Source organism: Camellia sinensis, chromosome 6 (assembly GCF_055761805.1).
Source record: "Camellia sinensis isolate YWXY chromosome 6, ASM5576180v1, whole genome shotgun sequence".
Lineage (NCBI taxonomy): Eukaryota > Viridiplantae > Streptophyta > Magnoliopsida > Ericales > Theaceae > Camellia > Camellia sinensis.
The window spans coordinates 142229226-142373404 of NC_138966.1; the positions used below are offsets into that span (position 1 = coordinate 142229226).

Here is a 144179-nt window from a genome sequence, read left to right on the forward strand (position 1 = left end):
TGGAGCAAATATTTGCTACATTGTGTCATTACCCTATTAGACTCGTTAATTTGGATATCACATTCACGTTGAACTCATTTCGTCGCCATTACGAGCGCAAATATGTTACTTTTGGTTGTCACATTTAAGCAGTAGATGGTTCCGACAACCTGACTTCCACAATGTGACCACACGGTATTGTTATTATGAAAATACTAGGGACTTCAAATATTTTACTAACATTTTTGCCAAATGTCTGACATGAGTGTGTAACTCACATTATGTGAATCCCATGTAAGTCTCATACTTATGTGAGACATTTGGTAAAAATATTAATAAGTCATTTGGGATCTCTAACATTATTTTTGTTCACTTTAGTACATACCAGACATGTCACACCCGTTTACAATGTAATCACACGTTTACATTTGGATAATACGTATGGAACCCAAATTTTCACACTTATCATCGATTCACCAGATATGCAATACATAGGTAATGTTCCGTCGCACCTCTCTGTCGACTTGCCCTGGTTTTGTTTATTAGTGGTGGTGTTAAAAACACTTGTGTACTGAACCTTCCCTTTTTGAATTAGACAATGAGACATAAGATATCACTTATATTTTGTTTTCTAAAATATACCTTCAACAAAGGTGTAGTCACCAAACAAAATGTCAATTTTGAAATTCAAATTTCTAACCATATAGATATGATCACAATCTATAGTAACATTGAATTTTTCATATATGGTATTGCCATTAATCATATTATTAAGTAATAATATTGGGACTATCTACAAATAATAATAAATAATATTGGCGGTAAATGTGTCAACAAAAAACTCACAAGACTTATAGGAACATAAAATTTTTCCCAAACACTATATGCAACATAAGTCTCTAAATAGGACTTGTAAATAATTTATCCTCGATGGATGAAACGGCTATCGATATTGATTAACTTAATTTTTTTTACAGGTATGTTTTACTTAATATTTTTTTACAAAATAAACTATTTGAATTATTAAAATAAAATTCAAAATGAGTCTCATAAATCGCACAACAATCACTGCTATAATAAATGAGAAGTTTCTGATCATTTATCTATTAAAAAATACTTCAAACACCAAATTTATCAGCTCTAAAAATCACTCTTAATAATATGTCTAAGTGTAAAATTTTAATTTGTCAAATATTTTATCATATAACATCGAAATTTAATATCATATTATTAGAGATAATGGAAAACACATGGTTTGACCATGGGGACGCCGTTTTGATGTTGCCGAACAAGCTGCGGTCACGTCTGATTAATGTATTGGAACCATCTACAATTCGCCACATATTAAGTGGGCCACAAAGAAGAAATGAGTAACGACTTTGGTTTAACATATGACAACGGAAGAAAATATGACAACGGAAGAAAAGAACATATTACTCTCTCGCAAAGCTCAGACTGAGCATTGTGAGACACTCCTCTTTTCTTTCGTTATCACCCGTTAAATTGAAATAGAATAAAACTCCCTCAAATTTCAACCCTCACCACCTCACACACACGTGAAGGGTGGTGATTGAAAGAGAAAAAAAAAAAAAAAAAAAGAAGTAACTAATCAAAAAAGAAAGGGGATGAGTGAAAGGGAGTCCCAATTTTTATTCTTAATATACTAACTAGTGTATTAATAGATGATATATCATAATTTTAGAAGTTTTGAATATTTGTAATTTATATAATAGGTAAGATCAGTAATAATAACATAACACTAGTTGTTACATTAGTTAGTATACTAATTAATGCATATAGCACCATCAATTAAAATATTACTTATCCCTTCATGTGGCCCACAAAGCACGCGGCTAATGGCGGGTATTGCCAATGCCAACGGATCAGGATCTCTTTGATTTTTTTTCTTAACTCCCTACTCGCTAGACCATTGGGCTTACTTCTGGATTCATTTTTGATGATCGAACCGTTCACATTTTAAAATTTATTGAGTATATGTTACCTGTAAAAAATCAAGTTGATCGGATATCAGAAAGCATGTGTTTGGATCATCGAACTACAATTCATTTTTTAAAAAAAATTTAATAAACAATTTTCCAAACACATGCTTTCTGATATCCGATCAACTTAATTTTTTATAAGTATAATATATTTAACAAATCTTAAAATATGAACAGTTCAAATCATTGAAATTAGACCCCAAATTAAACTTATTAACTCAACAAATAGAGAGTTAAAGAGAGAAATCAAAGAGCAGATCCTGATTCATTACCAACACATTAACCGGACGTGACCGTAGCTCATTTGCCAGCAGCAAAACCATGCCCTTAGGATGGCAGGTTACTCTTTTAGATTCATTTAAAAATTGGCATCACCGAACAACTTCTTGGTATTTATATATGGAAATCACCCATTGACATTTAAATATAAAAATCACGTTACAATAAAATTGAAATTATAAAAATTAAATTATTTAAATTAAAATTATGAAAATTAAAATGAAATTTTATCCAAACTAGACAAATCAGTGTTTACCCTTCGGTTTATTATAGTAAACGGGCCTCATTTCAGCATGAAACAGGCAAAAATAAATAAATAAAATAATTGCATTATTGAACAACTTGTTTTACAAAAAAATTATAAGAAAATAGTTCTTTTTATATAAAGTTCAACGGAATCAAAGAAGAAAAGTATAATCATTATTGAAATGGTGCAAGACATTAGCATACAGCGCAACACACTCGTTTGGCAGAAGCACATGTAGCTGAGATCTGTAGTCTGTTTCAAGATCCAATATCGGAGAGAGGGAGAGACAACATCCGGCCCTAAGAAGAGTTCCCTGTATCTGAAGTTGGAAGTACTGGAATTATAAGTCATGAAAGAGGAAATAGATTTAAATATTCTACACTTTTTGAACTATATCAATCAAAAGTTTGGCTTGTCCCAAGTCAAGATTTTGAGAGAGCATTTGAACTTAATAACAGTGGCGGAGGCACAGGGAGACTAGGAGGGTCACGTGCCCCCCTGGATTATTATTATTTTTTTTATTTTTATTTTTTACATATGTATATAAATAAAATTTTAAGCAAAAATAATATTTAGAATAAAATATCAAGGGTATTTTTAAATTTATGAAAACAATAGTGATTGTTTTATTGAAAATGAAGTAATTACAACAAATTATATTTTTATGTATGAAAATTTTGTGAAAAAATCTCAATATAAAGGTAATATCATCATTATTGATATGCAAATATAATTAGTATCACTATATATATGTAAAAATTACTAGAGTGTTAGTTATATTTGTATATAAAGTTCACCTTTCATATGTCGCTTTACTATTAGTTGGTGATATCATATGTTAATAATAACGTGATATCACTATTATATGAAATTTTTACTCAAATGTTGTAAAAATTTGATTTATCTTACCATTATATAATTTATTTTATGACTTAAATATATGACTTTTTTACATTGTCCATGATACATTAATTACACGCAATACTTTATTTTCGATTTTACTCGAAGTTAATTGTAAAATTTTATGTGAGATACTTTTGTAACAATTTTTTTAATTTTTTGTATTTAATATTAATTTAAAAATTATTATTATCTTCTTATTGTTGGTTATGAAAAAAAAAATTTTAAGTTGTAATTAATAAGTGCCCCTCCTAATTTAGTTTCTTGGCTTCGTCACTGCTTGGTAGACCTATTTTGGAATCAATTCCAATGATCCGAACTGTTAATTTTTTTAGACTCATTATGTAGAATATTCATGCAAAAAATCAAAATGATTAAACATCAGTAACTATATATTTGAATCGTATTTATTTTAAAAAAAAACGACAAATATAATTTTAAAGATAACTATCCATTTTTTTAATATAAATTTGATTTAACCATACAGCTACTGATATCCGATCATTTTGATTTTTTGCATGAATATCCTACTCAACGAGGCCTAGAAAGTGAACAATTTGGATCATTGAAATAAGATCTATAGTGGACTACATAGATCCCTTAGGTTCTTTGATGTTGAGATCTCAATATGAGAAAAGCTCAGCCCATCAATAAATTTTAAGGTAAATTATAAATACACTTCTTGATATTTCTTTAAAAAATGATTGCTTCTTATAATTTGAAAAATTACAATATTTCATTGTTGGAAATTTTTTATTTAACAAAATTAACTAAAAAATGAAATGTATTACTACTTTTCTATACAATAGTAAAATTATTTGAATTATTAATTGAAATATATTTATGACATCATTAAAAATTATTAATTGGTTTGATGATTTATTAATAAAAGGACTATTTGTTATGAAATTAGAAACTTCAAGGGGCGGGATGCAATTTTCAAAATTACAAAGGACAATTCGTATTTTAAACAAATCTCAGGAAATGTATTATAATTTATCCTAAATTTTAAAATACTAAAGCTAGGGGTAGGCGCGGGTCGGTTGCAGTCACGAAACCTCTAATCCGCCATCCGTCCGCCAGATTGGCAGATTGGAGAAAATCAATCCGCATTCGTCCGCCAATCCGGCAGATGTGGATTGAGCGGATTGGTGGTTTGGCGGATGGATACGAATCGGTTTGGCGGTTTAAAATTTTATAAATTTTCAATATAATTCAACTTATGCACTTCCTCAAAAAAAAAAAAAAAAAAAAAAAAAATGAGTATTACTGTTAATGACTTAAAAAAAATATTACAATCGCTACATGCTTTATCCAAAGCAAGAAAGTTTGAAAATTTAGAATATCACAATAACTGCATGTCTCATCCACATACTACAATCACAGCATACCTCATCTACATAAAGTATTACAATCTGTGGTTCTTAAAATATAAAAACAATTCAAACCACCAAAACTATGAACAGAGTAATAGTAGAGATTGTATGTCTCTGTATTGTTACATTTATATATATTTTTGAAAACAAAAACCAACCAACATATATCATATTTTCTATTTATTATTTTTAGAGATAGATTTAAAAACAAAAAAATATAGATAAATAATACGTTTATTTTTTTCAATTCAAAAAAGATATTCAAATTGAAAACTTTTTTTGAATAGAATATTTAAATTCCTTTTTAATCGAAAACACAAACAGAATATTTAAACAAACTGAAAACACAAAGTCTTATAAATTATTAGGGTGTTCGCAGTTTTGCGGTTTGGTTGCGGCCAAAGGAATTTCAAATCCGCCATCCATCTGCCAGATTGGCGGATTGAAGAAAATCAATCCGCAACTATCCGCTCATTATCACGCATCCGTCCAAAATGCAGCGGATCGGTTCGGGCCGGTTGGTTTTGACAGATCGGTATATTCGCTGCTCACCCCTATCTAAAGCTATGTTTGGTTTTGACTTTTTGGCTAAAAAAGCACAAAAGACAAAATTGGTTACATAAGTCAATAAAACAAAATGTCACATCTAAACCATAATCATTACATTTTTTCTCTCACAAGAGTAAAAAAAACAAACAAAAACAAAAACTAAACAAGGCTAAAAAACCAAACTAAAATAGCTAAAAAGCCTGGGTATTTTAGCTCTTTACAAATGAAGACTAATTTTTATCTCTCTCTCTCTCCAACACTTTTTCAGCCTTACATTACCACTAGCTATCATTACCGTCACTGTTCACTAGCGCCACCATCGCTGTCTACCAATCACCACCACCATCATTGATCTACCTATATCGTCTCCAATCTACATTCCATAACCATTGATTCTGCCACTGTTCACCAATCATCTCCATTGTTGTACATGGATCCACTACCACTATCGTCGATCTACAGTCCATTGTTATTAATCTACACTTTATCGTTGTCAATCCACTTTCACCGTCGCCGATCTTCACAACTACCACATCACCACCGCCTTTTCTGTTACTGGCACCATTCTTTATCACCATTATCCTTGATAGCCACTGTCATCCGGCGACCTCATATGAATTTACACCAATTTAGTAGTGATTCTCTTAATCTAAATTTACACCAATTTAGTTCTACTAGTAGTGAAATCGATTTTAAATGATTTTAAACAACAGTGATTCTCTTAATCTGTTCCTTCCTCTCTCCCACTCATCAAATCTCCTGCAAACCAGATTTAGATTCAAATGCATTTTTTTAGTGATAAATTGATCAGTCTCCCTTATTCTCTGTGTATGTGGGTGAGTGAACATGACTAAGAGTAAGTGAATTGGATTTGCAGTTTTATTTTTTTTACAATTAATTAGTGATCGATAAATTTATCACACTGAATATGCTTTTGATAAATTTATTAGACCTGTTTACGTTGCTTCCTCAATGCCTATGTTTGTATATGGTTGTCTTTCTGTGAGTGAAATAAATATACAAGTAAATGACAGTGAGTGGGTAAGTGTGTGAGAATTAGTGAGTGAGGGAGTGGTTGATGTAATGGCGATAGTGACGCGGTGGAGAGATGTTTTTGTTGAAAAATAGCTGAAGAAATGTTTCCAAAAACTAACATCGAAAGTCATTAGAGGTCGGAGGTGATTGCCAACAGTTAGAGATTGCCGCTAGATGTAGTTGCCAAAAGTTAGACGTGGTCGTTAAAGGAGATAAAGGGAGGACATATTGGGAATATTGATTTGTTTAAAAAGAGTAGGATTTATAGGTAAATTAATCTAGTCAATAAGACCGATCCGTAAGTGTTAAAATAAAATAAAAAATGCAGCATGCAATCTACTCATTTGTATTTAAGACTGGAAAAAAAGAATAAAGAAAAAAAAAATTATATGTAATATTTTCTTTCCCTTATACTATTTTTTAACATTTTTTTTCTTAGTCACACTTAATGTAGTACCATGCATCATAGCTAGTCTTATAATAATTCAATAAAATTTTTCCAAACACTTTCTAGACCAGACAACACTCCTGATGCACTCTTTCATGTCATTCATCATACTTCAATTCATGCCCATCAAGTTTTACTCTACATTCATCTCTATTTTTGTTTCGTTAAAATTACATTTCATGAATAGTCACTGCTCCATGATGAATATTTTGAAGTACAACAATTTATCTAACTAATACTAGTTTTCTTTTAAAAATTCTTTATATTCTCTCTTTAGAAACCTATCTCTCACACACGCACACACACATATATACTATAAGCCATAAAGGATCTTTCATGTTTTACTTAGAATTTATCTTGAAATAGCAATCAATGGTTCAAATTTATTTTATTCATAAATTCCACACTATCAATTTGATCTCTATCACACTAAATGATTTTGGGCAAATTATGGGACCAAAAGTCTGGGTTCGACAGAAAATATGAGAGGGAGGGATTGATAGCAAAACTCAAAACATGAAAGTTACTAAAACTTGTTATTAATTAATGTAGTGAAACATCTTTAAAACCTCTTAGGTGCTATCAATTTTTGCGTTGGTTAGTCCATACCAAGCTTTGCTCTGGCTTTATCCCCAGCTAGTGAACTGTGGGGTTCGCCCTCCAGGGATTAGTTGAGGTGCGCGTAAGCTAGTCTGGACATCCTGAGTTATCAAAAAAAATAAAAATAAAAAATAATGTAGTGAAACCTTAAAAGAAAAAAGCAACAAGTTCAAATTTGTTTATGTGAGATAAGGATTGTAGTTCTATATCGTTATGAGTGACTTGTCATTTTGATTTTTAATAATTAAATTGTGTTAATTAATGTATAAAAGTGTTTTAATTTTGGTTTTTAATGTTTAAATTGTGTCAATTCGATTTCTAATATATAAATATATATTAGGGTCCAAATTGATAAAATTTAAATATTGCAAACAAAATTAAAAACAGCTTTGTAGATTGTGGACCAAATGAAACATTAAGAACCAAAATCACACAAGACAAATAGGAATGAAAATGTAAGGATAAAAGATAGTTAGTCCCTAAAGTATGTTTTTTTGTCATTCTAGTCTTTTAAGTTATAATTTTATTATTTTTGTCCTCAAAGTTGTTAATTTGAGCCAATTTGATCCTAAATCTAACGTCCATCTACATTAACAACAGGAATATAGATAAAAGATAGTTTTAATCTCCAAAGTATGTGTTCTTTATCATTTTAGTCCCTTGAGTCTCAATTTGGTCATTTGGTTTTCAAAATTATCAACTTGAGTCAATTTGATTCCAGTTCAAATTGACAACTTTGAGAACTAAAAAGACAAAATTGAAACTTAAGAGATTAACAAGAAACACACACTTTAAAGAATTTTATATGCAAGGACAAAATAATATGGATGTATATTCAATCTAGGGTTAAATTGACAAAATTAAATTTAAGAGATTAAATTAAGAAAAAAAACGCGTCATTTAAGAGCTAAAATTGTCTTTTATCCAAAATGTAATTACCCATATCACCAATTATGACACCAGAATTTTTCCTCATATAATTTATTCCAATCACAAGCATTTAAGGCAGAGAAGGGGAAGGAGAAGGAGGGGGGCAGACTAGCCCTCTTTTCCAAGAAGCTCAGACATTATCGGTTCATCAACATTTTTCTGCCGACAGGAAAATCACAAGCATTTAAGACAGAGAAGGGGAAGGAGGAGGAGGGAGGAGGAAGTTGTGACCCGAGAAGGGTGGGGGGCAGAGGGTTGGGGGCTGCGGTGGGTGACTGGAGGAGGGTAGGGGAGCGACTGGTGGCAGTCGAAAAGGGGCGGTTGCCACTGGCTAGGGTGGGTTTGATGATGGAAGTCCAACGGTGGTCTCTCTACATTGTGTTTTTTTTCTTTTTCTCCTGGACTGTGTTTGGTGGGGATTTGAAAAAAGAAAATAAAAAGATGCGTGAAATTAATTGAATTGTAAATATATTTTTTTCACATTCTATTTATCTTTTTTCTTTCTCTTTTTAAAATACTTCTTAAATCTCTTAATCTCTTAACCAAACAGAACATTAAGCAAATAGGATCTGGCTGGGCGGGCAAAAGGAGGAAAAATAAATCCAAATTTTAGGGAAAGCGATCGAGGGAAATAATAGATCAAAAGAGTTGAGAATTCGTACCATTATTGGTCATGATAGAGGGAGAGAGCACATTTGGGTCTGTGGGTTGGGATTTTTTCACTGAGAGCCGAGAATCATGGGTCACTTGGCTGGCCCAGGTGGATGGGGATGGGTCACTGGGTGGGAACGGCCGAGCAGCTGCAGTCATGGAATTGGAACTAGAGGCCTCTTGAATCTCCCCATTATTATGATTATGATTAAGAGTAGCAAGTGGAATATCTTTATCATAATCAAGCGGCTGACTGCAGATGATCCCATGTCTATTAACTGAGGGTGATCCTTCGGGTGGTGTTCCATATACAGATGGTGATGCTTGACCAGGAACACGCCGAATGGTCAAATGTTTCAAGCTAGCCACCTCCTCAGCAATATAATCCGCAATCCCTTTCCAACTTTGGTCCTTGGGGTCTACAATGATGGTCAATTCTTCAAGCAGATGAAGCTTCCTAATTAAATTGGGCGGAATCATTACCCTTGGTTTCTTATGTTTCCAGCAATGGAGAATGTTGGTTTCGGGACTGTCTGCAATTGCATCGTTGTAAGGAAATGAAACCCTGAAGCATTTGAGATTTTTCAGCTTTCCAATCTCAATTGGCAAACTACGAATGCCAGTTTCACGGATGTCAAGGATCTCTAGATTCTGAAGTTTTGCAATCTTGGATGACAACACAGCTAAGCAGGGACAATCATTTAGGTATAATGCTTTGAGGTCGATCAAACTGAAGAGAGATGGCGGTAACAATTTAATACTAGTATGATATAAATCTAGAATTTGAAGTTTTTTCATATGAGTGAAGAACGATTTTGGAATGATTTCCAAATCATCATTCCTTTGAAGTAATAGTGTAGAGAGCTTGCCACATTTGGGTTTCTTGGGCAAGGAGAGCGGTCTATTATGCATCAGTGCAATCCTTCCAGCGTCCCTCCACTCTTTTTCCTCCGTACATGCTTCAACTACTATTTGGCATTCTTCTTCTTTTGGGTACAAGTGATGTGCCTGGTTTCTAACTAGTTCAGGCATCTTAATATATTTTTCCTTCAAACACTTCGCTAACAAAGATAACTCTGTTAAATGTTCCAGAAAATAATCCCCTCGAATTCGTGCATCTTCAAATGTCTGACCATTGCCTCCTTGAACATCACGAATAAGCCCTTGAACTTTCCAACCCTCCACAAGATAATCCTTGTAAATCTCATAGCCTCCAGGAAACAACGCCGCATAGAGTAAGCATCTCCTCATGTTAACATGTAATTGGCCATAAAGGAGTTCAAAGATATTGAACACTTCTTGTAGATGTTGTTGCGGACCATCGATAGCCTGTTGCAAAGTCCACACTGCATTTTGCCACGTACACACATAATTCTCATGTTTCAGGTCTATTGCCATTGCTTTTATTGCCAATGGCAGCCCCCCCGATTCTTTGGCTATTTTCTTAGCTATTCCTTCTATGGTTTTATTGGTTCTAACAACGTCACCCACAATTGTTTGGAACAGAGCCACTGCATCCTCCAGTGGTAGGAGCTTGACTTGAAAGTACTCATTTGCATCCATCTCTTTGCAGATAATTTTTTCCCTAGATGCAAACACAGCCTTACCATACTTATGGCAGTCACGAATTCCCACTTCATGTAGATTAATACATGAAAAAACTTGATCAAGAAGCAATAAATACTCCATATTCTCTAGTATTTCAGAAATTCTGTCCCCAACTTTCTTCGTACTCTCATTTTCATTCACAGTTAGCTCCAACTGCCTCAAAAGATATTCTTGTAACTTCCTTACACTGTCCTCTTCCTGACAAGATACCAAAATAGCAATGCCAAACGTACGATTTTGGCCGGCTTCTGCATATAACTTCTCCAAAAGAGTTGTTTTTCCTACTCCTTTCATTCCAAAAATGCCAATCCTCTTCAAGTCTTTTTGTCCAAGGAGATTCAGTAGCTCTTGTACATTGTTAGTGAGTGAATTCAGCTCAACAATGTTAGTGGCAAGAGGTGGTGGTCTCCTCGTAGTCATTACATTGGCATTTTGCTTTAGTTCGTTCATTTTAGTCTTTAGCTTAACCACATCCTTCGTTGTGTCAATAATGCTTTTGCTAAGCTTTCGGAGCTTCAAGAAAGGGCACATACCACACAGACACTTGTTGGCTTTTTTGTATCTTTGTTTAAGATCTTGAATTTTCCCTTCAGCCGTCCTCACGTTACGTAACCAATTTCTGCATTGGTTTGTCATCTCCATTGCACTCTCATTCTGGCTTATATGTATCTCTGTATCTCTTTTCAATTCAGAAAGCTCATCTGACTCCTTGTTGAGCTCCTTATAATTCTTGTCCAAATCATACACATAGTCGAAGTGGGGCTTAAAACAACCATACGCCCCTGTGGCAGCGGCAGTTCCAGTAGACACAGCAACCCCGGCAACCCCGGCAACTCCTACCATCCTGCAAAATCAATTTTTAGTATAAACTAAACCAAACCAAACCAAACCAAACCAAACCAAACCTTAAATCTCATTAAATAGGATCGGCTCAATTTTTAATATTTAATTGATAAAATTTACAGCCACCATTCTACCAAATATGACAGAATTTTATGAAGTAACCATTATTTTTCAATGAAAGCTGGAATGACATGCATATTCTCAAATCATTTCTTGGTTATCGTGTTGATAGAAATTGTCACGATAATTCTATATTATTATGTAAAGATGTATCAATAATCAAGGGAAGTAACAGGAAAGGGCCTTGGAAATGGGCGTTTTGGAAAATTAACACGAGTGCCCATTCTTTGCAAAACAGGCACAAGTATTTTTTTTTCTTTTTTTCTTTTTTTTTTTTTTTCTTTTTATAATTCAAGGGAAGTAAATACAAACAAAAGAAAGAAACAATAGGCCTTAACAAAACAAAAGATGACCCAATCATATATATCAGCTACTAGCGGGCTTGCAATCTCACTAGGAGACAGCTTTTATAAACACACTACTTGGATTGATCCTGGTGGATTAGATTAGGCTATGTTATATTTAAGTTTTCTTATGTGGCCACTGTATTTTATTCTCGAAGTGCTGGTGCTTATATTTTTCTTATGGATAAATTGTTCCAGTGTCCCTTAATTTGACTCTTGGTGCTTATATTTTTGGTATAATTACACTCACTACAACATATAAGAGTTTTAGAGACCAATTTATATTGTCATGAAAATAGTCGCTAAAAGGTCGTCCTAAAAAGTCAAAAACAAGATTTTTAGCGACAAAATTTTGAAAATGTCACTAATAAATAGACTTTTAGGGACAAAATAATTTGGTCTCAAAATGCTTTATTTTTTGAGAAAAAAAAAATTTCATCCCAAAAAGATAATAATCTATCACTAATATCTAATTTTTATTGTTACAAATATAATAACAACATTTTTCGCAACAAAAATGTTTCGACCCCAAAAAATAATTTTATCTCTAAATTTTGATTTCTAAAATCTTAATTTTTTATAGTGATCCCAGTTGAATTTTGGGGAAAAAAATTAATGAAAAAATTTATAATTTTACTTATTGATATTTATGAAATTTCCGGTTGATTTGTAATTATTTTTTTAAAATGCCACCAATGTGATATTTCCTCTATATTTTTCTTATAGATAGATTATCAATTTTTTCCCTTCAATTTTTTTTATGTTGTGTGAATTTAGTCCAATTGATAACATTCGTTTAGAATTTTAACAGAACTCCTCTTTATTTGGATGAGCCTATGTTCAAGAGAAGCAGACTTACGTTTGCGAGAATATGTATTGACGTGCCAGCAAATAAAGAGATCCCTAAGTCTTTCAAAATAAATCTTGGTTATGGTGACCCATATGAGATTCAAGTTGAGGTTCCATGGAAGCCTCAAAGGTGAGATGGTTGTAAGACTTTTGATCATACCACTAATTTGTATCCTCAGAAGCCAAAGACCTTGAACCCTCCATCTTCCAAACAACAGTGGAGAGTCAAGGAGACTAACATACAAGTTCCAACCAAATAGGAAGTGGTGAAGGAAAAAAGGGAGAGATGGTGGACAAGGTTTAACGACAATGATAAATAAAGAGGCAGAGACGCAGTGTTTCACCCCGTCAACATCTAATGCTTTTGATGTCCTTGAATCATGTGATATGGGAGAGTTGGGAAATGGAGAATTAAATCAAGAGTTGTTGTGACAAACAAAGAGCCTACAAAGTAGAGGGGATCCATCCCCAAGTGATCCCATTAATGAGGAGACTACAAAGGAGGATAACAGAAGAAAACTCAAAACGAAACTTCATTACTTGAAGAGTACTAGAGGGAAATTTTGAATCCTTTGTTGTGGTTGGTGTTTTTGTCGTCTATAGGCTTAGGCCTCGTTTGGGAACAGGCTAATTTAGTAACTTTTTGGCTATTTGGCTAAAAAAGTAGGTAAAAAAAACTTATATGTTTAGGATGACTTTTTGGCTAATTATGAAAATATGTGCAAAAAGTAGAGAGAAAAGAGAATCTTTGACTTTTTGGTTAAAAATGTAACTTTTTGGCTTTTTGACTAAAAAGGTAAGTCCCCAAACGGGCCTTTAGTTTGTTTCTTTTGAAGGAGTAGTTTATTTCTTTGTTTATGTTTGTTCTCCCTACAAAGGATGTGTATTGAACTTCATTGTATATCTATCTTTTTTGGTTATAATATGACTTACTTATTCAAAAAAAAAAAAGAAGAATTTTAACAGAGATCAAGGGCAAAATGGTCCATTCAAAAAGGTATGGACCATTTCAAATTGAAAAATTGTATTAGCACACCACAGAAAATTTCAATATACACCGTTTATGTCATTCAAATATAAACTTTTGAAAACAAGTCAAATGTCCGGATATAAACATTCAAACGAAAAAACAATTGTTCAAATATTAACTACTGAATATTTGAACAATTTATTTTTGTTCAGAAATTTATGTCTAAACATTTAATTTTTGTACTGAAATTTATATCCGAACGATATAAATCGTGTGTACATAGATTTTTTATAGTCTAAAAATTGAATTATCTTTTCAAATTGGATAGCAATCTCTCAATTATTTTGAGAAGAGTGAATAGACTATTATGCCCTTTAATTTCAATCCAATTTCTAAGGGCACTACCAATTTGATAAAATTGACACGGTGAAAATTTTATATCATTAAAGCTATAAAAACTGAATTGACACAAGAGATGGGTGTAATTTGTCATTTTCTTATTCTATCCTATGCCGGACTTCATGTTGTAATACTTTTTCTTATATTTTTCCTACAAAAGAGATAAATTGCAAATACACATTTTGAGATCTGTTTAAAATATAAATTATTCCATATGCTTTTAGAAATTACAAATACCCTTGTCCCCCAAAAAAAAATTATTTAAAAGAATTAACAGAAAATGAAATTTCTAACTACTGTCTTGTACAATAATAAAATTATCTAAATAATTAATTAAAATATATTTTTAACATCATTAAAAATTATTAATTGACTTGATGATTTATTAATAAAATGATTATTTGTTATGCAATTAAAAACTTGAATAAACGAGATGTAATTTCTAAAATTACATGAAAAAATTCATATTTTAAACAAATTTAAAGAGATATATTTATAATTTAGTAAAGAAAAAAAAATACATTTTTCTAGCTTTCGTTACCCATTTCTTTTTCTTTTCTTTTCTTTTTTTCGCTTTTATGAACTAAACTAAAGTCTTCACTTCACTTATTTGGCAGTAGGTTGAAAAATCAAAAAATAACTAACAAAAAATCAAATTTTCTCTTTATTTTTTACATATTTTTTTGTAAAAGATTAAAAAGCCAATTAAAATAGTTAGTTTCCAAAACAACCAGAATCATTTGAAAATGAAAATAAAAATGCATGTAATACATTAGGTAAACTATAAATACACTCCGTGAGATTTAATTAAAATACAAATTACTTTTTATAATTTTAGAAATTATAAATAGCCCTTATCATATTTTTTATTTAACGAAATTAACAAAAAAATAAAATTTATAACTATTCTCCCATATAATAGTAAAATTATTTTGAATTGTTAATAAAATTATCTGTAATTTTCTCATTCAAGTAAGTTATAATCACATTTTTTAAGTTGTAATAAACATCCTGATTGTAGTTTTACCTAACCATTTGAGAAATTCTTAAACCTTTGTCAACAAATTTTTGTCCGCCAAACTGTATCGCTGTAGGTTTTGGCAGATCATAAGGTTTTTCAATTGGTCCTTTTCAGTAAGCACAGCTTTCATATTAACAACTTTTTCATGATAAGAATACTAAAAGAAAGGTGCAAATGCATAATAGAAACGGTGTAAGTCGCTTCCCTACCATATGCAAGGCACACCTAAAAAAGGTCTTAAAAAAAAAAAGAAACCTAGAAAGTGTAGAATATATATATATATATATATATATATGTTTTGAAAAAGATGAGTGAATAATATGCTGATTTTCTCAAAATTACAATTAAACTTTTTGTCTTTCTTTTTTAATTTTTTTTTGGGTTTATTGATAAAAGTTATCCCAATCATCAAACCCCTGGATTCTAGGCTTCTCCACTAGATCAGAAGGCTAGCTTTTTCATTCAACTCAAGGCGAAGTAACTGACATCGAATCGAAAATAAATATATTCATTCAGGTAAATCCAAGTGAGTCCTATCATAAAAGCATTGATATGCCTGTATATCTCACAAATCTTAAAGAAGACAGATCTACAATTACTATATCTATCACTGCAGGCATGAAGCTTCATTTTCAAGAAAATAAAGAAGAAAGAAAAATGGAGGCGCATTTACACAAGTGTACTAGTGTACAGTGACGCAAAATCTACTGATTCAACGAGGACTAAACTCCAACTGCTTCAATAGCTAGCATTCATCAGAGAGTGAAATATTATATATACAGAACAAAAATCTAGCAGCATACCTGTAATTGGAAACAGATCTTCCTCCCTCTCTCTCTGGGAGCTGTTTCTGGGTTTGCTCCTCCTCTTGTTCTTGATGAAGGCAGCTGAGATGAAACCTGATATTCTTTGGCAAAGGGCAAATGATTGGGGGTGCTCTCATAATCTCTTCACTACAAGTCTACTTAAAAAATTTGCCAAGTCAATGACAAGTTGGCTGCCCCACATGCCTTGAAACAGCAAGTGTTACCAGAAACACGGATTATAAATATTTTTTTTATAAAAATTATTTTATAAATATTAATTATTACAATCATACATTTTTTTTTTATGAATTTATAATTATCTTTTTAAAAAAGGAAGAGCTGGCCTCCCGTCCTTAATCAGATTGGACGGTGCTGTGAGGGCCCACCACGGGTCTTGTTTTGATAATCTGAACCGTTCAATATGTAGAACTCGTCGAGTACCATATGTCTTTAAAAAATCACGTTGATCGGATATCGATAGCTATCTCATCTTATCAGTTTTTTGTCAACCGTTAATTTGTTCACCGTTCAATTTTTTTTATACAAAACTGATTTGATCACAAAGCTATTGATATTCGATCAATGTAATTTTTTATGAATATATAGTACTCAATAAGTTTTAAATATTGAACAGTTCGGATTATCAAAACGAGACCCGTAGTGGACCCTCACGAGTCGAACAGTACCATCCAGTTCGATTAAGGACAGGAGGCAAGCTCCCCCCTTACCTAAATTACTGGGCTAATTAATTATGATTTGCACTCTTGCATTTTACATTTAATTTTACTTTGCTTATTGATTTTTTAATTGTTTTTGTCAAAGACTTTGTTGGTTTGCCAGACTAAGTTGGATGTGATTATTAATACAATGAGATTGAATGGAGGGATTATTAATGCGGTGATATGAAGATATAAGATAGATTGTATTTGTTTGTGTAATAGTATAATTTTTTTGTTTGATTGACATTAAATATATGAAATTATGTAAAAAAGAAAAATTATTACCTAAAAAGTAACTTTGTTTTCGTTGTAAAATGATAGACAACACAGTCACTTCACTTCGAATCTCATGGTATTGAATTTGAATACCACCAGTTCCCTGACTGGAAGATATTCCTAATCCAATGTGCATGGCCATTTCTCTAAACAAACAGGAATCTTGTGGCTCCCACGAGATTGGTAATCTGACCCCATGGGCTATCAAGGAAAACAAGAGCAGTGCCTTATACCCCCAGTGAGGTGGCCCACCCCCACTGGCTGACAGTCCAAAAAAAAAAAAAAAAACAGTTTTTTTCGCCCCAATCACGGGCCGCCACCTCACTGGGGGTCGACCCCCAGTGGGGGTATAATGCATTTTCGGGAAAACAAATAGGGCCTTAGATTTTGACTAAAGCAGCAATTTGGTCTATTTGTATAGAGTAATTCTATTTACACATTATCAATTTTCTTAGGCCATGTTTGTTTGGGCGAACTGGATTAGCATTTCCATGACTAATAGTCCTAGGATTACGAATTCGTTGGATTATGTATCCTATCTTAACTAATAGTCAAGTTTAAAATAATTAGTCCGTACTTCAATTGTTTAACCAAACATCGAATTAATAATTTTATTGGATTATTAGTCCAATCCCAAGCTCATGTCCACCCAAACAAACATGGCCTTAGTGTATACTACTTACTCAGTTCACACCGCATATAAATTAAAGCTTTTGATTTATCTCAATACACACCAATAATTTTAAAACAATACCAAATTACCCCCATCTTCTCCAACAAAATCTAACCCTAACCCTTGCCCACCGCCAACCGTTACCCATCGACTGGCAACCCTAACCCTTACCCAGCTCCTCCGATTTATGGAGGTTGCTCACTGCTTTTTGAGATTTTATGATACCACTGTACAAAATTGATAAGATCTTTTATTAGTTTTGTAATGAATATTTTATTGTTTTTTCAAAAAAAAAAAAAAAACACAAAACACAAAAGAAAAAGAGAATGACATTGATGCAAAAAATTTATTATTAGCAATCTCATTAATAGAAATGACATTACATTTATGAGGGTCTTACACATGCATAATTTTCATTACATAAACATTGGTAAGAGAAGAGATAAATCCAGTGGTACATAACTTTTGCCAAAGTGATAATCAATTTTTTTTCCAAAGTAATGTGCAATTGCTCATAGCACTGGATTATATATTGTCTTGTCATAATTTATTTTAGCAATAACATCAACTTTGGAAAGTTTAAGTTAGTGTTTGATTTAGTTTTGGAATTATGATTTGAGTGTGGAGTTGTGATCTAAGAGCATCCCCATCGGCCTCTCCAAATTGTTCCCTTACCTATTTATAGCGATCCCGGGTTTACCCTTGTTTCACAGTGATCCGGATATGTGTCCGTGGATGTTGGTAGTTGATCATTATCTTGTTTACATCCCTTCTTACTTTGTATTTGAGTTGTAGGATGTGTTGGGCAGGTTTGTTACAGGTTGGTTGAGTTTAGAAACCAAAACTAGTTGCCCAGATTTTGACCTGTCCGCTCGAGCGGGGAGTTTGACGCTCGAGCGGGGATTTCACCCATCCAGTATTTCCTGTGCAGTGTTGGACACTCGAGCGTGGGATCGGACGCTCGAGCGGGATTGTGTGAGTGCCGCTCGAGCGGGGATTCGAGCGCTCGAGCGGGAGACCTGTCTGCATATGTTCTGGAAGTGTGTATCCGGTGCTCGAGCTGGGGAGTGACCGCTCGAGCGGGAGTCTGTGAGTGACGCTCGAGCGGGGGTTTGGCCGCTCGAACGGGGAGACTTTTATATAAATCCGAGATCCGACTTTTGGATCACTTTTTCAAGACCTTTTCTCTCTCTTACTTTTCCAAAAAGCCATTTTCAGAGCTTCTCACTCTAAAACCGGCCCTTCTCTCTTAGATTTGATCTAGTAGGAGTTAATTTCTCATCTTTGGCCTTTACAAAAAGGTTGTTGATCGTCGAGGGCTACTTTTTAATCTGAAAATTTCGGAATTTGGAGCATTTTGGTTTTGGTCTTCATCTCCATTGGAGCTCCGAATTTGAGGTAGGGATATCCTACTCCTCTCTATGGATTTTGTCTTTAAATTTTAGTATTTTGAGATGTTGGGGTTGGTTTGGTAATTTTGTGAAAGTTTGGGACTTTTGTGTAATTTTACAAAAGTTGGGGTTTTATTCGTAATAAACCTAGATGCATGTTTGGTATAGAGAAATGGAATAAATGTTGAATCATTGATGAAAATGGGACCTTCAGGATTGTAATGTTAATTATGGAAAATGCCCTAATTACATTGATTGATTAATTTGTATAATTAATTGTTGGGAATGAGAAATTGAGTTGAGAATGTGGAAATTGGAAAAGGGAAGGGGTTAAAGGGTGTAGTTGAATTATTTATCACTCACCTAATTGAAGTGTTGATTAAATATCCATTGTTGCATTTACTTTCTGTATAGAAATAACTGCTTGGGCTATCGGTGGAGGATAGTCGTGATTGTTGTAGACAATGCATGATGATTAGGCAAACGGAAACTAATCACTGGAATGAGTCATTGAGTATGATGATTGAAAGAACACGTTAAATTTATGTGTTTTATGATGATGTGTGTAATTATTGTTTATATGCATTGTGTTGTGTTGGAGGAGATAGGGGATGTACTCCGCGGTTTAGGGGAAGATAGAGGATGGACCTCTAAACCGGATGTGTTGGGCGGAGATAGGGGATGGACTCCGTAGATAGAGCTCATATGCTTATCTAGTGATGTATTGACAGAGCTCATATGCTTGTCATTGGAAGTGTGATAGTGCTCATATGCATATCTGTGGAAGTGATGATATAGTTTGTATGCTTATCTGTTGTTGTGTGATATAGCTAGTATGCTTATCTATTATGAAATGAGAAGTGTTTGATATGAGTTACTGTCTCATATGAGTTGTTTGGCCAGGTTCTGTGTAATAACCCTCACCACTGATTACCGATAACTGAATCAATTATGACTGATAAATGAACTGATTAAAGTACTGAAACGACTGACTGAAAACTGGAACTGAATTGATTGAGTATATGTTAGTTAAATTGCATTCTATCTGTTTGACTGTATGATTATCTGTTCATGCCTATATGTTTAAACTGCTAATTGAAGGCCTTATCGGCGGCCGAATTAGAAATTGATTGGTGTTTTATGATCAACATAATTTATGTGATTTTATGGTATAATTATTTGAAAACTGATTAGGTATGATTAAATTAGATTAGAATAAGCTAATTAAAGAGCTAGGCTTATTTACCATCTTGCCATTGCTAGTGGGCCCCTTAGTATATCATGTTGAGCCTTGTATACACTCATACTTATGCATTTCTTCAGCCACGTTTTGAGCTTACAACCGACCATAGAGAGAGAGAGACTTGAGGAGTTGGTTTCATCTCTAGTTTGCTTGAGAATTGCTTGGTAATTGAGGTGTAGATTGCTAATTTGATCTCCCAAACCTTGAACACAAGGCTAAGGTAGGATTTCATCTTCTTGTTGTGGTCATAGAATTGATTCTTGCATGATTCATGCTTCAATTGTAGAGTTAAGTCTTGTATTGGTTCATTAATGGTGAATTGAGGCTCATTTCATGCATGCATGTTTGTATTGTAGATGTTTGAGTTGTTATCATGGCAAAAAGGTTACATGCATGTTCAAAACTATGTTAAGTCCATGATTTCACCATGTTTTGGAAAGAATTGGCCCCTTAGAGCATCAAATTGGAGCTTCAAAATGATTTGAATTCATGCATGTTTGCATGTTCATCATGTTCTTGAAAATGGTTTGAATTTGAGTTTGAATTAAACACCCTTGGGCTTTGATTTCTCAAATTGAGCTTTGAACCATGTTATCCTATGTGTTTATAAATGTTTTCCAGAAAATGAGCCCAAGAGGATCGGTTTTGATGCATTTAACTTGAGTTTGAGCTTGGAGGTGCAATCTGGAATTCCCAGATTTTGCACTCCCGCTCGAGCGGGTGAATTGGCGCTCGAGCGGAGAATCCGAGCATCCAGCATCTCTCTGCACTGTTTTACAGTCCGCTCGAGCAGAGGATTAGGCGCTCGAGCGGAGTCATGTCTCAAGCTCGAGCAGGCGTCGAGCGGAGATTTCATCCATCCAGTACTTTTACAGTACTTTTACGGTACGCTCGAGCGGGTACCTTTGTCTGCATGTCCGCTCGAGCGGAGTTACCTACGCTCGAGCGTGACCCCTGTTTTCTGAAAAATCTGAAAATGCTTTTAAGGTACATCTTTGCATCCTCTAGGCATTAGTAGGCATAGTTTAAGACATCTTAATGAGGATATAGATGTAGAACACACCGAGGCAAATTAGGGATTAAGTTATGATATTTCTCAACTGTGTAGCTTAGTGTGTGTTCAATCTGTTAACTGTGTAGGGTTGGCAACTGCAGAGACACGCTCTAGCATACTGTAGCCCAAACTCTGTGAGTAACGATTGTGTAAAGATATGTTCATAAATGAATATCTTCTGAACAAATGAACTGTACTGGTTTCTGAACTGATTACTGTTAACTGAATGAATGCATGTCCTATATTCTGAACTGTATTGTGGCATCCTTAGCACCTACTGTTTACTGTTACTGTGACAGAATTCTCTGTCGGTTCCCTCGTGGAACCACTACTGTTTACTGACTGATGGCCATCATTACTGCTCGGTCTTTTAAGACCTACTGTTTACTGTACTGTTATGCTAATGGATGTACCGCATATGACTGTACTGACTGAACAACTGAACTACTGTTTAAATGAACTGTTTTCATACTGTAAGGACATTCATTCTTAACCTCTTTACGCATTATGTTATTCACTGGGCTTTAGCTCACTGCTCATATATATATGTAGGTGTACAGGCACTAGACCGCGGCTAGGAGCGTCAGGGTTACTCCAGTTTTGTCAAGCCAGCCTATGTGCCTCACTGTGAGGTTCCGAGCCTATCATGATAAGGCTTAGGGGTGTTTTACAATTCCCCCTTCTGTACTGTCTTACTATTCTGTATAGACCAAGTGTTTACTGTACTGTTATGCAGGGATTGAGTCCCTAGTCTGAATGATTGTAAATATTGTGCATACTGTTCTGTACTGTTTATGTATAAATGTATGAAAAATCTTTTTGGCATACAGACTGTCACAGCTCAATGGACATTATTTATTTACTGTATTGGCTTCCGCCAGGCCCTGTACTCTGTTTTACTGTACTACTGTTCTGCAGGCCTTCGGTAATCTCAGATTACTGGCCGGTTACGGTGCTAAACCCATAGGGCCCGGTTTGGGTCGTGACAGAGTGGTATCAGAGCGATACTTAACCATGAGTTATACCGCACACACGTGTCCAAATGAGTTATAGGGTGTCCTAGAAAAGTGATTAGAGCATCTCATGAACATGAAAAGTGTGTGGTTATGTTAAGACTGAATATATGTTGACGTGATAAACTGTTTAAAGAATGACTGCTTATGTTTTTAAAACTGTTATAACTGCTTATAGTGAAATGGACAATGCAAATGAACCTGAACCCTCGTCTACCGAGGCAAGAATGGAAAGAATGATAGAACTGATAACTGCTAGACTGGAACAACAACAGAACCAACCGCCTCCTCCTCCTCCGGTACAGCCGGAACCTAATGCGAATGTGAATGATAGGGATATTATTGCTCTCACCCATAAATTCAGCAAGATGAAACCGCCATCCTTTCAGGGAGGACTAGAACCGCTAAAGGCTGAAGCTTGGGTGCTTGAAACAGAAAAATTATTTGAAGTGTTTCCGTGCTTGGAAGCGAATAAGGTATTGTTAGCTACCTTCACCCTACAAGAAGAAGCTAGAAGGTGGTGGATGTTGATCCGCGATACCAATACTGTTATGACTTGGGCCCAGTTCAAGGAGTCCTTCTTTGAAAAGTACTTCCCACAGTGTGTCAGGGATAGGAAAGTGACTGAATTTGAACAACTGAAACAGGGCACCACGTCTGTTGCCGAATATGAAACCAAATTTACTGAACTTGCCCGTTATGCACCACATATGGTGGATACTGAGTATAAGAAGGCCAGAAAATTTGAAGGCGGCCTTAATGTTGCAATTCTTGACCGAATAAATGTTTTGAAATTACCGACTTTTGTGGGTGTTCTCGACCGAGCATTGATGGCCGAATCGAACATTGCAGCAGTGAAACAATCTGAAACACCAACAACTGAATGGCATGGTAAAAGGCAGGGTTTCAAATTTAAGAAAGGCAAGCACAACCCGGCCAACAAGAAACAGAACACGGGATCAACGACTAGCCCCAGCCAAGGGAGTGGGTTCATTCCACCCTGCTCTGTATGTGGTAACAAGCACAAAGGGGTTTGTCACAAATTATCTGGAGCCTGTTACAGGTGTGGCAAGGTGGGCCACATGGTCAAAGATTTTCCTTCTGCTCCTCAGGGCAATAGCAAAGCTGCAGCCAGCGGCGCAGCATCAAACGCTCCACCAAAACCAAACCCTAAAGCTACCGGGAAAGAGCCTGTGAGGCAAGGCCGAGTATTCGCACTAGTACCGGGAGATGTGCAGAATACCGAGACCGTTGTGTCAGGTATTCTCTCTATTTGTACACAAAATGCATATGTATTGATTGATTCGGGGTCTACACATTCTTATGTATCGCATGCTTTCTCACGGAAATTGAATAGACCCTTGGAACCCATGAACTATCTGTTAGCTGTATCATCACCCGTAGGAGGATCTATGACCTGTGCATATATGTATCTTGCTTGTGAAATTATTGTTGAAGATGCACATCTGTTTATTCATTTACTGCCACTGAACATTGATCATTTTGACGTAATATTGGGGATGGACTGGTTAACGAAATATCATGCCACCATAGACTGTGTAACGAAACAAGTAGTTTTCCGTCTGCCTGGTCTACCTGAATTTGTGTTTAATGGGGTTGGAGTAGTACCTCCCCCGTATCTGATTTCATCTGTGAAAGCTGTTAAACTGATTAGAAAGGGATGTAAAGGATATCTGTGTTCTGTATTGACTGTGTCTACCGATGATAATGCTAATGTAAACTGTATTCCTATAGTCAGAGAATTCCCAGATGTTTTTCCAGACAATTTGCCAGGGGATTTGACTGACAGGGAGATTGAATTTACCGTTGATGTGATTCCCAGAACACAACTAGTTTCTAAAGCTCCTTACAGAATGGCTCCAACTGAACTGAAGGAATTGAAAGTGCAATTGCAAGAGCTGTTAGACAAGAAGTTCATCAGACCTAGTACCTCACCGTGGGGTGCACCGGTTTTGTTTGTAAAGAAGAAAGACGGCTCGCTGAGACTGTTCATTGATTACCGTGAATTGAATAAGGTAACTGTGAAAAATAAATACCCATTGCCACGTATTGATGATTTATTTGATCAGTTACAGGGTGCACAAGTGTTTTCCAAGATTGATCTCGGATCGGGATACCATCAACTGAAGGTTAAACCGGAAGACATCGATAAAACTACTTTTAGAACGAGGTATGGACATTACGAATTTTTGGTTATGCCTTTTGGAGTCACGAATGCCCCTACTGCTTTCATGGACCTCATGAACAGAATTTTTAAACCGTACCTTGACGACTTTATTGTTGTATTTATTGATGACATATTGATTTACTCCAAAAGTGTAGAACAACATGAACATCATCTGAGACTTGCCCTACAAACCTTAAGAGAACAGAAACTGTATGCTAAACTGTCTAAATGTGAATTTTGGCTTGACCATGTTATGTTTTTGGGGCATGTTGTTAGCAAAGATGGAATTTCTGTTGATTCGCAGAAAATTGAAGCTGTAGTGAACTGGCCTAGACCAACGAATGTGACTGAAGTCCGAAGCTTCTTGGGATTGGCTGGATACTACAGAAGATTTGTCAAAGATTTCTCCAAAATTTCCCTACCGTTGACTCAGTTAACTCAGAAGAGGACATCATTTGACTGGACTGATCAAAGAGAATTAGCATTCCAAGAGTTGAAAACCCGACTTGTGACTGCACCAGTTTTGACTTTACCTTCAGGTACGGATGGTTACACTGTATTTAGTGATGCTTCTCATAAGGGTTTGGGGTGTGTTTTAATGCAGAATGGGAGAGTTATTGCTTATGCTTCCCGACAACTGAGACCACATGAAAAGAACTACCCGACCCATGATCTGGAACTTGCTGCAGTAGTATTTGCACTAAAAATTTAGCGTCACTACCTGTACGGGGTAACATGTGAAATATATACCGACCACAAGAGCTTAAAATATTTCTTCACACAGAAAGAATTGAATATGAGACAGCGGAGATGGCTAGAACTGATAAAGGACTATGATCTACAGATCTTGTATCACCCGGGAAAAGCCAATACCATTGCCGATGCATTGAGCCGGAAATCGATTGGAAACTTAGCATGTTTGCTTACCAGACAGAAAGAGTTGCTTTGTGACCTTGAAAAATCTGAAATTGAAATTGTTTTACGAGAACAATGTGGAACCTTAGCTGCTATTTCTGCTCAACCGGCACTGATTGAAGAGATTAAAGAAAAACAGCAACTGGATGACTTCTTGAAAAAGATCATCGAAGAAAGAGAATCCAAACCGAGACCGGGATTCAAATTTGAGAATACTGTATTGAAGTTTCAAGAAAGACTGTGTGTACTGAATGATACTGAACTGAAAAGAAGAGTTCTGCAAGAGGGCCACAACTCAAAACTGTCTATCCATCCAGGGAACACGAAAATGTATCACGATCTGAAATTGAATTTCTGGTGGCCGGGAATGAAGAAAGAAATTGTCGACTTTGTGTCCAAATGTCTTCATTGTCAGCAAGTCAAAGCTGAACATCAACGACCCGCCGGGTTATTGCAACCCCTACCCATACCAGAGTGGAAATGGGAGCATATCACGATGGATTTTATCGTTGGGTTACCTCGCTCCAGAAAAGGTATGGATTCAATTTGGGTTATTGTTGATAGACTGACCAAATCTGCTCACTTCTTACCTGTTAAGGCAATTTATAATGCGGACAAACTGGCTATACTCTATATTGATGAAATTGTGAGACTGCATGGAGTGCCTGTGTCTATTGTTTCTGACAGGGATTCGAAGTTTACATCGAGGTTTTGGCAAAGTCTACAGACTGCATTGCGTACTGAATTGAGGCTGAGTAGTGCCTATCATCCTCAGACAGATGGACAGTCAGAAAGGACCATCCAAACTCTGGAGGATTTACTGAGAATGTGTATCCTTGATTTTCAAGGAGATTGGGAAAGTCATCTGCCATTAGTTGAATTCGCCTACAATAACCGCTACCATTCGAGTATTGGTATGGCGCCTTTTGAGGCATTGTATGGCAGAAAATGTAGATCTCCGATTTGCTGGGCAGAAGTTGGAGACGGGCCGTTGCTTGGGCCCGAGATTGTGTATGAAACAACTGAAAAAGTGAAACTGATACAACAGAGACTAAAAACTGCGCAGAGCAGACAAAAGAGTTATGCAGATGTTAGAAGACGAGACCGAGAATATGAAGTGGGTGATCACGTTTTTGTGAAAGTGACACCGATGAAAGGCCAGACTCGTTTTGGAGTCAAAGGCAAGTTAGCGCCAAGGTACGTCGGACCGTATGAGATTATTGCGAAAATTAATCCGGTGGCGTATCAAGTTGCGCTCCCTCCTGAAATGGAGCACATGCATAACGTTTTCCACATTTCGATGTTAAGAGATTACCTCCGGGATCCCTTCCATATAATTGAGCCTACTCGGGTAGTGTTGAGTGATGACTACACTTACGAGGAACGGCCTATACAGATTGTTAACAGACGGATCAAGAAACTGAGGAACAAAGAGATCCCGCTAGTGAAAGTTGACTGGCAGAACCATGGTGGTGTGTATGCCACTTGGGAAATGGAAGATGACATGGCCAGAAGATATCCTGACCTGTTTCCACTGAATCCTGTTTTCTTCCAGACTGAAGGTAACTCGAGTTTAGGGGACTAAACTCTTTCTAAGGAGGGGAGACTGTAATAACCCTCACCACTGATTACCGATAACTGAATCGATTATGACTGATAAATGAACTGATTAAAGTACTGAAACGACTGACTGAAAACTGGAACTGAATTGATTGAGTATATGTTAGTTAAATTGCATTCTATCTGTTTGACTGTATGATTATCTGTTCATGCCTATATGTTTAAACTGCTAATTGAAGGCCTTATCGGCGGCCGAATTAGAAATTGATTGGTGTTTTATGATCAACATAATTTATGTGATTTTATGGTATAATTATTTGAAAACTGATTAGGTATGATTAAATTAGATTAGAATAAGCTAATTAAAGAGCTAGGCTTATTTACCATCTTGCCATTGCTAGTGGGCCCCTTAGTATATCATGTTGAGCCTTGTATACACTCATACTTATGCATTTCTTCAGCCACGTTTTGAGCTTACAACCGACCATAGAGAGAGAGAGACTTGAGGAGTTGGTTTCATCTCTAGTTTGCTTGAGAATTGCTTGGTAATTGAGGTGTAGATTGCTAATTTGAGCTCCTAAACCTTGAACACAAGGCTAAGGTAGGATTTCATCTTCTTGTTGTGGTCATAGAATTGATTCTTGCATGATTCATGCTTCAATTGTAGAGTTAAGTCTTGTATTGGTTCATTAATGGTGAATTGAGGCTCATTTCATGCATGCATGTTTGTATTGTAGATGTTTGAGTTGTTATCATGGCAAAAAGGTTACATACATGTTCAAAACTATGTTAAGTCCATGATTTCACCATGTTTTGGAAAGAATTGGCCCCTTAGAGCATCAAATTGGAGCTTCAAAATGATTTGAATTCATGCATGTTTGCATGTTCATCATGTTCTTGAAAATGGTTTGAATTTGAGTTTGAATTAAACACCCTTGGGCTTTGATTTCTCAAATTGAGCTTTGAACCATGTTATCCTATGTGTTTATAAATGTTTTCCAAAAAATGAGCCCAAGAGGATCGGTTTTGATGCATTTAACTTGAGTTTGAGCTTGGAGGTGCAATCTGGAATTCCCAGATTTTGCACTCCCGCTCGAGCGGGTGAATTGGCGCTCGAGCGGAGAATCCGAGCATCCAGCATCTCTCTGCACTGTTTTACAGTCCGCTCGAGCGGAGGATTGGGCGCTCGAGCGGAGTCATGTCTCAAGCTCGAGCGGGCGTCGAGCGGAGATTTCACCCATCCAGTACTTTTACAGTACTTTTACGGTACGCTCAAGCGGGGTATTTGACGCTCGAGCGGGTACCTTTGTCTGCATGTCCGCTCGAGCGGAGTTACCTACGCTCGAGCGTGACCCCTGTTTTCTGAAAAAATCTGAAAATGCTTTTAAGGTACATCTTTGCATCCTCTAGGCATTAGTAGGCCTAGTTTAAGACATCTTAATGAGGATATAGATGTAGAACACACCGAGGCAAATTAGGGATTAAGTCATGATATTTCTCAACTGTGTAGCTTAGTGTGTGTTCAATCTGTTAACTGTGTAGGGTTGGCGACTGGAGAGACACGCTCTAGCATACTGTAGCCCAAACTCTGTGAGTAACGATTGTGTAAAGATATGTTCATAAATGAATATCTTCTGAACAAATGAACTGTACTGGTTTCTGAACTGATTACTATTAACTGAATGAATGCATGTCCTATATTCTGAACTGTATTGTGGCATCCTTAGCACTTACTGTTTACTGTTACTGTGACAGAATTCTCTGTCGGTTCCCTCGTGGAACCACTACTGTTTACTGACTGATGGCCATCATTACTGCTCGGTCTTTTAAGACCTACTGTTTACTGTACTGTTATGCTAATGGATGTACCGCATATGACTGTACTGACTGAACAACTGAACTACTGTTTAAATGAACTGTTTTCATACTGTAAGGACATTCATTCTTAACCTCTTTACGCATTATGTTATTCACTGGGCTTTAGCTCACTGCTCATATATATATGTAGGTGTACAAGCACTAGACCGCGGCTAGGAGCGTCAGGGTTACTCCAGTTTTGTCAAGCCAGCCTATGTGCCTCACTGTGAGGTTCCGAGCCTATCATGATAAGGCTTAGGGGTGTTTTACAATTCCCCCTTCTGTACTGTCTTACTGTTCTGTATAGACCAAGTGTTTACTGTACTGTTATGCAGGGATTGAGTCCCTAGTCTGAATGATTGTAAATATTGTGCATATTGTTCTGTACTGTTTATGTATAAATGTATGAAAAATCTTTTTGGCATACAGACTGTCACAGCTCAATGGACATTATTTATTTACTGTATTGGCTTCCACCAGGCCCTGTACTCTGTTTTACTGTACTACTGTTCTGCAGGCCTTCGGTAATCTCGGATTACTGGCCGGTTACGGTGCTAAACCCATAGGGCCGGGTTTGGGTCGTGACATTCTGAGCCATGGTTGTAAATTGAGAATCGAAAAGAATTGAAAATGAATTGTAATATGGACTTGCATGTCATGAAACTGTAAAGTGTGATAAGGGAAAGTATCTGTGTTGACCATCTATCAACTGCTAATCTTTTAGTCATTGTTCATATTTGGGTTAGTATGTTTCTACTGGGCTGTGGCTCACCCTATATGGGAATATCATTTTCAGGTACAAGTAGCATGCCACCTCCAAGGACGTAGCTTGGGAGGCTAGAGGCGGACACACTTTTGTTGTCTTATTTTTGATGTATTACATGTAAACTCAAGCCAAGGGCTTAATGTGTAAACGAGCTAGTACTCTTTTGTTGTAACCAAGTGTTAACTTGGAAAGCTGTAAGCCCGTAGGGCATTTGCTTTTGTTGTTAACATGTAATACCTTTGTAAGGAACTACTTCCATGAATAGAAGAATGTCAATCTTTATTACCATTGCATGTCTTTATTGATGGGTTTTATATCATTATTTTGAGGACGTTACATTTTAGGGGGTTGGAACTCCTTTATACCTTCCCATCAGTTCTCTTATAAGCCACCCTAAACTAATATTTGCTACAGTGACTTCCTAGGAAGTCACTGTAACTCCCTCATATCTGACAAAATTGTTTCGCCGATCGTCCACCTGGACGTCTGGCCGGTCAACCCCCTTAATCACTTCTCTCAGAAGAAGACACCAAAAGCACTGATAGATGAGCTTAAGAATGATGTCAATAGGTGATGAGCCACTGTACCCAATAGCTTAATAGTTGTTCTGATAGATGAGCTTAAAAATGGTGACATTCAACTTCGACTGAATTCTATTCGGGTGTGTTTATTCCACTTTTGATAGATGAGCGCAAACAACGATGATGATGATGATGATGAAGTGCTTCTTGCTATGATAGAAGAGTTAGGTGTGTTTATTCCTTATGTTGGCGGAGTGGAGCATGCACATGTTTTGCTTCCACCTTTGGAAACTCTTTGCACTGTTGAGGAAACTTGTGCAAGGGACTGGGTTGCTGAGTTCAAATTTATCTGGGAAGTGTACATTAATTTCTCAAGACATTTTTTGTGTAGAAATAGAATTGGGTAGCTTCAATGTTCATATCTTTAATTTCAATCCAAGAAGAAGATGAAAAAGTAAAAGAATAGGAAAGAATATTTTAATAGGGAGTTTGATGGAGAAAGTAAATGAAAAAGTGATTCCTAAACAACAATGATTTAGACCACTAAAAATTACATCACTAATAGCACTAATATATTGGAAATGGCAAAAAAAATAATAAAAAAATAAAAACAAGGCATAGAAAGTGGGCGGGGCCCACTGCCACATCATTAGTGATCCCTCTAGTGATCCCTTTTTAGTGCTCTTAAGCATTTTTCGATTCCTAAAATAGGGAATAAATTTTTTAATAATATTTTAGGATAAAATTTAGGTAAACTGCTGGGATGCTCTAAGTGTAGAATTGTAAGTTGGGTTTTGAAAAGAGAAAAATTGTTTGATTATGAGTTTGAAAAAGAGTTTTGAGTTATATTTTGAGTTTTGAGTTTTTGAATTTTGAGTTGTATCATGAATTTTTTTGGATTTATTTTTTTTAAATATTTAAAAATTTTAAAGAAAATTTTATTTTTATTTTAAATATATAATTTTTATTTAAACTTTTAAAATTTTAAAATTTTAAATATTTTATTTTATTTTGTAAATATTTTATTTTTTTTTAATTTTAATATTTTAAACTCAAAACACAACTTCATACTGAAATCGTAACCAAACATATAACTCAAAACTCAATTTAAAAACTATTTTCAAATTCATAACTAAACACATAACTCGAAACTACATACTACTTTCAAAACTCCACACTATAACCAAACATGTAATAAAAAAAAATTAAAATATTTAAAAATATATTTATAAAATAAAATAAAATATTTAAAATAAAAAAATAAAATTTTAAAAATTCTTTAATATTTAAAGTATTTTTTAAAAAAATAGCACACAAATGTATGAAATATAGTGAACATTAAATTAATTTTGAGTTGTATTATGAATTTTTTTGAATTTATTTTTTAAAAATGTTTAAGAAAATTTTATTTTTATTTTAAATATATAATTTTTATTTAAACTTTTTTAATTTTAAATATTTTATTTTATTTTGTAAATATTTTATTTTTTTTAATTTTAATATTTTAAACTCAAAACACAACTCCATATTGAAATCGTAACCAAACACATAACTCAAAACTCAATTTAAAAACTATTTTCAAAATTCGTAACTAAACACATAATTCGAAACTCCATACTACATTCAAAACTCCACACTCAAATTGTAACCAAACATGTAATAAAAAAAAAATTAAAAAATTAAAAATTCATTTATAAAATAAAATAAAATATTTAAAATAAAAAAATAAATTTTTAAAAATTCTTTAATATTTAAAGTATTTTTTTTAAAAAAAATAGCACACAAATGTATGAAATATAATGAACATTAAATTAAATAAATAATAAATATTTAAAATATAAAATATTTATCCTAAAAAAATAAAATTAAAAAATTCTTTAAATATTTAAAAAAATAAATTCAAAAATTTCAAAATACAATTCAAAACTCAAAATACAACTAAAAACTCTTTTTAAAAGTTATAACCAAATACAATTTCTTTTTCTAAAACTCAACTCAAAACTCATAACTTAAAATATGATTTCACACTGAAATCATGATTGTAAAAATAATTTTAAAAAACACAATAAAAAATATTTTTTTGAATTTTTTTAAAAAATAAAATTTTGAAAAGAGTTTGGTTTTGAGTTTTGAATTGTATGTTTGGTTATGGGATTTGAAAATAATTTTTAAATTAAATTTTGAGTTATGTGTTTAGTTATAAATTTTGAAAAGAGTTTTAAAAAGTTTTGATTCAAATTGTGATTTGAAAACATAACCAAACGCAGCCCAAATGTTTTGATTTTGCTCGAGGGCTAGTCGAATTGCAAAAGCAGTCAGTTGTTCCAGCAAATTGTGATTCCAAGTGAAAGACAGGGAAAGGTGTAGAAAAAAAAAACAAAAAAATTAAAAAAAGGGAGAAATGAAAGAACCAAAATTCCTTGTTTTGTTGGTTTAGTTGATTAGTAATGCTAGGATCAAAAATTGAAAAATATCAAGAAAAAATAGTTTATGGTTCAGATTAATAGAATAATTTTTTGTGTTTGAATTCTAGCTCCTAATATTATTTTTTAAGAAGATTGCATTTTTTTATATATATTCAGCAAAATGATTTTTTTTTGATGATTTGGTTTCGGGTAGATGATCTGTTTGTAACTGGGTCGGGTTTTGACCTCAACCTTTTATCCGTTACGAGGTGTCCTCAACCCGACACAAAAGTCGCAAACCAACATCGTTGCTGCCTTTTACGCTTCGTCTATTGCTCTCGTGGTGGCTATTGCCTTCAAACCACCGTTCGTCGCCACACTCCGCCGTTGAATGACTGAACCCGCCGCCACCATAACCACACTAAGAACCCAAATTTGACAGATTAGGGCGGGGCGGAGGTTTCTTTTTACAAATTAACTTTATACGTATACATATATCTATCTGCCCCAAGCTTGCAGTGCAGAGCAGTGTTTGTCTCTTCTGAAGTAAAGCTTTCTCGCCTCTCCAGTAATGGAATTGGAATCAAATTACGAAATTTCCCGCACTGCCACCTTCATCCGAAGCCGCAACTTCACTAGAGTCGCTTTGCAGGTCATATTTCTCTCTCTACTACCCTTTCAATTTTCTTGTATAAACCTCAAAAGCCCTAGCGAAATTATTATTTTTTCCTTTTTTTTCTTTCCCTCTGTTCGGTTAGGTAGAAAACTGGCACTCTGTTTGGGAATTTATTAAATAAAAGAACTGATTAGATAAGTTGGAAGAGAAAAGAGAAGAAGTTGTTTGAATAAATAGGAGAGAAAAGTAAAGGAAAAAAAAAAAAAAAATCATGTTATATTACCAAAACAATTTTTTGTAGGTGCTAGTTTGTGTTGTTATTTTATTTATTTATTTTTATCTGAAGTCAATTTTTTCCCCCCAAGTGGAAGGACTCAAAATGAGGGTAATGAGGGAAATGAATTTCTCTCACTTCATCCTATTTCTTTACTAATCCAAAATAAGGACAGAGAGAACAAGGAGAGATTCAAACCCAAGACCAAGTGTTTCCTATGTGACAAGTCACACTGGGCAAGAGAGTGTCCCAAGAGGCAAGCTCTCAGTGCCATGATTGAAGAATGGGAAAAGGTGGAGACTTCACAGATAGGATCTCTACAACTACTCGGTGCCATCGAATCGAAGTCTACTACATTGACGTAATGGGATAACAGTTTTATGTACGTGGATGCCAAGATCAATGGGAAGGCGACCCAAGTCATAGTAAACACAGATGCATCGCACAACTTCATCAAGGCCGAGGAGGCCAAGAGGCTTGGTCTGAAACTTGACAAGGGTTAAGGATTGATGAAGATAGTAAACACCAAGGCAAAGCCCGTAGATGGCATGGCTCGAGGGGTTAAGCTGCACCTTGGTGGGTGGCGCGGAGAAGTCAATTTTTTGATAGCATCACTCGATGACTATGACGTGGTGCTAGGGATGGAATTCTTATGGGAGTTCAACGTGGCACTATTACCTCGCAACAACACTATGTGCATTATGGAGGTTAGGTCTTGCATGGTCCGAATGGTGGGTAAGCTAAACACTAAACAGTAAACTCAAACTTTTGTTAGCTATGTATATCAAGTTGGGGATGGACAAAAAAGAGGTAGTAGGCATTGCCAAGAAGATGATTGGCTCTACAAAAGATAGTCCATTGCCATGCAAAGTTGTTAGGTCATCGATAGAGCAAGTAGATAAGGCAAATTTAAGAAGGCCCAAGTCAAGGAGAAAACTTGCGGCTTTGAGGAAGAAGGCACAACAAGGGCTTTGCGAGCATAAGTGGGGGTGAATGTCACATCTCGCCAAATTACCTAGAAAGAATTGCCTACCAAGAGGAAATCTCAAAGAAGAGAGGCTAATGGAATATTTTGAAAGCTCCTGGAAAACTTGAGAAAATATGGGAATATGGTACATAATTCTATAATGTACATTGAAGGATTTAAGAAAAAGTTCTAGAACATTTAAGTGAATATTAGAGGGATGGAAGCAATAGAAGCTTCTAGAACCTCAGAGAAATGAAAGTGGTAAAAGATCCTTGTACCTACTTCTAGAATGAGATAGAGGTTTGTATAAATATTTTTAGGAAAAATTCTGAAAATTCTAAAACCCTCTTGTAGGATAAGGAAAGCTTCCATGAGAAATTTCTCCATAGTCCTTTTCTTGTATGTTCTGAAATATTCTAGAGAAGGCCTAAGATGCCTATAAATAGGAGAGGGGTTCATTGGCTCCATCAATAATCCAAGAATTGTATAGCTTTCTCATAATGAATAGAAGGCATTCTCTTAAACTCTCTCTGTCTCCCTACTTGTCTTCTTGCAAGTTTGTAAGTTAGGCTGATTTAGTATCACCAAGTAAGACTTATGATTGTCTAAGTGCCGCACAGATAGCTTGGAAACAACCAAGGTCGTGACACGTTGCATCCTTCAATAGTAGGGGTGTGACTTGAAAGTAATAATTTGCATCCATCTCTTTGCAGATACTTTTTTCCTTAGATGCAAACACAACCTTACCATACTTATGGCAGTCACGAATTCCCACTTCATGTAGATTAACACATGAAAAACTTGATCACTCCTTATTTTCTAGTATTTTAGAAATTATACCCCCAACCTCCTTCCTACTTACACTTCCATTCACATGTAGTTTCAACTGCCTCAAAAGATCTTCTTGTATCTTTCTTACATTGTCATTTTTCTGACAAGATATCAAAATAACAATGCCAAACCTATGTTTTTAGCCATCTTCTACATGTAACTTCTTCAATAGAGTTGTTTTGCCTATTCCTTCAATTCCAAAAATGCCAATCCTCTTCGAGTCTTTATCTAGGAATTTTAGTAGCTTTTGTACATTGTTAGTGAGTGAATTCAGCTCAACAATGTTGGTAGCAACAGGTGGTGGTCTCGTAGTCATTAAATTGTCATGTTGCTTTAGTTTGTTCATGTCAGTCTTTAGCTTAACCACTTCCTTCGTTGTGTCAATAATGCTTTTGCTAAGCTTTCGGAGCTTCTAGAAAGGGCACATTCCACACAGGCACTTGTTGGCTTTTTTGTATCTTTGTTTAAGATCTTCAGTTTTCCATTTAGTCCTCCTCACTTTAAGAAACCAATTTCTGCATTGATTTGTTATCTTCATTGCACTCATATTCTGGCTTATATGTGTCTCCGTATCTATTTTCACTTCTGAAAGATCATCTGACTCATTGATGAGCTCCTCATAATTCTCGTCCAAATCACACACATAGTCAAAGTGGGGCTTAAAGCAGTTGTATGCCTCTTTGACAGCGATAGTTCCAACAGACATAGCACCCCCAGCAACTGTTGCCATCCTACAAAATCAATTTTCTGTATGTAGTTACTAAAACTTACAAGCACCACACTTAATATGATTTTTACCAAACATGACAGAATTTTATGAAGTAACTATTATTTTTCAATGAAAGCTGGAATGACATGCATATTCACAACAAAAATGCTCGGGACCTCCAAAGTTGGGGACCCATGACCCCCAAAATGATGTGGACCAATCATGTGTTTTTTTTTTTTTTTTCTTTCTTTCTTGGACCAATCATAAGGGAGTAAGGGTTGTGGGGGTTGTGTTTTTTGAGGGTTTGTAGCATTATTGTATTCTCAAATCATTTCTTAGTTATCGTGTTGATAGAAATTCTCATGATAATTTTATAATTATTACATTAAGAAGTATTAATAATCTACAGAAGTAAGAGGAAATGGGCATTTTGGAAAATCAAACACTTGTGCCCCATTCTTTGCAAAACAGAAGCATGTATTTTATTTTATTTTATTTTTTTGTGATATTTATGTGTAGATTTTAATAGGAGAATTTATTGTCTAATAGGTTATGTGATAATTAATGACATTTTTCATCAAACACTATTAAAAAAAAGTCACAAATTTTTAATTTTTAGCAACAATCTGAAAATTTTCATAAAAAAGTCATTAACTACAAGTTTTAGTGATAGTTTGAAAAAATTGTCACAAAAAAATTATTAATTTTCAATTTTTAGTAACATATACAAAAAAAAAAAAAAATCATCACAAAAATATTAGGCTTATTTGGTTTGTATCTCAAGATACAATTTTTTAGAACAATTTTTAAAAATTTTGTTTGGTTCAAATTTTTTGAAAAAAATTTCTAAAATCATTTTCGCTCTCCTACACATCAATTAATCACTTTTTTCTCTCTCATCTTTCTTTCTAAATCACTTTTTCTCTCACACACATTTACTTAACTACAACAAAATATCAAATCATACCAAACTCCCAAACATTAAATTTTTTTTTTCAAAATATATAACCAAACAAACCAAAAAAAATTCAAACTCTCTCACCAAATTTTTCTTTTAAAATTTATCTCAAAATACAAATCAAACACACCAATTATTTTTAACAACAATTTTATTATGACTAACTTTCAATATTATTTTTTATTTATTTATCCAAGGGAAGTAAATACAAAGAAAGGAAAGAAACAATAGGCCTTAACAAACAAAAGATGACCCAATCATATCAGCAACTAGCCGGCTTGCAATCTGGCTAGGAGACAGCTTTTATAAACACACTCCTTGGATTGATGCCGGTGGATTAGATTAGGCTTTGTTATATTTAAGTTTAGTTTTCGTATGTTCCCACTTTATTTCATTCTCTAAGTGTTGGTGCTTATTTTTTTCCTATGGATAAATTATTCCGTTGTCCCTTAATTTGACTCTTGGTATAATTACACCCCAGTAGAATTAAAAAAAAAAAATTAATGAAAAAATTTATAATTTTAATTAATAATATTTATAAAATTTCTTGTTGATTTGTAATTATTTTTTTAAAATGCCACTGATGTGATATTTCCCCTATATTTTTCTTATAGACAAACATTTTTTTCCCTTCAATTTTTTGTGTTGTGTGAAATTTAGTCCAATTCATAACATTTGTTCAGAATTTTAACAGAAATTAAGGGCAAAATAGTCCATTCAAAAAGGTATGGACCATTTCCAATTGAAAATTTGTATTCGCACATCTCAGAAAATTTCAATACACATGGTTTATGTCATTCAAATATAAACTTCTATGAACAAGTCAAATGTTCGGATATAAACATTCGAACGAAAAAATAGTTGTTCAAGTATAAACTACTAAAACAAGGTTCGTGGGGAAGTCTCTCTCTCTAACTGAGAGCTTCTCTCTCTAGGTCACACCTAGGGCTTTTTTGGGTTTATCCCAGGTCTCTGGAGTTTCTTTCTCACAATTTTATTGGCCCTCACCCATTTTGATATGCCCTCCATTTCTCTCTCAACCCAAGCAGAAACCATCTCTCTACCTAAATCTCTTTCCCTCATTCTCCACAACTTTCCATCTCAATCTTTTCCAGGTCTTGGTTTCTATTCCAAGCCCTGTTAGTCCGAAAGCTACAATGGCGGCTGATCCGTCTAGGGGCCACGATTTAGTCACACTGGAACTTGAAGAGGGCACTGACGAGTGCGAGGATAACTCCTCACTATGCCTTATTGGGAAAATTCTTACCTCCAAAGCTTTGAATAAGCAAGCGGTTTATCGAATTCTGCATAGGGGCTTAGAAAACACGAGCAGTGGTGTCCATTACGTCCTGGCCCGATAATGTTTATTTGTTCAAATTTGGGGATGAAGAGGACAGAGCTCTAATCTTAAGAACTACCCCTTGGTCAGTTATGGGAAATCTTCTGGTTCTGCAACCTCTGCAGATTGGTAAGGCTATCTCGGAGGTGGATTTCACTTATTCTCCATTCTGGGTACAAGTTCATGGTCTCCCTATGGAGAAAATGACGCGTCGGAACAGGCATATTATCGCAGAAACTATTGGAAAGTTGGTTGGGGTTGAAGCCCCTACTGATCGCTTGTTACTAGCAAGAAGTTTCCTGAGGATACGAGTGGAAGTCAATATCTCTCTTCCCCTCCTTAGAGGCTTTCTACTCAAAAGACAAAAATCAGATTCGACAGGAAAGACTGATCTGTGGGTTGAGTTCAAGTATGAACGTCTATCAGATTTTTGTTATGATTGCGGAAGAATTGGCCATGATAATAAGTCCTGCAAGTTTGTAACCCGTGAGGTCGGAAAATTATCTAGTTATGGCCCTGAGTTGAGAACAGGAGTGGCCAGCAATTTGGGTTTAGCGGTTGAATATTATCGTGATCAGATAGATGATTTGGAAGATCACCTCTAACCCATCCTCTCATAGAAGAGGATTCTGATTCCGGCAAGTAGGAGTGGCGTGCATGGGCTATTAGAGACTGGTCAGGCTAGTACTGCAGAAAGAGTGGAACCACGATCTCCTCTGCCTCCATCTTCTCAGCCAGCAGTAGTAGTGCCTTCTATGGTGACACCTGTCTTGTTTTTTTCTACACCAGGGGGAGGTACCAGTGAAGATAGAACAAAGGTAATTACTTTGGGCCCTTCTACTTTGATGAGTGAGGAGCTTTATACTCCTGCAGTCCAGCCCCTTAAACCCATCCTAACCATGGTTACACAGGGGCCCAATATCACCTCTAAGCCCACCCCTTCTAGCAATAGTATGGTGTGAAGCCAAAGCCTAAGTCAACCTGCCTATTATGTAACTGAGCCGTCTGATAGCCCTACTTCTCAAATTAGCCCACAAGGGCTTTTCCCTAGCTGCACCCTTTCCACAATTCAAAATGACTCACCCAGCCTTCCCTCCAAGCCCATCTCTATTTCCCTTTGTCCAGATGCTCCCGAAGGCTTGTTATCCGCAGCCTTTACTGGGCTATCCTTAAAGAGGAAAGCTTCTGATGAGACTTACCTTCTCCCTACCCCTCCGAAAACCCTTAAGCTAGATTATCAGAGCTTAAGCGCTCCCTTATCTTTAGCCCCCGTCCCTATGGTTGAAAAAGGCAACATCCCCAAGACACAGGGGAGAAGAGGGAGGCCGTCAAAGAACAAGGCCACATTGAAGACTAAGGCCTCGCCACAGTTGAAATTGGTAGATGTTGCAGTGCACAAAGATGTTTCTGGGTTTTTGGCTGAGTCTATCATGTGCTTTCAAGTTCTTAAGTCTTATCCTATGGAGAGCCCCTTGGATGATGGTACACGGGTGGTGGTAGCTGACCCTCAACAGCCACAAGCCCTATGTCAATAATCAGCCGGAACTGTCAGGGGATTGGGCGACCCCTGACAGTCCGGATCCTCCGAGGGTTGTGTACAACCCATCGCCCAGGTATTGTTTTCTTAATGGAGACAAAAAATCGGAGATCGAGATTAGAAAGAATTAGACGGAGTTTGCATTTTCCTAATAGTTGCTATATGGAGCCCGAGGGTTTGGCGGGGGGTCTAGCCTTATGGTGGACGAATGAGGTGGATGTTGATATCAGAATCAAGGATCCTAATCTGATTAGGTCTGTTATCTCGGGCCCAGGTTTGGAGTGGTTAGCAACTTTTATTTATGCACCTTCACGTCCCCAGCTGAGAGATGTTTTCTGGGATTGTTTGCAGTCCATTGCCAGTGAGAACAGCAGGCCGTGGCTTTGTATTGGTGATTCCAACGAGATTGGATCTGTTTGGGAAAAGGAAGGCGGAACATGGCCCAGTCCTAGGCGCATCGAAAAGTTTCAAAAAGTGCTATCGGACTGTGCATTTCTGGACTTGGAGTTTAACGGGTCGGTTTTTACCTGGTCGAATCATCAACATGGCTCGGACAAAGTCAGTGAAAGGCTTGATAGGGCAGTTGCCACAGTGGCGTGGAGAGAGATGTTCCCTTACGCCCAAGTGATCCATGAAACCTTCTTAGGTTCTGACCACTGTCCATTAGTCCTTAACTTTTGTATCCCTCCAAAGAAAGTCCCTAGACTGTTCAAGTTCGAGTCGATGTGGACCACATCTCCGGAGTGTAAAGATGTTGTTTTAGCCAATTAGCAGTGTCCTTAGGTTGGATCGTCTATGTTTCGTCTGAGCCAAAAGATTTCTAGTTGTCGTTGGGGCTTGAAAAAGTGGAGTTTGAGAGAGTCTGGAAATAACAAGTTGAAAATTAATACTCTAAAGGGCCATTTAGCACATCTTCAAGCTCAACCTTCTTCGGTGGAGAATGATCAATGCCCAAAAAGGAGTTCAGGCGGAATTAGAAGTCATCATCCTTTGAGAAGAGATGCACTTGCATCAGAGGTCACGAATTCGTTGGCTACAGTGTGGTGATCATAACTCCTCTTTCTTTCATGCCTCACTTACCCAACGAAGGTAGCGAAATCAGTTGGTAAAATTGTTAGATGGAAATGGTATGTGGTTAACCTCGGATGCGGATATTGATTCTCATTTGGTTAGCTATTTCTCTACCCTCTTCAAGAGTGATCAGACAAGGGATTTGGCTCCTTCTCTTTCAGTAATGGGGCATCTTGTCACTAAAGATATGAACCGGAGGTTAACCAAACCAGTCACTGACTCGGAAATCAAAGCTGCTGCCTTCCAACTTGGTTCTTTAAAGGCCCCGGGGCCAGATGGCTATTCGGGAGTTTTCTATCACAAATACTGGGATGTGGTAGGTGTAGATGTCTGTGAGGCAATCAAATGTTTTTTACCATTGGTCACCTCCTCAAGGAGTGGAATCACACCAATTTAGTGCTAATTTCAAAGGTCCAAAATCCCGAGACACTTTCACAGTTTCGGTCAATTAGTTTGTGCAACTTCAAGCTCAAAATTGTGTCTAAAATTCTACCCAACAGACTCAAACCAGTGCTTCAGAATATCATTTCGCCTCAACAGTCGGCTTTTGTTCCTGGCAGATTAATTCAAGACAATATCATTGTGGCCCATGAAGCTTTTCATCACTTGAAACTGAAGAAACGAAGTGCTGTGCATGAAATGGCGGTCAAAATTGATTTCAATAAAGCCTATGATCGTGTTCAATGGGACTTTTTGCGAGCAATAATGAGGAAGATGGGTTTTGCTACTGTTTGAATTTAATGGGTTATGGAGTTAGTGTCCACGGTCTCTTTCTCAGTGTTTGTAAACGGTCTAAAACGAGAGGTTGTAGTTCCTTCACGGGGTTTACGACAGGGTGACCCTCTGTCTCCGTACCTCTTTGTTCTTATTGCCGAGAGTCTGTCATTGTCCCTGTCCAACGGGCTTCGTGAGAAACTGCTTTCGGGAATCACAATGCGAAGAGGCTGCCCCACTATTACTCATTTATTTTTTTCGGATGATGCCCTTCTTTTTGGTAAGGCAAATAGGAGGGACTGTCAGGCTCTTAAGGCAATTTTGGATGCGTATAGCTTTGCCTCTGGTCAGTTGATTAATTTTGAGAAATTAGGAATTATCTTTTCAGCAAATACACCTGAAAGTGTGAAGTCCGAAGTCAATGCTTTACTGGGGATGTCTCCAACTACCCAAGGGCCAAAATACTTGGGCCTTTCCTTGTTTTGGGGTAGATCGAAGTCAGAAGCTTTTGGTTATTTGATTGAAAAGGCAGTCACCAAGATGCAAGGCTGGAAGCAGAATTTGCTATCGCAAGCAGGGCGGGAAGTTTTGATTAAATCGGTGATTTAAGCGATCCCGGCCTATGTTATGGCCTGCTTTGCTTTTCCTAAGAAATTCTGTGTGCGACTTAATTCCTACATCAGCAACTTCTGGTGGGGGGCTGATCCATTGGATAGAGGTATTCACTGGACCAGCTGGACTAGTTTGGCTTGGACAAAATCTCAGGGTGGTATGGGGTTTAGAGATTTCCATTCCTTCAATCTTTCCCTTTTAGCAAAACAAGCTTGGCGACTCCTCAAGCATCCTCACTCTTTCTGTGCTAAGGTGTTAAAAGGACTTTACTATCCTCATTTAGATTTTCTCTCAGGATTGAGGGACAGGAGGCCATCGTGGTCATGGGCTAGCATTCTTCAAGGTCGTGAGCTCTTAACCAAGGGACTCTGTTGGCAAGTTGGCAATGGCAAATCTATCCTTTTTTGGAAGGATAAATGGGTACCTCAGTCCCATAATTGTCAAGTTCTCAATCCTCAGCCAGGGGACTGCTACATTCAAAGGGTCAGCGAGGTAATAAACCTGAATCTCCCGGAATGGGATTCTGTCAAATTGCGAGAGTTGGTTGGAAGTGAGGAAGCTAGCTCTATCATGACCATTCCCATATCCTTAGTTAACCAAGATGACTCTCTAGTTTGGCACCACACCAAAAATGAGAATTTCGAAGTTAGAAGTGGGTACCAGAGTGTTCAGCGGGAGTCTCAGTCAAGGGCATCCTATGGGGCTTCTACTTCAGTTCAGCCACCTGCAAAATTTTGGAAGCTGATCTGGTCTCTTCCAGTGCCTCCCAAAGTCTGAAATTTCTAGTAGAGGGAGTGTACTAACAGTTTAGCTACTAAAGAAATCTTCATCGCCGAAATTGTGCTCCTTCCCCTTCTTGTCCTATCTGTGGTTCATGCCCGGAGTCTATTGAACACCTTCTATTTCAGTGTAATTGAACTAGGCCTGTGTGGTTTGGGTGTGATCTCGGTTATTTATCGGGGTTCACTTCTTCCTCTCCTGCAATACAGTGGACTCAGGCAGTTCTCCAGAGTTGTCCTAATGATCGGGATCGTAAAGAGCGATTGGGCAAGGCGGCCACAGTTGGGTGGTATCTTTGGAAGGCTCGTAATGAGTGGGTTTTCAATCAATCTGAAGTGGACCCGGTGCAAGTCATCAGACAATCTTCTTTTCTCTGGAGGAGGTCTGCTCGGTGGTCGCTTTGGCAAATTCTTCTCCTGTAACTGTTAATTCAGCGGTCCAGATTTGCAACAGATGGACTCCTCCTCCTCACGGTATGTTTAAAGTGAATTGTGATGCTTGCTTTGCCTCCAAAGGCAAGAAGACTTCTTTGGCAGTGATTTTGCGGGATTGGAAAGGTCAGCTTATTGATGGTGTTGTCTCCACAGTCCACACATCTTCTGTCACTCAAGGGTGTATGTTTCTCCAGGCTCTTGGACTCTCAAATGTCCAGGTGAAAAGTGATTGCAAATCAGTCATTGACTTATGTGTTGCTGAACTGGTTCCTCATTGGGAGTGCCTTGCATACTTATCTGACATTCGGTCCATGGGCCAAGCTTCTTCCTTGTCCTTCTCCTAGGTGCCTAGAGCAGCTAATTCTGTGGCCCATTGGCTTGCCTCCTCAAGGCTGCAGGATGCTCTCTCTTTAGATTGGATTCGGAATCCTCCTCTGTCTTTAAGGCACTTGCTAGTTTTTGATTCTCTTGTTGCTTGAGAGCCTTTCCAGTTTAAAAAAAAAAGAGAGTATAAACTACTAAATATTTTAAAATTTTATTTTTGTTTAAAAATTTATATCTAAACATTTAATTTTTGTACTAAAGTTTATATCCAAACAACGCAAATGGTGTGTACATAGATTTTTCATAGTCTACAAATTGAATTATCTTTTCAAATTAGATAGTAATCTCTCAATCATTTTGTGAAGAGTGAATAAATTATTATGCTCTTTAATTTCAATCCAATTTGTAAGGGCATTACCAATTAGATAAAATTGACACTGTGAAAATTTTATATTATTAAAATGACAAAGATCAAATTTACACAAGAGATAAATTGTAAGGAACACGAATGTAATTTGTCATTTTCTTATTCTATCCTATACCAGACTTCATGTTGTCAGATTTTTTCTTATATTTTGCCTACAAAATGAATAAATTACAACTATACCTTTTGAGATTTATTTAAAATATGAATTATTTCATATGTTTTTAGACATTACAAATACGCTTGTCAAAAAAAAATTATTTAAAAGAATTAATAGAAAATGAAATTTCTAACTACTCTTCAATACGATAATAAAATTATCTGAATAATTAATTGAAATATGTTTTGAGCATCATTAAAAAGTATTAATGAATTTGATAATTTATTAATAAAAATGGCCATTTATTATGCAATTAGAAACTTGAAGAAGCGAGATGTAATTTCTAAAATTATAAAAAAGAATTCATATTTTAAACAAATTTAAAGAAATATATTTGTAAATTAGTAAAGAAAAAAAAAAATACTTAAATGCATTCCGCTAGCTTTCGTTACCCATTTTTTTTTTTTTGGCTTCTATGAACTAAACTAAACTCTTCACTTCGCTTACCTGGCAATTGGTTAAAAACTTAAAAAAACACTATTAAAAAAAAATTAATTTTCCTGTGTACTTTTTACATATTTTTTCGTAAAAAATTAAAAATTTAATTAAAATAGTTAGTTCCCAAATCATTTGAAAATGAAAATAAAAATGCATGTAATATTACAGTAGGTAAACTATAAATACATTCTATGAGATTTGATTCAAATATGAACTGTTATAAGCAGAAGCATTAAACAACCTGGTATAGACTCCCGAATTAAAATAAGAGAAATTTCAATTCAATTGAAGTTTTTAAAAATAATTACAAATTAATGACATACTTTATAAATTTTAATAATTAAAATAAAAAAAAACCTTTTTTTTAAAATTTATAAATATGCAATTATTTTGTGAAAAATTCACTAAACTGTAATTTTCTCATTAAGTAAGTTATAATTCCAATTTTTAAGTTGTAACAAACTTCCTTATTATAGTTTTACCTAACCATTTGAGAAATTCTTATACCTTTGTCAACAAATTTTTGTTCGCCAAACTGTATCGCTGTAGGTTTTGGCAGATCAAAAGGTGCTTTAAACTAGCACTAATGAGTTGGCATCTATTTTTTTTTTTAAAAAAAAAGATGCACAACATCACTGTGGCAGTGGGCCGCTTCATTTTCCTAAAAGAAAAAGAGACCTAGAAAGTGTAGAATATATATATATATATATATATTTTTGAAAAAGATGAGCGAATAATTTGCTGATTTTCTCAAAATTACACTTAAACTTTTCGTCTTTCTTTTTTAATTTTTCTTCTTGGGTTTATTGTTAAAGTTATCCCAAACAGCAAACTCCTAGAATCTAGGCTTCTTTTTCATTCAACTCAAGGCGAATAACCGACATCGAATCGAAAATACATATATTCATTCAGGTAAATCCAAGTGAGTCCTGTCATAAAAGCATGGATATGCCTGTATATCTCATCTCCCAAATCTTAAAGAAGACAGATCTACAATTACTATGGTCCTGTTTGGTAGAGCTGTGAGAAAGTACTTATAGCTTATGATTAAACAGCTTATAACTTATAACTATGAACATAAGTTGATTTCTGACTTATAAATTAAGCATCTCCTGTCCCACTCAAAGAATAAACTGATTTCTAACTTCTAAAAAGCTATAAACTATAAGTTATATGCTAAACCAAATACATCAAAATAGTTTAAATTAAGCTGAAAGCTGAAATAAGCAGCTTTTAAGCTGCACCAAACAGGCCTATATATCACTGCAGACATGAAGCTTTCATTTTCAAGAAATAAAGAAGAAAGAAAAATGGAGGCGCATTTACACTAGTGTACTAGTGTACAAGGACGAAAAATCTACTGATTCAACGAGGACTAAACTCCTACTGCTTCAATGGCTAGCATTCATCAGAGAGTGAAATATTATATATAGAGAACAAAAATCTAGCAGCATACTTGTAATTGGAAACAGATCTCCCTCTCTCTCTCTTTGGCAAAGGGCAAATGATCGATCGGGGTGTTCTCGTAATCTCCTCACAGTCTACTTAAAAAATTTGCCAAGTCAATGACAAGTTGGCTGCCCCACTTGCCTTGAAACATCAGGGTGTTGCCGGAAACACGGGTTATAATTTTTTTTTATAAATTTATAAATTTCTTTTTAAAAATGGACTGAATTGTAATTTTCTGAAAAAAAAAAAAGGAAATGTCAGCATTGGAGACAACATTTACCTAAATTACTGGGCTAATTAATTATAATTTGCACTTTTACATTTTACATTTAATTTTATTTTGTTCATTGGTTTTTTAATTGTTTCCATCAAAGACTTTGTTTGTTTGCCAAATGAGGTTGGATGTGATTATTAATATGATGAGATTGAATGTGGGGATTATTAGTGCGGTTGTATTAAATTGGAGATATAAAATAAATTGTGTTTGTTTATGTAATAGTATGATTATATTAGTTGATTGAGATTAAATATATGAAATTTCGTTACCTAAAAAGTGACTTTGTTTTCCTTGTAAAATGATAGACAACACAGTCACTTCATTTCGAATCTCATGAGATTGAATTTGAATATCACCACTATATGGGATTAGGAATGGCAACGGGGTGGGGTGGGGTGGGGTGGGGTGGGGTGGGGTGGGGTGGGGCTGGGGATCACACTCCCCGTCCTCAATCCCCGATGGTAAAATTTTCCCTGTTCCCGGCCTCGATTCCCGATAGGAAACCTATCACCGCCCCCTAATGGGGATCAGGTTTCCCCGGCCCCGAAATTCCTCGGACCAAAAAAAAAAAAAAAAAAAAAAAAAACAAAGAGGGAGAGAGATCAACAACATCATCAACATCACAAACAACATTATCAACAACATCATCAACTTCAGAAGGAGAGATCTGGTCTGAGTATAGAGAGAGAGAGATTTGCTTGTCGATCTCATGGCGTCAATCTACTCTAGCGTATATCTACTCGTCTGAATTCAAAGGGCAGACCTGATCTGGCATCGATTTGCTCGTTGCCCGTCGTCCTCATATCTCTTTGCTCGTCGTCGTCAGAGATGGCGCTTGTCGTCGTCGTCGTAGTCGGAGGTGGCGTCTCAGACGGTGAGGAAGATAGAGAGAGAGTAGAGGGAAGAGAGAGAGAGAGAAAAGCAGCTATGAAATGAAACAAAAAGATAGAAATGAGAGATGAAATAAGGGAGACGGAAACAGATAATAAAATATATATTATATATATATCAGCTCGGGGGACATACGGGGCGTGGCCGGGGCTTGGGCACTTATCACCATCCCCGCCCCGAAATTGATCGAGGATTGATTTTTGAATATCATCCCCGTCCCGTCGAGGGTATTTTTCGAGGAAAACCCGTTCAAATCGGGATTCGGAGATCGGGTCCCCGTCGGGTCGGTTTCAAATTGCCATCCCTACATGGGATTGCTAGTCCCCATATTCCTAATCCAATGTCCATGACTATTTCTCTAAATAAACATGATTCTTGTAGCTCCCACGAGATTGGTAACTAACCCATGGGCTACGAAGGAAAACAAATAAGGTCTTAGATTTTGACTAAATAGCAATTTGGTCTATTTGCTTAGGGTTATTCTATTTACACACCATCAATTCTTTCAGTACAAACTATTTACTCAGTTCACACCGCATACAAATTAAAACTTTTGATTTTGTCTCAATACACACCACTAATTTTAAAATAATATTAAATTACCCTCATCTTCTTCAACAAACCCTAACCCTAACTCTTGCCCACCGCCGGCCGTCAGCCACCGATTGCCAACCCTAACCTTTACCCAACCCCTCCAATTTATGGAGGTTGCTTATCTCTTTTTGAGATTTTATGATACCGCTGTACTGAATTGATAAGATCTTTTATTAATTTTATAGTGAATATTTTATTATTTTTTCAAAAAAAAAAGAAAAAGAGAATGGCATTGATGCAAAAATTTTATTATTAGTATCTCATTAATAGAAATGACATTATATTTATGGGGAGTCTTACACATATACATAATTTTCATTCCATAAACATCGGTAAGAGATGAAATAAATCTAGTGGTACAAAGTTTTTACCAAAGTGATAATCAATTTTTTCAAAGTAATGTGTAATTGCTCATAGCATTGGATTGTATATTGTCTTGTCATAATTTATTTTAGCAATAACATCAACCTTGGAAAGTTCAAATGTTTTGATTTTGCTCAAAGGTTAGTCGAATTGCAAAAGCAGTCAGTTGTTCCAGCAAATTGTGATTCCAAGTGAAAGACAAGGAAAGGTGTAAACATAAAAATAAAACCAAAATTCCTTATTTTGTTGGTTTAGTTGATTAGTAATGAAAAAATTGAAAAATATCAAGAAAAAATAGTTTATTTTTCAGATTAATAGAATAATTTTTTGTGTTTGAATTCTTGCTCCTAATATTATTTTTTAAGAAGATTGCATTTTTTTTATTTATATATGTTCTCCAAAATGATTTTTTTTTGATAATTTGGTTTCGGGTAGATGGTCTATTTGTAACTGGGTAGGGTTTTGACCTCGACCTTTTACCCGTTACGAGGTCTCCTCAACCTGACACAAAAGTTGCAAACCAACATCGTTGTTGTTGTTAGAGGGTCGCGGTTGGATTATAGCCAAATTTTTTTTAATTGGCCATCCATTTATTAGATGTATGGATTAGAAAAAATTAGTGCACATCCGTCTATTAAATTGGCGGTTGCGGATAAAGTAAATTGACGGATAGATGTGAGTCGGTTTGATAATTTAAATTTTTATAAATTTTGAATAGGGCATTGATTTAGACTATCTTAAAACACTCACTCCCACAACCTCTTCACACACATGGAGGTTGGGAATTGGGTAAGAAGAGAAAAAAATAAAAAATAAAAAAATTGACCAATCAAAACTAAAGGGGGTCAAGGGGGTGACCCCCAAAGGGATCTCAATCTTTATTATTTTGAATATAACACAATAAATTATCAATATTTTTTTTTTTGGATAATAATTCAACTCAACATAACTAAAAGATTATTAAATAAATTGTCAAATAACAATAATAAATACATATAAGAAAATAATATATTATCAAAGTTATTGCATTACTTTTTTTTTATTCAAAAAATCTTTTAATTTGATTTTTTTTTAAATGACAAAATTAAACCTAATATTTTTCACACAAAAATATCAAATATCAATCTTTGCCATTTGATAAAAGGATTTCCAAATTAAAAACAAATTGAAAACACAACAAAATATCTAAATTCTTTTTCAATTAAAAACACAAATAAAATATCTAAACAAATTAAAAATATAAAATCTTATAAATTATTAGAAATGCTTGCAGTTTGACGGTTTAATTGAGACTAAAAGTGTCTCAAATCTACCGTCCGTCCAAAACTTGACAGATTAAAAAAAATGAAGGATAAATTACACTGACACACCTGAGGTTTATATTTATTACTGTTCCCCCCTCACTTTTTGGAAATTATATCTCCCTAAGGTTTAAAGTTTCATTACAGATTCAAAAGCTTCTATTTACACACACAATATACACTTTCTACACATCTCCCTCACTACACTTTTTACACACTCCCTTCATTAAGTGTGTGTATAAAGAGGGTTTAGTGTGTGTAAATAGAAGCTCCCTACAGATTCCTTTCTTAGCAATTGAATTTTTTTAAATACCAATTTTGTCCTCACTGGGTAAATTACATTGACACCCCTCATATTTTAGAAATTACAATCCCCTCCTTAAGGTTTAAAGTAGCATTACCAATTGCCCCATTTGTTAGTATTAGTTGTAAAAAAAATAATTGAAAAAAAAATTATTTGAAAAAAAATTAATTGAAAAATTTTTGTTAGCAAAATTTTTAAATTTTTGTTTAAAAACCAACGTAAATTCATTTTTCGAATTTACGTTTTTTTCCTTAAATTTGCAAATTGAGACAACAATTTATAAACCAAAAAAATTATTAAACAAGTTTTTATAACAGTTTTTTAAAATTTTTGTAAATATAAATTGAAAACTGAAAATGAAATGATTACCAAACAGGCCTCAGATGGTAAAGTTGTCGTAAAATTAACAAATAATTAAATAAGTTACCAACGTAACAAATGACTTGTCAAAAGATTTTTAGGCTATGTATAGTTTGATTTTTAGAATTTTTTTAAAAAAAATTAAAAATTAATTTGGTTAAGAAATAAAAAATAAAAAATAATTATTATTTAAGGGTAAAAAATAATTATCATTTTAACTTTTGGGCAGGTTATATATATACGTATGACTGTTTCAGTTTAATATGTAAAAAATTATTTCTAACTACCCGAAAGATAAAAATTATATAAAAATGATAATTATTTTTTATTTTTTATTTCTTAACCAAATTAATTTTTAATTTTTAAAAATTTTTCTAAAATCAAACAATATATAGCCTAAGAATCTTTTGATAAGTCATTTCTTACGTTGGTAACTTATTTAATTATTTATTAATTTTACGACATTTTTACCATCTAAAACCTGTTTGGTAACCATTTCGTTTTCAGTTTTTAATTTATATTTATAAAAATTTAAAAAACTGTCATAAAAACTTATTTGATAATTTTTTTTGGTTTATAAATGGTTGTCTCAGTTTGTAAATTTGAGGAAAAAATATAAATTCAAAAAATGAGTTTACGTTGATTTTTAAACAAAAATTTAAAATTTTGACTAACAAATTTTTTTTTTCAATTAATTTTTTTTAAAATAATTTTTTTCCCAATTAATTTTTTTTCAATGATTTTTTTTTTCCAACTAATGGGGGCAATTGGTAATGCTACTTACCTTAGGAAGGGAATTGTAATTTTTAAAATGTAAGAGATGTCAATGTAATTTATTCAGTGAGAACAGAATTAATATTTAAAAAAATTAAATTGCTGAGAAGAATCTATAGTGAAACTTTTAAGCCTAAAAAAAAAAAATATAATTTCTAAAAGTTGAGAGAGGGAATTATAATAAACATAAATCTCAGCGTGTCAGTGTAATTTAGGGGTGAGCAACGGATATATTGATCCGCCAAAATCGACCAAATCGAACCGATCCGTCGTATTTTGGAAGGATGCGTGATGACGAGCAGACGGTTGCGGATTGATTTTTTCCAATCCGCCAATTTGGCGGACGGATGGCGGATTTGAGATTCCTTTGGCCGCAACCGAACCGCCAAACCGCGGGCATCTCTAATAATTATAAGACTTTATGTTTTCAATTTGTTTAAATATTTTGTTTGTGTTTTCAATTAAAAAATAGTTTAAATATTCTGTTGAAAAAATTTTTTCAACTTGAATATATTTTTTGAATTGAAAAAAATAAACGTATTATTTATCTATATTTTTTGGTTTTTAAATTTAATTCTAAAAATAATAAATAGAAAATATAATATATGCTGGTTGATTTTTGTTTTCAAAAACATATATAGATGTAACAATGCAGAGACATACAATTTCTACTATTGCCCTGTTCATGGTTTGGGTGGTTTGAATTGTTATTATATTTTAAAAACCACAAATTGTAATACTTTATGTGGATGAATCATGCTGTGATTGTAATATGTGGATGAATCATGCTGTGATTGTAATATATAAATGAGCCATGCAGTGATTGTGATATTCTAAAGTTTCAAACTTTTTTTTTTTAGATGAGACATACAGTGATTATAATAGTTTTTTAAGTCATTGACTGTAATATTTTCTTTTCTTTTCTTTTTTAGGAAGTGTACAAGTTGAATTATGTTGAAAATTTATAAAATCTTAAACCACCAAACCGATTGGCATCCATCCGCTAAACTGCCAATCTGCTCAATCCACATTCACCGAATTAACGGACAGATACGGATCAATTTGGACAGATACGGATCAATTTGGACAGATTCACTAATCTGACATACGGATGACGAATTAAAAATTCCATGACCGCAACTGATCCGCATCCAGCCCCTAGTGTAATTTACCCAAAAATAAATCTACAATCTGTCAGCTTATTATCACGCATCTATTCTGGGACAGATCGGTTCGGTTGAACACTGATCAGAATATCCGCCGACCTTAGTGGCTGCCTTTTAAGCTTCGTCTATTGCTCTCGTGGTGGCTATAGGCTTCAACCACCGTTCGCCGCCACACTCCGCCGTTGAATGACCGAACCCACCGCCACCATAACCACACTAAGAACCCAAATTTGACAGATTAGGGCGGGGCGGGGGTTCCTTTTTCCAAATTAACTTTATACGTTATATTTATCTGCCCCAAGCGTGCAGTGCAGAGCAGAGCAGTGCTTGTTTCTTCTGAAGTAGAGCTTTCTAGCCTCTCCAGTAATGGAATTGGAATCGAATTACGAAATTTCCCGCACTGCCAGTTTCATCCGAACCCGCAACTTCACTAGAGTCGCTTTGCAGGTCATATTTCTCTCTCTACTACCCTTGCAATTTTCTTGTATAAACCTCAAAAGCCCTAGCAAAATTATTATTTCTTTCTTTTTTCTTTCCCTCTGTTCGGTTACGTAGAAAACTGGCACTCTGTTTGGGAATTTAGTAAAGAAAAGAAAAGAACTGATTAGATAAGTTAAAAGAGAAAAGAGAAGAAATTGTTTGAATAAATAGGAGAGAAAGGTAAAGAAAAAAACAAATCATGTTATATTACCAAAATAATTTTTTGTAGGTGCTAGTTTGTGGTGTTATTTTATTTATTTATTTTTATCTAAAGTCATTTTTTTTCCCCCAAGTGGAAGGACTCAAAATGAGGGTTATGAGGGAAATGAATTTCTCTCAATTCATCCCATCTCTTTACTAATCCAAAACAAGTGATATGAACAAAGAGAAATAAGTTTCTTTTATTTTCTTCCCAAATCATGGGATGTGAATGTAAAGAAAACAAAAGGAAATAGACTGGGCAATTCTTCATGTGAGAGGTTGTTTTGATTACTGGACTCTGAATGTTTCAACTGAACTGAACTGAATGGATTGGGTTTTTTTTTTTTTTTAAACAGTTCCTTCCTACGTTTTCCTTGCCAACCAACAGCAGGGTTAGTCTTCTGTTTGGCTGATGTGAAAACAGAAGTGAAGAACATAAAATTGAACTCTAGATGTATTGTTGATTTGGTATTTAAAACGTGAAACCTCAACTTGACGTAGTCTATTAGGTGTAAGTTTCTTGTGCTTCAAACGGAGGAAAATCTAGGATTTGGAACCTTCTACCTCACCCTAGCCATTTTCTAGTTTTTTCGAGGTATCCACACAGGATATGTTATATTTGTTTTGATTGCTTGATTATTTGAATATGAGTTATTGTTGTTTGAATTGTTAGTTCCCAGATGAGTTATTGAAGGATTCTACAAGAGTCGTGAGTGCTCTGCGTGATAAGCTTTGTTCTAGTGAAGATAATGCAAGTGATAAGGATGTTGGGTTGTATGTAATGGCAGATACAACTTATGGCAGTTGTTGTGTTGATGAGGTTGGAGCATCTCACATTAATGCAGACTGTGTCATTCATTACGGACATACATGTCTTAGTCCGTAAGTAGCGTTTGATTTTTCCTTTTGTTAACTTTGAAAGTTTGGAAATAATGAGGCTTATTAATTTTATTGTCTGTGCTGTTTAAGTGGCTGAACCGTAAATTTCATAGGTTTACTTGTATTTAAATTATTCTCTTTTGGGTGCTACAGGACATCAACTCTTCCTGCATTATTTGTTTTTGGGAAAGCTCCAATTTGTGTATCTAACTGCTCAAAGAATTTGTCAAACTATGCATTGACCAGTGGCAAGCCTGTTGTGGTATGTCAAGTATTTTTGTTTTTGGGTTCTTTGATTAACTTCTTTGACAACATGTGTTTAAAACTTTTAGGACTTAATAACATGGAATTCATTGTTATCAAGACAAGCTTGAGCAAGTAGTCTATTATGAATTTATGCAGTAAATGACCCTGTACAATATCCACTACAGAAGAAATGCTTTGATAGCATGTCAATGTGATGTTGCAGTAGGAATTGTGGCATTTTGGTTATATAATCTTTTGTTCTAATAGAAAGATTTTTCTTCTGGATTAATATTTTAGGGAGAATTACACCTCAGTGTGTTTTTTCAAAAAAAAAAAAAAAAAAAAAATTCAAACTAATGATAAAGTTTATAAATATTAATAATTAAATTCATAAACTTTTTCACTAATTTGTAAATATTTTTTCAAAACCCCACTAATGTGTGGTTTCCCAAATATTTTATCATTACTGTTGCTTTGTTCATAGCTCAGATGTGGCATAGTTGGATATAACTCAGATGTGCCGCTTTACATAGTTGTGGTTGATTACAAATTTGTTTATATTCATTGACAATTTTTTTTTTTTTTTTCCCTTAAGTTGCGTTCTCCTTCAGGCTTTACATAGAAACCTGCTCTAAAAGATGTATTCTTTTCTTTTCACTGTTGACATGTTTGTTGTTATACTTGTATAATGTAGCCTGCTAAAAACCCAACTTTAAATTTGTTATTTGTCAAAAAAATAAAAATAAATACCCAACTTTAAATTTCTGCTGCTGTCAAGAACAAAAAGGAAAAATAATCTGTTGCAATGGCTAACTGTCTTATCTTTCTTTGTTCAATTATTTTCCCTGAAATGCAGGTCCTTTTGGGACTGGAATATGCATATGCAATACAGGATATTAAAGAAGCATTTACAATTGAATCATCAAAACCACATGGGTCAACATCCAAATTAGAATTGTATTGTGCTGATGTTATTCGTTCAGTTATGGATCCATCTGAAAATGTCAAAACTTCCAGTGGGCACCTGGGGTTGGATGGTAGCCTTGCTACTGATCAAGGTTCTAGCAACACAATTTGTACACTACATAGCATTGGCGGCTTGTCTTGGAGTTTACCTGAGGGATGTAGAATAGAGGACTGTTTGCTTTGTTGGGTTGGTGCTGACAATGCAGCCTTTGCAAATGTTGTTCTGACATTCAATGGATGTGAAATAGGTAACGGATCCTGTGTTTTTTAACTTTATTCCAAAGCTCTCCCATGTACGGAAAAAAAAGCTTTCCCATGCTACTCCTTTTAAAATTTTTATGTAAATAGAATCTCAATTCCAAAAAATGTATTAAAACGAGGCAAATGGCATTTTTATAAATCTATTGCTTAAATATGCTTTCCTTAAACTGTGTGGATGGTCAACCGTGCCACTTAAAATGGGATGGAGATAGTTACTACTGAGTTCTTGTGTGTCTGCATATCCTTTGGGCCTGTCTGTCTTTTAAAATTTGATTTGCTTACACATTCATGCTGCTAACTTTTCTACCCTTTTTTCCAGTCCCTAATATGATTCACTATTTCTTTTTTATTTGGAAAAAAATCTATGCATTCAAGCTGCGTCGTTATTACCCCTGCCCCTTTCTTTTATAGTCTGTTATTGTTACTAGTTTTGGAGAAAGAAAGGTTGATTCCCTATCTATTTTAGTCATTGGCCGTTGAAATATTGTGATTGATTTTTTCTACCCTTGATATTAATTTCCAGATCAGATGAGCATGATGTCTTGTCTATTTAACTTGTCCTGTATCTAATTTTGTTGGCACTGGCCTCAGTCAGATATGATGCCGCAGAAAATCGCTTAGTGACTGATGTATCTCACCAGAGAAGGATTCTGAAGCGTAGGTATTATTTTTAACATATTCTTATCCATTTCTTCCCTTTGAAGTTAAAACTAGTTTATGGCATATTGCATGATATGGTTGCCTATAGCATTGCCTTTGTTGAATTTTCTCATACTATTTTGTTGTCTTATCAAATCTTTTACTTTGTGCATAATGCTTATGCAGATATTACCTGGTTGAGAAGGCAAAGGATGCTAACATTATTGGGATATTGGTAGGAACTCTTGGTGTAGGTATGTTCTAAGATACTTCTACTGTACTTTACTGTTCTATGCATTGATATCAGTTTCATCTTTTTGCTAAGCTTCAAAGCTTCACGTTTTGAATTCATACTTGTGGCTTGCTAACCACGCTCCAAATAAATTTTTTGGCTTTATTGCATGCATTCATTGCTAAAAGTAACGAGTAAAAGCAAAAAGGATATTTACAATGCTTTGGAAATAATAATTCTGATCACTAATTTAGTTTTTCTCCTCAACACCATGCCTGAGGCTAAATGAAGTAAACCTGAATGAATTGCATTGTTACTGCTGTTGCATTTTAGAAGTGATTTTACAGCTGCCATGTTAGTCTTGTTTACTATTGAATACAGCACTCATGATCTGTCAATTAGGTTATATTTTTTTTGTAATTTGTGTTCAGAATGGAATTTATTCTTATGAAGTCCATAATTCTTCACAAACTAACCTTTATTGATATTTTTGCGCAATTATTTTTCTATTCGCTGATTATTTGAAAAAATCAACCTCGGACAAATTGATAAGACCTGTTAATTTTTCCTTTTCAGTAGCATACCTTCAGATAATTTTATGATTGTGTATCTCTTTTCATGAGATAAATTCAGTTTTCTCTTTTATGTAATTTATTTATCTCTCTGAGCATGAATCATCTTACTTTCTTGAAGATTGACATTTTATTTTAAACTCTTGATGCAGCTGGTTACTTGCACATGATTAATCAGATGAAGGGGTTGATCACCAGAGCTGGAAAGAAAGTCTATACTCTTGTTATGGGAAAACCAAACCCTGCTAAACTTGCCAACTTTCCGGAGGTAAACTTTGATGAATGCAAGCAGATGATTTTCTATTTTCGCTAGAGATTATAATACAAAATGTTGTAACAAACTTTCTTCTTTCTGCAGTGTGATGTCTTCGTTTATGTTTCTTGTGCACAAACTGCTCTTTTGGATAGCAAAGAGTTCTTATCTCCTGTTATTACCCCTTTTGAAGCCATGATAGCTTTCAGCAGGTATTGCCAGAAAATTCCCCTATTTATTAGTCAAATTATTAGTTAATGGTTCTTAACTCCATCTTAACCCGTTCAGTCTTTCAAACCATCTATTAGCATTTTGTTATAATCAGTTTGGCCTCATGGCTTTTCTGCTAGTCTAGTTTTTTCTGCAATAGGCACGTGTGCAAAAAGAATTTGCTCCCACGCATTGTCAGTATTCCACCACATGTTCTGATATGTATTTGATTTTTTTTTTTTTTTTTCTTCTATAAGCATCTTGCAAAGCTGAAACTCACATCATCTATGATATGTCTATTTTGATATTTTAGTTCAATTCACCTATCATGTTTCACAAATTTAATCTGATTGGATGCCTCAAATTTGTGAGAAATCTTTATCCTAGATACTTCTTTGTTCCACAAATCTATGAAATGACTTATCAGAGAAAATATCTATGTAGTTAATTTGTTTCTGCCTACTTTTTTATTTACCTGAAGGGAGTCCCATTATCCCATACAAGTTTGCATTTTGCGGATCCAAATCTTCTCCATTACGTAGTTGTGATAGAGGATCTCTATTACATCATCCAGTGGTTCTGAAATAGTCGTATCAAGTTATCATTATTTCAAATTAAGAAAAAGTCATTACAACAATTGACTTTTTTTTCTTTTTTATAAATACATTATTATTATTATTATTATCATTTTAAAACTATTAGATGATGTAATGTAGAGGATCTCAATCCACATTTTGCAATTTGAATGTGGAGAAATTGATGTGTAGCAATATATTTTGGTGCAAAGTCCATTAGCACTTGGATGTATAAATGGCAGCTTAGTGCACAAAGATCCCACCACTGGGATCTGTGAAGGGATAGATGTACGCTGCCTTCCGCATGTCGAGAAGCTGTGTTTCGTACTGATGAATGGAAATAAGGAAGTAGAGTAAAACTTGGGGATTAGATTAGATGCTCAAAACAATAAATTAGTTGTGTGGGAAGGGAGTACTTGTCTAAAATTCGTGCTTAAAGCATTTTGGCTGTGTTCGGTGGAGCTTTCCAAACATGATTCCACACCTTGGTTTGAGTGCTCTGTTTGTTTACAATTTTCAAAAATTGATTCCACACCCACTTTTGAAAACATGTTTACCCAATTATCCTCCCGGATGTTCTCCCGGACGTCTGGCCAGTTGACCAAAATAGTGTTAGTGTTTTTTTTTTTGGGCACTTGTTATTTTTATATTTTAAATAAAAAATATTTTCGGAATTTTTTTAAATTTTTTTATGAGCTTTGACTAGAATTTTGGATTGTGTGTTTAGTTATGAGTTGTAAGTTTTTGAATCAAATATCATGTCACATCACTCAATTCAAAACTCATTTCAAAACTCATAACCAAACAAATTTTTCACACTCAAATCATAATTCCAAAACTCACAAATTTAAAATAAAACTCTATTCTTAAATTATAATTCTAAAACTTTACCAAAAGCTACCTTTGATTCTCTACAATTATTGTATTTCATCAATATCCTTGCTTAAAATATTATTTTTTCTTTTTCTTTGTTTATGATTTTATTCCCCAGAGGAAGTCAATGGACAGGAGCTTATGTGATGGAATTTCAGAATTTGATGACTTCATTTCCAATGGAATTAAGAGACCAATTGGAAGAAGCACGATTTTCATTCCTTCAAGGTGGATATGTAGAAGATTTTGAACTGGAAGGTAACTTGTTTGCTCTTTTGGCATCGTTGTCTGTAGTAGTAATGAGTTGTTTGGAAACAATTAAGAGAAGCCATGGTAGAGTCATTCATTATTTATTCAGACTTGGCAAAAGAGTGAGAAACAATTAAAAGATTGGTAAAACTTCTTATTATTTATTTTATAATGTTTTTGAATAAAAAGACTAAATTTCTTCTAAATTGTACTGAAAGGTGACATAGTTTGAAATTATCTCATGCAAAATAGTTTAAGTTGCCATCAGATGCATCGGAATTAGCTATAAGCTAAATAAGTAGGGGACTAGAATGTCTCCTCCCTCTTGGAATTATTCTATTTTTCATTTTTTTTTGAATATTGATTCTCCTTCTCTTTTAGATTTCTTTTCTTTCCTTCTTATTTTCAAGAGTATTTGTACAGGATTGGTCATTTTTTGGTACCATAGTAGGTCTAAGAATGAGAATTTACTTATGAATACATTGTTTCAATTTTTTTGCTCAATTTTTATTTGCAAAGATGCTTTCAAATAAAAAAAAAGGGTTCTGTGAACATATGGGCTTTGTATTTTATAATGGATTATAATGAACTGTTTATTTTCCTGTTGTTAACTGCAATTTTGAACTTCGAGGTCAGGTTTTCCAACAAGAGGAGATTGATGTATCTTTTACCGTAACCTTGAGAATATGCAATGGCAATTGATTTTGGTCGTTAAAGTTATACTTTTATGAATTTCCAACAAGGGGGTATTGATGCACCTATTTTTGCCAATATGGCAATTTTGTTCTTCAGGGTTGTGAAGAAAGAACCTGCACAAAAACCCACTTCATACCTCAAATTATTTAGCTGTTTGTTTCCTTTAATATATCCCTTTCCTAGATCAATAAGGATTATCCGGTGATAAATGTTGTTTACAATAAAATTATTTATATTGATTGTCCCTGCCTTATTGATATGGCCATTTTAGTTTTTAGATTAGAAAACACTCTCCGAAAGGCAGAGGGAAAATCTTTACTAGGCGATTATTTATTTTTCTACTTGTTTTCCGTGTCCATTAATTTCCTCGATGAAAACTCACTCTCTTATTTATTTATTTATTTCCTATTTTTCTGTAGGTAAGACGGATAAAATCATACATCACCCGAGTTTACCTCGGTTTTTTTTTCTACATATGACAGGAACATGGTAAATGTAATTAATGTTTATAATATTTCGAATATTTGAATGTGTGGGTTATCAGAGACCAGTGAGGAAAATGAAGATGGAACTCTTGCCTTAGTGAAAGCAACAGAGAAGGCTCTTCAGGTGAGCGACAAGGACCCTAAATCTATAATCAAGGGAACAGCTAAATCTGGGGCAGAGTATCTTGCATCTCGATCTTATCACGGTCTTGACATTCAAAGCAACAGTTCCTTGCCGGAGCCCTTTTTAATTGGTAGAACCGGGAAGGCTTCAGGGTATGAGGATGAGAAAAGCAAGCAACAGAGCTTGTCATGACTCTGCCTTTGAAAACTCTGTGTGTGTGTGTGTGTGTGTGTGTGTGTGTGTGTGTGAGAGAGAGAGAGAGAGAGAGAGAGATGGGAAAGATCACCCAAAGTCATCAGGTTTTTTTTTTCTTTTTTTTTTTTTTTTGGGGGGGGGGGGGGGGGGTTTGGCGCGCTTTTGGGACCAGTTTGTTTGTTTATGTTGAATTTGGGAGGAAAGAAAATATTAGGGTTTATTAAAATTGAATATGCAAAACAGTGTATTTGGTTGACAATGTCCAACTTTGAAGCATGAATAAAGTTAGGCCATTTACAAATGGTTTGGTCAATTGTTTCCTTTATATTGATTGGCCAATTATAAATGTTTGGTCAAAGAGCATTTATTTGAGAGACAGACAACTAAAATTAATCACATGGAGTTGTGGTCTTCTTAGCTCATGATTTTGCCAAACTGCCGATGATTTTGTCAATTCATGCATTCTCTAAATTCTATACCCCTCATCACTCATTACAATCATCAAATCAATTGTTAAAAAAAAAAAGAAAAGTCAATTAACTTTCTAAACATAATTATTTTAACCAACCTAAAATAAATATATAAAAAAAAAACCACCAAAAAACTAACTAAAATAATTGACTTTCTAAATAAGGCCATAATATGTGGAGGGAATTACTCCGTCAGTGCCCAATAAATTCAATCATCTTAGTTTTTCAAAATATAAAAGTCAAAACATAGAATAGAAGAGTTTCTATTGGTCTAGACAGAATTAAGTTCTTCTCTCCTGCAATGGAGAGGTTATCCACTATTCTTGGGACATGGTGAAGTGGCCTTATGCCGATAACTTATTTTTTTGCTCTTGAGATAGTTTCATGTGATATTCATTGATTAAAATTCTAGGATATAATATTTTTTGTTAGGTTTATAGGGAATAACTTGATTATGTGTCAAGTGATAAATAGTGCGGAGCAATATTCCAAGACACCTAAATAATTATTCCCTTATGCCTCAAGAAGGTTATGATAGGTTCAGGAGATACAATTTATAATTTTGTATTAAGATATGATAAAATAGTAAGAGACATGACAATCAAAAATTGATCGATAACAATAACACGTGGTATCCTAAAACACCTTATAATTGTTGCCATAGCTTATCTCTTAGCCTGAGCTGTTATTGTCTTTTGACTTGCATAATTGGGACTTTACAAAGTCCAAAGATGATGGTGGGTGGTGGTGGTGGTGAGAGACGTTTGGTGGTGATTCCTGTTTGAATTAGTTGATATACACAACTATTTGAATGGTCCAATGGAGTGGTTGGCCACTAAAAAACATAATATTAATTAAAAAAATAAAAGGAAAAAGATAAATGAAAACTTAATAAGGTAGTTTATTATGTCGTATTTGGTAAAAATAGCACAATGCTCTTAAATTGTGTATAGATGGCTTTTATATTTCACGGACAGTTTCACTGGCTTAGGGCATGGGTATTTGGGAGGGAGGGAAGGGTAGGGCATTAGGGTTATTCGAGAGATTTCACTGATTTCAAAAAAAAAAAAAAAAATAGAAATTATAGTTAAAAGGTTTAGTGAAATACATTTGAATATAATTTTTTTGGTGTATACGATATTACCAAAGTGAATCCTAAGCATGTACTATCAAGACTACATGGATGTGCCCAAGGTGGTATGCTCAATCAGAAAACGCTAATGCTGGTATGGTATCATTTATAAATTAATTTTTATGATTATTATTTTTGAGATTAATAGTTTAAAAAATTATAAACAAATGTAAATTTATTTAATGTAACTTTTGATTATGATAATTTGTATTAAAAAAAAATGAACCCATTTTGTTAAATAAACTCTCACAATTTTTTATTATTTTTATTTTTTATTTTATTTTTTTGTGCGCGCATTCCCTTAAAAGTTTTTGTTTTACTCCAAATGATGAGTCTCTTTTGTCTATATGTATATAAGGATTTCAAATAAATTAAAGTTAGAAATTATAACTTTAAAAAATCTCACATTTTTTGGTCACATAAATTATATTTAAAATTGAAACCAAATACCATTAGTCAATTTTTTTTAGAAAAAATAAGTTAAATAAATTAACTTATAACTACTACTAAACCAACCCATTAGCTTCCAAACGGTTAAGGCTCTTCTTACTACAATTGTTAGATTATCAAGAAGCATGATTAATTGAACGATTCTAGAAACTTGAACCATCAACACTGGCTTTGAAATCTTGTAGTCTTGGAATAATACCTTTTCACTATTTAGCAAGTGACAATTGTTTTATTGTCTCTAAAAAATAAATATAAAATTAATTAATCTCACTGTTTTAACTAATTAGCAAGTAACAATTATTTTATTGTTTCTAAAAAATAAATATAAAATTAATTAATCTCACTATCTTAACTAGCAATAGGGAAATTAAGACACCATGCATCTCATAATTTTCCATTAATTAGTTTTTGAATAATGCTATATGTACAAATTGATATACCAATTACAGTACTAACAGACGATGTAGTATAATTTTAGAGATTTTGAGTATTTGTAATTTGTATGATGGGTGAATCATAATTTTAAAATAAGAATGTCATAACATATATTGATACACTAATTGATATACCGATTGATGCAGGTAACACTACCGAGTAGCAACAATGTTATATGCACATATACTCTTACATGAAGATGAGCCTCACAGACCCATGTAGAACTCATCCTTATGTAGGGTGGATATCGGCTCGTTGGCCTTCCTAGTCCGCCCAACTCAGCCCAACCCAACCTTACTTTTTCAGGACTTGAGAAGGTTGTTTTAGCTCATAGAGCCAAGTTGGATCAACATTTTTATCCCGAAATATTAATGGGCGGGGCTTGGGATTTATACTTTCAACTAATTTAATATATATATTTTTTTGGGATCTACATTTTATCTTTGTTGATTTTATTAAACTCACATTTGTAGTAATGTATGATTGAGTTTATGTAAGAAATCTTTCAATTTATACCCAAAATCTTTTAATTTATAATGATACCAATATATTTATTTAAGAAATATAATGTGTGATTGAATTTAATTATGAAATATTTTAATTTTTTTAAACATATAACCTGATGGGTGAGCTTATAATTTATAATTATTTTTTGAACGGAGCTTAAGTAGATATAGAAGCTCGATGTTAGGGCGAGTTTGACTTGGACAAACACAATTCCTTATTATATAGTGCTGGTCTGATCCCAACTCAACCCAACCCAACTCAGCCTAGCCTAGACCAACGTTTATCCATTCCTCCTTTATGTGAGAGTTTTTGCACATTCTATGCATATATTTTATGGTAAAATTTTTGGTAAAAGTCTTAGTTCCAAGTATTGCTCAACAAATATTATTTCTCTTTTCGAAGTGAAAAATCAACTTTAATCCCCTTTTGAAGAAGTCAAAGTCAACCCCGTCGACAAAATGCATACATATACACGCTTTCTCTAGAAGGTTGCATGGCCGACTTTATCTATCCTCAAACCACTACACACCAACCTAGCGCTCCCATTGATCAGATCATATCATATCATACTATAAATACCTCTTTCACACCCACACTTTTACATCAAACCCTTGCTTCTCTTCTCTTTCCATTCTATAACTTCTTCAAAAATGGTGTCCATAACAAATCACCTGCTTACATTCATTCTTGCCGGAATCCTCGCCGGAGCTATGCCGGCGCTCATATCGGCACAGAACTGTGGTTGTGCATCAGACATGTGTTGCAGCCAATATGGGTATTGTGGCACTACCGATGCATATTGTGGGTCAGGCTGCCAAGAGGGTCCTTGTTTTGCGACACCGAGTCCTAGCAATGTCTCCGTGTCTGACATTGTCACGCAGGCTTTCTTCGATGGCATAATTGGTGAAGCCGATGCAAGTTGTGCCGGAAAGAGTTTCTACACTCGATCTTTGTTCCTTGAGGCACTTAATTCGTACCCTCTTTTTGGAAGGGATGGTTCGGTTGATGATTCTAAGCGCGAAATCGCTGCTTTCTTTGCGCATGTCACGCATGAGACTGGACGTAAGATTTTAACCTCCCTCTTGTTCTTTTGCATGCATAATTTCATAAGTTGATTAGTAAATTTATTTTCATAGAATTTAGGCCTATTTTGACAATTGGATTAAATGTCAACATTTTGATTATTTTAAATCACATCATCTCTAATTTTTTTACACTTTCTTTTTAAATTTTTTTTTTAAAAAAAAAAAAGTTAAAAACTGATTTTTAATCTACTTTCAAAACAAATCTCATGGAATGAAACACAGGAATGAGAGAAGAGGTAGGTGTCACATGCTACATGTGCGTCCTATCCTTGTATCAATTGTATGTGAATAGATTCTGTGCAAGCAGCTAACATAGTTAGGGGTGAGCATGGTCCGGATTGGACTGGATTGGAGTAAAATCAGGACCAATTCGTTATCTACGGATCCTGAAAAATTGAAACCAATTCAATCTGTTTAAATTGTAGAACCAATCCGAACCAATCCATTTAAATACGGATTTGATCGGTTTAGGACCACGAATTTATATAATTAAATAACAAAAAAATATATATAACACTTTATTTTCATAAAAATATAAATATAGTACCATATTAGTTTCACAATAGCAACATGTCTTTTCATAATAGCGATAAACTGTTCTAGAATTTAAACAACCATAAAGAAACTAGCTCCACCATAAGTATTTAGACCATTACAAATTAACACTAAAAACTAGCAAACAAAAGTAATAAAAGAAAATACTATGCAAGTTTAGGTTTGGATTTAAGTTTTATATGAAATAAGAGAAGATACTATGCAGGAGGGTGTATAATAAAAATATAGACTATTTGTATACGGTCCGGATCGGTTCTAATCCGGAACCGTGTGATTCAATCCAGAACCAATCCGTGAATAACGGATTTTTAATTTTTCAATCCGGAACCGAACCACGGATTCAAAAAACTAATCCAAACCTACTGGATTGGACTAAATTGGATCGGATTACGGATTTCACGGATTCCTTACTCAGCACTAAACATAGTTGTAATTAGTAGACAAATATAAAAATTGTTTAGTACAATCCAAACCATGGCAACAAAATTGAAGGCCCCATTTTAGTACAATATTTCAATTAAGATAATTTTCAATTAATGATCTAACGGCAAAAACTCTACACTATATAATAGACTAGACGATTTGAAAAGTAAAAAAAATATTTAAAAAAAAAAGGTTCATTAAAAGAAAAACTAAAAAAGTTGATTTTTTTTAATGAACTTTCTTTTGGATTTTGTTTTTAAAAACTTCTAAGATCCTTGTAGACTACTAGATAGACCTTAAAAAAAGGATCTAATACAAATTTAAATAAATTTCACTACAAACAAAAAATTCAAAAAGAAAAGATATGACTTTTTTAGACGTGGCCAAACATAAGCAATAATGCTAGCTATCATGAAAACAATGTCATGAAAAGTTTTCATGAAGATTCTCTACCTTTGGATTAGATTATAGTGTTTGTAGTGCTTTATTGTATGTTATGCATTCACCCTTAGATTAGTTTCATGAAGTTTTTCATGATATTTATTTCATGATACGTAAGGACCATTGCATACATATATAGTTGATAAATTTTGTGTGCGGTTGTGCAGATTTTTGCTACATAGAAGAGATAGATGGTGCCTCAAAGGACTACTGTGATGAGAATAACACACAGTATCCCTGTGTAGCCGGGAAGGGTTACTATGGAAGAGGCCCACTTCAACTATCATGGAACTACAATTATGGTCCTGCCGGAAAGAGCATTGGCTTTGATGGACTCAACAATCCAGAAATTGTTGCGACAGATGCAGCTGTGTCGTTCAAGACCGCCTTGTGGTATTGGATGAACAAAGTTCACTCTATCATAGTTTCTGGCCAAGGGTTTGGTGAAACAATCCGAGCCATCAACGGTGCACTTGAATGCGATGGTGGAAACACAAATACAGTCAATGCTCGTGTTGAGTACTACCAAGAATACTGCAACCAACTTGGTGTTGCGCCTGGCGATAATCTTTATTGTTAAAAAATTATTATTTATTTTTTTTGTTAAAAATTTATGGGTACATGTTTTTAAAAGTAATAAAGAGTAGGAACCATCCAAGTTAGGGCTTTATTCAAGCATTAACTTATTTGGCATGTAATAGTACAACTAACACAATATTGAAGGGCTTTTGAGAACTTATTTGGATACTTGATCTAGGACGAAATAATTGGTATCAACTCAAATGTATTCTTTCATCAAAGGCTATATATGTCTGCTCTTTTTTTTTTTCCTTATTAAATTGAATAATACTTTGATGTTGTTCGATGGGGAAGAAATTTGTTTCTCTATTTACTTCATAAAATTTCATTACAAAAATAGCATGCTTTTTATAGGCAATACAATACAGTGTGAACACAAGTTTATATTGCTGTAGCAACCTAAGGTATTTATGGCCTGTTTGATTGGTCGGAGTAATAATGATAGGATTAATAATCTATTGGATTGATTGTTCAACTTAATTAGTAGAGTGGGATTATTATTACTTACCTCTATATGGTATTGAATATTCCATGATTTTGGTCTTGTTTGGAAGTTGGCTATTTTAGTAGGTTATTTTAGTTTTTAGCTATTTTAGTAGACTAAAATTTTTGTATTTGGGAAGATGATTATATTTTTTTATAGTTGGATGTGGTGTTTGTGAGAGAAAAAATGAAATGATTATGAATTTGATGTGACATTTTGTCTTATTGGCTAAGCCCAATTGTAGCCTTTGCCAAACTATGAGATTAGAAGTTCTACGTATTACTAAGTCGGCCATTATTTATGCCATCCAAACACAAAAATGTACATATAACTAACTTAACAATCTATCCTATGCTCCAATACTGAAATAAAATAGGCCCTTAGTGCGTGCGGATTTTCTATTTTGATGGTTGCAATGCGGCGACAAGAAGTTGATTGGCGAGAGACAATTGACATAAGATGAGTAAGATTTGAAGGTATATAGAGGTATAACAAAAGAGACAATTGATTTAGACATTTGTTGTAACACCAGTGAGTGTATTTTGAGGCTTCTGCCATGATGCAGGGCAAGAGACAAGGTAAGGGTGTAGAAGACGATAGTAGGAGAAGGCCGTTAAGAAAGATTGAAGTAATATTCAAAGTCCAAAACTTAATTTTTTTTATGAAATAAATGAAGTGTATGGAATAATTTTTTAAGTTGAACAGATGGATACAAAAAAAAAAAAAAAAAAAAATACAAAAAAAAAAAAAAACAAAAAATCGATTGATATGTAAGATATGACATTTTGACTATTTTAATTTTTTGATTTTTTTTGTGATCTTTCCAAACGGGACATCAATTTCATTTCTTACTTACAAAGAATAAATAAATATTTGTGAGCCTCCCTTAAGTTGTGTTTGGATTGTTAATCGGAGTAGGATTTGGAAAAGAAAATTTATAATCTAACACGATATTAATAATATTCATCTAGTGTTAAGATCAAACTCTTCTTTTAATTATGAAAAAATATGAGTTCTGCTCTAGTAGAGTCCATAGAATGGAGTTCCTTGCTTGTAACTCCAAAACAGAAAATTTCCTCCAGATGTCGGAGTGTTGATCCTCTGATTTATTCAAGTAGTTAACACCATGAAGAGTAACCATCAACATGAATATTGAAAATGGTGAAAAATCTAAAAATTCTTGAGATATTGATTCGTGATTATATTTTAATTTAAAATAATAAACAACAATCATAATCAAACAAATAAGACTAATCGGCACAACTATTTAACGTGGAAAAAACTACAATATTTGGAACGTTTCCAATTGTAATAAAAAATTACGGGCTAAAGTCACAAATAATTCACTAAGAAAACAAAAAAGAATTACATTACTCTCAATTACCTAACGAGTTTATACCCAAATTGAACCAAACTTGATGTGCCTCTTCTACCACTGCCTTCACCTTGGAATTGTCTTGCCCAACATTGAATTCACAAAGTTGATGTTGAATCTACGACGATGAGCCACTCCAGAATCCACCAAAACTTCAGGTTCAAATTCTTTGGAATCTACTGAAGAACACCTCTCTTTTGTGAATGAAATAATAAGAACAACCTTTGATGTTAGACAATCTGTAGTTTGTTGATCAATTGATCACCTTCTATATACCAAGAAACACTACAACAAAACTGAGCTTCTGGACGGTTTAAACCCTAAAACTCATATAAAACAGCCTCCAATAGAAAATACTTTGTCTTTTCTTTCTCTCTACGATTCTGGACGGCTTAAATCCTAAAACAGCGAATAACGCACTTTATAGAAAACAGAGCCACGAAGACCGCTCGAGCGCACACTTCACTGCTCGAGCAGTGTGAGTAAAGGCGGTGTGAAACATATAGACCGATCGCTCGAGCACAACTTTCACAACTCGAGCGGTAAAACTTTCTTCCCAGGAGTTAAGCGCTCTGTAAAAGTATTGGATGATCATTTTTTCCATTCGAGCACACAAATGACTGCTCGAACGGTCAAACAACTTTGACCACACTTTTGCTTTTTGTTTCTTGCTTCGGGGCAACCTCACCGTGGCGCTACCTTGGACTTGACAAGGAGCGCTGTCTCCTGGACCCCCGCGAACTGATCATGCAGTTCGATCCCCATACATAGTCAGCGAAGTGGCAAACATAAAAGGATCAAGATTACAAACTTCTCTACACAAGTACAATTCGGGTTGGATTCACACATAAACACTCATAGTTTCATGGAAATAAAAAGACAAATAAAATTACAATTAAAAAAAAAATTATCAAATAAATTACCAACTATAAAAACCTAACAAATGACTCTGCACATTCCTCTTCCTTTGGTACCAGGTAATCATATTGTGGTGAGAAATCATCAGTCCCCACTTTATTGATAAGTGGAGGAAAAATTACTTATAAGTGGAGAAGGGGAAAGTTCGGAGAAGAATTGAAATGGGCTTGTAGTTGAGTGTGGAAAAAAAATTGTAAACTGATGAATTTTAAATTTTTGAGTACAAGTTTACTCTGTGCATAATTTTTAAAAATTATATTAGTGACTGTTTTTTTCAATCAAAGTGAATTTTTTTTATTTACTTTAATTTATCATTTTAATTTTTTTATTAAATTTATTTAATATTAGTCCCATTTTAAAAAGTATGGTTCATATCTTTCCAATGGTATCATTTTTTCAAATATCGAAAATTTTAAATATATTTAATTTTTTATATCTATTTTGAATTATTAATTTATTTTTTTAATTGATTGTACTATTATTAATCTAACTTTAAAGATATTATTAATACATTTTGAACCGTTTAATATTACAAAAATCAAATTATATATCAAATGTTATATACATTTTAATCAAAGAAAATAAAAGGCATAAATTTTAAATTTATTGTTTTAGGGAGAGGTGTGGTGTGTGCAGTGTGTTAGTAATGTGAAGTGTGACGTGGAATAATGATTCATTTTTTAATTTTGTTCCTCTAATTTCGCTCTTGATGATGTGGAAATAGAGAGGTTAAAAATGAGAGGGAAATGAGTGTAGGGTCACTTTACATGGAGGTGAACCACATTATTAAAAATAAAATTTAAGAAACAAAATTAAGAAATGTAGCACCACTTGTGTAATGTGTGTGTCATGAAAGTGAGAGTAAGTGATAAAATTGGATAAGTTTATCCTTTAATCAAGAAATGTGATCTCTTTCCAAATGTTTTTTCACATTCCACTGGGGCAACTCCAAATTTTCTTCCACTGATATATAAGAACTTTTCCCTTCCTCCACTAACTAGTGATTCCAGCAATTATCTATTAGGTCTCTAGAATTGTTTTAAGTTTGAAATACCATTTATTTGGTTTTGTTCTTATCTTAGTGATATTTTATAATTTATGGGTTGGATTTTCTTTAGTTGGGATATTCAATAAGACGGTCTAGTCATAGAGATAGAAAAAGAAGAAATAGAATTTTTAGGATTAATCTTTATATCAATAGGATCAAAAATTACAAGAACATATTATTTCAAAAGTAAAAGAATTTCTAGATGAATTAACTGAAGTAAAACAATTTCAATGTTTTTTAAGAATTTTTAATTATGGGAGAAATTATGCCAAAAATCTAACAAAATTAGACCTTCCCTTATTTGCAAAATTAAAGAAAGATGTACAATTTTGCTGGTCAAAAGAGGATACCAATTTAATTAAACAAATTAAAGAAAGTATTACAGTCATGCCTATAGTTTATTTACCTAAAAAAGGAGATAAACTTATGCTTGAAACGGATGTCTCAGGTTTATGTTGGGGATGTGTATTAAAAGCAATACCTTCTCAATTTTGGACCGAGTCTGAAGAAACAAATAGTTATGGAATTAAAAGTAGGAAAAAAAACTTATTTCCATAAAAACTCAGAATTATGAATTAATTTGTGGATAAATTTTTGGCAAATTTAAATCTGTTGAAACAAGATATATTATTTTTGGAAAAGAACTTTTAGCAATAAAAATTGATTTAAAAAGATTCCGTATATATCTTGCTCCTGAATGCTTTATTGTTAGAATAGACAATTGAGCGATAAAAGATTTTTTTAGTTAACAAGAAAAATATTGTAGAAGGCCGCTGACTTCAATGGTATAATGAAATTGCTACATATACTTCTGCAGTTGAACATTTAAAAGGAACTAATAATTTTCTTGCAAATTTTTAAAGCAAAAATAACTAACTAGTTTTTTCTCTTTTCAACCATGAATAAGGGTATAAATAGCCCGCTGAGTCCGACAAAGAATTGGTGACAATTGCCAAAAAAAACAATCCCCAAAACAAAAAGAAGTTTGTATTGTTTTTTCAGGTAGACAATCTGGAATTTACACAAATTGAAAATATTGCAATGTGCAAGTTGTGGGGTTCCCTAGAATTTGCTATCAAGCATATGATAGTTTGGCAAAAGCTAAAAAGGCTTTCTATATAGCTCCATTGATGCCTATTTTTCAACAGCAGCAAACCAATCCAATCCCTATTGAATTTCAAAAATCTAAACCAGATGAATATGAAATTAAAGACTTTTTTAATACTGGTATTCCTAGAAAAATTTATATTGTCTTACATGGTGTGTGGAAAGCCCACATTTTCGAAAACAAAAATGGTTTTAGATTACAAACGTCTAATTTATCATTTCAATTAGTGGAACAAACCATTAAAATAAATGAGTTACAAAAACTTTGTTTCCAACTCATTAAACAAATGACTTCAGATCAAGATTTTAAATTTGAAAAAAATAAATACTTTTCTTCAAATTTCTGAATTCATAGACCATGAATATTCAAATCTCTCTTTTAAAACAATTAGAAGAATTTGTCTTTTTAAAAAATTAAGAACAATTCTTCCCTGTGAAATTTTTAGACTCATTAAGGATAAAGTAGAAGATCATTGTGAAAGAATTAAACAAATTCTTTCCAAATCAATTGATAATATTAATTTACAAGATGATATTCCAAAAACCACATTATTCTTAGATACCCAAGAATGGTTTTATAAGGATAATGATTGGAAGGTCTCTAAAGAAATTGACTGGGGACTAACTAATCAAAGTTATTCTTCAAAGTTCTCACCCTATACAATGAAAAGATTTTCCAGAGATGATCAAGGCAATGCTCTCAAAAGTAATAAAAATTACAAATGGAAAAATATTTCACTTTTTGGATTGTCAGCACCATTGGATGGCGTGAAAGGGAAAAATTCTATTAGCCATATCAAATTTGGTACTTGAAAAAGACTGAAATTAGCTCATGATGGACCATTAATAAATTCCAAGAAAGAGGTTGTTAATCTTTATGAACTAATTAATGTCTTATGTCCTAAATATTATTGGGTAGAAAGCTTAATATTGTTGTCCCAAGTGGCACAAAGCATAAAAAGTTGCAGTGAATTGCCTTTCATGGTAACTGATGGAAGAAGACTGTTTGTTTCTATGGAGCCAATTTCATATACAAGAACTACTACGCAACAAAGTGAAGCAGAAGATTTTCTCAACAATCTAGCAAACAGAAATTTGCTAGATCTTCCTTTAGAATTGGCAATGCAAGTTAATGAAGTGGAAGCTTTCAAAAAAAAAAATAAAATAAAATAATGGAGTCTATCGCAAGATTCTCCATTATTCGAAAATTGTGTCTTCATGCACAATCTAGACAATATGATAGAAGCATAGTGGGCTCATGAAGACATATTGCCAATATATCGGATCTACTGCATTCTTATCCAACACACGTGGTAGCATCTATAGCAACAATAAAAAGATAATATTAGCCAAATCTTACCCAAAACAATTTCTCTTTTTCAAAAAACGAGAGAGGGGGACTGCATAGCATATGTATGTACTAGCCTTTGTATTTATTATATTGAAGACTTTTTTGTTTGTGAAAATACATAGTGTAGAAAATTGGTGTAAGCCTACGACTAGGCCTTTAAACTTTAGTATAAAGAAATTAATACGCCTAAGTGTAGGCTTTTTGACTTCTAGAGTAATAGCTTGTTGGACTTTTGTTGGTTGTATGCATTCTATAAATTGGCATTGAAACCAACATAATAGAGCATTGTAAATTCTCAAAAACTCTCATCTTTTGCTTACATTACTTCCGCAATTAGTTATTATAGACCTATTTTGGGTTTGTCTCGATTATCCAAACTATTCATTTTGTATAGATAATAAAATTTTAAATGTAGTATGTTAATTATTTTTCAAATAAATGTGATCCGATTGAGTGGTTCTTGATGTTTAATTAACCTGATTTTGGTGTGCATTATCTTTCAAAGAGTCTTACAAAATAAGCAGTTTAGATTAATAACACGGACCCAAATAGACTTACAGTAGGTCGGACTGGACCGTACAGTTGGGATTTTTTTAAGACCATATATTCATGGAGAATTACAAATCAGTAGAGAAAATTAAAAATATTTATAAAAAATTAAAAAATTTATTATTTTAATTATTAATATTTATAATATTTATCACATTTATATATGTATATTTTTATCTTTCCACTGTTATATAATTCTCCCTATATTCATTTAGTACGTCATTGGTTCAACACACTACTAAGGAGGTTCTAAAAAAAAGGAAAAATAGAAAAATTACTGCTACTCGCGTTCTAGATAATTGCAGATAATTACATGCTAAACTGTAGTTTAAAAACCACTCTGTTTTGTTTGGCAAACAATATTTCTTAGATTTTTTTTTTTTAATTTTTTACTTTCTGATGTTATGTTAATGAAAGAAGAATAAAAATAACAATTGTGTTTTTTTTTTTGAACAAATAAATTATTATTTTTTCTTATGATCAACAGATAATAAACTTATTTGAATGAAAAATATTTTTACTTTTAAAAAGGCATAAAAATTAGATTTGAGAGAAATATTGTTTACGTTTAAAATATAAATACATTTTTTAAATTAAAATTTATCACCACACTGCAACTGCCATCTATATATACCATTGCATTTCCAGTGTCATCATCTCCGCCACTGCCACTGTCACTGCCACCAACCACCACCTTCACCCCGTTGCTTCCACCACCACAACCACCCCATCATTAATATAATTATTAATAGTTTTTCCTTTATTTGAACTAGCATATCACCCGTGCTATGCACGGGATTAAATTTTAAAAAAAAAAAATCATTCATAGTTATGTCAAACATATTTTTAAATTATTAACATAAAATATATATAATTCTAAAAGAAAATATTGACATTGCATAATTAAAGTAATAAAAATAAGAATTTATTACATTTGTTTGAAATTCACTGAATAAGTAAAATAAAAAATAACTAAAATCTAAATTGTTGTGGGCCTTCCATCAGTATTTATGCATTGTCAACATTATAGTTAGTATTGTAATTAATGAACAACACAAATCTAACTTCAATCATATTAAAAAATAAAATTATAAACAAAAGCAGATAACTTCAATCATACAAATCACAATTTTTTTAATGATATCTAATCATCATCAATAATTAAAAAAATCAAACACAAATTAAGTCAATTAATAATTAAAAAACACAATAATTTATTTTTTAAAAAATACAGTGAGTTAAAAAGATCAATTACATTTTTTTTTGTCAAAATACAATCTAATCATCATCAATAATTGGTATATAATGTGACCCTAATGAGTACAATCCATTTTGTTTTTCAAAAAATACGGTGAGTTAAAAATCAAATCACAAATTAAGTGAATTGATAGTTAAAAAAACACAATATTTTTTTTAAAAAAACACAGTGAGTTAAAAAAATCAATTACAATTTTTTTTTTCAAAATACAATCTAATCATTATCAATAATTGGTACTTTAAAAATCAAATTAGAAAAAAAAATCAAAGCAAAGCAAATCAAATGACAAATATTTTTATACTATCTAACTAAAATCATATTTTTTTCATAAATAATTGTAAAGAAAACCCATTAAAACAATAAATAAAAGATTAAATCACATTAAAAAAAAGAACCATTGAACAAATTACAATCACATCACATTTTTCCCATAATAAAAAAATGAATAAATGAAAAAAGAAACATTGACTAACTACAATCACATTATAAAAAAAAGAAGAACCATTGAACTAACTATAATCACATTTTTTTTCTTTGTGAGTGTTTATGTTTATCTAACTTCAATCATATTAAAAATAAAATTAAAATAGTAAATAAAAAGATTAAATACCATTAAAAAAAATCATTGAACTAACTATATAACAATCATATTAAAAAAAAAGAGTCATTGAACAAATTACAATCACATCACATTTTAATAAATGAAAAAAAAGAACTATTAAAGTAACTACAATCACATTAAAAAAAAAAAATCATTCAACTAATTATAATCACATTTTTCTTTTTGTGAGGGTTTATATTTATCTAACTTCAATCATATTAAAAAATCAAAAATAAAATTAAAATAGTGATTATTATTATTTTGTGAGGGTTTATTTACTATTTTAATGGTTCTTCTTTACAATTATTTTTTTTTATTATGAAAAAAATATGATTATAATTAGATAGCATAAAAACATTTGTGATTTGTATGATTGAAGTTATCTCCTTTTTTTGATGTATTTGGTCTAGCCAAAAAAAAAAAAATTATAATTTGTATTTGGTTTAACAATTTCTTCTTTTGTGCACTATTTTAATGGTTCTTTTGATTGAAGTTATCTCCTTTTGTGATTTGTAAAAAAAAAAAAAATTTATAATTTGATTTTTTAATATGATTGAAGTTAGATAAATATAAACACTCACAAAGAGAAAAATGCGATTGTAATTAGTTCAACAATTTTTTTTTTTGGAAAATTTACCCATAAGTCCTAGTTTCTGAAAAGTTGAACCATTTAGTCTTAAAAGTTTTCTTATGCTCCATTTAGTCCCATTTGCACATCAATCTAATGTTTGAAACATTAATCTGATGTTCGAAATCTAATGTTCGAAACATTAATCTGATATTCGAAATCTAATGTTCGAAACATTAATCTGATGTTTGAAACATTGTAATGGGACCTTTCAGTCTATAAGAAAACTTTTAGGACTAAACAGTGTATAAGTTATTAATTTGGGATTTATTGGTGCATCCCCCATTTTTTTTTAATGTGATTGTAGTTAGTTCAATGATTCTTTTTTTTTTTTAATGAGATTGTATTGTAATTAGTTTAATGGTTCTTTTTTTTTCATTTGTTTTTTTTATTATGAGAAAAATGTGATGTGATTGTAATTTGTTTAATGGTTTTATTTTTTAATGTGATTGTATTATAATTAGTTCAATGGTCCGTTTTTTTTCATTTACTTTTTTTTATTATGAGAAAAATGTGATGTGATTGTAATTTGTTCAATGTTTTTTTTGTAATGTGATTTAATTGTTTTATTTACTGTTTTAATGGTTCTTCATTACAATTATTTTTTTTATTATGAAAAAAATATGATTGTAGTTAGATAGCATAAAAATATTTGTGATTTGTATGATTGAAATTATCTTCTTTTTTGATTTGTATTTGGTCTAGCTAAAAAAAAATTATAATTTGATTTTTTAATATGATTGAAGTTAGATAAATATAAACACTCGCAAAGAGAAAAATGTGATTGTAATTAGTTCAACGGTTCTTTTTTTTTAACGTGATTATAGTTAGTTCAATGGTTCTTTTTTTTTTTTAATGTGATTGTATTGTAATTAGTTAAATTGTTCTTTTTTTTTTCATTTATTTTTTTATTATGGGAAAAATGTGATATGATTGTAGTTTGTTCAATGGTTTTTTTTTTAATGTGATTGTATTGTAGTTAGTTCAATGGTTCTTTTTTTTCATTTATTTTTTTTATTATGAGAAAAATGTGATGTGATTGTAGTTTGTTCAATGATTTTTTTTTTAATGTGAGTTAATCGTTTTATTTACTGCTTTAATGGTTCTTCTTTGTAATTATTTTTTTATTATGAAAAAAATATGATTATAGTTAGATAGCATAAAAATATTTGTGATTTGTATGATTGAAGTTATCTCATTTTTTTATTTGTATTTGGTCTAGCCAAAAAGAAACTATAATTTGATTTTTTAATATGATTGAAGTTAGATAAATATAAACACTCACAAAGAGAAAAATGTGATTGTTGTTAGTTCAACGGTTATTTTTTTAAATGTAGATTGGTCAGAAGAATGTCTATACATTTCAGAAGGTTAAAAGAAAAGAAAAGTAAGTATAACATTTTTACTTTATAACATTTTATAAATACATAATATATGTTTTGTTCATTAATTATAATACTAAGCCTTCGTTTGGCAATGACTTTTTTAGTTGGCTCTTTGATTTTTTTGACTTTTTTAGCCTGAGACTTTTTTGTTCGTTTGGTATTCTTGATTGGCTTTTTTGGATTTTTAGCTTTGGAATAGTGGATTTTTTTTTTGTCTTTTTGTGATATTTGGCTTTCTGTGATTTTTTGAATTTTTTTTTTGTCTTTTTGTGATTATTTAGCCAAATATGATAACCAAACACAACCTAACTATCATGTTGACAATGCAAGAATGCTGATGGAATGCCCACAACAATTTAGATTTTAATTATTTTTTTGTTTTACTTATTCAGTGAATTTCGAACAAATGTAATAAATTCTTATTTTTATTATTTTAATTATGCAATGTCAACATTTTCTTTTAAAATTACATATATTTTATGCTAACAATATATAAATATGTTTGACATAATATAAATAGTTTTTTTTTTAAAAAAATTTAATCTTGTGCATAGCACGGGTGATATGCTAGTACTATATATTAAGCAAAAGGGGGTTTTTAACCCCAAGCCTTGTGGGAGCTCCAATCTCCCAATCTAAATTTCCTGATTTTTTGACTTTAAAAAAAAAAAAAATCTTAGCATTTATTAATTTCTCCCAACTCCCAAGTCTTACTCTCATAATAACACTTTAATGCATTAAGAACAAACATAAAATAAATTCTTTGAAATCCAACACATATGAATTTCATAAAAAGTCCCAACACATATGATTATTATCTCTCATAATAATACTTTAATGCATTAAGAACAATCATAAAAAAATTTCTTGAAAAGTCCAACACATATGATTATTATCAAAATATTAAACTTTAATATAATATAATAAGAAAAAAGACATTTAATTCCTTAAAAAGTCCAACACATATGATTATTATCAAAATATTAAACTTTAATATAATATAAAAAAGGAAAAAAAAGAAGACATTTAAAAAATATATATTTAAAAATCACAATTTACATATATAGATAATTGTAAACACAATTCGTGCATAGCACGGGTGATATGCTAGTTATCTATATATGCGCATTGTGATTTTTAATTTTTTTTTTAAATGTCTTTTTTTTTTCCTTTTTTATATTATATTAAAGTTTAATATTTTGATAATAATCATATGTGTTGGACTTTTTAAGGAATTAAATGTTTTTTTTATTATATTATATTAAAATTTAATATTTTGATAATAATCATATGTGTTGGACTTTTCAAGAATTTTTTTGTTATGCTTGTTTTTAACGCATTAAAGTGTTATTATGAGGGATAATAATCATATGTGTTGGGACTTTTCAAGGAATTCATATGTGTTCGATTTCAAAGAATTTTTTTTATGCTTGTTTTTAATGCATTAAAGTGTTATTATGATGGTAAGACTTGAGAGTTGGGAGAAGTTAATAAATGCTAAGATTTTTTTTTTTTTTTTAAATCCAAAAATCAGGAAATTTAGGTTAGGAAATTGGAGCTTCCACAAAACTTGAGATTAAAAACCCCCCTTTCGCTTAATATATAGTATAGATTTTCATAGCATTTTCATTGTGCAACTATAAATACATGTCTCCCTCAACCTTAAATTCATCCCATAGTACACCTCTCTTCTATCCACACACTTTATTCCAAAATGGTATCATTCAGTTTCAAAACCTACTTACTGACAATCATTCTGGCCGGAATTCTCGCCGGTTCCAACGGTGCTTCGGTCTCTAATATTGTGACACAGTCCTTTTTCAATGGGATAATCAATCAAGCTTCTGCTGGATGTGCAGGGAAAAGGTTCTTCACCCGGTCTGCGTTTCTTAACGCCATCCGTTCCTACCCTTCATTTGGCACTACTGGAACGACTGATGATTCTAAGCGCGAAATTGCTGCTTTCTTTGCACATGCCACGCATGAGACTGGACGTAAGATTTCTACATCGCTTTGTCCCAATCCACACTTATGATTTCATAGTATTAACTATTTCTTGTTTCTAAATTATACAGGCTTCGCCCCTTCTAGATTTTTGTTTTTAAATTTTAAGTGGACATCCCCTGTATATTTATATATTTTTTAAACTTAAGTGGTTGTCTATCTAATTTCTCATAACTAGTGTCAATTACAAGTCTTAATGTATAGAGAAGAAAAAACGGTGGAAGAGTCGGCAAGTTAATTGATCATATTGATATGTCCGCCCCTTTTAGAATTCTGGGTCCGTCCCTGTTTGCTGGAGGAGTGAAATGAATATCACACATAACTAACACAAATTTTTTTTGGTTTGGCAGATTTTTGCTATATTGAAGAGATAAATGGTGCCTCTAGGAACTACTGTGACAGATCAAATACCCAGTACCCATGTGCACCAAACAAGAAATACTATGGAAGAGGTCCTCTTCAGCTGTCATGGAACTATAACTATGGTCCTGCAGGCAGAAGCATTGGGTTCGATGGACTAAAGAACCCCGAAATTGTGGCAAGAGACCCAGTCGTGTCGTTCAAGACCGCCTTGTGGTTTTGGATGAACAATGTTCACTCTAAAATGAATTCTGGGTTTGGTGCAACAATTCGTGCCATCAACGGTGACCTTGAGTGCAATGGTAAAGGCTCGAATTCAGTTAGTGCTCGTGTTAAGTACTACACTGACTATTGCAAACAATTTGGCGTTTCTCCTGGTAATAATCTCCGCTGCTAGGATGCTAACAAAAATTAGCAGACATGGAAGCTTGCTCTTCAGTACCTTGTAATAAATTTGGCATACATGGAAGAAAAATAAATTGTAGTAATGCTTCTGCAATGAATAAAAAGAGCTCTAGGTACATGTTTGGTCCCAATATAAAAATCTCCACATACCAATGTTAAGTAATATATTGGCACTGCAATCCTAACTCAAAAATTATATTCACTTTTTAAACCGATTAATAATGTGATAATCAATTAGAATATCAAAGGTAATTTCCTTTGATATATTCTCTAATTATTAGTTAATCATTTCTTTTACACATCATTGAGTCTAAAAAAATGAATCTAAAGAATGAACTTGTATATCATTTATATATATATAGATTGTGACCGTTGTTGTTGTTGTTGTTGTTGTTTTTTTTTTTTTTTTTTTTTTGGTTCATTATTACCATTTTTTTGTGTTTTGAAATATCACCACTGCCCTAATATAAAATCTCCACATACCAATCTCAACCAGCCTCTTTTGAGCCATCTATGAGCCATTGCATGATATGGTCTCATGAAAAGGGCGGGCGACACATATTGATGTTGTAACGGTAGAGAAGAGGAAGCATGGTGATGAGGGAGATGATACTATGGAGATTGACAAGTTTTGGATGGAAAAGAATGCAAAGTACGACATCGGTATTGGGATTAATCGAGCTGCACATAAACTGCTCAAACACCCTGTCATTAAAAATAAAGTATGACATTGGTACCGAACCCCTAACCATCTTGATGAACAAACCGCAGATTATGGGTACTGTTTTAAATTAGACCATGATACCACTTGTATGTGTGTGAACTCTAAGGAGTGGTTTGGCATCTCCTAAATAATCCATCTTTTTAGCTTTTTATCTTTTTTTCATCACATCACCTCTCTACTTTTCTGCACATCTTTTCGTAAAAAGACAAAGTGCACTTATTTAAATCATCTCAAACCACTCATAAATTACAGCAATATTATACATTTTTTTTATAAAAAAAAAATCTACAAAATTATTTAGAAAAATAAATTAATAGACTGTATTGTTAGATTTATTTTCTAGTGTGGCCCAATTGCCTACATATTTTTTACATGTTTTATTTTATTTGGGCTCCACAATTAAATAAAGCCAATATTTGAGATAAAGTAAAGCAATTAGAATTTTAATATAATTACTCTTTTAAGATAAGAAGGAAATCTTGATGGATAGGAATTCTTCTAATAGAGTTTATCTGGCCATCTTCTCTCCTCTATAAAGGATGGGTGACTCCCTTTTCATATGATAAGTATTTTTCCATCACTCTAAGTCATATAGTCATCATAATTAAGAGAGATAGAGAGAAGAATGTGAGCAAAGAATTCAAGGTTCAACCATTAGGGGTATTTTCTCAACTTCTCTAATTCAATAGCTAACAAAGGTATGTTCGTTTTATTCTTGAGTTGTATTGAATTCAAGATCCTGTAAAGTCCAATTCCGCATTATTATTATGGTTACATGTATGTTAACATTTACATGTGGTATCCGAGCCACGTTTTGTGAATCAATACACCTTGAAATATTAAATATATAATATTTATTACCATAAATTGTATATATTATTGATGAAAATTTCGTAGTAAAACTTTTATGTTAATCGTGAGTCGTTATTCCATTATGTTTGTTGCTTCTTGGTTACTTGTAAAGGATTTTTTCAAATATTCTAAACTAATTTGAATTTTTGATCCTATACACCACTACATCGCGATCCCTAAAGTTTTAAGCATTGCAGCTTTGTCAACCATATTGAGGATGCGATCTTGAACTCCTCGGTTGCTATCATATTTCATTGTTGTCAATTCAACCATAATAGTGCCAGCAAGTGACTTGTCAGCAGATCTAAATCGATCTTTAACAGCCTTTAAGTATTCCAATGCATTAACAGTTTGAGGTAAGGAGGTCTTGATGTTTTTCTAATGGTCATCTTCATGACCATCAAACTGAGTCTGTTGGACCTTTTCCAAGATTCAGAAAGGGCAACTTATTCTGCAGTACTATTTTCATTAATGTCTGTAAGTTTATCTTCTAGCAATGCCATATCGAGGTCCAACACATCCAGTGTAAACTGAACATGTTCATACCATTCTGAAAAATTCGAGCCAGTAAGTAGAGGGACGCCCGATGCAAGAGAGTGCAATGAGATGAGAACTATCACTGAAATAAGATAGAACAATATACATAATAAAATTTTGAGAATTATAATGATGAACTATTGATATCACATAAGTCTTTCCTTTGGGCAAAACTTAGGTATATCTATTATCCACTGGTCAAGAAACACTTACGTAAGTCTAAAGTAATTTATGCAACTTTTTAGTTAGTCATGTTACCTTTGGGTATTCAATTCTAATCTGTCAAGTTACATAAGTTACATTACCCTACCCAGTTCATAATTATTTGAAAGTGACTATCCTTTGGGCTAGTCTTAATCTCCTGCAATTGAGAATATTATCGACCTTAATGTTACCCTTTTAACAATTATTTTATGTAGTTCTATATTCATAAGTTTTACAAATCTAGGCCACTTTGGCAGCTACTAAATTAGTAAACCTTATGAATACGGAACTAACCAACAATATTCTCTATTCATTAATTTGAGTTATTTAATTATCATTAATTCAATCACTATTTTTATGATTTTTAGAATTTCTTTTATGTGATTGCTATTACCAATAATAATAACTCTAGATGAACATGAATATATATATATGTATATATATACATATATTAAATTATGCAATATGACAACCATGAATATCTCATATAATTGTCAATAAGAATTACACCTAGATGAATTAACCACTTCAATATTTAATATTCAATGTCATATAAAATTTCTAACAATTATAAAATATATATACAACAAAGTTTACTCGGTAATCACCTTACTTATGAATAATAGTTACCGATCACATGATGGTCCAGAATGTCAAAAATTAAAAACGTTCTAGAAATTTTGAAGTCTCCTATTTTTTTTTATTTTTTATTTTTTTATATAAGAAGAGACTGCTTTAATTTAAATCAAAACTCATAAAATATTATTATTTAACAAAATATTCAAGGATCGTGACCCACATTACTAAATTTGACAAAAGAAATGTAAGAAATTTTCTTTTGTTTGTTATAAATCAAATCTTGTTGAAGTACCTTCTAATGCTTGGTGGGTTGACTTTGGGGCCACGACCCACATTACAAATGACATGCAGGGATACCTCTCAACCAGGAAACCGAAGGAAAGTGAAAGATTTGTCGATATGGGGAACCGTCTCAAAATTGAAGTGGTAGCTGTAGGAACCTATCGACTGATCTCAGAGATGGGTCATCAGATGGATCTACAAGATACTTTTTATGTTCTTTCAATTTCTAGGAATTTAGTTTCGTTATCTAAATTAGATCGTGTTGGATATTCAGTTTTATTTAGTTGTGAAAAACTCAATTTAATGTTTAATTCAATAATGATTGGCTCTGGTAATTTATGTGATGGCTTATATAAAATTGCCTTAAATCATGAGTTTGCACAGTCATTAGTAACTCTGTATTTGAATATTGGTTTAAAACGTGATCTAATTAATGCAAAATCCTCAATCTTGTGGCATAGACTGTTAGGGCATATCTCTAGAAATAGAATTGAAAAATTGGTAATGAATGGGATTTTGAAAAACCCAGACTTCACTGATTTTGAGATATGTGTGGATTGCATTAAAGGAAAGCAAACCAAATACACCAAGAAAGATGTCATAAGAAAGAATGAGCTTCTTGAGATAATTCATACATATATTTGCAGGCCACTCAACATCTCATGTCTTAGTGGTAAAAAATATTTCATCATATTTATAGATGATTTCTCACGTTATGGATATGTGTATCTAATTCATGAAAAGTCTCAAGCTGTTGACATCCTTTAGGTGTACATAACTGAAGTCAAGAGATAATTAGATAGAAACGTTAAAATAGTGAGATCAGACAGGGGTGGTGAGTATTATGGTAAATATGATGAGTCAGGCCAAAATCCTGGCCCATTTGCCAAATTCTTAGAAAAGAAAGGCATTCATGCTCAATATACAATGCCTGGTTAGAAGTATGTTAAGTTACTCAATTGTACCCTTTTCATTTTGGGGTGAAGCTTTAAATACTACAATGTATGTCTTAAATAGGGTTCCTAGTAAGGTGGTCCCCACAACTCCTTTTGAGTTGTGGACTGGTAGGAAACCTAGTTTGAGACATTCACATATTTGGGGTTGTCCAGCAGAGGCAAGAATCTTCAACCCACAAGAGAAAAAGTTGGACTCAAGAACAATATTTGGATATTTCATTGGTTATCCAGACAAGTCGAAAGGGTACAAATTTTATTGTCCTAATCATAGTACGGGGATAGTGGAGACTGGGAATGCTAAATTCTTAGAGAATGGTGAAATTAGTGGGAGTGAGAAAACACGAGGGGTGAATTTGGAGGAAATTAGGGTGGATGTGCCAACATTTGACCCTCATCAAAAAATTGTTGTTCCTTAGACTATTCCACAGGCTGAGGGAAACGAACAACATAATGAAAATCCTTCACCACCTCATGTTTCACCACTTCATGAAGATACCACCTTTGAAAATATTGTAGAACCACCATAACCAGCAGTTCTGAGAAGATCTCCGAGGGAAAGAAAGCTTCCCATTCCAGATGATTACATGGTGTATCTACAGGAATTTGATTTTGATATTGGGATTAACAAAGATCCAGTCCCATTTTCACAAGCCATGAATAGTGATGATTCTACTAAATGGGTCAATGATATAAATGAAGAGTTAAAATCCATGGAACAAAATGGTGTTTGGGATCTCGTCGATTTGCCTAATAATTGTAAAAAGGTCGGGTGTAAATGGGTCTTCAAGACCAAGCGCACCTCAAAAGACAATATCGAACGATTTAAAGCCAGACTGGTTGCCAAGGGTTTTACTAAAAAGGAAGGCATAGACTACAAAGAGACCTTCTCTCCAGTATCTAAGAAGGACTCGCTTAGAATCATCCTAGCATTGGTAGCTCATTATGACTTAGAGTTGCATCAAATGGATATGAAAACTGCTTTTCTAAATGGGAATTTGGATGAAGAAATTTATATGGAGCAGCCAGAAGGATTTGCAAAGAAAGGTAAAGAACATTTAGCTTACAAATCAAAGAAATCTATATATGGCCTTAAACAAGCTTCCAAGCAATGGTATTTAAGGTTTAATAATGATACCATTACCTCCTTCGGATTTAAGAAAAATGCAGTTGCTCAGTGCATATATCTGAAGGTTAGTAGGAGTAAGTTCATTATTTTGGTGCTATATGTGGATGACAATTTGTTAACTAGTAACAACCTTGGCTTATTGCATGAAACTGAGGAATATCTCTCCAAGAACTTTAAAATGGTTGATATGGGTGAGGCAAACTATGTTATTAGAATAGAGATCTTTAGGGATCGATCTCAAGGATTGCTAGGGCCATCTCAAAAATAATATATTGATCATGTTTTGGAGAGATTCAATATTATGCAGTTTTGTTCAGCCGGTAATGCACCCATCATGAAGGGTGATAAATTAAGTGAAAAATAGTGTCCAAGAAATGACTTGGAAAGAAAACAAATAAAGGACATTCCATATGCATCAGCAGTAGGGAGCTTGATGTATGCCCATACATGTACCAGGCCAGATATTAGTTTTGCAGTTGGAATGTTGGGAAGATTCCAAAGCAATATTGGATAGGAATATTGGAAAGCATTAAAGAAGGTTATGAGATATCTTCAGGGGACAAAGAACTATATGCTCACCTATAGGAGACCAGAATAGTTGGAAGTGACCAGATACTCAGACTCAGATTTTGCTAGTTGCCTTGATAGTAGAAAATCTACATCAGGTTTTGTTTTTCTACTAGCTAGTGGAGCAATTTCATGGAAAAGTGTGAAGCAGTCCACTATTGATTCATCTAATTATTGAATTTTATCTCAAATATTGGCTTTATCTAATTGTGAAGTCCAAATAAAATAAAACATGTAAAAAATATGTAGGCTATTGGGCCACACTAGAAAATAAATCCAACATTCTCCCACTTGGCCCATTAAGTCGATTATGATGCAATTATGAATTTTTCCAAAAATATGCAATTTATAAAAAAATTTGACTCATTGGATTCCACACTAAAAATTTTGACACGTGATCACGAATTTTAAAAATAGCCAATAAGTTCATATATATTAGAAACTATAATACTATGATTATTTCAGATCACCAATGTGAGTCATAGCGGTTATATAACATTTATGTCATATTTCCTTCTATGCACCACACCATCGATAACCTTCGCCAACCCAGTCCATTATCGGGATATGTAATTATTTGCCTAAAAGTCCTTGTAATTTGTCTTGTTAAGACATTTTTTGTTTATCAATATTCAAATTAATGTGTATACATACTTTTAGAAACATGAAAAATAGAACAAAATAATTATTGCACAAATAGTGTCAAATAAAAATAAGCACTCAAGATTAACCATACACATCATGGGTTGCTTAAAAGACCCATCATGATAACATGCTCTTTGTATGTCTTTGGTGGCAATCCCTTTGTGAATGAATCAGCAATCATAAGAGAGGTGCTTAAGTTTTCAATTAACACTCGTTTCTGGACTCTTTCTTTAACAACTAAGTACTTTACTTCCATGTGTTTGGAACCACTAGAGTACTTTCTATTCTTAGAGAAGAAAACTATTGCAGTATTGTCACAATATATCTTCAGCGGCCTGGAAATTGAGTCAACAACACCAAGTCCTGAGATGAAATTTCGCAACCATAAAGTATGATTTGTAGCCTCAAAGTAACCCACTATTGCTTCATTTACTATGGAGGTTGAGTTTGTGGCATGCTTTGAGGAATTAGAATTTTAACATAATATTAATTAGAATATTTGAGATAAAGTTCAGTAATTAGAATTTTAATATAATTACTCTTCTAAGATAAGGAAACCTTGATGGATAAGAATTCTTCTAATAGAGTTTATCTGGCCCTCTTCTCTCCTCTATATAAGGATGGGTGACTTCCCTTTCATATGATAAGTATTTTTCCATCACTCTAAGTTCTATAGTCATCCTAATTAAGAGAGACAAAGAGAAGAAGGTAAGCCAAGAATTCAAGGTTCAACTATTAAGGGTATTTTCTCAACTACTCTAATTCAATAGCTGACAAAGGTATCTTCGTTTTATTCTTGAGTTGTATTGAATTCAAGATCCTATAAAGTCCAATTCTGCATTATTATTATGGTTACATGTATGTTAACATTTACATGTATTTATTGTGAATGTCTTCTCTAAGCCTCCCTTTCTAAGCATTCTACTAGGTGTGCTACTTGAGGTAGGTAGGGGTTCCGGCCGTCGGCCTTCTCTCTCCTTCTTCCATTTCTTTTTTCTCTTTCTTTGTCATTTTGCTTAATAATATTGGAAGCTTGTCCTTCTAACCCTTTTTGGGGCCGCCACTACCATACCGTCACTAGATCTGCCACCTTCCTGTCTCCATGGATCATCCTTCACTAGATCTGTCTTTGGCCATTAGAGTTGGCATCGCCCCTCTCTCTTTCCGATGTTCCAGATCTGATGTTTGGTTTGCACCCACACTTTTATGCTCACGCCCTAAACTTTAAGATCTGGTTTCAGATCCTCTCACAATCCAAAGACCTACACTGTTTAACGCATTTGTTTCACGCGCTAGGCAACCACCTCAACTTCAATGTTCTATCTTGATCAGCGGAGGCCGGGTCTTTAGATTTCAAGTTGAAAGTTGTGGTGTAATGGAATTTTGGATGCGTTTGGCGACTTGGATTTGGTTATTTTCAGTTTTTTTTTTTTTAATTTTTTAGTGTTTGCTGTAATAATCCTTCCTGTGTAGAGGTTGTGTCCCTCCTTTGTGAAAGTTTTTTTTCCTCCTCTATGAAGGTTAGGATTCTTCCTTTTACAGAAGTTTGTTATCCCTTTATGAGATTTTTTTGCTACCACTGTAAGAGATTGATTCGATCTTTTATTAGTTTTGAGATGAAGATTTTCTTCCCAATCTAAAAAAAAAATGGATAAATTACAAATACATCCCCTGAAGCTTGATTAAAATATGAATTGCCTCCTGTAGTTTTGGAAATTACATTTTATCCCCAAGATTTCTTATTTTATAAAAAATCACCCCTTTTATTAATAAGGGTAAATTACAAATACACCTCCTAAGGTTTGATTAAAATACAAATCACCCTCGTGATTCTAAAAATTACATTCTATCCCCTGAAGTTTCTAATTTCATAACAAATCACCCATTTTATTAATAAATCATGAAATCAATTAACAATTTTTAATGATGTTAGAAATATGTTTCAATTAATAATTTAGGTAATTTTATTACTGTATAGGAGATCAATTATGAATTGCATTTTTTTCGTTAATTCTGTTAAATAAAAAATTCTGACTAGTGGGTATTTGTAATTTTCCAAATTATAGGGGGCAATATATACTTTAAGCAAACCTTAGGGGGTGCATTTGTAATTTACCCTATTAATAAATTATCAAGTCAATTAACAGTTTTTAATAATATTAGAAATATGTTTCAATTAATAATTTAGATAATTTTATTATTGTATAGGAGAGCAATTATGAATTTTATTTTTTCAGTTAATTTTGTTAAATAAAAAATTATGACAAGGGGGTATTCGTAATTTTCCAAATCACAAGGACTATCTGTACTTTAAGCAAATCTCAGAAAGTATATTTGTAATTTACCCAAAAAATATTTATTGTGAATGTAATTCATATCTCACAAACTTTAAATTTATACCACATATCTCACTTTTAGAATAAGTTTCAAAATTAAAATTCATAATACATAAAAAAAAAAAATTGTAATAGATAACATTTGCAGAAATACTTATAAATCTACAAATTTTATCGAGAAACATTAACATATGATTCAAATTTTTTCTATACATATTACTATATGATTCAAATTTCTTCTGTACATACATACTTTCAATCTCCACCGCACATTTACTGTACATTATTGCTCCAGACTTGGTCAATTGTGAGAAGTCTAGGTGAGATGGCAATCTAGAATTTAACTAAAAAAAATCTACATACAGGTGTGAGTAGTCAGTCTATCTTCCATTTTGTAATTTGTTTTTGTTTCGGTAGCACCGTTTCTGATAATATAAATAAAATAAGAAATAAAACTGACTCTTAGGGTTGTAGATGGTGCGATTCAGACGATTTAAATATAAAATTATAAATTAAACTATAAATAATAGATTGGTAAATAATTAAATTGTAGTTTGGAACGGGTTTAATCTGTTAGTTGATTGAAAAATATTCTTAAACAATTATCAAGTATTTGAATAACATATAATATTAATTTGCATAATATTTTTTTATATATATAACACAAAATAATTTTACATAATATTTTTCATGAGGAAATATCGTTTTGCCTCCCAAATTATTACACGATAATCAATTTGGCACCTACACTTCGTCTTATTTTAATTTGACACCTATACTTTTTGAAATTTGATCAATTTACCTCCACTATCTGATTTCATCTACAATCAAACAGAATGTGCCGACGTGGCACCCAATTTCGTTTGAAATTTCATTTTACCCTCCAAACTTTATCTTAAAAATCAATTCGTCCCCAAATATTAACAAAATAAATTTAAATATTTAATTAATAATTTTTTATCTCAAAAATAAAAAAAATTAAATTTAAAATAAAAAAATTGAGTATTAGTCATGTTGAGTATCCTTTAGATAGTAATTGCTAACTTTTGTGTTAAATTGTCATTCAATCAATGATATGATCGAGTAGGTAATCTCAATTTTGTAGGCGAATCTCGAGAGTAACATTTTCTATATATGAGAGCCACACTTATTATGAGAGTAACATTTTCTTTTGAAATTTGCAAATTTATATTGAGCGGTATTTTGCACAATCCTACTCATGTTATTTTTTATTTTTATTATTATTATTATTATTGTTATTATTATTATTTTTTGTGTTTGGGGGGGGCTTGGGACTCATGTTCATCTAAGGGTGTGTTTGTTTGGATGGACTGGATAAGAGGGAATTGTAATCCATCGGACTGTTAATAGCGGGATACATTGTCGCCGGACTATTTAGTTGAGCTGGATTTGTATCCTATGTTTGTTTAGTCATGGGATTACATGTTTGGATTAGACTATTTTTAGTAAATCCAATGTTTGGTTGGACGGACTGGATAAGGATAACTGTTCAAAAGATTATTTTACCCTTGTAATTTATAATTTATAATTTAACAACACTAAATTTTTTTAATTTATAAGGCCATAATTTTTAATTTGTTATTTTCAATTAAATTAAATTTATAATTTATATTTTTTGTAAGGCCATAATTTTTAATTTATTATTTTTAATTAAATTAAATTTATAATTTATAGTTTATATTTTTTATTTTTTATTTTTTATTTAATATATAATTTTAAATTAACAACACTAAAAAAATTTAATTTATAAGGCCATAATTTTTAATTTATTATTTTTAATTAAATTAAATTTATAATTTATAGTTTATATTTTTTATTTAATATATAATTTTAAATTAACAACACTAAAACAATAATTTATAAATATTCAAAAGATTATTTTACCATTTTTCAACTGTTTATTAAGTAATAGCATAAGGGTAAAATGAACATTTCATACATTAGTCCCATAGGATATCAATTCTATGGAAATAATCCCACCCCTCCTAGGATACAATAATCCCTCATATGAGGGACTAATAGTCTGGAGGAACTATTAATCCGGAGCAAAAAAATTGAACCAAACAATAGACTATTAGTCCGAATGAACTAATAGTCCAATAGTATAGAATTGTCTCTTCCTCTAATGGTTTGTCTAGACTTGTAATGTGAATTAGGTACTTCTGTTTTTTTTTTTTTTTTTTTTTTTTTTTTTTTTTTTTTTTTGTGACGAGGGGGGCCAAAGCCCGGTGAAATAGTTACTGCATTTAGCGGTCATAAAATGCTATTTCCTCCAAGCCTTGTTCAAATTTGGATCGTCAATCTTTTACCTAACTTTGGATATTAGACTATTTGGATTTTGGCATCCTTAGCTAGCTACAGTGTACACGTTTTCTTTCAACATTTGAGCTCATCGTGTCCAGTTTTCTACCGAACTCATAGGTATTCTTGGATGGGTCTGGCTTTGGTCCAGTCCACCATTGAACTGGACCGTGCTGTTGTGTCCGTGGGGACTTATCACGGGTCCTGTTTTGAAAATCTGAACCGTTCAATGTGTAGAACTCGTCGAGTACTATATGCCTGTAAAAAATCATGTTGATCGAATATCGATAGCTATGTGATCAAATCAGATTTGTAAAAAAAAAAAATAGACGGTGAATAAATTAACGGTTGACAAAAAACTGATTTGATCACATAGCTATCGATATCCGATCAATGTGATTTTTCACAGGCATATAGTACTCGACGAATTCTACACATTGACGGTTCAGATTTTCAAAACGGGACCCGGGGTGAGCCCCCACGGGCCCAATAGCACGGTCCAGTCCGATGGTGGACTGGACCAAAGCCAGTCCCTTCTTGGATATGCATATGCTGTTTGGGCCCGTGGCACTCACCACGGGTTCGTTTCGATTATTTAAATTATTTATTTTGTTAGACATTTTGTATATTTTTTTTACAAAAAAAATTAGGTCGATTCGATAATTGTAATTTGTTCAATTTATCATATTTTTCACTAAAAAAATGAATGACAATTGTATTTTTAAAAAATGAACCATACATTGAACAAATTGTAATTATCGGATTGACCTAATTTTTTTTATGGATAAAATACACCAAGTGCTCCACGAGCCTAAACAACCCTCTCCAGTCCAGATTTTAGACTGGAGAGAATTGTCCTATATTATTTACTTAATTTTATTTTTTTAAAATAAAAAGATGTACTTCAATTGAAATATATATTTACCTAAATTTATATTTACTATTTAGAATATACTGGCTAAATATTATGCTATTGTGCCAAATTAATTATTAAATTATTAATAGTTAATTTTATATTGCATATATATTTATTTATTTAATATATAAGTTGCTGGGTAGACTCGAAATTAAATATCATTTTAAGATTGTAGGAGTGTAAAAATAACCCGAGATCTGTGAGTGGCCTGAAACCCTCCGGCGGCCTGGGGTGGGTCCTACCCGATTAGGCTTGGGCCCAAGCCCAGCCCGGTCCACCTGGGCCGGCTCGTAGACCGCTCAAGGTCCACTCAAAGCCTGGCCTTGGCCTAGTGTCATTTTTGGTTGAAAAAAATAAATTTTTGGTGAAAAAATAGGGGAAAAAAAAATGTTCAAACTCTACCCAAGCCTAAGCCTAGGCTGAGGCCCGGCCTACCCAAGGCCCGAATGTCCCCTTGCCTTAGGCCTAATTTTCTGGCTCATGGATCGGCCTGAATTTTGGCGGGAGCCTGCGAAACCCAACATTGGCCAGCCCAAGCCCGGGCCAATGCCAAATTTGCAGTCCTAGATTGGACTTGGAACAAATTTGTAGATTGAAATCAAGTTGGGCCATAGACTTCAGTATGAGAATTTATTATTATTATTATTATTATTATTATTATTATTATTTAAAAAATGATATATACATTTACTTTTAAGACTTACATTTTAGATCAAATGATATGTTAAGAAGATAATTGGTTGATAATTAAATATTTTTCAATTATCAACCAATTATTTTCTTAACACATTGCTAAATTTATAAAGTAAGTCTAACTTTTGAATCGGAATATCAATCCTCTTATTTTTAACTTTGGCTAGACTCTGTTTGACCCCGTGTTTATCAGGCATCCATTTACAAAGAAAAGGCTTTTTGCATGCACGGAATATGGTTTTATTAGATTAATATTAAACGTTTGATTGATTAACTCTTCCTAACTAGGGGTGTAAATATGGTCTAGTCTACCCAGACTTGGGATTGGTCCATGACATGCCATGCGAGCTCTTGTTTTTTTTCAGGCCAGGTTGAAAAGTGGGGTCCAATTCCAAGCCCACTCAAATTATGGCCTAGGGTCGGACCGGCGAGCCTGGGCTTTGGCCATGGGCCTTGGGCCGTGGGCTAGACCTAGCCTTTTTTTTTAAACAAAAAATAAACAATAAATATGTTATGTATATAGATTATTCATGAGGGATAAAAAAAAAAAACAAATTAAAAATTGTACTAGATTATTTTAGTTAAGATTAATGAGATGTTTGGTTATATTTTATGTGTAGTGATATTTAATTTAATTATGTGTGACTTATATTTTTTTGATTATGACTAAAAAAGTATGAAATTATTTAATTTTCTTCTTTTGAAATGAATAATTTTATATATATCAAAATGAAACTTTCAATATTAAAATCGTTAAATAAACAACATTTTATTGAATGAATAATTTTTATTTCAAAATGAAATAAAATATTACAAAATTTAATATCATTAAATAAAATATATGTAGATTATTGATGATGGTAGAGCAATTGCATCACTATAGATCAAGTATATCTCAACTAGGTTAGCACCTACTAGCCTACCAATCATTTGCAATATACTCCACTTCAATAATTTAATACAAAAAAAAAATAATGAAATGAAATAGAGAAAAATAAATTGTTGATCAATCATTGGAGGAGACAGACAATTCACTTGCGTTGCCCGATGATATTTCATCCAAATCGCTTTGAATTCTCTCATTTCCACTATAATCTACTATTCTCGTAAGCATATGCATACGATCTCTAGATGTCATTAGTGCCTCAATCATTTGGGACGAAAGTCTGCTGCAGTAATCTCTCAACATCTGTCTATCTACACTAAAAGCTGTTTCCGAAGCAACTGTAGAAATAGGGACAGTTAGTATATCATGGATCATCTACGAAAGTACAGGCCACATAGTTTCATTTTGTTTCCACCAATCAAAAATATCAAAATCTTCAATATCATCTACTATTGGGCTTTCCAAATAAAGTTGTAATTCAAAACTACTTACGCTTGTATATTGAGATATTCTTGTACTTTTTATTAATACTTAATCTTCTGCCTCGAGATGAGGCTGGTGTAGTGTGTATGTGTATTTACAGATGCAACTACCATGTATTCTTCAAATAATGTTTTGCATATTTGCATAATAGGGGCAAATTATTTTTGATCAACGAAAATACATTTTAAAAATTCTTGTAAAACAATTTCCTTACACCTAGGATCAATTATTATGACTAAACCTAAAAGATGAGATCAAAATATTTATCAAATTTTTCTTTCATTGCAGCAATAATAGTTACATAATATTCATCACCCATATATTTTATGAAAACTTTCATTATTTTTGCTAATATATGTAAAACAAATGGTGAAATATGAGTATATATATAAGAAAATAATTTTGTTGCAGTATGAAATTTTTTTTAGAAAATCTTTATATAAGGTTACTTGGTGTCAATTAAGTTTTGTGAGAATCAGTATTCCTCCTATTAACGTTGTTGCAAAAAATAAATCAAGGGTAAATTACAAATACACCATCAGAAGTTTGCTTAAAGTACATATTGCCCCCTGTAGTTTAGAAAATTACAAATACCCCCTTGTTTGAATTTTTTATTTAACAGAATTAACTAAAAAAATGAAATTCATAATTGCTCTCCTATACATTAATAAAATTATCTAAATTATTAATTGAAACATATTTCTAATATCATTAAAAACTGTTAATTGACTTGATAATTTATTAATAAAATGGGCGATTTGTTATGAAATTAGAAACCTCAAGGGATGGAATGTAATTTCCAAAATCACTGCAGGCAATTCGTATTTTAAACCAACCTCAGGGGGTGTATTTATAATTTATCCATAAATCTATTGTTTTTCTTTGTTTACAAGCTCTCTTTAACATATTATATGTTGAATTTTGCTTGCTGTCTATATCTAAAATTAATTTTTTAAATGGCATACCTTCTCTTTGATAAATTTTCTTGTATTTCAAAATTTGATTAGTTGAAGATATAATAGTAACAATTGCATTTTTTTTATTACCAGTACAGAAGTGTCATATACATGCTTAGCTGGTTTAACAATCAAATTTAAAATATGGACACAACAACAAATATGAAATAAATCACCATCAACAAGTAATTGTAAAGTTGATTTCAAATGGGCTACATTTTGATTGTAATATGTTGCATTATTTAAACTAATGGTAAATATTTTATTTTACAAAACTCATTCATATAATACATTTCTTATTTCTACACAAGCGAATGACCATTTTATAGAAGTTCAACTAATCTAAATAAAATATTTCTTTTATTTAATTTCCAATCATTATTAATAAAATGTGTAGTGATACATTGATATTCTAAACCATTATTTGACCACAGATCAGTTGTTTCCATTCGGGCAAATTACAGCAGTAGTCCTTGTAGTTTACCCATTTTATCATTTTGGTCCATGTTGTTTCAATTTGATCAATTTTGTCCTTGAATTTTACGGATTGTGTCATATTAGTCCAATAAATAACAACGGTTAAGTTTGATAGACGAAAAATCAAATGATGTGCCAATTTAGTCCCTGTTGTTTTGACTTTCCTATAAACTACAGGGATCAAATTGATACATCTTATAAACTATAGGGACCAAATTGACACATCCTATAAACTACATGGACCAAATTGACACATCATTTGATTTTCCGTTTATCAAACTTAATCGCCGTTATTTATTGGACTAACATGACAAAATTCGCAAAATTTAGGGGCAAAATTGACCAAATTGAAACAACAGGGACCAAAATGATAAAACAGGTAAATTACAGGGACTATTTGCATAATTTTCCCTTTCCATTCAAATTTTTTAAGATGTCAAATAATTCACTTTTAATATCCTTAAATTTCTTTAAAATCTTATTTCTAGTATTATTTTTTGAAAAACTTTGATTGCGGTGCAAAATCTTCGTAAACCATTTGTAAAAAATTGGGACATTCACTATTAGTAAAAGATTGTTATTGTTTTATAATATAATCAACTACAAAATCTTGTACACATAGAGAATCATAAGAAAATGTTTACAAATAATCAGTTGATGAAACCCCTAATTGTATTTGACTTCTAATATCATATTGTTGACTTAGTAAATGTCCGTTAGCATACATTTTTACATGATTAGTACCCCTATAGATGCAACACTTAATAATTGTACACAATATTTACATTTTGCTTTAATTGTAATTAACTATTAAGATTATTTACAGAGATTTCTTTGAAATGCTCCCAAACACTACTAGTTGTGCCCCTATATGATGATCCAGTTGTTGAAAAAGGGATATTAGGTAGATGAGAAAGAGAATCACATATTCATGTTGTGTAGTATATGCATTAATATCGATATAAACATTAGGAATATTAGAATCCATAGTAATGTAAGTAAAATAATTATAACAATTAATTTAAATAATGAGTAAACAATAACGGAAATGAGCCGTAGCTCGAATCCAATGGCTCGAATTGGCTCGAAAGAGGGAGAGAAGAGAGGAGGAAGAAGCAGAGGAGAAAGAGGGAGAGAAGAGAGGAAGAAGAGAGGAGGAAGAATAGAGGAGAAAGAGGGAGAGAGGATCGTCGCTGCTCGCCTCGCCACCGCCACCGCCGTCGCCTCGCTGCCGCCGATCATCGCAGCACCAGCGATCGCCGGCTCTGCCTCGCCTCTGCCCCCCGGCCCTCGCTTCCAGCCCCAGATGTTGGGACCCCTCCAGTCCCTCCTCCTTCTCCCCCTCCAGTCCCTCTTCCTTCATCCTTCCTCCTCCTCATCCTCCTCCTCCTCCTCCCCTCCCCTTCCTCCTCCTCCCTCCCCTGCTTCTGGTTTTGCTTCACCTTCATCTAAAAAATGAGGCCGTTTTTGAATTTGAGCCATTTCGAGCCGCTGGGTTTCGAGCTACCTATCACTGCCGAAACAATAACAACTAATATATGTTAAGAAATAATTAATGTAAAAAAAATGATTAACTAATAAATTTAATTCAACTAATTAATGTTATTGATTAGCGAATACGATACAAAAATTACTTTTTTCTGATAAAAATTTCTTCTTGCACAATTATAATTGTCACTTAAGGATGAGACTTCAAAATTAATTGAGAGAGTTGAGAATTGAGAGAGATTGAGAGTTTAAGAAAGAGAATTGTTTGTGAGAAATAAAATGAGAGAGGAGAAATATTTATAGGAGTTTGGGAATAGGGGGTTAATTTGTTTAAAAAAAAAAATTGGCCGTTTGGTGTTAAACGATCATTTGACCGTTTGATTTGAATTAATTTTTTTTTTTTTTTTTTTGAATTTTCTGACCATTGGCAAAGAGCCTGGGGTGGGGTGGATGGGCTGCGGGCCAGGCCAGGTCGCCGCAAGGTACGAAATTTTTTGGGTATTGCGGGGACCATCAACATGACGATTGAAAATGTCTTGGCACATTCCTTGGTACGCCCCCAAACCGCCCCTAGTAGTTTGGTGCCGTGATGGCCAGTAATCCGAGATTACCGAAGGCCGACTTACAAGAATCACACACAATCAGAGTATAAAATATGGGGCTTACAAGTGCGGAAGCAACATTTATATATATACTGAATCTAAATAGTCCATGAGAGCCGTGCTTAAGTCCAATGAAATGACATACATTTTTACAAGTCTTACAACTTAGATACAATAAGGGAATGAGATACAAAATACATCTTGATCAAAAGGCTTCTCAAGCCGACATATACAAGTGCACATGAAATATAAGCTAAGAAGCATAATCTTCAAGATGGTACAAAATGCTAATCCAAAACACGTCGGCAATGCACCCAAAAACACATCGGCTACACGTCTAGGCCTCATTGCCTTCTTGCTCATCACTTACATATATATAGAGAGGGTGAGCTTTGATACTCAGTGAATGATATTAGAAATAAAGGCTTTGCATGATTGATATCCAAGATCTCTTTCAAAACCATACATAGCATACTTTACAATCAAGGGGAAAATCAAGTTCATTGCCGGCCTTTCAAGTTCCTTGGATGTTAATAACATCTACACATTACCAGGGGTGATGGCATATCAAGACAAGAGTGCAGTTGCATTATAGTCCCCTGCCACTAAGGACTTTCAAGACAAGAGTGCAGTTGCATTATAGTCCCCTGCAACTAAGGACTTTCAAGACAAGAGTGCAGTTGCATTATAGTCCCCTGCAACTAAGGACTTTCAAGACAAGAGTGCAGTTGCATTATAGTCCCCTGCAACTAAGGACTTTCAAGACATGCCATCAAAACAAGATAGTGTTTGATATACAAATAGGGATAGTCATTCATGCTAAAATCAAATACTTTCTGTCAAAACCAAGCAAAACGAGATTTATCAAAACAAGTATAACATAGCTTTATCAAAAATACCACTCACATAGTTCTTCACACGTCGGGGTCGAGACAAGCCCAAGTCCTACAAACACAGGGCAAAGCCTATTGATTGCACTTTCAAACAAGTCTCTTATGTATGCAATTGATCTCGGAAAAGCATGCTGGGCACTAACCAGGTCTAGGCCGAGGTTCCACACCTCCTTGCCGAGGTGTGTCCTCGAGGGCCACATGCAAGGAAAAGAGGTCGGGAAACTCTGGGTTTCCCTCTGCTGATGAACATGGAGAACATGAGTGTGAAAACATGAAAAATATGAATGTTCGATCACAATCTATTATCACAAATCTGGGATTTTCATGCTACGAGTTTGAAAACATGGACCTGGGTACCCGTACTTGAAGTTCTTGCGGAAATAAACACAAAAACATGATTCTCTATGCAAGCTTTCGGATCAAAACAAGACTTTTTCTTGAAGAACACATGAATGTCATTTTCTCTTTCTAAAACCGAACTTCAAAACAATGCATGGCTTACAAATCATATCCGATCATGCAATGCAATAACATGAACATAAAGAACATCATGAGCAGATCAAGAATCTAACCTTAGAACACGGATCTAACGGTTCGATCTCTAGGAATCAAGCTTGAAGATCTACTTCCTCACTCTAAAACTCCTTCTTCCTCCTAGAGTTTCTCTCTCTACAAGGCAAGGTTATGATACCAAATGATAGTTTTCTTTACCCGGTTCTGGGGTTAACCCTCTACTGAGACACGTGGCGGCGACTGGTTGGGGTTTTCCCTGAAAAGGTGGCTGACAGACCAGACAAAGCATGGTGGAAGGGTGTTCAACAAGTAAAGCGGTATGGGCTCTCTGACGAGGCAATGACATCGGCTAATAACAAGGCGTATCTAACAAGCTACATGGAATGGCACTCCGGCAAGGGGTGACATCGGCTAACAAAAGGACTTCGGCAACTAAGGTGACAATGACCTCGGCTAGGTAGGACAACACTTGACTAAGCTGTGCCACATCTTGGCCTAGATGCACCACACCTCGGTCTAGGTCATACCACTCCAGGACGAGATCACTTGGGTGCAAGGTAACATCTCGGCTAATGTGTCAAGGCAAGGACGGAGGTCAACAAGGGGTTCCAAGATACTTCTAGACTGAGGATGACCTCGGCTTGGAATGATCTAGGCATAACGTAACCTAGGTTTGGAATAACATCGGCTAACATAACTCAGGCAAGGCGTGACCTAAGTTTCACATCAAGGAAGGAACAAGACAAGTACACAACACTTAGACAGATCACAAGGCTTCAAAACAAGGCATGGATTTCACTCGCTTAAGCGAAACAAGTCACAAACATACACATGCAAGCTTAACAAGCCATAATCATACAGATGCTCATGATCATGACGAAGACATAAAATGTGGGTTCCTACACCCTGAATCATACTGTGAGCGGTTGTTTGGCGTTTGCTTTTAGTATATATATTTTTATTTTTTATTAAAGGTGTGCAAAAAATCAAAAAGATAATGTGATTGAAATAAATGCATTTATTAATAAGTGTACTTACTTAATGAGATAGTAAAAGAATATTTACATTTTTATAGTGGTATAAATGTCTTGTGTGAATGGAGTAATTTTCTTTTGTATTTGGTACAATTTCTTTTTTTATATGTCAAAGTTGTACTAAAAAAAAATTTCATCTATTACAATTATTTTTTTAACTATCCCACTAATTTGTAATTTCTCCCCCACGAAAAAGACAAGATCATATGGTGAGAAATCATCAGCACACTTCATTGACTCACAAGTCAAGGTCAAGACAGAGACCAAACTCTACACGCTTGTTAGAAAATTGCATGCTAAGCTTCAACCATTGTTCTACTTACACATAATTAATTACCGGCAGTGATAGGTAGCTCAAAACCGAGTGGCTCGAATTCAAAAACGACCTCATTTTTGAGATGAAGGTGAAGCAAAACCAGAAGCAGGAGAGGGAGGAGGAGGAGGAGGAGGAGGGGAGGAGGGACTGGAGGGGAAGGAGGAGGAGGGACTGGAGGGGGCCCAACATTTGGGGCTAGAAGCAGGGGCCGGGGGGCGGAGGCGAGACAGAGTCAGTGATCGCTGGTGCTGCGACGATCGGCGGCAGCGAGGCGACGGCGGTGGCGGTGGCGAGGCGAGCAGCGACGATCCTCTCTCCCTCTTTCTTCTCTGTTCTTCCTCCTCTCTTCTTCCTCTCTTCTCTCCCTCTTTCCCCTCTGCTTCTTCCTCCTCTCTTCTCTCCCTCTTTCGAGCCAATTCGAGCCATTGGATTCGAGCTACGGCTCATTTCCGATTAATTACATAATTTTTAATAATTGCAGGCTAGACTTTAATATTCACTACAACAAATTTGGGATTTAAAGACGAAACAAATTTGTCCCAAAATGTATATATTTCGTCACCCAAACTATTTACGACGAACATTTTTCGTCACCCGTTTTGTCTCCAAAGGGTCGTCGCTAAAGGGTCTTAGAGACGGAAAAAAAAATTCGTCATTGAAAATGATAAATTTGTGACAAATTTTTTTGTCTCCAATACACTTTGTTGGGAGCATACTTGTAAGTAATTAGCGACAAAATATTTTGTCATTAAAGAAGAAATTAGAGACAAAAGTATTTCGTCATAAATATAAGAAATAGAGACGAAATAATCTTGTCACGTTTAATATAAACGAAGACGAAAATTTTTTGTCAAAGAAGCTACCAATAGAGACAAAAACAAATTCATCATTAAAAATGATAAATTTGTGACGAATTTTTTTGTCACCAATACACTCTGTTGGGAACATACTTGCAAGTAATTAGCGACAAAATATTTTGTCATTAAAGAAGAAATTAGAGACAAAAGTATTTTGTCATAAATATAAGAAATAGAGACGAAATAATTTTGTCACGTTTAATAGAAACGAAGACAAAAAAAATTTGTCAAAGAAGCTACCAATAGAGACAAAAACAAATTCATCATTAAAAATGATAAATTTGTGACGAATTTTTTTTGTCTCCAATACACTCTGTTGGGAACATACTTATAAGTAATTAGCGACAAAATATTTTGTCATTAAAGGAGAAATTAGAGACAAAAGTATTTTGTCATAAATATAAGAAATGGAGACAAAATAATTTTGTCACGTTTAATATAAACGAAGACGAAAATCTTTTGTCAAAGAAGCTACCAATAGAGATAAAAACAAATTCGTCATTAAAAATGATGAAATAATGTCAAAAAAAATTCGTCACACATCGAGGGTAATAGTGACGAAATGTGACAATATTTTTTGTCATGACAAATTCATTTAGTGACGAAATAAAGAATTTATGACAAAATTAATCATCCACCTATGCCAAATAAGAGACAAAAAAACCTTCTTTAGGGATGGAAAATTTTGTCAATAATTTCATAATATTTTTTTCCACATTATATACCTATTTTATCAAAATCTAAATTTTAGTTCAACAAATATGACCCTGTTCATGTTGAAACCTGTTGAATATAACAATTCCATCACAACTTAACCTAACCTGTTATCAACACATTTACGAATTAACAAAATGAAAATATCCATTCATCATTACAAATAATTTCATCCTAATATAATAAAATAGTGAAATATCCACAAAATATCCAAAAGTTATAGCTTGTTCAATTCCACCAAAAATCCAACAATAAGTAGTGTAACTCCAAAAAGTATGTGTATCCTTATCAAACAAAAATGAACATTCAAACAAATTACATCATTGTTGCACGTCAAAAATGCCACCCCAATCCAATCTGCAAAAAAATAAATTAAAAGTTTTAGTAATTAATCAATTATACAAAAGATTAAAAACATTAGTAACTCATCAATTTACAATTAGATCAATTATACAATTTATCCCTGTAACAGACTTTTTTTTAGATTATGAGAACAAAAAATTAATTTTAAGGCTAATTCACAAATGGTGCAGCCCATTAATGTGCCGTAAGTTCATACAACTTATATTGGTCCCTCCTAAGGTGTTTCTATTGGTTCTTGTACAAATCTATAATTGTGTGATAATTTAGCATTTCGACAGCCTTTTTTCAAGCTTTAAGTATAGAGAAAAAAATATATTTTTTAGACTAATTCACAATTTATACATCATGTGCACCTGTACAAATTGGATGTCATATGCATGTTTCCATTACTTCCTAATTCTTCAAACATGTATTCTTTTATAAAATTTGTTATATTAAAGTTAATATACTTTACCAAGAAGTATGTCCACTTGTGGATGAGTCCCCTCCACTTCCAAAGTGTCCAGTGAATCCTTTGGTCCTCAAAAAGTTGACAACATCAGCCATTATCTCCCCTTGCTTCTTCTTACCCTCTTCAAGATCTTTTATTTTATTGTTCTGCATTTGTATTTGTTCCTTTTGTGTCTCTATTTGCATCTCAAGGCGCTTCACATAATCATTTGTTTCAGCATATATGGTAGTGGCTCTCCTAATAGAGGATGAAGGTCTCATGCCAAGTCCCTTCACATAGCCAGACCTTGGCTTTAGGACTTTGATTGATAGCTCTTCTGCAGTCAAAGGGGTTGATCCTGGCTGTGAGAGGTGATCAGCCTGTGTCTGTATCATATTTTCCTATCAAATATAAAAAAAATTAAATAATTATTAGAAAATTAAATAAGATTATAACAAATAGTATTCTAAAATTTTGTTAATAAAAATTGCAATATATACTCACATAATTACACTGAGCTTGAGATGAGATCCACTCATGTGTTTTCTCATTATAGTGAGTTTCCTTGTACAACTCTGCTAGATCAGTTAGCATCTTCTTTTCTCGTGCCTAATTCGATAGACCAAATATTCAATAAATAAAGCTAAGAATCTAATATAATTCTGAAAGTGCAAGGATACGTACCAGTTTTTCTACTCTAACAGGGATTGACCTAGAACCACACCTATGTTTTGTATACATCCTTTCTCTGTTCGCGATGTTGGCCTTTGATTGTTCCTATAAGGAAGAATGACCAATATAACAATGAAATGTATCATTAGTAAGACAAATATGTTGGCTTTTGATTGTTCCTATAAGGAATAATGAACCAATATAACAATGAAATGTATCACTAGTAAAACAAATTTAATGGTTGATAATAAAGAAATTTCATTGTTCCTCTCTATCATTTTCCTATATATCATTTCAACTTAAAAGATATTTCAAATTATTCACTAGTTTCATTCAATTCTGTGAAAAATAGATTAGAGGACTTGTTGAGATTTCATCATAAGATGGTTTTTCTGGGTGAAAAAAGAAAAACGAGTAATTTACACCGTTCACAAATAGGGGGCATATAAGCATGGGCAAGATAGATTGTGAAAAAATCCATTTACATTTCACAAGATATGGAACAATTACTGATACCAAACTCATAACCCTTTCTTTCTTCCGCAACTCTATCAAATCTAAAGTTCTGTCTCAATACCCTATATTAGTTACTTAGCTAGTTGCTTACCATTATCATGAAACTTCAGACCAAACCCAAGAACAAACAAAAAATTAATACAATCATAGAAACTGAAATCTTAGTTCTTTAGTCTATGATGTGAAAGATGCACTTTAAGGAAACATAAATTAATCTCCTATTATGCGAGCCTTCCAATCCATATTTAATAGTTTCCCTTTCTCATTTTTCCACTTATTTGGTTTTTATTATGTTCCACTTACATGCCTAGAAGATAAAGGGAAAAGAATACATATGGAATTTCACAGCAAATTGATTGTGTTCTTTCTAGTTGTTTTAGAATCTCTCCCTATTCTAATCAAATTCTTTCTTCGCTAATATAATAAAAAAGATGAAAATGTTACCAGAAATTCTTTAGTGTTCCACTTTTTATCAATAAGATCTATCCACTTGGTAGGATCGACATTCTTTGGTGGGTGGTTTCTTGCATACTCCTCCCCTTTAGCCTCCTTCAGCTCCATGAATTGTTTGTGCAGCCTATAGGTATGGTTACTCAATCTCCGACCAAATTTTGTGTTCATTGCCTTCTCTATATCAACAGGGTCTCCTTGTAAATCAAATTGATCCTGCAAAAAATAGATAAGTCATAGATAATTCTTATAAAAAATAAAATAATTACAATAAATAATTAAGATTTCTAACCTATTATAAAAATGAGTAAAATCTCCTATAAGTAGACAACGAACTTACATTCAAGCGTTGAAACATCGCCTCCTTAACGGAGGCATCAACATACTTCCACCTACGAACACTTGGATTTGGTAAACGAGTTCGCACTTCTACACCAATCTTTGAGGCTAGTTTTGAGGCATAGTCCCCTACCGGTGCACGAAATTCTGGAGGGATAGGCACGCTAAGCTTTCCATCTTTATCAACAAGGCCTTGAACCTCTTTGCCTCGAGTCGGGCCACGAGCACGCTTAACAGCTGATATTGTGAAGCCATAATATTGAAATAGTATGTGAACAAATTTAATTAAGATCTCAAATCAATGTAAATAAAGAGTGTGTCTTACCAATAGTATTACCAGCAGTCACCTCAAGTTGAGGCTCCACATTGAGAGGTGGTGGCGGATTGCTAGTCACCTCAGGACGTGAAGAGGTATCCCCCTCTTCTAATGCGTGGGTCAATGCCTCATGATGAGATTGTGAACGAGCTCTCGATGGTATCTCTAACAGCTGAATAACATAATAAAATATGAATATATGTACAAAGATATACATGTCTATGTGTGTATGAATTGAAAGTAACAAGAAAGAATATATTTCACAATGCATAAATGTATAGTACCTCATGCTCAAACGAATCATAGGCTTCAGTGTCACTGCCATCTTCAGCCTCTGACGGTCGATAATCATCATCATTTTCCTCAATTGGTATTTGTTTTTCCTTCCTCAATTTCTTATGTTGAACCGTAGGCTTCAAACAAGTTGTTATATTCTTCACTCCTAGAGTCTTCATTCTCTCACGGTTTTTATTAGTATTCTTCATTCTTTGTTTCTCATAGTTCGTTACCTTTTTAGTTGCGGTACTTGGTTTGGTCAATTGCTTTTTTGTAGCGTCCATTTTGCCCAACTATAAAGCATAATTGAACATTTTTTTGGTGGATACGCATAATTGAACATTAGATGTAAAGAAAAGATAATTATATATTTCTATACATAAAGCATAAAGCAACAACAATCTCAACAAGTGGATATGTCATATAGGCTCTAAATCATTGAAATATGGCTAGAGTGATATGAATGATTTTTGTTTTTACCATTTACTTATCATAGAACAAATTAATTACAAAGCCATCAGACACACAATATGACCAATCAATGATAAACCTACATAACTGTGGATGAACCCCACAACTGAAATTCAACTACATTAATTAAGAACAATGTTCATACAGAAAGTGCAAAATAACTACAAATCCTAGTCTACATCAAGATCCATATCGTAATCCACATCAGGTTCGTCACACTCTTCATTTTGTTTGTCAGCTCTTTTCTGTATCATTGTTTCGTCAGATGACCTAACCCTTGTAACAACTTCTGCTTCAACACCATCTCTATAACATTGAACATTAGGGCCGATGTCAATTGGAACAACATCGGTAATATTTTCTTGTTGGAAAACATCGTTTTCTTCTGGTTCATGTAATGATTCTCCATCACCTACCTCTGGTACATCAAAGACACCCCTATGTTGCACTCGTTGAACGACTTGCCAAGGTTGTCCCCATTTGGTATCATTTAGGTAAAAGACTTGCTTAGCCTGGCTAGGCAAGATGAAAGGGTCGTGTTGATACCACCGACTTGTGACATCAATACTTGTGCAATAATCATCAGTTCGCAATGTTCTACTTCGACCTGTATTTCCTGTGTTGTACCATTCACACTGGAACAATACAACTTTGTTATGACACATGTACTCCAATTCCCAAACATTGCACAAGTGACCATAAAATTCATGCGTCACTCCCTCATGATCCCCTTCCGTAAGCACACCACTATTCTGACTGTTACGGCGATTGTCTACTTCTCTTGTACGAAACCGTACGCCATTGATTATGCAACCTGAGTACTCTTTTACTAGTAAATTTGGGCCATTTGCTAACGACCATAAATCATTGGTTGCTTCTGGTGACTTTTCTTCTCTCAATATATTTATCTACATTCACATATAACGTACATTAAGATAGTAAAAATAAATTAATAAATGATCAAATCTTATACAAATTTTTAATCATGTCTTAAAATTGAAAATGCCTTACCCGCTCTTTGAACCACTTGGGAAACTCTTGTTGTTGTATACGGGTTATGCCTTGGTCAGATGGAGTCCGTAATAGATTTTTGTGTATCCTACTCAAAAGAATGTGATTATTATGCACTGCTAACTACATTAACAAAGCTAAGAATACACATATTTAAATGAAAAACATACTCTAGATACTTCTCTATCTCGGGGCTATTGTTCAACAAGAACCAATGAGCCATATCACGATATTCTTGTGACATATCAGCATCCCTTGTGATTAGGCCAATAGGACGGGCAGTTTCTGTGAATACAGTTAACCCTTTGTGACGTTTGCCACGATCTTGATTTCGTTCGGGTCGATTATGCACTGTTTCGATCCCATCAACATACATTGAACAAAAAGTAACGCACTCTTTGACAATGTAAGCCTCTGCGATTGAACCTTCTGGTCGAGCTCGGTTTGTAACAAACTTTTTTAAAGCTCCGAGAAACCTTGAAAAGAGAATTAGTTAAGAGCAAGGTTACACGTGCAACATATAATTACGAACCTTTCAATTTAACAATTACCTTTCAATCCGGTACATCCATCGATATTGCACCGGTCCTCCAAGAATAGCCTCACGCGGCAAGTGAACGGCCAAGTGAACCATCACATCAAAGAAGGCTGGAGGAAAGATCTTTTCAAGCTTGCATAATATGTGTACTATACGTTCCTCTAATTTCTCAAGTTCATTACGGCGCAGTGTCTTTGAGCACAAATCCTGGAAAAAGCTACCTAACTCAAATAGTGTTTTACTAATCTCTTTGTCTACGTAACCACGCATCCCAATTGGAAGAATCCGTTGTATGAGTACATGGCAGTCATGACTTTTCAAGCCTGTTAATTTACCATTTCTCGCATTCACTGATCTTGATATGTTTGCAGCATAGCCATCCGGATACTTCACTGATTCCAAGAATTCAAAGAAACCCTCCCTCTCTTCAGGGGTCAATGAAAAGATTGCCCTAGGTTTGACATAAGTTCCATCAGGATGACGTGTTAACCACAACTCTTTCCTTATACCCATATCTTCCAAGTCCATCCGTGCTTTGTCGGTGTCTTTGTTCTTTCCATCAATGCCTAACATAGTTCCAAAGGTATTTTCACTAAAATTCTTCTCGACGTGCATAACATCAATGTTGTGTCGAAGCTTCCGTTTCTTCCAGTATGGTAACTCATACAAGATGCTTACCTTTGTCCAATTTGGTGCCTGACGGAGTCTTTTCTTATTTCTTGGATGCTTCCCATATGTGACACCTGTCACTCTATCCAATTGCTCTAATATCTTTGCCACTGGTAACTTTAAAGATCTCTTTTGCTTCTCATGCTTACCATTGTAAGCCTTACTCTTTCGCCTTTCGGGGTGGTTTTGAGGCAAGTAGCATCGATGGTTAGTGTATGCAGTCTTACCTTTCAAGGATTGAAAATATGGTTCATCATTGCAAGTGTAGCAAGAATAATGACCCTTTGTTCTCCACCCAGATATGTCACCAAATGCGGGCCAATCGTGTATAGTCCACATCAAAGCTGCACGCATCTGGAAAGACTCACCAGTTACGGCATCGTAAGATAATGCACCATTTTCCCACAACTCATTCAACTCATCCACCAGAGGTCTCATGTAGACATCAATATCGATCCCTGGTTGTGATTCTCCAGGAACAAGTAGTGACATCATAAGAAAGGGATCTTTCATAACCAACCAAGGTGGCAAGTTATAAGGAATGAGTACTATAGGCCATAAACTATACGAGTTGCTCATGTTCCCGAAAGGATTGAACCCATCAACAGCCAACCCTAGCCTCACATTTCGAGGCTCCAGGGCAAACTGAGGATGTTGCACATCAAATTCCTTCCATTCATCACTATCGGCGGGATGTCTCAATACTCCGTCATCTATACATTTCTCCTTGTGCCATCTCATGTCCTCTGCAGTCTTTCTTGACATGTACAATCTTTTCAACCTTGGTGTTAATGGGAAGTACCGCAACACCTTATGGGGAATCTTCTTACCCCTGCCACGATTGATCTTGTATCTAGATGCCTTACATTTTGGACATTTATCTAACCTTGCATTTTCCTTCCAAAAGAGTACACAATCATTTATACAAGCATCAATTAACTCATATGATAAGCCCAAATCTCGAAGTATTTTCTTAGCTTCATAAAATGACTTTGGAACCAAATTATCTTTTGGTAAAAGTTTTGTTAAAAACTCCAATAGTGTGTTAACCGACTTATTGCTCTAGTGGTTTGTTACCTTCATATTAAGCAACTCGATGACAAACTTCAACAGAGTGTAGTTTGTGCAACCTAAGTACACCTCACGTTTGGCATCATTCAATAGTTTATCAAACGTTTGTACTTCCTCATTCTGGGGTGCATCGTTGGGTTCTCCTCTTATTCGATCTTCCACTAAGGCATCAATACCACCTAAAACCTCATCTTCATCAATTGCCATTTCATGATGAGCCTCATTTGATACACGTGGTTCCCCGTGCTCATGCCAAATAGTGTACGTTTGCATAATCCCATATTGAAGCAAATGAATTTGCACATTTCGAAGATTTTGGGAATAATAGTTCACGCAGTTCAAACATGGGCACGAAATTTTACCTTCCTGGTCAACAACTGCCATTGCAAATTTGACAAATGATGTCACCCCATCAATAAATGGCTGACTCATCCTTCCATCAGGTGTCTTACCCAATGCAATCCAACTCTTGTCCATGTCTGATCACAAATGAAAGATCAAGTTTTTTTTTAATTTGTTTATGTCATAAAACGCATCATGTGTACTATTAACCTATTCCATTTAGGAATGCACAATGTGTATCATACAAAGAAAATCATATGACGTTGTCTATCTCTAATCTTTCCTTAGTTCTCCAAGTATATAACATAGATTAAGATGGAAGTATTATGGGAAAGGATAGAGTAGAAAAAAAAAATGGTTCCTGACAAGTTTACAACATTAGTACATTAAAAGGAATAAAATAAAATTTGCTCATTTAGGAAACTAGTTATTTTTGAAGAAATAAAAAGAATCTTAGTTGATTGGACTGTTTATAGAGGCAATATTGATTATGGTGTGTAATTGTGGCTTCAGATTTCTCTAATCTATACTATATATTAAGCAAAAAGGGGTTTTTAACCCCAAGCCTTGTGGGAGCTTCAATCTCTCAATCTAAATTTCTTAATTTTTTGATTTAAAAAAAATAAAAAATCTTAGCATTTATTAATCTCTTTTAACTCCCAAGTCTTATCCTCATAATAACACTTTAATGCATTTAGAACAAGCATTATTTTTTTTTTTTGAAATCCAACACATATGAATTCCCATAAAAAGTCCCAACACATATGATTATTATCTCTCATAATAACACTTTAATGCATTAAAAACAAGCATAAAAAAAATTCTTGAAAAGTCCAACACATATGACTATTATCAAAATATTATACTTTAATATAATATAATAAAAAAAAGATATTTAATTCCTTGAAAAGTCAAACACATATGATTATTATCAAAATATTAAACTTTAATATAATATAAAAAGGGGAAAAAAAAGACATTTAAAAAAAAAAACATCTATACCATATATTAAGCAAAATGGGGTTTTTAACCCCAAGCCCTGTGGGAGCTCCAATCTCCCAATCTAAATTTTCTGATTTATAAATCATTTAATAGGACAAATTAATCAATTTTCCAAAATTATTAATTTTTAATTTACAAAATAGATTAAAAAAAACTATTGACTGATTTATTTATTTAATAACAAAAATATTTCATAATCTCTCCCTCCTAATCTCTCTCACAAATTTTCAAAAAAAAAATATTAAAACTTGCATTCATTTTCTCCTCTCCAAAAAATCAGATAATATTTTCTATTAAAGTTATAGATATCTACCTATATTTTATATATTATATTATAACATAACCAAAAAAACTAAAAAACTAAAAAGAAAACTTTAAAGTTTATCTAAATAAACTTTAAATCAATATAACTCACATGTCTATCACATATCTAACTCACATCATAACTTACCTAAATAATAATAATTAAAAACAAATGAAAATTACAGATAAATTAAATTTAAAAAAAAAGATACCCACAACTCCATCTTAAATAAATTGAAAAAAAAATGCCCGAATAGAAACCACACAAAAATAAAAATAAAAAGAAAAAGATATATCTATCTATCTATCTATATATTAAGCAAAATATCTATATAAAAAGAAATTCCATACCTTGAAAGCTACACGAGACCTGCTTGTGTTTTTTATCGAAATTGCGCTCTTCACCTGTTTACCGGGTTCATCTTGCAAAAGAAAAAAAAATGTCCAAAAAATAATTAGTCATGTACATAACAATTTGCAAAGAAATCAGATATCTTTACAGGCTTTTTTGAAAACTACTCTTTCTCATGAAAAACATAAATCCCAGACAAAAATAATAGAAAAAAGAACAAACACATTTCCAATTAATTTTCAAGAGTAAAACTAAAAAAAAAAAAACCCAGTGATCCACACTGATCAAAGCAACTAAAATTAATAAACAGATTAAAGAAAAACTAATCCAGTGGCATAAGAATTTAGTTATATAGTGTTTTGAAAATTAGGAATAAACTCGCTTATTGGCTTCTTCTTCTTTTTTTATTTTTATTTTTTATTATTATTATTTAAAAAAAGGTGCAAAAAAATAGAGAACTGATGTGAACCAAATAAGCCAATAAATTGGCTTTTTCCTAGTTATCAAAATAGGCCTTAACCCAATTAGAAACTCTCAATTCTACCAAATGTCAACAACAATTTATCAAAATAAAAAATAAAAAAGTAAAAAAAATTCATACAATAGAAAAGAAAGCTCACAATCAAAATAACTAAATAAGTATATGTATATATATATCAAGATACATACATACATGTGCAAATGTAGCCAAAATTGGTTTGATCACCCAAATTATGAAACTGAAAACTCCAGGATAAAAAAATAAAATGTATACATAACAAAGCTCATGTATATATAAATATAGATATAGACTGTGTGTGAAGAAGGAAGTGTAGAACGTACATGGAAGCTCTGAGGCGTGTTGGTTTTCGTTTCGATTCTGCGTTCTCTCTGTGGGGATTGGGAAGTGGAAGTGGCTTGTGCGCTGTGCTTTGTGGTGTTCTACATTTGAAGAAGTTATTTGGTGGTCTTCGGGCCAGTTATGTGGTGTTTAGAATTGTTGTGATTGATTATAAAATGAAAATTTATAATTTTATATTGAATAATTAAAAAATAACAAAAAAACATGATGTATAAGTGATTGGTGAGAAGAAACATGAGTACGTTGCACCAGTAACACCGAATAATTTTTGCGTTGAAGTGTAATGTGGGAGTTTTTTGAGATGGGTCAGGTCTTAAAACGTGGGAATTGGCTGTATGTTTACATCAACTTATCAACTTCTTTCAATTTTATTTGATTTTATTTTTTGAAAACGATTTGGAGTTATTTGTTTTTTTTAGATATACTTAATTTAACTATACTTAAAATGTAAAATATTTATGAAAAATAAAAATCAATAAAAAAATGACAATGTACTAAATTTTTATATTTTTTTGTATGTAGTGAATTTTTTTATAGTGTTTTCATAAATTTTGTACTTTTTAAATTTATCTAAAGGGCAAATTACACAGATGGTCCCTATACTTTGTTTTTTTTCGTGTCATTGTGGTCCCTACACTTTCAATTGGCACAATTTTGATCCTTAATTTTAAATTTTGTGTCAATTTGATCCATTAATAATGCCATTAGTGTTTTTAAATGAAAATAATCACTGAATATTGATTGAAATTAACTCACTAAAGTTAGTAAATTTATAATTTTCTATAAAAAAAAATTAGTGGTAACCCGTACTACGCACGGCATGTAAAAAAGTTAATAATATATTTTTATACAAAATAATATAAATAGTTAAATTTTTGTATGCAAATTATGAACACAAAGAAGATTGAAATTTTACAATTTAAATCTCACAATTTATTTATTATTTTTTTAATTTGTCACAAATTTAATCATGTAACTTTCAACCTCACTTTCTAAAATTGTAAATTTAGGTGGGCTCAACCCAAGCAACTTGAGTGAAGCTTAAATTTTTTTTAACGATTGAACTATATAATTTTTAATTAAGTGAATACTTATGGAGAAATTCAAAAATTCAAACTAAATTTGAGTGGACTTGGGCAGAAACACCAATTAATAACTTGAGCAACCAAAAAAAAATTATATATATAAATATATATATTATTTTCTAATTTATTTTTTAAAGTAATGATTAAAATTAATTAAAAATTTAATATTAATGAACAAAAGAAAAAACAATATACTTTTTCAATAGAATTTTTCTTGAAAATATTTTAAAAATATACCTTTTAGAAAGGGATCATTAAATAAAGGGTTGTTTGGGAAGTGCCATATTAGCTCTTTTATATATATATATATATATATTTTTAATCTTTTTTGGGTCACATCACATCTCTATTTTTTTGCACATTTTTTTATAAAAAAATAAAAAAATATACTTAATTATCTTTTTTTGGGTCACATCAAATCTCTATTTTTCTATACATATTTTTGTAAAAAAATAAAAAAGTATACTTATTTAGCACTTCCCAAACTACCACTAAGTTGATATTAAAAAAATTTACTTTTTATAATGGCAAAAATAATTTATATATGATTTTTTTGAAATTATTTTTAATTTAATAAAATATTAAATAGAATAAAAACAAATTTCTTAATTAATAGAGATTAAATTTAAAATTTTATTTTATAATTTAATAAAGGATGCAAAATTTTATCACAGTTAAATTTTTTCTGTAAATTATGAAAACAAAAAAAGATTGAAATTTAAAATTTAAGTCTCACAATTTTATCACAATTTATTTATTATTTTTTAATTTATCACAAATTTATTCATGTAACGTTAAACCCCCCTTGCTAGAATTGCAAACTTAGGTGGGGTCAACCCAAGCAACTTGAGTCGAGCTTAAAATTTTTTAAAGATTGAACAACATAGTTTTTAATTAAGTGAGAACCTATGCAGAAATTCAAAAATTCAAATTAAATTTGAGTGGATTTGGGCAGAACCACCAAATAACTTGAGCAACCAAAACAAAATTATATATATATATATATATATATATATGAATTATTTGCTAATTTATTTTTTAAAATAATAAATAAGATTAATTAAAAATTTAATATTAATGAATAAAAGAAAAAGCAATATACATAAGACTTCCAATAGAATTTTTATTGAAATATTTAAAAAATATATCTTTTAGAAAGAGATCATCGAATAAAGAAGTTTGGGAAGTGCCATATTAGTTCACTTTTTTTTTTTAATCTTTTTTTTTTTTTTGGGCACATCACATCTCTATTTTTCTACACAACATTTCGTAAAAAGTTAAAAAAAAAATATACTTAATTATCTTTTTGGGTCACATTACATCTATACTTTTCTATACATATTTTCGTAAAAAGTAAAAAAGTATGTTTATTTGGCACTTCCAAAACTACCACTAAGTTGATGTTAAAAAAATTTACTTTTTATAATGGCATACATAATTTAAATATGATTTTTTAGAAATTCTTTTTAATTTAAAATTACAATAAAATATTAAATAGAATAAAAACAAATTTCTTACAAAATAAAAGTATTTGAATAAAAAAAAAGGTAACAAGGAAATTTAATATGGTATTTTTATTTAATCTGAAAATAATTTTAGATGAATAATAAATTATCACCTATAACCCTTTTCTTTTTTTAAAAAATAAAAAGGTTTAACGAACTATCACTTTTAATAAAAAAAAAAAAAATTAAGGTTTCTTTCTAATTTATTTTAACAAAAGTAACTTTTTAACAATTTGAGCCAAATATTTCTTTATTCTTTATTTTAATTTCTTTAATTGATAATTGAGATAAATAAAAAAAAATCTAATAAAATTCACCATGTTTAGTAAATACTAAAAAATTTATGTTTTGTTCTTTTTTTTTTAAAAAAAAAATTATATTAAAAAATATTATTGTTCAATTCCTTATAATTTAGAAGGATATAATTTTTTTTTTATAAAATTTAAAACAAAAAAAAATAATAGCGATTAATAATTTGAACACATGTATTTAACACAAATTATATTTAGATCAATAATATTATGACACATGTAAATATTGAACTAATTCTAATCGTAGTAATATAATTTGAAGAAGAATTCACATTTGAAATTTTATTTTATAATTTAATAAAGGATTCAAAATTTAAGGAATGAATATTGATCTCATTCCAATTATAGTAACATAATTTAAGTAAGAATCCAAATTTGAAATTTTGTTTTTAGAATATAAAATTAATTTATAAACCAATCATATTGTAACACGTATTAACAAAAAATTAAACAAAATAAAAAAAAATGAAAAAAAGGAATTGCAACTTTCAACCTTAATGAAATGACAATATTTTGAAATTATAATAGTATATAGATAAATCATGGAATATATCATTATTTAAAACTTATGTATTATGGGATAAAAAATAAAAAAATTAGAAAATTTATATTGGAATATTGAAGCTCCCACAGACCTTGGGGGTTAAAAACCCCCTTTTGCTTAACACGGAATAATTATAAATATTTATATTTGTATTAGATTTTTTTAATATATAAATTATGTTTTTTAAGATTTTTTATAAAAATAATTTAACAATCTTATCACTAAGCATAGTGTATGAGAGAAGTTAAAAAGGGTACTGCAGTAACTATACACGGATTGTATCTATAATTATTTGTATGAGGGGATTTCAAATGCTGATCAGGGGATTGTATCAATAAATGCAGGCATGTGAAAAAACATGTGGATTGAAAAAAGTTAATAAATGTTGATCAGGGGATTTTGACCAAATCAATAAATGTTGAGTTTTTCTTTTTTTAATAAAAAATATAAAAAATTTAGATTCGGATATTGAAACTCCCACGGGCCTTGGGGGTTAAAAATCCCTTTTTGCTTAATATATAGTATAGATATAGATAGATAGATAGATATAGATATAGATAATATAATATAGATAGATAGATGTGTTGAAATTTTCAAGAAATTTTGTTTATGTTAGTTTTTAATGCATTAAAGTTTAATTATGAGGGGGTTTTGACCAAATCTCCCAAAAGGTATGGGGATTGGGAGAAATTAATAAATGTTGAGATTTTTTTTTTTTAAATCAAAAAATTAGAAAATTAGGATTGGGATATTGGAGCTCCCATAAGCCTTGGGGGTTAAAACCCTCTTTTACTTAATATATAGTATAGATTAGCATATCACCAGTGCTATGCACGGATTGTGTTTACAATTATCTATATATGTGAATTGTGATTTTTAAATGTCTTTTTTTTTCTTTTTTTTAAATGTCTTCTTTTTTTCCTTTTTTATATTATATTAAAGTTTAATATTTTGATAATAATCATATGTGTTAGACTTTTCAAGGAATTAAATGTCTTTTTTTTATTATTATATTATATGAAAGTTTAATATTTTGATAATAATCATATGTGTTGGACTTTTCAAGAAATTTTTTTTTATGCTTGTTCTTAATGCATTAAAGTGCTATGGTAAAAAAATCAAGAAATTTAGATTGGGAGATTGGAGCTCCCACAAGGCTTGGGATTAAAAACCCCATTTTGCTTAATATATAGTATAGATAGATAGATAGATATATCTTCTTCTTTCTTTTTTTTTTTTTTTTGTGTGGTTTCTATTCGGGTATTTTTTTTTCAATTTATTTAAGATGGAGTTGTGGGTATCTTTTTTTTTAAATTTAATTTATCTGTGATTTTCATTTTTTTTAAATTATTATTATTTAGGTAAGTTATGATGTGAGTTAGATATGTGATAGACATGTAAGTTTTATTGATTTAAAGTTTATTTAGATAAACTTTAAAGATTTTTTTTTTAGTTTTTTAGTTTTTTTGGTTATGTTATAATGTAATATATAAAATATAGGTAGATATCTACAACTTTAAAAGAAAATATTATCTGATTTTTTGGGGAAGAGAAAATGATTACAAGTTTTAATATTTTTTTTTGAAAATTTGTGAGAGAGATTAGGAGGGAGAGATTATGAAATATTTTTTTTATTAAATAAATATATTAGTCAATAGTTTTTTTTAATCTATTTTGTAAATTAAAAATCAATAATTTTGGAAAATTGATTAATTTGTCTTATTAAGTGATTTAAAAATTTTGATAGATATACATAAAAAAAATACATAATTATATTATTAAATCATAATTCAAATTTAGATGTTATTTCTTTTTGAGATCTATAGCTAAATTCTTATCTTTTTATTTTTTATTTTTGTGTGTAACCATAGTACATGGGAGAAATTGAAAAGGGTGTTGCAATAATAATGAGAGAAGTCAAAAGGGATTCTGGGTTGGGAGAAGTCAATAAATGCTGAGGTTGGGTTGGGAGAAGTCAATAAATGTTGAAGTTTTTTTTTTTTTTAAATCAAAAAATTAGAAAATTAGGATTAGGAGATTGAAACTCCCACAGGCCTTGGGGTTAAAAACCCCCTTTTGCTTAATATATAGTATATATATATATATATATATATAGATATAGATAAATAAATAGATATAGATCGATAGATAGATAGATATAGATGTAGATAGATAGATAGATAGATATAGATCGATAGATAGATAGATAGATAGATAGATAGATAGATAGATATAGATATGGCACATACCATTTATATGACACAAGGACCAAAGTACCGGGACAACTGCTGCAATTTGCTCTCATCTAAATTAAAGGGATTTAAAAAGTTAAAAAAAAAAGAACAAAAAATTATAATATTAAAAAATGTTCACTAAAAACATATAGATTAAAAATTAAAAATTAATTATTGTAAACTCCATACTAAACAAGGTAATATTTTCTATTAATTTGAAAATTAAAAAATTATTATTAATTTTTCCTCTGTTTTTTTTTTCTCACAAAAAAAAAAATAGCTACATTAATTATTTTCTTTTTTTTTTTTTTTTTTGTGGAGAGGGGTTTTGACCTGCGATTTTTCTAAAATGGGTGTTCTAGACGGAAAGGGTAGAGTTGGTTCAGATAATAAGAAAAAGTGCTTATGCAAGAGGCGCCTTCACTATGAGCAAGAATAGTCAGTTTTGCATAGGGTGCCTTCTTGTATAATAGCTTCAATACTGGTATGCATGAAGGGCTTAAGTGTGAGACGTATAAGAGGGGCTTTAGTGCGAAAATAGAAGAAATGGTTTGCAGAGTGTCTTCTTGCTTCACGACTTCAATACTTGTGAGAGAGGAGTAGGCTCAAGTGCGAGAGAGAAATGAGGATTTGTAGGAAGTGTCTTCTTGGGTCACGACTTGAGTGTCCGTGCACATGAAAATGAGTGATAAGGGTCAGAGTGTGTCTCTTGGGGTCACGGTTTTAGTGCTCCGAAACACAAAACCATAGCATATTAATAAAGAGAAATAATTAGCGAAAAAATGTTTTTGTCTTCTTAAATACAAGAACAGAGAATTTATTATTGGTGATGAAATATTTTTGTCTTCCACAACATAACCTTATGAGACGAAAAATATATTCATTGTGCAATCAATCAGAATTTATTAGTGACTAAATATTTTCATCTCCCACAACTTATTCTTCCAAGACAAAAATATATTTGTCGCTCATTTAATAGAAAGATGAAACGGCATCGTTTGCATGATGGAGTGTTTATTGGTGACGAAACATATTCGTCTTCCATAACTTCTCATTCCTAGACAAAAATATATTTGTCGCCTAATAAATGGAAATATGAAACAACATCGTTTAATAGATAGGGAATTTATTGGTGACAAATTACGTTTGTCACAAAAAATATATATATTTTCTGACAAAAATGTTTGTCTCTAATGAGCTAAAATAATTCGTGCCAAAGCAAATAAAATTGGCGCCTAAATTTTGCAGATGAAATTTTTTTTCGTCTCCTATAAGTTTGAGAAAAAATAAAACAAACGACAAAATTAATATTTTATCATCTTTGGGTTAAATTTTAAGACAAAAAAAATTTCGTCACCAAATTTTGTCACAATAGCCTAGATTTCTTGCATTTTGTTTCCTTGTTTAATTATTATTATTATTTTTTTCATATTGTGGTGAGGGGTTTACTATGAGAAAGAATAATAGCTTTGCATAAAATGTCTTCTTGGATAATAATGTTTGCATGCACAAACGACGAGAATAGAGGAGCTTTAGTGCAAAATAGAAGAGATGGTTTATAGAGATTATTTTCTTGAGTCACAGCTTCAATACTTGTGAGAGAAGAGACTCAAGTGCGAGATAGAAACGAGGGTTTGTAGACGTGTCTTTTCGGATCACGACTTTAGTATTTGTGTGTGTGTGAAAGTAAGTGATTAAGGTGAGAGTGATCTCTTAGTTTCTGACGACATTTTAATAAAGAGAAATAATTAGGGATAAAATATTTTCGTCTCAAACTCATATGTTCGTTGCCTAATCAACAAAAATACAAAAACAACGTTGTGTGGGGATGGAAAATTTATTGGTGATGAAATATTTTCGTCTCCTTCAACTTAACCTTATGAGACGAAAATATATTCGTCGCACAATCACTCAAAATGCAACACGACACATGGAGAATTTATTAACGATGAAATATTTTCGTCTCCCAAAACATATCCTTCCGAGACAAAAATATATTTGTCGCCTAATTAACAGAAAGATAAAATGAGCATGAAGAGTCTATTGGTGACGAAATATTTTTGTCTCCCATAACTTATCCTTCCCAGCCAAAAAATATATTTGTCACCAAATAAATAAGAAAATGAAACGACATCGTCTAATAAGTTTCGAATTTATTGGTGACGAATTCCTTTTGTCGCAAAAAACTTTAAAATTTGTGACAAAAATGTTCGTCTCCAATGAGCTAAAATAATTGGCGCCAACAAGAAAAAAAATTGGAGCCTCTTTTTTTTTCTGATGAATTTATTTTTTCGTCTCCTACAGTTTTGAGAAGAATTAAAAGAAACGACAAAAGTAATATTTGGTCATGTTTGGGTTACATTCTAAAACGAAAATAAATTTTATCACCAAATTTTAAAAATTAATTATTGAAAACTCCATACTAAACAAGATAATATTTTCTATTAATTTTGAAAATTACAAATTTTTTATTATTTGTTTCTCTGTATTTTTTTTCACAAAAAAATAGCTACATTAATTATCTTTTTTTTTTTTTTTTGTGGAGAGAGGTTTTGACCTTTGATTTTTCTGAAATAGGTGTTCTAGACGGAAAGGGTAGAGTTGGTTCAGACAATGAGAAAAAGTGCTTGCGTACATAGGGTGCCTTATTGGATAATAGCTTCAATGTTGGCATGCACGAAGGGCTTAAGTGTGAGACAGAAGAGAGGGGCTTTTGCGCGAAATAGAAGAAATGGTTTATAGAATGTCTTCTTGAGTCATGACTTCAATACTTGTGAGAGAGGAGTAGACTCAAGTGCGAGAGAGAAATGAGGGTTTGTAGAAAGTGTCTTCTTGGGTCACGACTTCAAGGTCCGTGTACATGAAAATGAGTGATAAGCGTTAGAGTGTATCTCTTGGGGTCACAGTTTCAATGCTTCGAAACACAAAACCATGGCATTTTAATAAAGAGAAATGATTAGTGATAAAATATTTTTGTATCCTTCAATACCAGAACAAAGAATTTATTATTGGTGATGAAATATTTTTGTCTTCCACAACTTAACTTTATGAGATGAAAAATGTATTCGTCACGCAATCAATTAGAATTTATTAGTGACGAAATATTTTCGTCTCCCACAACTTATTCTTCTGAAACAAAAATATATTTGTCGCCTATTTAATAGAAAGATGAAATGACATTGTCTGCATGATGGAGTGTTTATTGATGACGAAATATTTTCGTCTTCCATAACTTATCCTTCCCAGACAAAAATATATTTGTCGCCTAATAAATGGAAATATGCAACGACATCGTTTAATAGGTATGGAATTTATTGGCGACGAATTACGTTCGTCACAAAAAAAATTATATTTTGTGACAAAAAATGTTCGTCTCCAATGAGCTAAAATAATTCGCGCCAATGCAAATGAAATTGGCGCCTCATTTTTGCACACAAAATTTTATTTTCGTCACCTATACTTTTGAGAAAAATTAAAACAAACGACAAAATTAATATTTCGTCATCTTTGGCTTAAATTTTAAGACAAAAAAATTCGTCACCAAATTTTGTCACAATAGCCTAGATTTCTTGTATTTTTTTATTGATTTTAAGCATTTGGTGACGAAATTTGGTTTTCCTCTCTAAAAATAATACATTTGGAGACGAAATTATTTCCTCTCTAAATTTTTTTACAATGGTGACGACAAATTTCATCTCCAAAATGGCGCCAAATCTTCCACCAAATTTTCCAAGGGCGGGAAATTGTTTTGTGACGAAAAATAAAATTTAGAGACGAATAAAATTTTCGTCACCTATTGTTTTATTTGATTTTAAGCATTTGGTGACGAAATTTGGTTTTCGTCTCTAAAAATAGTACAATTGGAGGCGAAATCTTATTTTCATCACTAAAACATGTATATTTGGAGACGAACTATTTTTTCGTCACGCGTTTTTGTCACCATAGACCTTTTTTGTTGTAGTGATTAGTCAAGGCCAAGACAAACACCAAAGTCTACACGCTTGTTAGAAAATTGCATGCTAAGCTTCAACCATTGTTCTTCTTACACATAATTAATTACATAATTTTTAATAATAGTAAGCTATACTTTAATATTATAGAGTATTGGCACAACTTTTACATATAAATGTGGGACTCACAAAAAAAAAAAAGAAAAAGGATTCATAAAAATATAAGACCCACCTTACATAAGATGATTGTGTTTGATTTTGTTATCGATTTATTTATTTTTAGACTTTTTCAAATTTTAATTTGAAACATTTATCGTATAGTAGGAATGTTGATTTTTCCATACATTTTCCATTGTACAATTATAAATACATGTCTCTCTCACCTTAATTTCATCCCACAGCACACATACTCTTCCATCCACACGTTTCTCTTCCAAAATGGTAACCCTCAATATCAAAAACAGCTTACAGACAATCATTCTGGCCGGAATACTCGCCGGTGCCATCCTACCGGAAATCGTAGTGGGTCAGAACTGTGGTTGTGCAGCAGGCCTTCGCTGCAGCCAGTATGGGTATTGTGGCACTGGCAATGCCTACTGTGGTGCAGGCTGCCAAGCAGGGCCTTGTACCGGTTCCAACGGTGCTTCGGTCTCTAATATTGTGACACAGTCCTTTTTCAATGGGATAATCAATCAAGCTTCTGCTGGATGTGCAGGGAAAAGCTTCTTCACCAGGTCTGCATTTCTTAACGCCATCGGTTCCTACCCTTCATTCGGCACTACTGGAACTACTGATGATTCTAAGCGCGAAATTGCTACTTTCTTCGCACATGCCACGCATTAGACTGGACGTAAGATTTCTACATCCCTTACTCCCAATCCACACTGATGATTTCATAGTATTAACTATTAACAATCTCTAAATTATACAGGTTTCGCCCCTTCTAGATTTTTGTTTTTAAATTTCAAGTGGCCGTCCCTGTATGTTTTTTTTAAATTTTTTTTGTTGTTGTTGTCCATCTAATTTCTCATAACTAGTGTCAATTACAAGTGTTAATGTGTTAGAAATGGGCGCCCATGTGGCATGACCCTTTGAATCTTTTGAACCATATCCAAATGGGTTTTGAATTCAAATTCAGAGCTATTTGGATAACCACTTAGGATATATATATATATCTATCATATAATTGATATGGATAGATGACATATCTTATATTATCTCATATAACTGATATGGATAAATGAGATAAACATATTATATATATGATAATATGGGATATGGGTGATTAAGAGAAAAACAACGTATGTTTGAGTTTTTTCCCATATACTGACTCTCTCCCAAAAAAACTAACGATCAAAGCCATTTGCAGTGTGATTTGTGTGGGTGATATTCACTATTGTAATATCACTCCATTGCTGGGTTGACTGATCAGATTCAGGAAGCACGTGATTTACCCACGAGATCCTTCAATTCAGACTTTGTTCTAAAGGTATGACCATAATTTTTATTCTGCTGCGTTATACTTTGTTTTACATAATGTATAGAGAAGAAAAAACCGTGGTAGCAAGTTTATTGATCATATTGATATGTCCGTCCCTTTTAGAATTCTGGGTCCCTCCCTGTTTGCTGGAGGAGTGAGATGAATATCACACATAATTGACACAAATTTTTTTGATTTGGTAGATTTTTGCTATATTGAAGAGATAAATGGTGCCTCTAGGAACTGTTAGGGAAAATATATGATTCCCCACAAGTAAATCAATTAATGGGTATAAAAAACTAATGCAGAAAAATTAAATCAAAAGCAACACAAGAATTTTTACATGGTTCCCTCAATGTGAGGTACGTCCACAGAATCGAAATCCGATTCCACTATCAACCAAATAGTTTCCATACGATTACAAACGTGACACGAATGGTATCACAAAACCACCCTTAGGTGAATTCCAAATAATCACAAATAAACAAGAGGAAAGACCTCACCAAATAGATGAACAAAAATCTTCAGAACCAGAGTTGAAGAAGATCCAAAATAATGAACCAAATTAGTCACACAATGACTGCCGAAAATAAACCTATAGAATTAAATTCCACCAAGCTTTGAATTCACCAATTGAATTTCCTAGCCAGCACAATTCCCTCACAGAAGGATATATATTATATATGAAATTGATAGCCAACCACAATTCCCTCATGGAAGAATTCACTGCTGCCGCTGCACCTTGATTAGGAAAAACAATACCAAATATATATATTGCGAATCTAGGGTTTTTTTTTATCAAAACCTTAGTTGTTTCCAAACTGAATTGGGTTTCCACAAATTAGATATAATATATTAAAATATATTATACTCAAACCAAACCAAATTAGAATTCTTTTAACAAACCAATTGGGTTCCAAACTCCACTAAGGAGGTATACTCAACAATTCTCCCCCTACCGACTTAGGTGGAGAGATCAACCATACCCGCCAAAGTTCGACACTTTAAATGTTTGTCCCTCAACAAAGTCTTAGTCAACATATCCGAAATATTATCATCTGTGTGAACCTTTTCGAGTTGTAACAATTTCGGATCTAACACATCACGAATCTAATGGTATCTCACATCAATGTGTTTCGATCTCGAGTGAAAAGTAGAATTTTTACTCAAGTGAATAGCACTTTGACTATCACAATAAAACACATACTTTTCTTGCTTCAAACCCAACTCTTGCAAAAATTTCTTCAACCATAACTCTTCTTTGCAAGCTTTCGTAATGACAATAAATTCAGCTTCGGTAGTTGAGAGAGCAATACATTTTTGTAATTTAGATTGCCAAGCCACAGCTCCCCCTGCAAAAGTCATCAAATACCCCGAAGTAGATTTCCTAGAATCAACATCACCGGCCATATCAGAATCTGTGAACCCATCAAGTATCAACTTACCATCCCCAAAACACAAACACACCTTCGAAGTCCCTTGAAGATACCTCAGAATCCATTTTACCGTTGCCCAATGTTCTTTACCCGGATTAGAAAGAAAACGACTCACCACACCAACGGCGTGAGCAATATCCGGCCTTGTACAAACCATGGTGTACATCAAAGAACTAACTGCTGAAGCATAAGGAACTTTCAACATCTCTTCCTTGTCTTTCTCACTTGTAGGACATTGATTCGAACTAAGCTTAAAGTGACCTGCAAGCGGACAACCAACCGGCTTTGCTTTATTCATGTTGAACCTCTCAAGAACTTTCTCAATGTAGTTTTCTTGAGACAACCAAATCAGCCCCTCTTTGCGATCACGAACAATTTTCATACCAAGTATTTGCTTTGCCGGTCCCAAATCTTTCATAGCAAAAGATTTACTCAACTCTAACTTCAACTTGTTAATCATGGTAGAATCTTGACCCATAATTAACATGTCATCAACATAAAGCAAACGAATAATAAATTTACCATCCGGGATATTTTTCACAAACACACAATGGTTCGAAGTGGTTTTAGAAAAACCATTATTCATCATGAAAAAATCAAATTTTTTGTACCATTGCCGCGGGGCTTGCTTGAGGCCATACAAACTTTTCTTCAATTTGCAAACAAATTTCTCTTTCCCTTTTTCCACAAAACCTTTTAGTTGCTCCATGTAAATTTCTTCTTCAAGGTCACCTTGAAGAAATGCGGTCTTCACATCAAGTTGCTCAACTTCAAGGTTCATACTTGCAGCCATGCCAAGTACAACCCGAATAGAAGACATCTTCATAACCGGCGAGAAAATCTCATAAAAGTCAATACATTTCTTTTGTCCAAAACCTTTCACAACAAGACGTGCTTTGTATCCCAGATTCTTGCTATCATTCTTCAATTTGAAAACCCATTTATTTTTCAGAATTTTCCTCCCTTTAGGCAACTTCACTAAATCATAAGTCTGGTTTTCAAGCACGGAATTCATCTCCTCGTCCATGGCCTTTTTCCAATCACCTTTCTTTGCATGCTCAATTGCTTCTTGGTAGCTCTCAGGCTCCCCTTGATCGGAAATCAACACAAATTCATTCGAAGGATACTTTCTTGAAGGTTGTCGGTCCCTTGTAGATTTCCTCAACTCAAGTTGTGGTGGCGGTTCTTGAGTTGGATGTTCTTCCTCAATTTCTGGCTCAACTTCATTAGGATTAGCATCATTCTCTATATCTTCAATAGGCGGCTGCACATCTCCCCTATTTTCATCATCCACCGAAGATGAAGGAGATAGATCCATGTCAATGAGATCACTAGTTTTTGGCTCCGGTTGATCCCCTTTACCAAAGTCTTCAATTGTTTGGTCTTCAAGAAACACAACATCACGGCTTCGAATGACTTTCTTGTGGACTGGATCCCACAATCTATACCCGAATTCATCATGCCCATAGCCAAGAAAAATACATTGTCTTGACTTACTATCAAGCTTGGACCTCTCATCCTTTGGAATGTAAACAAAAGCTCGACAACCAAACACTCTCAAGTGCTCATAAGACACATCTTTGCCAGTCCAAACTCTTTTAGGAACATCACCATTCAAAGGATAGTAAGGAGACAAATTGATCACGTCAACCTCTGTCCTCATTGCCTTACCCCAAAAAGATCTTGGCAATTTAGCTTGTGAAAGCAAACACCTTGTTCTTTCCACAATGGTGCGGTTCATCCTCTCGGCAACGCCATTTTGTTGAGGAGTCTTCTTAACTGTCTTTTGGTGCCGAATACCTTGGCTGCGACAATACTCATCAAATGGCACGATGTATTCACCATCATTATCTGATCGGATGCACTTCAATATCTACCCTGTTTCTCTTTCAACCATGGCCTGAAAATGCTTAAATACTTCTAGAACTTGATCTTTAGTTTTTAGTAGAAAAGCCCAAACTTTTCTTGAATAATCATCAATGAAAGTAACAAAATAAAGTGCACCACTATGTGTTCTAACTTTTAAAGGACCACAAACATCCGAATGAATCAACTCCAAAACATTTTCTTTTCTAGAGGCAACATTTTTATGAAAAGAAACTTCATGTTGTTTACCCGCCAAACAATGAACACAAGTTTTGAGATGTGTACCTTTCAAACCGGGTAGAAGCTCTTTCTTGAACAAAACTTGTAGCCCTTTTTCACTCATATGGCCAAGCCGTTTGTGCCGCAATTCGGTAGAAGTATCATCTTCAAGTGCATTGACAACACCTTTACAAATTTTTCCTTGCATCGAATAAAGTGTATGAGTCTTCTTGCACTTAGCCACCACCAAAGAACCCTTTGTGAGGTTCCATATTCCATCACCAAATTTGTTGTTGAAGCCTTCATCATCTAGTTTCCCAGTAGAGATCAAATTAAGGCGAATGTCGAGAACATGCCTCACATCTTTAAGCAACAACTTGCAGCCCAAATTTGTTTCCAAGCAAACATCACCCATGTCAATAATCTTGGACAAATCTTCATTACCCATTCAAACAGAACCATAATCTCCTTTGGTGTAGGTAGTGAAGAAATTAACTCGAGAAGTCACATGAAAAGAAGCACCAGAATCAATCACCCAATTGCTCTCTTGGCCCACAAAATTGATACAATCATCTTCACAAACGACCATGAGATCATCGGTAGTAATTGCTGTTGTGTCTTCTTGCTTCTTATCCACACTTTTGTCATGCCTTTTCTCCTTGTTCTTGAGCTTTCAGCATTCTCGATTCATGTGCCCTTTCTAATGACAATAATAGCACTCAATATCTTTCTTTGAAAAAGAACCATCTCTTGATTTGTCATGGCTTTGATCATGACCATGAGGAGTCTTATTCCTCCTCCTTGTTTTGCTTCAGACTCTCACAACAAATGCTTCCGAATGAGAGGAACCCGCTGATTTTCTTCTAGTTTCTTCATTCAACAAGCTACTAGTGACTTGGCCCATTGTGACAACTCCATCGGGTGCCGAATTACTAACTATCACAACCAAAGTCTCCCAATTTTCGGGTAAAGAACTAAGTAGTATCAAAGCCTACAACTCATCATCAAAAATAATTTTCATAGAAGCAAGTTGGTTAACAATACTCTTTATTTCATTCAGATGTTCCGTTATAGGGCTGCCCTCTTTAAATTTTAAATTAACCAACTTACGAAACAGAAAAGCTTTATTTGTGGTTGATTTCCTATCATAAAGGCCTTCTAATTTTTTTCATAAATCATGTGTCGAAATTTCAGTAGCAACATGATGAAACACACTATCATCAATCCATTGACGGATAACATTAACGGCTTTTCGATTAAGCCTCTTCCACTCATCATCTTTCATATCATTAGGTTTGCCACTATCACCCTCAATGGGTCCATACAAATCTTTACAAAATAATAGGTCCTCCATTTTAGTTTTCCAAGTTACCCAATTGCTTCCATTGAAGCTAGACATACGTCCCACATTCCCCTCCATTGATTTACACAAATAAATAAACCCAAATAAACCATAAGCTCTGATACCAGTTGTTAGGGAAAATATATGATTCCTCACAAGTAAATCAATCAATGGGTATAAAAAACTAATGCAGAAAAATTAAATCAAAAGCAATACAAGAATTTTTATGTGGTTCCCTCAATGTGAGGTACGTCCATAGGATCGAAATCCGATTCCACTATCAACCAAATAGTTTCCATACGATTACAAACGAGATACGAATGGTCTCACAAAACCACCCTTAGGTGAATTCCAAATAATCATAAATAAATAAGAGGAAAGACCTCACCAAATAGATGAACAAAAATATTCAGAACCAGAGTTGAAGAAGACCCAAAATTACGAACCAAATTAGTCACACAATGACTGCCGAAAATAAACCCATAGAATTAAATTCCACCAAGCTTTGAATTCACCAATTGAATTTCCTAGCCAGCACAATTCCCTCACAGAAGGATCTATATATTATATATGAAATTGATAGCCAAGCACAATTCCCTCACGGAAGAATTCACTGCTGCCGCTGCACCTTGATTGGGAAAAACAATACCAAAAATATATATTGTGAATCTAGGGGGTTTTTTTTATCAAAACCTTAGTTGTTTCCAAACTGAATTGGGTTTTCACAAATTAGATATAATATATTAAAATATATTATACTCAAACCAAACCAAATTAGAATTCTTTTAACAAACCAACTGGGTTCCAAACTCCACTAAGGAGGTATACCCAACAAGAACTACTGTGACAGATCAAATACACAGTACCCATGTGCACCAAACAAGCAATACTATAGTAGAGGTCCTCTTCAACTGTCATGGAACTACAACTACGGTCCTGCCAATAGAAGCATTGGGTTCGATGGACTAAACAACCCGGAAACTGTGGCAAAAGATCCAGTCGTGTCGTTCAAGACTGCCTTGTGGTTTTGGATGAACAATGTTCACTCTAAAATGAATTCTGGATTTGGTGCAACAATCCAAGCCATCAACGGTGGTGAATGCAATGGTAATAGACCGGATGCAGTCAATGCTCGTGTTAAGTACTACACTGACTATTGCAACCAACTTGGCGTTTCGCCTGGTAATAATCTCCGCTGCTAGGATGCTGAAAAAAAATTAGCAGACATGGAAGCTAGCTCTTCAGTACCTTGTAATAAATTTGGCATAGATGGAAGAAAATAAATTGTAGTAATGCCACTGCAATGAATAAAAAGAGCTCTAGGTACGTGTTTGGTCTTAATATAAAAATCTCCCCATACTAATGTTAATTAATATATATATATATATATATATATATGGGCATTGCTATTCTAACCCAAAAACTAAACTCACTTTTCAAATCGAATGATGTGATAATCAATTATAATATTTATGACAACTCCCTCTCTCTAATATATTATCTAATTATTAGTCAATCATCTCTCTTACACATTACTAAATCTAAAAAGTACGTTTAAAAAAAAGTTTGTATATCATTTTCTTTTATATATATATATATATATAGATTGTGACCATTGTTTTTTTTTCTTTTTATCTTTTTTTGGGTTTTTGGTTCATTATTACCTTGTTTTTTTTTTTTTTTTTTGGTTGTTTTGAAATATCACCACTAATAATGAAAATATAAATCTCTACATACCAATGTTGGGCCTTAATATAAAATCTACACATACCAATCTCCACGACCCTCTTTTGGGCCATCTACGAGCCGTTGCATAATATGGTCTCATGAAAAGGGCGGGCAACACGTATTGATGTTGTAACAAGTAGGGATGGAAATTTGAACCCGGCCTGATGGGGACCCGCCCCTTCAACCTCGATTAAAGCAGTTTTTTCTCCAAAAAAAGCCTTGACGGTTAGGGGATGGTATTAAAAAATGAACCCCCAATGATTTTCGGGCCGGGAAGGGTGATATGTTTCCCGAACCCGGCCTCGACCCCGACCCCATTCCCATTACCCCCCGAAGTAAAATTACTATATATACCCCTCTATTAAGTTATGACCCCCTCTCTCTCTCTCTCTCTTCCCTCTACTCTCTGTCACTCTCGCACCCCTCCTCTTCTTCAGTGCCACCGCCTCTGTCCGCAACGCTGGAGTCGCCGTCCACCTTGCAGCACTGCTTCACCTTCGTTGACTTTGTCGTCCACTCCACCTCCATCGTTGTTGCCTCTCTCTTCCTGTTGCTGCCACCTCCTCCGTCCCCTCCTCTCATCTTCACCGTCCTCCTCCATCGTTCTTTGCAGTCACCGTCATCTACCTCCGTCGTCTATCGCCGCCGATCTCCTCCTTCGTTCGTCGCAGTCACCATCGCCGATCTTAGATCTGTTTGATGACACACAGATCTCAGATTTGTATTGATGATGCACACTCAGATCTGTGTTGATGTGTATGTATACATGTATGTGTGTGTGTCTCTATCTGTTCTTTTTTTTTTTTGGTAGTTAATCTGTTGTTGTTGATGATTTTGTTGATGTTGAAAGTTATTGTTGATGTTGTTGAAACAGATTTGGGTCGGGAAATTTTTGGAGTTGGGGAATGGAACGGTGACAGGTTCCCCGGCGAGGATCGGGGTCAGAGAAGGGAAAATTTTTACCATCGTGGATCGAGGAAGGGAAGTGTGATCCTCGGCCCACCCCACCTTGTTGCCATTTCTAGTAACAAAGGAGGAAATAGGGCTGCAAATGACAGAATCGTTCGTGAATAAGCTCGAGCTCGGCTTGGTAAGAACTCATTAGAACTCGATTCATTAAATTTTTTTTTTTGCGTTCAAGCTTGAGCTCGAGTTTGTTAAATTTTTAATAAATAAGCCCAAATATTTTAAAGCTTGGCTCATTAGCTGACTCGTTTAATATTTATTATTTATATATTCAATAATATAAAAATATGTATAAAAAAATAATAAAAAAATAAGATAAATATGTTATTTATGTATTTAAAAAATATAAATGTAAATAATAGTTAACTATAGATAGTACATTTATATAACAATGGTAGTATATATTATTATTTTGGTAAAATATTGACTTTTTTTTTTTTAGAATGTTTATATATATATATATATATATTGTATAATCAAAGTTTTAATTGTAACTTTAGTCTCATACGCAAGTATGAATTTATAAATTTTTTGGCTTGTTAAGGCTTGTGAACAAGCTCAAGCTCGAGTCAAGCCTAAGCCAACTCGGCTCGAGTTCGGTTCGTTAAATTTTTATTGAGCTCAAGCTAAAGTTCGTTAAAATCTTAATAAACAAGTCCAAACATACTAAAGCTCAGCTCGACTTGGCTCGTTTGCAGCCCTAGGAGGAAGAGGAAGCATGGTGATGAAAAGGGAGATGATGCTATGGGAATTTAAGGCAAAGTACTACATCGGTAGGAACCCCTAATTTTGATGAAAAAATCACAGATAACTTCAGGGTTCAGGATTAATCAAGGTGCACATAAATTGGCTCAGAACATTCCGTTATCAAAAAAAAAAAAAGAAATACAGATAGTGAGGTACTATTTCAGAATTAGATTATAATACTACATGCATGCGCATGTGAACTCTAAATTACAACAATATTATTTATTTAAAAGAAAAATTATCTAAAAAATTATTTAGAAAAATAAATTAGTAGACTATATTTATTAGTGTATTATATTTATTGTGAGTGTCTCTATAATTTTCCACGTCTCCCAAATTTTAAATTATACCTGTGGGAGCCAGAAAAAACATATATCAGTTTAATTGGCTAACCCAAATAAGGCCTGCCAAGGGGCCAACTATTGGGCTTATTCGGCCCATTCTTTATGGAGTGTAGGTATGATCTCTTTGCTCCACATAGCACACAGACACTCTTTATTTCCTTCATCTTCTTTCTCTGGATCTAGTGACTAACTTTATCATTAGAGTGTCTCCGGCCGGCAACCCCGGTTGGGTGGCGCCGACCATGCTCATCTTTGCAAATCTATAGGGGCAAAGCTCATCTGTTCGTTGGATCTCTGCAATCCATGTGAAAGGATTTTTTCGGTCTCACAATTGGCACCGTCTGTGGAAAAGAGCTAAGAATTTCAATGAAGAGAAGAGCAAACACCACCCTTAAGGTTCTTGGACTAGTGTACTATAAGTAAATATGATCTAAACACCAAGATTAGTAATCTCACTATATACAAAATCAAGTTTTAAAAAATATCTTTCTAGGAAAAACTGACCCACAATTGGGTCTTTGTCTTCTTTATTTTTTATTATATTTCTGATTCAAGTTCAACTTTGATATCTATGTATATGTATGTATGTAAATGTCTATATATGTATGCTCACAGATTTTGTCGAATGATGAAGGTAATGGATCTACAATTGAGGCTTGATTTTCTCTCTCTATAAGTGTTCTTAGAAATCAAAAAAGCAAACACAAAACTGTTGCAGATCCCAACTCATTGCCCTTGGCAGCACATTGGTCATTCGATAATGCCACGGTCATGCCGAATAGCTACCAACTTGTTGAATTCGCACAAACGCTGTTCAAAACTTGTTGATCATGAGCATGAAAAATAATATTTGTTGCAAGATAATAAATATTTGCATTTATCTGTTTATGTACATGATGTCCTAAATAGCTTGACAGACTTGTTTGGCTTCAAAACTGGATCTTACCGTTAAACCCATGGCTGGGTCTTCATTCTCTCTCTAGAAAAATTCTCACCAAGAGATATTGACAAAGTTAGACCATGAGTTGTTATAGTAATTTATGGTAATGTTTTGATCGGCTATATATGAAGCTAATTAGAAACTCCACATTTAAGATAAGTTCTTGATTAAGTTTGCAGAGCTATTAATGTTTCCATGATTCAGAGGCCAAGTTTGGTGGTTTATATGCCGTTACACATACATTTGTACTATTAAGCTAGTGTGTTGGCCTAGTAATTTCTTTCTTTCTCTTTGGTTCAATTTACTTTTAAGTAGTTTACTTCTTGCGATTATGCGAACACATGTTGCATTTGACTGATTCACTCTCTTTGGCATGACTTTTTGTAGAGACCCTAATTTTTGTAATTAGCTTTAAATCCCTGACCTTGAGTTTCTTTCAATAAAGCCCCTGAATTTTTACTTAATTGCATTTTAAACCCTTTGCAGATTAATCTAAGTAAACCCTAATCAACCCCAGTAGATTAATAAACACCTTTAAAATCCTAGTATTTATTATTAGACCCTGTAATTATAGATTAATTACATTAAAATCTTAATTTCCGAAAACGCCGTTTTCACTCGGTTTCTCGCCTTTCTTTGCGCTGCGCATTTGGCAGATAGTGAACCATACAAGAGCAAACAAATGCGTATGAAACAACAATGCCACCAACCACAACGATGATGCCAATATAAACAGGGAATGGGGCACCTAGGGTCAACAATCACGACCATGCCCCTGCATCCGCTACAGACTTACTCGAGAATGTCGAAAATCAAATTTTGGAAGAATGAGGAAGGTTGAGGAGAACACGTCAGAATGAGAGGACACATCTATTCTCCGAGTTTCACAAACAGAGACCGCCAATCTTCACTGGTGAAACTAATCCTAAAATTGATGAAAACTGGATCTGATAAATTGAAAAGATGTTCAATACGATGGGAATAACTCAATATATTGATAGGATTGCTCTAGTAGTTTACCAACTAGAAGGGGAAGCAGATCATTGGTGGGCCCTAATTTGGGAATCGAGGGAGATCACCACAATGACATGGGCGTAGTTTAAGGAGTTATTTTAGAGGAAGTACTTCCCGAACACAATCAAGCAAAAAAAAATCCGTGAATTTTAGAACCTAGAACAACGCAAGATGACGGTGAGCCAATACGTAGCAAAGTTCGAGGAGTTGGCACGTTATACGACTTGATACGTGGCAAACAATGATGACAAAGAACGAAATTTTGAATGGGGCCTAGACCTTACAATCTAAGGAAGAGTTTTGCCCATGCGATTTCCCACTTTTGCAAATGTGGTTGACACAACACTTGATTTAGAACGAGAGGTGGACGATTCCAAAAGGATTTGGAGTTTGTGGAAAGAAAACAACCAATCCAATGTGGGACCAGAAAGAAATAGTCGAAGGCATGCAGCACAGAAGCCGTATTCTAGGGAACCCCAATAACCCCAACAATCGCAACAGCAAAATTTGAAGGAGAGTTTTCAAGCAAGACCAGCTGGGTTGATCCAGTGCTATTGTTAGCCCCAAGGTTATTCAAACTTAAATTTCTATTGATTTTGATTATTGACAAATATTATTGAATTTAGTTTGTTATTCAAAGTTTTCAAAAATAATAATACAAAGATTGTGCTTCATGATTCTAGATATTATGTAGTATTATTTTAATTTTTGGGTCTTCAAAAACATGAGCATTAGCACTTGGTTGCAAAACTGTATTCTTGTTTAACATAGGTCCAAGGGTCGACAGCAAGAGCAGCAAGGATCGACACCAGAGTGAACCTTAAGAGTTTAATTGTTCCAGAACCAAGGGTCGACACCAGAAGAGCAAAGGTCGACACCAGAGTGAAGCTAAAAAAATGTCTACAAGATGCAAGAGTTGACACCAAAAAACAGCAAGGGTCGACACTAAAAAACAGTGTACAATTTAGCCTCAAGGGTCGACACCAAGTATGATAAGAGTCGGCATCAGGAACACCTGGAAATCACCTCACGGAAGAAAAGACAGAGCAAAGAGTGGACACCCAATCTGCAAGGGTCGACACCTTTATGTCTGGGTTGTAAAAAACCCTAGCCGCCATCTTCAAACTCTTAAAGAGTTTTGAAACATCATTATTAGACAAATCTTATTCTAATCAAAAGGAACATTGGGACAACAACCTCTGACTTAGTGGAGGAAATATTCTCCACCCACACCATTCCCAAAATCTGAAAAAGTAGAAAGCTTGGAGACAACATTATCTCCATCCACCAAGTTTTGAATCTCAAGCATGGGCATCACATCTTTTGAGGAAGCTCTACCTCCAACAGATAGATAACATCCTGTACCACCCATGATCCACTTCCAACAGCTAGAAGCCTTCTCCTATGCCCAGCTCCAGTGACTAGAAGACCCACATGTGTGTGTTTCTGCTCCAAGAGAGAGATCAAGTGAAGGCTATAAAGATAGATCCTTTCAAGATTTGAAACATTAGAGAACTTCACTGAAATAGACTAATTATTCAAAGCATCATTATCATTCTCTGAGATTCTACTTTTGTACTTCCATTTTCAGATTTGAGTGAGTCCAAAATTTACTTGTGAGCTTACGCTTTCATATCTTTTGAGAGATAATATTTGTCAAAGAGGACAGTTGAACCTCTTTTTTTAGTTCTTTAGTTTCTGAGTGAAACACTTGTAAGGTGAGACATTTAGTTGAGAGATCCTCAACATATTGAAGTAAGTCCTTTGTAAAACAAAAATTCACAAGTTGGGTAAAGCTTAGTGGTGTATTGATTCATAGTGAAGAAATTCTCAATGAGGATTCTTAAGGAGTGGACGTAGGCCGGTGAGCCAAACCACTATAAATCTATGTGTTAAGCTCTTTTTTCCTCTCCTTTTATTTTTTGTGAATCTATTGATTATCTGTTGCATTTAATTACTTAATTCTTTTGAATTTTATTTTTGGACCAAATTTTTAGTAGCCCAATTCACCCCACCCTTGGGTTGCTTTCCTATTTAACAATTAGTATTAGAGCCTCGTCTCTAGTAGTGTGACTTAACCGTCGTAGAGTGGTCCGTGGCAACCCCTAGCTCCTCTCTCCCTAAAGGTCAAGCCTCAAACAGACCACCCTTCTTCAATGACACAAATTTCAACTATTGAAAAACCCGCATGATTATGCATATTCAATCTACTGACTATGAAGTTTGGAAAATCATGTGTGAGGGTCCTAAGGTACCCACCAAAACCATAGATGGTTTGCTAGTACCCAAACTTGAGTGTGAGTGGACTAGTGCTGATTATAAAGACATTCAATTAAATGCCAAAACTGTTAATATGTTGTGTTGTGCACTTGATGCTACTGAGTTTAACAGAATATGCACCTGTACCACAGCGAAAGAAATTTGGGATAAACTTGTTGTAACTCATGAGGGAACCACTCAAGTTAAAGAATCTAGAGTGAGCTTACTTGCTCATAACTATGAGCTCTTCAAGATGAAACCAGATGAGAACATATCCCAAATGTTCACTCGCTTTACAGATATTATAAACAGTCTTAAATCTCTTGGAAAGACTTACACTAATGCAGAAATTGTCAGAAAAGTCCTCCGATTATTGTCAAAAAGTTGGGAGAACAAAGTTATTGCAGTGATAGAAGCAAGAGACTTGTCAACATTGAGTCTTGATAAGCTAAATGGGATTTCTCCTAACCCATGAGATCATTATGCAAGAAGGAAAAAAAAGAAGAAGACAAGAATAAGAAGAAAGGGATAGCTTTCAAGTCTACCACAAAATCTCAAGAGAAAGAAGAAGATGCTTCAGAGGAAGATGAAGAAATGGCTTTCATTACCAAAAGATTCAAAAAGTTTGTGAAAAAGAAACAAGGTGTAAAGAAGTTTTTCAGAAAAGACTTCAACAAAGATATTCAAAATGGAGAAAGCCATAAAAAATATGAAGTGATTTGCTATGAATGTAACAAGCTGAGACATTACAAATCGGAATGGCCAGAGCTTAAAAAAATATTCAAGAAGGATAAAAAGAAAGCCTTGATCACAGCATGGGGAGAAAACAGTGATGACAGCGACTCGAAGACGGATATTTGCAAAAATGAAGTCGTAAATTTATGCTTGATGGCACTTGAAGATGAGGTAAATGATGACTCCTTTACCTTCGATGAATTACAAATTTATTTTGATGAATTGCATGCTGAATTTAAAAAATTAAGTTGAAAAAGTAGTTGTCAAAAGAAAATGATCTCAAGTTTATCTCAAGAAAAGGAATCCTTAACTTATAAGATCAATACTTTAGAAAATGAAGTCTTGACAATAGAAAAGAAGAAAGAATTCCCAAAGGAAGAAGAATTTTTCGTTTTGAAAAAAAAAAGTAGATGATTTGCAAAAGGTAAATGAAATTTTGAAAAAGGAGAAAATTGTCTTAAATGAAAACATATAAGATTTAAAAAATGTTCTTTCAAAATTCACTCAAGGTAGAGATACCTTAGACAAAATTTTCAAAAGTAAAACTTAAACCATTGGAAGAATGGGGATTGGCTACAAACCTTTTTCAAAAGCAAAAACTTCCAAAAAATCCTTTGTATATGCATCATCTAATTATTCTTATCTCACATGCCATTATTGTGGAAGAAAAGGCCACATCTCTTCTTTATGTCCTGTTAAGAGAAACTCATTTGACAGAATAAAAAAGAAGTGGGTTCGCAAAAACACTTCAACTTCCAACTCTCATGGACACAAGAAAAAATGGATTCCAAAAAGCCAACAAAAATCTGATTTTTGCAGGTGTGCTTTAGGTTAAAATCCATCTAAAACCGGTGGTACCTTGACAGTGCTTGCTCAAGGCACATGACCAGAGATAGAGCAATGTTCTCAACCCTTAAATCCAAAGACGGAGGTCACGTAACCTTTGGAGACAATAGTAAGGGAAAGATCATAGGCGAAGGTAGTATTGGTAAAACTTCCTCACCCATTATCAAAAATGTGTTGCTTGTTGAAGGTTTGAAGCATAACTTGCATAGTATTAGTCAAATGTGTGATAAAGGCAATCATGTTACTTTTGAAGAATCCTGCTGCACTATTAAAAATTCTGCTGATAACAGAGTGCCTTTGTTGGACATAGGCATGGAAACTTGTATATATTTGACTTGCATAGTTTATCTTCTAATCATGATGTTAAGTGCTTATCTGCTTTAAATGAATCTGGATGGTTATGGCACAGGAGGCTAGGACCTGCTCATATGGATTTGCTTTCAAAACTTTCAAAACTTGACTTGGTCGTTGGTTTACCAAAAATTGATTTTGAAAAAGATAGACTCTGTGATGCTTGTCAACAAGGAAAACAAACACGAGTTTCTTTCAAATCCAAAAATATCATTTCCACATCTAGACCACTACAATTATTGCATATTGACTTATTTGGACCATCTAGAACCTTAAGTCTTGGAGGAAAATCCTTTTGTCTTGTTTGTGTGGATGATTATACTAGATTTACTTGGGTGATCTTCTTGGCACACAAAAGTGATATTTACTTTGCGTTTTCAGCTCTTTGTAAACGAATTCAAAATATGATTAGTCATGCTATTTGTAGCATTAGAAGTGATCATAGTAGAGAATTTGATAATGATGAGTTCATTCTTTTTTGTAATGAGCATGGCATTGATCATAATTTTTCTGCTCCTCTAACGCCTCAACAAAATGGTGTGGTAGAAAGAAAAAATAGAGTCCTTGAGGAAATAGCTTGTACTATGCGTTGTGAAAATGATTTGTTAAGATATTTTTGGACGGAAGCCGTCAATACTGCGTGTTATGTTATTAATCGTGCCTTGATTCGACCCATGCTTGAGAAAACGCCATATGAATTGTGGAAAGGTAGAAAACCCAAAATTGGTCATTTTTGTGCATTTGGTTGTAAATGTTTTGTACTTAATAACAATAAAGAAAATCTTTGGAAGTTTGATGCAAAATCTAATAAAGCCGTATTTCTTGGTTATGCAAATTCTAGTAAAGCATATTGTGTTTTTAATGAAAGAATGTTACTTGTTGAAGAATCCATACATGTTGCCTTTGATGAATCTAACTCATTTGCTTCCAGGAATATTGCTATTGATGATGTTGCAGATTCCAATCCAAGAATTGAAGGCATTTACTTATTGAAAAATGATGAACTTCATTCTTTGGAACCCAATATTGAAGTCTCTATGGAAGATCTTCAAAAAGAATATACCCATCCAACGAAGGAACATGATCTACCCATAGAATGGAAGTATGCTCATGGACATCCCAAAGATCTCATTATAGGGGATGCCACACAAGGTGTAAGAACTCGTTCTTCTATTCATAATGTTTGTGGCAATTTAGCTTTTGTTTCTCAAATTGAGCCAAAAATCTTTTCCGAGGCTGAACATGATGAAAATTGGATTTTTTCTATGTAAGAAGAATTAAATTAGTTTGAAAGAAATGAAGTTTGGTTTTTATCTCCTCGTCCTAAGGATCATTCCATTATTGGAACAAAATGGGTTTTTCGTAACAAAATGGATGAATCCGGTGTTGTTATACGAAACAATGCTAGACTTGTTGCCCAAGGTTATAATCAAGAAGAGGGCATTGATTTTGATGAAACTTTTGCACCCATTGCACTTCTTGAAGCCATTCGCATGTTGCTTGCATTTGCTTGTTTTAGAAATTTTTAACTTTACCAAATGGATGTGAAAAGTATTTTTTTAAATGGGTACATTTCGGAGGAAGTGTATGTTGAACAACCTCCCCATTTTGAAAACCATAAACACCCGGACCATGTTTATAAATTTTCAAAAGCCTTGTACGGTCTGAAACAAGCCCCTAGAGCTTGGTATGAACGTTTGAGCAATTTTTTTATTGAGAAAGATTTTCCTCATGGAAAAATTGATACCACTCTTTTCATAAAAATCAAAAATGATGATATGCTTATTGTTCAAATTTATGTTGACGATATCATATTCAGTGCTACTAATAAATCTTTGTGCGAGGAATTTGCTAAGGATGTGCAAGGAGAATTCAAAATAAGTATGATGGGAGAGTTGATATATTTTCTCGGATTACAAATAAAACAAACTCATGATAGCATTCATCTATCTCAAGCTAAATATATCAAAGATCTCCTTAAAAGGTTTGAAATGGACTTGTCCAAACCTGCAGCAACTCCCATGAGCACATCAATTAAAATCGACAAAGATGAGCAAGGTAAACCGGTAGACGAAAAGAAATTGAAATAAGGCACCATTTTCTACGATATCATGTACTTAAAGGTGACATTGAACTCGAATTTGTGCCTACAAGCCAAAAATTGGCCGATATCTTTACCAAGCCTCTCAATGAGGAACAATTTTACTTTATACGAACTGAGCTTGGCATGTTAAATATTCCTATGTGTTATTATGCTTTTTTGAAAAATTTACTGTAAATTACACTAGTTTTTGCTTATCAGGACCCTTAAGGGTCGACCCCCTACTCTATAGGGTCGACACCCTGTGAACTAGTCCTGTGCTATTCATTGCTTTTTAGGGTCGACACCTCTCTTCAAAGGTGTCGACACCTGAGTTGTTTGAGGGCACTGCTTTTAAGTGTCAACCCCCCTTTCCTAAGGGTCGACACCTATCCTTGGCCAAGGGTATGCTGCGCGACCCTTTCATATTCGAAGGGTCGACCCCTCTGTTCATGAGGGTTGACACCTTATCAGGGATATATATATACCACGACCCTTTCCATCTTTCTTGCGACACCTATCAAATCCCTAGACTTAGCCCATTTTCTTATTTCGGTGTCTCTCTCCGACGATCCTCATTCCAATCTTCTTCCATCCTCCTCGCAACCTTTCCTTCTTCTCTCCATGGATTCTCAAGGTCCTCCTCCAGTTCCAACAAGAAAACGTCCTCGCTCCTCCACCTCTTTAGCCACCACCACTATCTCTTCCCCTGTCCAACACTTCCAGAACAACGAAGCTTGATCCGTTTTCAACAACGATTTCAACCGACGAAAGGTAATCTCTGGCAGAACCATTGATCTTGCCTTCATTGACAAACATTCCATTCCTATAAAAACTTGGTTTGACAACCAAAAATGGTCATCCCTATTAAAACTTGACTGTGACATTTACCCCACACTTATCAAAGAGGTTTTTGAAAATCTCTCTTATGATGCCCAATCTGCTCCCTATACCCTTGATTGTTTTTTCAAGGGTGTGTCCTTTATGTTAAATCCCACTGTCATCAACTCCATTTTGAAAACTTCCAATGATAGAAAAAGGGTCACACCAATAGTTGCTCTTCACCTACTCCACTGCACTCATCTTACCGGTCTTCGTTTCCTCACAAATAACCCTGATTTAAATGGTCATGTCACTGTCTCTGGGAAAGGCCTTTCCCTCGAAATGAGACTACTGCATTACATCATCACACACAACATCATTCCCCGCTCCGGCTACTTTGATGCCATCACTTATGGTCATACTTTTCTCATTTGGGCCCTAGCCATTGGTTATCTCATTGATTTCAGTTTTTTGGTAACTCACAACATTGTTAATGCTCACAAACAAAATAATTAGACCCTTCCCTACGGAATGATTTTCACAAAAATTTTCAAGCATTTCAAAATTGATCTAAAGGGGGAAGAAAACAATGAAAATTTGAATTTGTGGGCCCTAATTCAGGAATCTAGGGACATCACCACAATGACATGGGCACAGTTTAAGGAGTTATTTTTGAGAAAGTACTTCCCAAACACAATCAAATAAGAAAGAATCAAAGAATTTCAGAACCTAGAACAAGGCAAGATGACGGTGAGCCAATACTTGGCAAAGTTCGAGCAGTTGGCACGTTATGCGACTCAATACGTGGCAAACGATGAAGACAAAACACGAAAATTTGAATGGGGTCTAGACCCTACAATTCAAGGAAGAGTTTTGCCCATGCGATTTCCCACTTTTGCAGATGTGGTTGACACAACACTTGATTCAAAACGAGAGGTGGAAGATTCCAAAAGGATTTGGAGTTTGAGGAAAGAAAACAACCAATCTAAATGTGGGACCAGAAAGAAATAGTCGAAGACATGCAGCACAAAGCCATATTCTAGGGAACCCCAACAACCCCAACAGTTGCAGCAGCAAAATTTGAAGGAGAGTTTTCAGGCAAGACCAGCTTGGTTGATCCAGTGCTATTGTTAGCCCCAAGGTTATTCAAACTTAAATTTCTATTGATTTTGATTATTGACAAATATTTTTGAAATCAGTTTGTTATTCAAAGTTTTCAAAAATAATAATATAAAGATTGTGCTTCATGATTCTAGATGTTATATAGTATTATTTTAATTTTTGGGTCTTCAAAAACATGAGCATTAGCACTTGGTTGCAAAACTCTATTCTTGTTTAACACAGGTCCAAGGGTTGACACCAAGAGCAGTAAGGATCGACACTAGAGTGAACCTTAAGAGTTTAAGTGTTCCAGAACCAAGGGTCGACACTAGAAGAGCAAGGGTCGACACCAGAGTGAAGCTGAAAAAATGTCTACGTGTTCCAAATGCAAGGGTCGACACCAAAAAACAGCAAGGGTCGACACTAAAAAACGGTGTACAATTCAGCCTCAAGGGTCGACACCAAGTGTGATAAGAGTCGACACCAGGAACACCTGGAAATCAACTCAAGGAAGAAAAGATAGAGCAAAGGGTCGATACCCAATCTGCAAGGGTCGACACCTTTATGTCTGGGTTGCAAAAAACCCTAGCCACCATCTTCTAACTCCTAGAGGGTTTTTATGACATCATCATTAGACAAATCTTATTCTAATCAAAAGGAACATTGGGACAACAACAACCTCTGACTTAGTGGAGGAAACATTCTCTACACACACCACTCCCAAAATCTGAAAAAGTAGAAAGCTAGGAGACAACATTATCTCCATCCACCAAGTTTTGAATCTCAAGCATGGGCATCACATCTTTTGAGGAAGCTCTACCTCCAACAGACAGATAACATCCTGTACCACCCATGATCCACTTCCAACAACTAGAAGCTTTCTCCTATGCCCAGCTCCAACGGCTAGAAGACCCATATGTGTGTGTTTCTTCTCCATGAGAGAGATCAAGTGAAGGCTATAAAGATGGATCTTTTCAAGATCTGAAACATCAAAGAACTTCACTGAAATAGACTAAGTATTCAAAGCATCATTATCATTCCCTGAGATTCTACTTTTGTACTTCCATTTTCAGATTTGAGTGAGTCCAAAATTTACTTGTGAGCTTACACTTTCATATCTTTTGAGAGATAATATTTGTCAAAGAGGACAGTTGAACCTCTTTTTCTAGTTCCAAGCTTATGGCATTTTATGCCAGGTGGAGGCAAATTTTACACCAAGACCGAAATCCCTAGAATTTTTGAGAAACCATGGCTGCCTTAGAGAGTAGATTTTATATTTCTTGTGTTTTGGTTAATCTTTTTGTATCAAGGAACTGATCTGTATTTAATGACTCGAAGAATTTTATCTGTAACTATTATTAATATTTCCCTTTAGAGTAATTACTTATATTTTATACTTAATTCCATGTATAATGTTGTGTATCTGCTAGTTAAACCCTGGTGTATTGTCGTACTATATTGCCTTGATGTTCCCAAAATTTGGGGCATTACACTTTTTGCCCCAATAATTTCTAGAGTTGTTTACAACTATAAAGTTCAGTACTCCACCATCTCTGATGGCCGACCAAGTGATATCAAAGAGCAAAATGCAACTGCTGACCTATTTGAACAGCATAACTCGGCAATAAAAACTCTTCTTCCTTCTACCGAAGACAATGAAAGTTTTGGGCCAATTGTGGGAGCCAAAAAAAATATATATCAGTTTGTTGGGTTAACCCAAATAAGGCCTGCCAAGGGGCCAACTATTGGGCTTATTCGGCCTATTCGCCATCTATAAAAGGAAGGCACCTCATGATCTCTTTGCTCCACACAGACACTCTTTATTTCCTTCATCTTCTTTCTCTGGATCTAGTGACTATCTTTATCATCGGAGTATTTCCGGCCGACAACCCTGGTTGGGTGGCACCGACTATACTCACCTTTGTAGATCTATATGGACAAAGCTCATCTCTTCGTTAGATCTCTACAATCCATGTGAGAGGATTTTCCCGGTCTCTACAATACCACATGTCATTTTCATAATAAGTTTTAGAATAAAAATTCATAATTCATAAAAAAATAAAATTTTATAATACATAACATTTTTAATAATACTTTAAATCCATAAATTTTATCCAGAAACATTAATATATAATTCAAATTTCTTCTACACATATGTTGGAAATGGTTATAAAATTCTGGATAAAACCAGAATTTTTTCCATAAGTTTGGTCTATTTTTTAGGTGGGCCCCGTGCGTCGATTTTCACGGGTCAAAGTGGTAACGCGTTCTATGCCGCGCTGTGATTCACGTGGTATATTTGGTTGCTCAAAACCATTACCGAGTAAATGGAAAATTGAAGCCAAAGTGTGCTCCATGGAAATGATGTTTTGGTGGAAATTCCTTAAGGTTGTAAAATGGCTTGTCCCACATTGATTTGGTGGGAAGTTTTGAATGGGTTTGTAAGGCATGTGTTTGGTACTTGGG

General features: G+C 33.5%; 7 protein-coding genes and 1 pseudogene across 13 annotated transcripts; 5 read left to right on the top strand and 3 right to left on the bottom strand.

Annotated features, from left to right (window-relative positions):
• Positions 1-7186: 7186 nt before the first annotated feature.
• LOC114272600 (disease resistance protein UNI) lies at positions 7187-16169 on the bottom strand. Its single transcript, XM_028214326.2, has 3 exons — positions 15952-16169; positions 9006-11446; positions 7187-7514 (listed from the first exon to the last, which is right to left on the bottom strand). The coding sequence occupies exons 1-3, from the start codon at positions 16089-16091 to the stop codon at positions 7501-7503; spliced, it is 2595 nt and encodes an 864-aa protein (XP_028070127.2). The 5' UTR covers positions 16092-16169; the 3' UTR covers positions 7187-7500.
• A 16673-nt stretch (positions 16170-32842) lies between these two features.
• LOC114260828 (diphthamide synthesis DPH2 family protein) lies at positions 32843-60651 on the top strand. Of its 5 annotated transcripts, none has more exons than XM_082874954.1 (10): positions 32843-33187; positions 53564-53765; positions 53916-54024; positions 54865-55222; positions 55827-55896; positions 56061-56128; positions 56831-56946; positions 57037-57143; positions 58708-58847; positions 60079-60651. In XM_082874954.1, the coding sequence occupies exons 2-10, from the start codon at positions 53665-53667 to the stop codon at positions 60333-60335; spliced, it is 1326 nt and encodes a 441-aa protein (XP_082731080.1). In that variant the 5' UTR covers positions 32843-33187; positions 53564-53664; the 3' UTR covers positions 60336-60651. The 5 variants fall into 5 exon arrangements, with proteins under 5 accessions (XP_082731080.1, XP_082731077.1, XP_082731076.1 ...); XM_082874951.1 differs by having other exon boundaries at positions 32858-33187; positions 53557-53765; XM_082874950.1 differs by lacking the exon at positions 32843-33187 and adding an exon at positions 52146-52649 and having other exon boundaries at positions 53557-53765.
• A 3174-nt stretch (positions 60652-63825) lies between these two features.
• Positions 63826-66712, top strand: LOC114261097 (endochitinase EP3). Its single transcript, XM_028201307.2, has 2 exons — positions 63826-64394; positions 66004-66712. Exons 1-2 carry the CDS (start codon positions 63983-63985, stop codon positions 66414-66416), a joined length of 825 nt encoding a protein of 274 aa, XP_028057108.2. The 5' UTR covers positions 63826-63982; the 3' UTR covers positions 66417-66712.
• Positions 66713-78730: 12018 nt separating this feature from the next.
• Positions 78731-80027, top strand: LOC114307937 (chitinase 4). The gene is made up of 2 exons (XM_028253397.2): positions 78731-79113; positions 79474-80027. Exons 1-2 carry the CDS (start codon positions 78834-78836, stop codon positions 79878-79880), a joined length of 687 nt encoding a protein of 228 aa, XP_028109198.2. The 5' UTR covers positions 78731-78833; the 3' UTR covers positions 79881-80027.
• Positions 80028-102105: 22078 nt separating this feature from the next.
• LOC114274377 (uncharacterized) lies at positions 102106-105258 on the bottom strand. 2 transcript variants are annotated; one of them, XM_082873130.1, is made up of 6 exons: positions 104618-105089; positions 104272-104493; positions 103324-103416; positions 103144-103248; positions 102664-103040; positions 102106-102203 (listed from the first exon to the last, which is right to left on the bottom strand). In XM_082873130.1, coding segments are annotated over exons 1-6 (816 nt in total). In that variant the 5' UTR covers positions 104636-105089; the 3' UTR covers positions 102106-102202. The 2 variants fall into 2 exon arrangements, with proteins under 2 accessions (XP_082729256.1, XP_082729255.1); XM_082873129.1 differs by lacking the exon at positions 102106-102203 and having other exon boundaries at positions 102390-103040; positions 104618-104963; positions 105012-105258.
• A 591-nt stretch (positions 105259-105849) lies between these two features.
• LOC145793651 (uncharacterized) lies at positions 105850-109445 on the bottom strand. The gene is made up of 5 exons (XM_082876517.1): positions 108975-109445; positions 107242-108794; positions 106861-107166; positions 106691-106778; positions 105850-106587 (listed from the first exon to the last, which is right to left on the bottom strand). The coding sequence occupies exons 1-5, from the start codon at positions 109443-109445 to the stop codon at positions 105850-105852; spliced, it is 3156 nt and encodes a 1051-aa protein (XP_082732643.1).
• Positions 109446-121860: 12415 nt separating this feature from the next.
• On the top strand, positions 121861-129106 carry LOC114299178 (endochitinase EP3-like; annotated as a pseudogene). The gene is made up of 4 exons (XR_014333907.1): positions 121861-122287; positions 123121-123162; positions 127116-127129; positions 128599-129106. The product of XR_014333907.1 is annotated as an endochitinase EP3-like (transcript).
• Positions 129107-135707: 6601 nt separating this feature from the next.
• LOC145793652 (uncharacterized) lies at positions 135708-136253 on the top strand. The gene has a single exon (XM_082876518.1). It carries the CDS (start codon positions 135708-135710, stop codon positions 136251-136253), a length of 546 nt encoding a protein of 181 aa, XP_082732644.1.
• Positions 136254-144179: the final 7926 nt, after the last annotated feature.

What these genes read in the sequence shown, in the direction of transcription:
- LOC114272600 (XM_028214326.2), bottom strand. Translation starts at nt 16,091, where the DNA reads ATGAGAGCACCCCCAATCATTTGCCCTTTGCCAAAGAATATCAGGTTT. An exon ending in AGATCTGTTTCCAATTACAG is followed by an intron (nt 11,447 to 15,951) that starts GTATGCTGCTAG and finishes TTGATTTTGCAG; the next exon opens with GATGGTAGGAGTTGCCGGGG.
- LOC114260828 (XM_082874951.1), top strand. Translation starts at nt 33,107, where the DNA reads ATGGAATTGGAATCAAATTACGAAATTTCCCGCACTGCCACCTTCATC. An exon ending in CCAGTGGCAAGCCTGTTGTG is followed by an intron (nt 54,025 to 54,864) that starts GTATGTCAAGTA and finishes CCTGAAATGCAG; the next exon opens with GTCCTTTTGGGACTGGAATA. An exon ending in AGAAGGATTCTGAAGCGTAG is followed by an intron (nt 55,897 to 56,060) that starts GTATTATTTTTA and finishes ATGCTTATGCAG; the next exon opens with ATATTACCTGGTTGAGAAGG.
- LOC114261097 (XM_028201307.2), top strand. Translation starts at nt 63,983, where the DNA reads ATGGTGTCCATAACAAATCACCTGCTTACATTCATTCTTGCCGGAATC. An exon ending in TGTCACGCATGAGACTGGAC is followed by an intron (nt 64,395 to 66,003) that starts GTAAGATTTTAA and finishes GCGGTTGTGCAG; the next exon opens with ATTTTTGCTACATAGAAGAG.
- LOC114307937 (XM_028253397.2), top strand. Translation starts at nt 78,834, where the DNA reads ATGGTATCATTCAGTTTCAAAACCTACTTACTGACAATCATTCTGGCC. An exon ending in TGCCACGCATGAGACTGGAC is followed by an intron (nt 79,114 to 79,473) that starts GTAAGATTTCTA and finishes TTGGTTTGGCAG; the next exon opens with ATTTTTGCTATATTGAAGAG.
- LOC114274377 (XM_082873129.1), bottom strand. An exon ending in GGAACACTAAAGAATTTCTG is followed by an intron (nt 103,417 to 104,271) that starts GTAACATTTTCA and finishes TCTTCCTTATAG; the next exon opens with GAACAATCAAAGGCCAACAT. An exon ending in CTCAAGCTCAGTGTAATTAT is followed by an intron (nt 103,041 to 103,143) that starts GTGAGTATATAT and finishes TATATTTGATAG; the next exon opens with GAAAATATGATACAGACACA.
- LOC145793651 (XM_082876517.1), bottom strand. Translation starts at nt 109,445, where the DNA reads ATGGACAAGAGTTGGATTGCATTGGGTAAGACACCTGATGGAAGGATG. An exon ending in TCGAGTTGCTTAATATGAAG is followed by an intron (nt 108,795 to 108,974) that starts GTAACAAACCAC and finishes CTCTTTTGGAAG; the next exon opens with GAAAATGCAAGGTTAGATAA. An exon ending in GAGATAGAGAAGTATCTAGA is followed by an intron (nt 106,779 to 106,860) that starts GTATGTTTTTCA and finishes TCTTTTGAGTAG; the next exon opens with GATACACAAAAATCTATTAC.
- LOC145793652 (XM_082876518.1), top strand. Translation starts at nt 135,708, where the DNA reads ATGATTATGCATATTCAATCTACTGACTATGAAGTTTGGAAAATCATG.